Below are 144,179 nucleotides of genomic sequence, written 5' to 3' on the forward strand. Positions count from 1 at the left end.
ATTACACTTGAATTACTTATAAATGTTCAATTTTTACTGATAAAATTTGTTAAACTAGTTTAAATGTTGGCAATATGTATTAAAAATTATATAAAACATACTATATACTATAAAATATGCAAGTCAGTGGTTGTATCGAGTATTGTTTTTAAATTTAGAGTGTATATCTATAGCAGGCGTAGCCAACGTCAGTCCTGATGAGTGTTGCTCCAACCCTGATAAAAACTCACATGTCTGTAGCTTTCTAGTAACCTTAATGCAGAGTTTCCACTGCACGATTTTCAAAGTAGTCGGGTCACTGTTCTTTCACCCTGCGGGACTATCCGGGGTAACTTTCAGTTGCTGCTGTGTGCACATTTCACGATGGATCGGCGACAGGTTTCACATTGCATGACTTTACAAAAGAAAGAATCACCGACAACTTCTGTTTGGTCCACAAACTATATTTCACAACCAAACACACGTGAGACTTAGCCTTGAAAAAAAAAGCTTGCAATCCAAATTGTCTGTGCGCTGATTTGCAGTGAAAAGGAGAAAAAGAAAAACAGATTATGCAGGAGGAAATGGTTGGGGAGATGCGGGGAGCAAGGACTGTGTGTTCTGCAAAGAGAGTTGGGGGTAAATAAATAATTTTGCAATGTGCTGCTGGCCAACCAAATGTTTGTGTTTTATTTTTGTTTGATATAATTGTAAAGCTTGTGATATAACTGTAAAGCTTGTGATATAACTGTAAAGCTTGTAATATAACTATAAAGCTTGAGTGTTCTGGTCTTCTGGTCTATAACTTCTCCCCGAACTTCCCGCTGCCCTGTATCTTGATCTCTCATTGATCATCACTGATGTAATTTTCAGTGAGAACACATTTCACACAGCAAGATTTTCCAGATATTTATTTAGCATGCCAAATATCTCACGGGCGTCAGCGACTCATCAACGATTTTCTTTTAGATCATGTCTTTGATACTGCAAACTGCATGTTTGTCTCTCGCGTGAATGAGCACCGATTTGCTTCTGATTTCGGGCATTTGTCTGTGATTTCGCAAAATCTGTCGGTAAGTGAAAATCGGGGCTAAAATCGTGCAGTGTGAACTCGGGTTTAAGAACATTACTGTGTCGACCAGAGTTAAAAATAATTTTTACAGATCTTAATTTTTATTTTATTTTTATTTACAAAGTAATTTACTAGCATTTCAGAGAAAGTGACTTCTGCGACTGTCTCACCAGGTTAAGTAATTTCACATTCAAGTTTCACTATAGCAGATAGTTCAGCAGCTTCATGATACTCACACAAGGTCAGAGGTTACAGCAGGTCCATTACTGAACAAAGGAGGATGAATCATGGAGCTGTTACTCTTCATGGACACACAGCTGAATCCTGAAGATGGTCCATTACTGAACAAAGGAGGATCTATCATGGAGCTGTTACTCTTCATAGACACACAGCTGAATCCTGAAGATGGTCCATTACTGAACAAAGGAGGCTCAATCATGGAGCTGTTACTCTTCATGGACACACAGCTGAATCCTGAAGATGGTCCATTACTGAACAAAGGAGGATGAATCATGGAGCTGTTACTCTTCATGGACACACAGCTGAATCCTGAAGATGGTCCATTACTGAACAAAGGAGGATCTATCATGGAGCTGTTACTCTTCATAGACACACAGCTGAATCCTGAAGATGGTCCATTACTGAACAAAGGAGGCTCAATCATGGAGCTGTTACTCTTCATGGACACACAGCTGAATCCTGAAGATGGTCCATTACTGAACAAAGGAGGATCTATCATGGAGCTGTTACTCTTCATAGACACACAGCTGAATCCTGAAGATGGTCCATTACTGAACAAAGGAGGATCTATCATGGAGCTGTTACTCTTCATGGACACACAGCTGAATCCTGAAGATGGTCCATTACTGAACAAAGGAGGATCTATCATGGAGCTGTTACTCTTCAAAGACACACAGCTGAATCCTGAAGATGGTCCATTACTGAACAAAGGAGGATCTATCATGGAGTTGTTACTCTTCATAGACACACAGCTGAATCCTGAAGATGGTCCATTACTGAACAAAGGAGGATCTATCATGGAGTTGTTACTCTTCATGGACACACAGCTGAATCCTGAAGATGGTCCATTACTGAACAAAGGAGGATCTATCATGGAGCTGTTACTCTTCAAAGACACACAGCTGAATCCTGAAGATGGTCCATTACTGAACAAAGGAGGATCTATCATGGAGTTGTTACTCTTCATGGACACACAGCTGAATCCTGAAGATGGTCCATTACTGAACAAAGGAGGCTCAATCATGGAGTTGTTACTCTTCATGGACACACAGCTGAATCCTGAAGATGGTCCATTACTGAACAAAGGAGGCTCAATCATGGAGTTGTTACTCTTCATGGACACACAGCTGAATCCTGAAGATGGTCCATTACTGAACAAAGGAGGATCTATCATGGAGCTGTTACTCTTCAAAGACACACAGCTGAATCCTGAAGATGGTCCATTACTGAACAAAGGAGGATCTATCATGGAGCTGTTACTCTTCATGGACACACAGCTGAATCCTGAAGATGGTCCATTACTGAACAAAGGAGGATCTATCATGGAGCTGTTACTCTTCAAAGACACACAGCTGAATCCTGAAGATGGTCCATTACTGAACAAAGGAGGATCTATCATGGAGTTGTTACTCTTCATGGACACACAGCTGAATCCTGAAGATGGTCCATTACTGAACAAAGGAGGCTCAATCATGGAGTTGTTACTCTTCATGGACACACAGCTGAATCCAGAAGATGCTGCTCTCTGAGTGTGAACAGACGCCTCCTCTTCTCTCTCCTCACACACACTCATTTTACAGGTACGGTTCTCCTCCTCCTCTCTCTCCTCACACACACTCATTTTACAGGAAGTTTGCTCCTTCTCTTCCTCCTTGATGAGAGACTTGATTCCAGACCTGCATGTGGACACAACACAACTGAATTTCGACACATTTGAATTAAATGGCATTTAATTCACTTTAACGCAGCATTAACAGTTTTTCTCCAGTTAATAGTGTTTGTTTGTAGAGCAACATGTCGGCCACACTACTTTCAAACACAGCGTTTAAACACTGGATTCACCTTCACTTTAATGACACTGATGAACTCTAAAAGGTGTTTTTCACAATCCGTTTTTTCGTCTCGCATTAAGCAAATATGATGTTATTTATATCGATTATCCTGCGACTACACCTCCTTTCCCCAGTATTACTGCGCCACTGAACATTACAATAGGCTACAGATTATTTAAATAATTAAATAGTTTAAAGTCAACTATTTGACTTTATATTTCAACATTAAACTAAAATTCTCCTGCTAAAGAAAAGAATAAGTGTAAGTTTAACCATTTTCGGCCAATTAGGCTAACGTTAATGAGTGTTACAGTTGACGTGAAGTAGGCCTATCACGAAAGTAACTTTCAACTTCATATGTATGAGATAATCATGAGTTTGAGTTTGCCATAAGGTCTGTTAAGACGCAAATACTCTATCGATATTACAGCTATACAAAGTTTAACGAACTTACTGTCACATGTGAAGCGATTGCTGATTTTCTATCTTCCGAAATGGCGTCTTTACAGTCATGGACTGCTTTCGGTTTCACTGGAGATGGGTCTGTCTGCGGACTGCAAGAGAGGGGCGTAACTTGAAGTTGTCCAAATCACACAGAACCACACGATATGTCAAACTCAAAACGAGATGTTGTCGGCAAGATGCCAGCTCGTATAGAGACATTTAATAATGTCGTAAGTTTAACATTTAAACTTAAACCACATTATTAGATTACCCTTTGACTTTATGAATACACATTATGACAGCTTAATGATTTTTGTAATTTTTTTGTGCATTTATTTAAAGACCGCATATACCTTCTTTTTTTTTGTTACTAGTGTTACCTTACTACTTTGGCAATATATTAAAGGTTTTTATGAAATATTATTTCCAAAAAAAAACAAAAAAATCAGCACATGTAGTCAGAGTTACAGAAAAATAATAATAATGCAACAAATAAGGAAATTGTTTTATTTATTTTAATCAGGTTTGTTAAAAGTATGTTGAATGATGTTAGTTCATTTGTGCAACCATGTATTTGCTATAATGATTTGAAAACCAGTTAAAATCAAGTAATGATGCAATCCTTTAAATCTTAGCTTTTGAATGTATGCAGAATTAAATGGATGTAAAATTATTATCAGGTCACATGTGATTTTATTTATTTAATGTGACAGAAAAAAAGTCATTAACACCAGTGACCCACAATGAATCACCAATGAGACCAAAGATCATTATTCTTCAATAATAATAATAATAATAATATAATCATAATAATAATAATCATTATTCTTCAACTATAATTAAGTAGATGAGACTAAATTGTTACTTTTGGCATTCAATCTTAATGAATAGCTTTGAGGGTCAAATAACATAATGTTTTATTTTAAAATGTAAAGAAATTGTAACGCTAAAGTGTATTTTAATTGTAATATTTCTGTAAAGGCTAAGGGCAGAAAAATGGACATTTCCATAGAATGACCCAGTAGTAGATCGCCCTGGAGTGGTCACTTTCCATTATTAAATGTAAATGCATGGGTGAGATGTCACCTAATAGATGTAAATGCATAGAGGTTGCCTAATTTATTGTTTTCTATATACCAGTTTACAACTGTGTCCTCTTTATTGTTTGTAACTGTGGTGCTTTTGAGTGACAATTCCTCATTTGTTCTTTTACCCTCATTGTGTTGCCTTTCAAATAAAAGATTTTGTTATGGGTGTGCTTGTTGTTCATTTGTCTCAAAAGTATCATAAGATTTGCTTGGCAGCGGTGCATTTAGCGGTTCATTAGTGCTGTTGATATCAGTCAACATTTTTAATTATCAACAAATCAGGCATACAATAAAACATCAAAAGATGTTTAAAATTATTTATTTAAAGAAAAAAAAAAGAAATAAAGCCCAATTCCAAAAGGATATATTAGTGCTTGCTCCACACTTTATTTGAGTTGGGAAGAATAATTGATAAAACAATACATTGCAATATGGTTTCTTGCAATACATTATCAGTACCCTGGCACTGATGCAGATTTCAGCTTGCTTTACTGTATACCAAAACAAGCATTTCGTTTCTTGAACAGCTAAGAGTCAGTTTAATCAACTCTAGTATGTTCTGTTTATGTTAAACTCGTGCGAGAGCGATTCAAAAGCATTCAGAACTGTCTGTTTGCTCTTATCGCTCTCGCGGTACTTTGATATCAGACATACACCGACGATAGACTGTAAAAAGACACCGACCGGTCTGTGCAGCGCTGCTTTAAGTAAAAAAAAAAAAAACAGTGAGCAACTTGAAGTGGGCGTAACTTGAAATTACGTAATTTGAAGAGGCGTAACTTGAAGTCTTGCAGGATGCAGACAGATTCTATTGGATCACAGAGTCAGCAGCTCCTCCTCGAATGGATTCTTTTCATACTTCCGGGTTTGAAACGAGCAAATACATTACAGCAGGGTGACTTGTATTGAAGGTAAATGAGAGGCCATATAAAAATTCTTTTTTGCATTCTCACTTGCACAATTTTTTATTATATGAGAAGAGTTTGAAACAGCATTTGGAGATTAATTTGTTAATGGAAAGTATATACAGAAACAAAAATGCTACAATTTAGAATTTTGGTAACAATTTACTTTGATGGTCCCTTTTGAACATTCTGTTGACTAAGTAAATTTGGAACTTCATGTCAACTATCAGGCATTAGAGTATTAGTTGACAGTCTGCTTAATATATCACGTGTGCTATTATGTAGTAGAATGCACTGTTGTCAACATAAGTTAAAAATAAACAAATCTGCATAAAGTAACTAAACATATGTTATCTATTTTATTCGTCAATTAGTACTGTTGATAGATTGAGGAACATGTTGGAAAAAAAGTGAGTTAACATCAGCAACAACCTCAACATGTTAATGTAGTATTGAGCACATAAATCACAGAGGAAAGGTGAATCTTGTCTGGATGTTGCAGGAACAGATGAACGTGTGTGTGTTTATCCGGTGAAGAGTGGCTCACGAAGGCTGAGTGAGTATACTACAGAAATTAATAAATAAAAAATACATTTAAATCTTTAGTAGTAGTTTATTTTATTGTATTTTAAACAGAGTTATTACAACACTTTTCCCTTATGAGACCCTCCATCACTCCACCTGCCCTTATGAGACCCTCCATCACTCCACCTGCTCTTATGAGACCCTTCATCACTCCACCTCCCCTTACGAGACCCTCCATCACTCCACCTGCCCTTATGAGACCCTTCATCACTCCACCCTTTATGAGACCCTTTATCACTCCACCTGCCCTTATGAGACCCTTCATCACTCCACCCTTTATGAGACCCTTCATCACTCCACCTGCCCTTATGAGACCCTTCATCACTCCACCCTTTATGAGACCCTTTATCACTCCACCTGCCCTTATGAGCCCCTCCATCCGCCCTTATGAGACCCTCCATCACTCCACCTGCTCTTATGAGACCCTTCATCACTCCACCTCCCTTTATGTGACCCTCCATCACTCCACCTGCTCTTATAAGACCCTTCATCACTCCACCTCCCTTTATGTGACCCTCCATCACTCCACCTCCCCTTATGAGCTCCATCACTCCACCTGCCCTTATGAGACCCTTCATCACTCCACCTCCCCTTATGTGACCCTCCATCACTCCACCTGCTCTTATGAGACCCTTCATCACTCCACCTCCCCTTATGAGCTCCTTCATCTCTCCACCTCCCCTTATGAGCCCCTTCATCACTCCACCTGCTCTTATGAGCCCCTCCATCACTCCACCTGCCCTTACGATACCCTCCATCTGCCCTTATTAGCCCATCCATCACTCTACCTGCCCTTATGAGACCCTCCATCACTCCACCTGCCCTTATGAGACCCTCCATCACTCCACCTGTCCTTATGAGACCCTCCATCACTCCACCTGCCCTTATGAGACCCTTCATCACTCCACCTGCCCTTATGAGACCCTTCATCACTCCACCTCCCCTTATGAGCCCCTTCATCACTCCACCTGCCCTTACGAGACTCTCCATCTGCCCTTACGAGACTCTCCATCTGCCCTTATTAGCCCATCCATCACTCTACCTGCCCTTATGAGACCCTCCATCACTCCACCTGCCCTTATGAGACCCTCCATCACTCCACCTGTCCTTATGAGACCCTCCATCACTCCACCTGCCCTTATGAGACCCTTCATCACTCCACCTCCCCTTATGAGCTCCTTCATCTCTCCACCTCCCCTTATGAGACCTTTCATCACTCCACCTCCCCTTATGAGACCCTTCATCACTCCACCTGCTCTTATGAGCCCCTCCATCACTCCACCTGCCCTTACGATACCCTCCATCTGCCCTTATTAGCCCATCCATCACTCTACCTGCCCTTATGAGACCCTCCATCACTCCACCTGCCCTTATGAGACCCTCCATCACTCCACCTGTCCTTATGAGACCCTCCATCACTCCACCTGCCCTTATGAGACCCTTCATCACTCCACCTGCCCTTATGAGACCCTTCATCACTCCACCTCCCCTTATGAGCCCCTTCATCACTCCACCTGCTCTTATGAGACCCTCCATCACTCCACCTCCCCTTATGAGACTCTCCATCTGCCCTTATTAGCCCATCCATCACTCTACCTGCCCTTATGAGACCCTCCATCACTCCACCTGCCCTTATGAGACCCTCCATCACTCCACCTGTCCTTATGAGACCCTCCATCACTCCACCTGCCCTTATGAGACCCTTCATCACTCCACCTCCCCTTATGAGCTCCTTCATCTCTCCACCTCCCCTTATGAGACCTTTCATCACTCCACCTCCCCTTATGAGACCCTTCATCACTCCACCTGCTCTTATGAGACCCTTCCTCTGCTTATGAGCTCCTTCATCACTCCACCTCCCCTTATGAGCTCCATCACTCCACCTGCCCTTATGAGACCCTCCATCACTCCACCTGCCCTTACTAGACCCTCCATCTGCCCTTATGAGACCCTTCATCACTCCACCTCCCCTTATGAGACCTTTCATTACTCCACCTCCCCTTATGAGCTCCATCACTCCACCTGCCCTTATGAGACCCTCCATCACTCCACCTGCCCTTACTAGACCCTCCATCTGCCCTTATTAGCCCATCCATCACTCCACCTGCCCTTATGAGACCCTTCATCACTCCACCTGCCCTTATGAGACCCTTCATCACTCCACCTGCTCTTATAAAACCCTTCATCACTCCACCTCCCCTTATGAGCTCCTTCATCTCTCCACCTGCCCTTATGAGACCCTTCATCACTCCACCTGCTCTTATGAGACCCTTCATCACTCCACCTCCCCTTATGAGCTCCTTCATCACTCCACCTCCCCTTATGAGCTCCATCACTCCACCTGCCCTTACGAGACCCTCCATCCCTCCATCTGCCCTTATGAGCCCATCCATCACTCCACCTGTCCTTATGAGACCCTCCATCACTCCACCTCCCCTTATGAGCCCCATCACTCCACCTGCCCTTATGAGCCCCTCCATCACTCCACCTGCCCTTATGAGCCCATCCATCACTCCACCTGCCCTTCACTCCACCTGCCCTTATGAGACCCTCCATCACTCCACCTGTCCTTATGAGACCCTTCATCACTCCACCTCCCCTTATGAGCCCCTTCATCACTCCACCTGCCCTTATGAACCCATCCATCACTTCACCTGCCCTTATGAGCCCCTCCATCACTCCACCTGCTCTTATGACACCCTCCATCACTCCACCTCCCCTTATGTAAGGCAAGGCAAGGCAAGGCAAGTTTATTTATATAGCACATTTCATACACAATGGTAATTCAAAGTGCTTTACATACTATTAAAAATAATCAGAAGAAATAAGAATATACAAAACAGTTTAAAATAAAGAAACAAGAAAGAACTAAAAATAATTAAAACAGTTTAGAATAAAGAACAGTTTAAAATAAAGAAACGAGAAAGAACTAAAAATAATTAAAACAGTTTAGAATAAAGACTAAAATAAGACACAGTATAAACAGTCGGACAAACAGTGACACAGTGCTCATTCATTAAATGCAAAGTTAAACAGATGTGTTTTGAGTCTGGATTTGAATGTGACTAATGTAGGAGCACATCTGATCTCCTCTGGAAGCTGGTTCCAGCTGCGGCTGGCATAATAGCTAAAAGCAGACTCTCCTTGCTTAGAGTAAACTCTTGGAACTTCTAGCTGATGTGATCCTAATGATCTGAGTAATCTGTTGGGTTTGTATTCCGTGAGCATATCTGCAATGTATTGAGGTCCTAGGCCATTGAATGATTTATATACTAGTAATAATACTTTAAAATCAATCCTATAAGTAACTGGCAGCCAGTGTAATGACCTGAGGACTGGTGTGATATGATCATATTTTCTGGTTCTGCTAAGAATCCTGGCTGCAGCGTTCTGTATGAGCTGCAAATGTCTTATGGTCTTTTTGGGAAGGCCAGTGAGGAGTCCATTACAATAATCCACCCTGCTGGTGATGAAAGCATGCACTAGTTTTTCTAAGTCTTGATTGGAAACAAAGCATCTAATTCTTGCAATATTTTTCAGATGATAGTATGCTGATTTAGTTATTGCTTTGACATGACTATTGAAACTAAGGTCTGACTCTAAAGACACACCAAGATTCTTGACCTGATTTTTAGTTGTTTGACCTTTAGAGTGAAGGTATGCGTTCACCTTGAGAACTTCATCTTTGTTTCCAAACACAATGATTTCAGTTTTGTCTTTGTTTAACTGTAGAAAGTTTTGGCACATCCAGCTGTTGACTTCATCAATGCATTGAAGCAGAGAGTCAATGGGGCTGTAATCATTAGGCGATAGGGCTAAGTAGATCTGTGTGTCGTCTGCATAGCTGTGGTAAGAGATTTGGTTCTTTCTCATTATTTGGCTCATTGGGAGCATGTACAGGTTGAACAGGAGTGGCGCAAGAATTGAGCCTTGAGGGACTCCGCATGTCATGGGCGTCCACTCAGACTTATGGTCACCTATACTCACATAATAACCTCTCCCATCTAAGTATGACCTGAACCATTTTAGAACTGTCCCAGAAAACCCCACCCAGTTTTCCAGCCTGTCCAGAAGTATTTTGTGATCGACAGTGTCAAATGCAGCACTGAGGTCGAGTAGAACCAGCACTGATAATTTGCCTGAATCTGTATTTAAGCGAATATCGTTTATTATCTTAATGAGCGCTGTCTCTGTGCTGTGATGCGATCGGAAGCCAGATTGAAAATTATCAAAGTATCCATTTGAGTTTAAGAATTTGTTCAGCTGGTTGAAGACAACTTTTTCAATGATTTTGCCTGTGAAAGGAAGATTTGAGATCGGTCTATAGTTGCTTAATATAGTCTTATCCAGATTGCTCTTTTTCAGGAGGGGTTTGACAACAGCAGTTTTAAGGGAGTTTGGAAAACTTCCATAGAAAAGTGAGGCATTTACCACTTCTATGAGATCTGCTTCTAAACAGTCTAACACACTTTTAAAAAAAAGATGTGGGAAGTGTGTCAAGGGCGCAGGTTGATGTTTTAAGGTGCTGAACGGTTTCTTTCAGAATTTTGCCATCAATTTCTTCAAAATCAGACATAGTAACTACTTTCTCAGGTTGAAGTCTGATCTGACTGACCCCAGCGCAACTCAAGGATGTGCTGATCACCTTTCTAATATTATTGATTTTCTCAGAGAAAAAGGTAGCAAACTCACTACACTTGCTGTCGGAGAGCATTTCACTGGGAATCTCGCTTGGGGGATTTGTTAGTCTGTCGACAGTAGCGAAGAGATTTCGAGTATTATTTAGGTTTCTGTTTATGATATTGGAGAAGAAAGTCTGTCTAGCTTTGCCTAGTTCCATATTGAAAGCACGAATGGTGTCTCTATAGATGTTATAGTGGATTATAAGTTTTGTCTTTCGCCACATGCGCTCTGATTTTCTGCATTGTCTTTTCATAATTTGCACTGCTGTTGAGTTTCTCCAAGGTGCTTTTTGTTTACCATTCTTCCTGACTTTCACAGGAGCAATATCATCAATTACATTTTTAACCTTTGAGTTAAAAGAATCAAGGAGAGAATCAACCGAGTCAGCAGATATGCTCGGTCTTAGGGATATGGCCTTCATAAATAGTACACTAGTGTTCTCATTTAGGCATCTCTTCTTGACAGACACAGATCTAACTTCAATGGCAGGAGAGATCAATAAATCAAAGAAAATACAGTAATGATCAGAGAGTGCGACATCCTTAATATCATTCAATGAAATGTTTAGACCCTTACTGATAAGTAAATCTAGAGTGTGTCCACGATTTGACCCTCCATCACTCCACCTGCCCTTATGAGACCCTCCATCACTCCACCTGCCCTTCTGAGCCCCTCCATCACTCCACCTTCTCTTGTGAGCACCTCCATCACTCCACCTGCCCTTATGAGACCCTCCATCACTCCACCTGCCCTTATGAGACTCTCCATCACTCCACCTGCTCTTATGAGACCCTTCATCACTCCACCTCCCCTTATGAGACCTTTCATTACTCCACCTCCCCTTATGAGCTCCATCACTCCACCTGCCCTTATGAGACCCTCCATCACTCCACCTGCCCTTACTAGACCCTCCATCTGCCCTTATTAGCCCATCCATCACTCCACCTGCCCTTATGAGACCCTTCATCACTCCACCTGCCCTTATGAGACCCTTCATCACTCCACCTGCTCTTAAAAAACCCTTCATCACTCCACCTCCCCTTATGAGCTCCTTCATCTCTCCACCTGCCCTTATGAGACCCTTCATCACTCCACCTGCTCTTATGAGACCCTTCATCACTCCACCTCCCCTTATGAGCTCCTTCATCACTCCACCTCCCCTTATGAGCTCCATCACTCCACCTGCCCTTACGAGACCCTCCATCCCTCCATCTGCCCTTATGAGCCCATCCATCACTCCACCTGTCCTTATGAGACCCTCCATCACTCCACCTCCCCTTATGAGCCCCTTCATCACTCCACCTGCCCTTATGAGCCCCTCCATCACTCCACCTGCCCTTATGAGCCCATCCATCACTCCACCTGCCCTTCACTCCACCTGCCCTTATGAGACCCTCCATCACTCCACCTGTCCTTATGAGACCCTTCATCACTCCACCTCCCCTTATGAGCCCCTTCATCACTCCACCTGCCCTTATGAACCCATCCATCACTTCACCTGCCCTTATGAGCCCCTCCATCACTCCACCTGCTCTTATGACACCCTCCATCACTCCACCTCCCCTTATGTGACCCTCCATCACTCCACCTGCCCTTATGAGACCCTCCATCACTCCACCTGCCCTTCTGAGCCCCTCCATCACTCCACCTTCTCTTGTGAGCACCTCCATCACTCCACCTGCCCTTATGAGACCCTCCATCACTCCACCTGCCCTTATGAGACTCTCCATCACTCCACCTGCTCTTATGAGACCCTTCATCACTCCACCTCCCCTTATGAGACCTTTCATTACTCCACCTCCCCTTATGAGCTCCATCACTCCACCTGCCCTTATGAGACCCTCCATCACTCCACCTGCCCTTACTAGACCCTCCATCTGCCCTTATTAGCCCATCCATCACTCCACCTGCCCTTATGAGACCCTTCATCACTCCACCTGCCCTTATGAGACCCTTCATCACTCCACCTGCTCTTATAAAACCCTTCATCACTCCACCTCCCCTTATGAGCTCCTTCATCTCTCCACCTGCCCTTATGAGACCCTTCATCACTCCACCTGCTCTTATGAGACCCTTCATCACTCCACCTCCCCTTATGAGCTCCTTCATCACTCCACCTCCCCTTATGAGCTCCATCACTCCACCTGCCCTTACGAGCCCCTCCATCCCTCCATCTACCCTTATGATCCCATCCATCACTCCACCTGGCCTTATGAGACCCTCCATCACTCCACCTCCCCTTATGAGCCCCTTCATCACTCCACCTGCCCTTATGAGCCCCTCCATCACTCCACCTGCCCTTATGAGCCCATCCATCACTCCACCTGCCCTTCACTCCACCTGCCCTTATGAGACCCTCCATCACTCCACCTGTCCTTATGAGACCCTTCATCACTCCACCTCCCCTTATGAGCCCCTTCATCACTCCACCTGCCCTTATGAACCCATCCATCACTTCACCTGCCCTTATGAGCCCCTCCATCACTCCACCTGCTCTTATGACACCCTCCATCACTCCACCTCCCCTTATGTGACCCTCCATCACTCCACCTGCCCTTATGAGACCCTCCATCACTCCACCTGCCCTTCTGAGCCCCTCCATCACTCCACCTTCTCTTGTGAGCACCTCCATCACTCCACCTGCCCTTATGAGCCCCTCCATCACTCCAACTGTCCTAATGTGACCCTCCATCATTTCACCTGCCCTTAGTGGACCCTCCATCACTCCACCTGCCCTTATGAGCCCCTCCATCACTCCACCTGCCCTTACGAGACCCTCCATCACACCAACTGTCCTAATGTGACCCTCCATCATTTTACCTGCCCTTATGAGTCCCTCCATCACTCCACCTGCCCTTATGAGTCCCTCCATCACACCAACTGTCCTAATGTGACCCTCCATCACTCCACCTGCCCTTATGAGCCCCTCCATCACTCCACCTGCCCTTATGAGCCCCTCCATCACTCCAACTGTCCTAATGTGACCCTCCATCATTTCACCTGCCCTTAGTGGACCCTCCATCACTCCACCTGCCCTTATGAGACACTCCATCACTCCACCTGCCCTTATGAGCCCCTCCATCACTCCACCTGCCCTTATGTGACCCTCCATCACTCCACCTGCCCTTATGAGACCCTCCATCACTCCACCTACCCTTATGAGACACTCCATCACTCCACCTGCCCTTATGAGTCCCTCCATCACTCCACCTGCCCTTATGAGCCCCTCCATCACTCCACCTGCCCTTATGAGCCCCTCCATCACTCCAACTGTCCTAATGTGACCCTCCATCATTTCACCTGCCCTTAGTGGACCCTCCATCACTCCACCTGCCCTTATGAGTCCCTCCATCACTCCACCTGCCCTTATGAGTCCCTCCATCACTCCACCTGCCCTTATGAGCACCTCCATCACTCCACCTGCCCTTATGAGCCCCTCCATCACTCCAACTGTCCTAATGTGACCCTCCATCATTTCACCTGCCCTTAGTGGACCCTCCATCACTCCACCTGCCCTTATGAGACACTCCATCACTCCACCTGCCCTTATGAGTCCCTCCATCACTCCACCTGCCCTTATGAGCCCCTCCATCACTCCACCTGCCCTTACGAGACCCTCCATCACACCAACTGTCCTAATGTGACCCTCCATCATTTCACCTGCCCTTATGAGACACTCCATCACTCCACCTGCCCTTATGAGTCCCTCCATCACTCCACCTGCCCTTATGAGCCCCTCACTCCACCTGCCCTTATGAGCCCCTCCATCACTCCACCTGCCCTTATGAGCCCCTCCATCACTCCAACTGTCCTAATGTGACCCTCCATCATTTCACCTGCCCTTAGTGGACCCTCCATCACTCCACCTACCCTTATGAGCCCCTCCATCACTCCAACTGTCCTAATGTGACCCTCCATCATTTCACCTGCCCTTATGAGTCCCTCCATCACTCCACCTGCCCTTATGAGCCCCTCCATCACTCCAACTGTCCTAATGTGACCCTCCATCATTTCACCTGCCCTTAGTGGACCCTCCATCACTCCACCTGCCCTTATGAGACACTCCATCACTCCACCTGCCCTTATGAGTCCCTCCATCACTCCACCTGCCCTTATGAGCCCCTCCATCACTCCACCTGCCCTTACGAGACCCTCCATCACACCAACTGTCCTAATGTGACCCTCCATCATTTCACCTGCCCTTATGAGACACTCCATCACTCCACCTGCCCTTATGAGTCCCTCCATCACTCCACCTGCCCTTATGAGCCCCTCCATCACTCCACCTGCCCTTATGAGCCCCTCCATCACTCCAACTGTCCTAATGTGACCCTCCATCATTTCACCTGCCCTTAGTGGACCCTCCATCACTCCACCTGCCCTTATGAGCCCCTCCATCACTCCACCTCCCCTTATGTGACCCTCCATCACTCCACCTGCCCTTATGAGACCCTCCATCACTCCACCTGCTCTTACGAGACACTCCATCACTCCACCTGCCCTTATGAGTCCCTCCATCACTCCACCTGCCCTTATGAGCCCCTCCATCACTCCACCTGCCCTTATGAGCCCCTCCATCACTCCAACTGTCCTAATGTGACCCTCCATCATTTCACCTGCCCTTAGTGGACCCTCCATCACTCCACCTGCCCTTATGAGCCCCTCCATCACTCCACCTGCCCTTACGAGACCCTCCATCACTCCGCCACTCTACCGGCCCTTCCGAGCCCCTCCATCACTCCACCGGCCCTTATGAGACCCTCCATCACTCCACCTGCCCTTATGAGACCCTCCATCACTCCACCTACCCTTATGAGTCCCTCTATCACTCCACCGGCCCTTATGAGACCCTCCACCTGCCCTTATGAGACCCTCCATCACTCCACCTGCCCTTATGAGAACCCCCATCACTCCACCTGCTCTTATAAGACCCTCCATCACTCCACCTACCCTTATGAGACCCTTCATCACTCCACCTGTCCTTACGAGACCCTCCATCACTCCACCTGCCCTTACGAGCCCCTCCATCACTCCACCTGCCCTTACGAGCCCCTCCATAACTCCCCCTGCCCTTACGAGACCCTACATCACTCCCCTGCCCTTACGAGCCCCTCCATCACTCCACCTGCCCTTACGAGACCCTCCATCACTCCACCAGCCCTTACGAGCCCATCCATCACTCCCCCTGCCCTTACGAGCCCCTCCATCACTCCATCAGCCCTTATGAGACCCTACATCACTCCACCAGCCCTTATGAGACCATCCATCACTCCCCCTGCCCTTACGAGACCCTCCATCACTCCATCAGCCCTTACAAGACCCTACATCACTCCACCAGCCTTATGAGACCCTACATCACTCCACCAGCCCTTATGAGCCCATCCATCACTCCCCCTGCCCTTACAAGACCCTACATCACTCTATCAGCCCTTACGAGACCCTACATCACTCCACCAGCCCTTATGAGACCCTCCATCACTCCCACCTGCCCTTACGAGACCCTCCATCACTCCACCAGCCCTTATGAGCCCATCCATCACTCCCCCTGCCCTTACGAGACCCTCCATCACTCCATCAGCCCTTACGAGACCCTACATCACTCCATCAGCCCTTACGAGCCCCTCCATCACTCCATCAGCCCTTACGAGCCCCTCCATCACTCCATCAGCCCTTACGAGACCCTACATCCGCTGACCCCTTTAAAATATAAAAACTTAAACTCATCCCTGAATGTACTGGTTATACTAAAATCACAAAATAAATGGGCAGCAGTTTCTTCAGACCACAAAATGAGCAATTTTCACCAGTATCAAGATATTTACAGATAGATTAATTAAACCTGTCGCTCATTTCTTTTAAGCTGTTGAGCTTGTGATAACGTCAACATGGCAGATGTCCGGATCGCATTCACACTTAATGAGATCATACTATAAAGTACATACTCTTTTAGCGCTTAAGTACTTATTGAAATTTAGTACCTACTCTGTGTATGCGGTCTCGAACGCAGCCTCTGTGTTCATGGTTCCCGGAACGAATAAAGTAACTCAGGTGCTCTGTTCAGACAAGTGTGTTCATTATAAATCATTACAGTAATCTTAACACATGGTATTTTTGTAAACCATTTCAGTGTATCATTATCTGTAGATTGATATGTCCAAAGTAGGACATTAAAAAACATCATAAAAGTGCTACATGCAAACTGTAGATCATATCCAAAGTCTTCTGAAGCCATACAATAGCTTTGTATAAGAAACTTATCCCAAGTCGTGGATTGACTTAGCATTAAAGAAAACAACCCAAAAAGCAGCTTTTCACAAAAGTCACAACTTTATTGCACCAAGTATATCTATATTTATGTATTTGCAATACTGAATGACTTCTTTTCAGAAAAGGCATTAGATACAGAACCATCAATTCAAATATGACAAAGACACTGTTCTTCAGCGTCCAACCTCTTTGAAAATAACCTATCTCAAGTGAATTTCTAAGAGAATACAGACATCCTACAGAACGCATAGGGAAGTCTTTGTCTGGCTCCTGAACAAGACCTCAGAGCAGTCTTTCAAACACATATCTATTGTTTTATTAGAACTTCCCATTTACAATTCCACAGACCTTAAATACATTAGGCTTCAGTTTAGCAATGTGCATTTTAACATGTTTCAATAAGTATAATTCGCAATATGTTCTATTCATTTTTAAAAATTAAACCAAGGCAACTTTTCTAAAACCCAAGGATTTGTGAAAGGGATGGTGTTTAACAACAAGAACGACTGGAGGGGGTCACAGAGAGCACAAGGTAAGACTGTACAATGTTCTAAATAGGAAAGCGTCAACATTGGTTTACTCCTATGACAGCTCTTCAGTGGATAAGCATGTACATCATCATTTTGACCCAATGCACCGTTAACAGACGTGGAACATGACAGGGTGTTTACAGCTCACAGAGATGATGTTTGGACCAGCTTTTGGAGAGTCTTTCCCTGGACTAGAGCATCCATGGGATTGCTGTTGTTGCATAGAGAGTAGAAAAGAGGATGGGACACGCTAAATCAAAGACAAGGGGACACTCCGATAATTCAGGAATTCACCCCACCTGGCAAAACACAGTGGTTTGTGTTAAGGCCCATGTTTTTTTTTTTAGCTCACATGAATGAAATGTATTGCATTGTTGTATGCAGCACTGTGCATAAAAGACCACATCGTCTGACTGGAAATGGTGACGTTTTGGGAAATCTGAAGAGATGCTTTATAGAGACAGCGGAAATTCCCACAAGAGACTCGTTTCACTTCAAAAATGTTATTGAATAGAGTTCTGTTTGATGAAGAAAAAAAAAACACTGCAAAAGTTGGGGAGGATGGGCTAGTATTCAAGCAGGCAAGACATGAAAATATACAATCACAAGCAATAAATGTATTGCAATGTAAGACACCAGGGCCGTGTGCCTGTGGCAAACTAAAAGGCAACACAGGCAAATAACTGCCTAATAGTAACCGGCTCAAATATGAAAAAGCAAAATAACCAAGTGAGCAAAAGTTCCTTAATGGGAACAATGATGTTATTTGTTGAGTCAAGACAAATTATGCTTAAAAACATTGGAGGGAGGGGCTTAATTTTCCTGTTTCTCCTCTCGACAGAAGCCCTCAGATCACGCACCATTGGCCATTACAGCCCGAATGATCGCCAAGTCTCGCCTCGATAAAACTGGCCCTGGTGAACATCTGTTCTTATTACAATAAGAATAACTGAGACCATCAAAGGTTAACAGGGTCCCGACTCTGCAGTGTGCCACATTTGCTATGATTCGAAGATCATAATGGCACCTTTAGTGGCGTATATTTTGGATTTCAGACGGTGACTAAAGCCTCAGCCTCATCGCTTTATTTCACAGTACTGCTGCATTCTGGGTGGACTTCAGAGGAATCTGAGACAGATCCGACTGCTTCTGATCCAATAAGGCAACTGGTCTGGTCAGGGGAAACACACACGGGATCCGCATTTCAAAACTGCAGAAAGACAGTGAAAGGGCTCGTTACAAACAGATAAGAACATTCTTGTTATTCTCCAAGTTCCCACTAATGGCTATGATCAATTTATAATATATGCATACAAGTAATTCTGAAATTTTAAGTCTGCCTATTAGTAAAGACAAAGAGTTTGCTTTAAATTGGAATGGTTTAAAATCACAAGACTTAAAAAGACATGCAAATGATAAACTTTAGTTGCGATGACACACTGGCCTGAATGGACACACACAATTATGTCAAAATGGCCGTCGTGTGGAGTATTCATGTAAACGCAGCCAGTTACGTCTTAAGTGAAAGTAAACAGTTGGGTGTAAACCGGATGTGCATCAGTTTATTGGATTTGATTTGTGTGTTTGCTCTTAAAGTGACGGTAGCCTAATAAACCTGCTGCTTTGTGTCATTAATGCGACTACGCAATATTTTATTTTTTACATTTTATTATTTAATTTCTGTACTAATTCTAACTACATGTTAAAAAAACTATTGTACCTGAAAAACTTAGATTTAAAGCATAATTATATTTTAATAATTAATATTTAATTAATAATATAATTCATATTTGTGTCCTATTGGTTTGTAATTTGCTTTTTTTTTCTTATTTTTAATAACAGAAATTAGATAAAAACACACAAAATAACTATATAGTGATATATATTGTTATCGTGAAATAAAATCTCATATCGGGAAATAACATTTTGGCCGTAGAGGTCAAGACTCCTCTACTTGACGGGTGTGTTCAGTGTCATTAATGTGATTGGCCAAGTTGAGAGACCACTGTTTGAGCCATTTTTTTTTCTTTTCATCAAATAGATTGAAAATGTTTAATAGAAGTAAATCGGTAATTCTTTTTTTCTTCGATAAATGTTTAATGTAAATTTAAGTCAAATCAAACATTAAAATGTGACAAATTTCAAAGTACAGTACAGGTCAAAAGTTTGGAAACATTAAGATTTTTTTATATTTTTGAAAGAAGTCTCTAATGCTTATCAAGGCTGTGTTTATTTGATCAAAAATACAGAAAAAAACAGTAATATTGTGAAATTATTACAACTTAAAATAATAGTTTTCTATTTGAATATACTTTAAAAAATAATTTATTCCTGTGATGCAAAGTTGAATTTTCAGGATCATTACTCCAGTTTTCAGTGTCACATGATCCTTTAGAAATCATTCTAATATTCTGATTTATTATGAGTGTTGGAAACAGTTCTGCTGCCTAATATATTTGATGAATAAAAGGTTAAAAAGATCTGCATTTATTCAAGGCCGCAACCAACTCGTTCTTCAAGTACAACAGAGGCAACTAAGATTTGTAGGACACTGCCTAAGACGACATGAGAGCAACTTGATCAACAAGTATGTCTTGTACGCGCCACAACAGCGGCATGGCAAAAGAAGTCGAGGCAGAGCGTGAAAGCTATACCATCAATATATCGGCGAACTCATCAATAAGGACGTACCAACAGTAAGCGAACTACGAGAAGTTGCCAGCAATCGCAAGGAATGGACAAAATTAGTGACCGACTGTCAACCTACCTTGTTCGCAGCCGATTGATGATGATGATTTATTCAAAATAAAAAAATATTTTCTAATAATATAAATCATCTTTACTATCACTTTTTATCAATTTAACACATACTTGCTGAATAAAAGTATTGATTTATTTAAAAAAAATAAAAAAAATAAATTACTGACCCCAAATTACTGACCAGTAGTGTATATTGTTGTTACAAAAGATTTCTATTTTTAAAAAATTTGCTTCTATTTATTTTTTTATTTTTTTACTTTTTATTCAAAGTATCCTAAAAAAGTATCACAGGTTATGAAAAAATATTAAGCAGCAGAGCTGTTTCCAACTTTGATAATGAATCGTCATATTAGAATGATTTCTAAAGGATCATGTGATAGACTGGAGTAATGATCCTGAAAATTCAGCTTTGCATCACAGAAATAAATGATAATTTAAAGTATAATAAATTGAAAACCAATTATTTTAAATTGTAATAATATATCACAATATTACATTTTTTTTCTGTATTTTTGATCAAATAAATGCAGGCTTGATGAGCAGAAGAAACTTCTTTCAAAAACATTAAAAACAGTAATGTTTCCAAACTTTTGACCTGTACTGTATGATAAAAAGGATGGATAATAGTTTAATACTTTTGTAACATGGCATAGAAAAAGAGTGTTTGTTTGGACTAAGGACAAAAACAAAAACCGTCCGAGCACCTTTCAGTGGCGATAGCCCAGACTGCTCCGCCTGCCTCCCGGCGTGACCGACCACATGTTACGACGCTCTTGGATCTTCTGGAAGACGTTTCCATTCCTCCTCTTCTCCTTTTTGTATTTTTTCATTTTCTTCACCTAATCGAGAGGGAAATGAAATGACTCAGTTTATTGTGTTGTACTAGGTAATAAATAAAACACTGTGCACAGTATACATACATTTTGTTTAAAAAAAAAAACGGAAAAGAAGTAAAATATTCCACCGACTAGCAGTCTAAGATGCAACCATAGTCATTTCCAGTCAAAATGAGTTTCCTGGTGCAAGTAATGCTCAAAAATATTGAAATATTGAAGTCCAAGTTGTAGTCCTCACTTTTCCACTGTCAAACTCCCTGTCCCACTCGTCAAGGACAGTGTCGTTTTTGGCATCGCGTACATCTTCTCTGGCGTCTCTGCTGATGGCCGACGGATCTCCATCCCAACTGAGAACTGGAGGAGGAAATTATTCAAAACACTGTCAATATTTCAGGTCATGCTAAGAATTCAAGCATATGAGCAACTGAGGACTATGATCTTAATTCCTCACAAAAACTGCTTCATAAGAAAAATTGAAAAATTCAACTGCCAAGTATTTATTGTTTTTCCCATCTGAACAACGAAACAAACACACACTGTCCCATTGAAATGCATCAGAACAGAAACAGAAATTGGCCATTATCATTTGAGATATAGATAAACATGTTAAGATTCAGAAATAAATCCTAACCTCTCCAACTGTCAGGAAAGCTGAGAAGTTTTGCACACAAGGTTCGGTTGACCTCTGACCCACAACTCACCCTCAGTTCCATAGGCTTTATCTGAGGAGTTCTTGAGGAGCTCCTCGACAACATCACAGCTTTTCTTGCCATCCCAGCCAATAGGAGCGGAGCACGAGCCTTTCCTCGACACGCCCTCGGCTTCCTGAAGGCTCTGCTTGCGCTTGTAGCCGTCCTGAACCTGGCTGTCCCAAACGAACACTGCAGCTGTGACAGAAAAGCCCAGAAGGTTAACTATGAAATATGATGTCAGATATTGGTATACACCAAGAACCAAAGCCAAAGCCACATAAAAAAATGTAAGTGTGTTCTGGTGTATAGTTCATTTGAAGTCCATTACGAATGTAATTCAACCTTAAGTAAATAGTAAAGGGTGATGGATTGATGTGCAGAGGAGCAAAAGCTTGTCCTGACAAAAACTTGCATTCTTTAAATCTTTTTGCAGTGCATAAGTGTCTTTTCGTCCTTTTGGTTTTGTGGTGAAATATGACTTGGATGAATATAAGCCCATCAAGCAAAAGCTAGCTTTTAGAAGTAAAGACCTAATAAAACCAAAAGCTTGATCAATAATAAGGGAAATGTTTGTTTCCACTAATCAATACCATCTAAAACACTAAAACCCCTCATGTCTATGATTTTACGGCAGCAAGTGTATTTATACCTGTATTGGGTTTACTAGGTTTCTGTGTATCCGTATTTCCCATCTGACTAGGAGACTCGTCTCCATTGGTCTCTCGAAGCTCCCTGTGAAGTTCTTCTTCATTCCTCGGCTTCTCCTCCTCTTCTCTGAAGTCTTTTAGTTTCCTCTTTTTCTTCTTCTTCCTGGTCTCTTCTAGGTCCTTTGTCTTTGAGTTTGTACCACCGACCTCTTTTACAACAGCACTGGATGAAAAGAAGAAGCCATTTACCAGGTTAAATGAAGGTAGATGTACTGTACTTAAATGATATGCACATTCAAAGAGATACGATATTAAACAGGAATTTAGAAACCATTGTAATTCTTTAAATAATGGCACGGACTTAAACTACAAAATAACTTATACTATAAAAGTTTAAAATGCCTTTTAGTTGGGTGCAAAGTTGTAGCAAAATTTGTGTAAAGCCCATTAAGTTTTGATAAATACAGCCAATCAAATAGCGTTTAAAATGTCCTCCATTGACACAAGCAGTCAAAACATGCACATCAGAAAGTTTCATCTTTGTCCAATGTCTGTGCTACTTCACTTCAGAAGTTATAAATGAGAGTGATGAAATGTGTTTGTATTAGGGGTGTAACAATACCCTCCTCATGTCATGATTCAATACATATCACGATACTGAACTCACAATACGATATTATTGTGATACTCCAAGACATTTGGTATAAGGTTAACGAAAAATTAACTGTTGATTACATTGGGGGTTCATAAATGAATAGGCTTGGACTTGATGCTGGAAACCCAAAGCACAGGACAATAGAGACACTAGAATAAAAATATTCATGATTTTGAAGCTGAAAAACAGAATTATTTTAGACGAAAATGCTTGCGCTCTGTCAGTGACTAGATATATTTAAAATAACAACTTTTTACTGGTAACATAAGACATTTGGCATTATCAGATAATAATCCCCACAAATAATCCCCCATTGCATTATTATACATTATATATATACAGTGCTATGCATAAGTTTAGACACCCATGCTAAAGTTGACTAAAAAGAGGAATAAAAAAATCATCTTTTGGAAATTGAACTTAATGCCTTAATTTAAAAAATTAGGAAAAATCCAACCTTTTAGGACACCAATTTTCTTTGTGAATGAATAATGTATCGTAAATAAATAAATGTTCTTCCTTAAAATACAGGGTGCATAAGTTTGGACACCCCTATGTTAAATTCCCATAGAGGCAGGCAGATTTTTATTTTTAAAGGCCAGTTACTTCATGGATCCAGGATACTATGCATCCTGATAAAGTTCCCTTGGCCTTTGGAATTAAAATAGCCCCACATCATCACATAGCATTCACCATACCTAGAGATTGGCATGGGGTACTTTCCATAAGATCATCTCTCAATGCAAATCAAACCAGCTATTAGGCTAACTGAAATAAACCCATGCCAATCTCTAGGTATATATATATATATATATATATATATATATATATATATATATATATATATATATATATATATAGATATATATATATATATATAGATATATAGATATAGATATATATATAGAGAGAGAGAGAGAGAGAGAGCGAGAGAGAGAGAGAGAGAGAGAGAGAGAGAGAGAGAGAGAGAGAGAGAGAGAGAGAGTAGTTTAATGTACACGGAACAAAATTATAAATGCAAAACTTTTGTTTTTGCCCCCATTTTTCATGAGCTGAACTCAAAGATCTAAGACTTTTTCTGTGTACACATAAGGCCTATTTCTCTCAAATATTGTTCACTAATCTGTATAAGTGAGCACTTCTCCTTTGCCAAGATAATCCATCCACCTCACAGCAGTGGCATATCAATTATTATTGCACAGGTGTGCATTTGCCCACTCAAGTCGGTTACGATGACGAACTGCAGTCAGGTCGAGACCCCGATGAGGACCACAAGCATGCAGATAAGCTTCCCTGAGATGGTTTCTGACAGGTTGTGCAGAAATTCTTTGGTTATGCAAAACGATTGTTGCAGCAGCTGTCCAGGTGGCTGGTCTCAGACGATCTTGGAGGTGAAGATGCTGTATGTGGAGGTCCTGGGCTGGTGTGGTTACACGTGGTCTGCGGTTGTGAGGCCGGTTGGACGTACTGCCAAATTCTCTGAAACGCCTTTGGAGACGGCTTATGGTAGAGAAATGAACATTCAATTCACAGGCAACAGCTCTGGTGGACATTCTTGCAGTCAGCATGCCTATTGCACGCTCCCTCAAAACTTGCGACACGTGTGGCATTGTGCTGTGTGATAAAACTGCACATTTTAGAGTGGCCTTTTATTGTGGCCAGCCTAAGGCACACCTGTGCAATAATCATGCTGTCTAACCAGCATCTTGATATGCCACACCTGTGAGGTGAATGGATCATCTCGGCAAAGGAGAAGTGCTCACTAAGACACAGATTTAGACAGATTTGTGAACAATATTTGAGAGAAATAGGCCTTTTGTGTACATAGAAAAAATCTTAGATCTTTGAGGTCAGCTCATAAAAAATGGGGGCAAAAACAAAAGTGTTGCGTTTCTAATTTTGTTCAGTATAGTACTGACGCTAAAAATTTTTTAGTGTCTCTAGATTTTTTTTTTTCCCCTACAAACTGCATGCACAGAACATGCTGATCAAGAATATTTGGGTATTCTGTTTTTCCCAAAACCATCATTCTAACGTACATTCACAAACAGCATCGCAAACTTGTGTGGTATGACAGCACTCGATCTGTGGTTAGAAGCTGTGGTTTCTTGTTTTCATGACATGTGGACTTAATAAATCCTTATCTTGAGCAAAATAAGCAAGCTGACATTCAGTACAATCTGTATCTTTTATTTAGAATACATACTAATGTAATTTACGTCTTTTTGTTTGTCAAGAGATTTAAAGTGTTGTTTTTGAAGAGTGCGCATGTGCAAAAGTGCTCTGGTACGTAAGAACAAGCCTATGATTGAATCTGGAAATAAAGCAAAATAACTGAGAAAAATGAGAAAAAGTCCTCAGATGCCATGTCCGTAATTTATAGTGAAACATCTAGCGTTAATTCAATCTCAAACAGATTCATTAAAATAAGTAATTACTCCTACAGCTGCGTGACCTTATTAACCAGCGTGGTTGAACGACCACTTTGCAAAAATACGGTTTCAGGAAACAGTTGTAACTAGCTAGTTGATTTCTTCAACGATGCATCATACTATGGCAGTAAAGCAGCGAGTTACGCTGTTGTACAGGAAACACACCCCTGAACAGCTGTGGTTAAACTTTTCAATAACCAGCTTACCACTTTGAGACTGTGACTCCATTGCTGAGCTCTTCCAGCGGCTCCAGAAGTTTGTGTTTCTTCTTCTTCTTCTTCGGGACGGGGTCAAGCGGAGGCACTGACTGAGGTTCGGTCTGACAATTCTCCGCTGCTTTAGACGACTTGATCTCATTTCCCTTGGCTTCTGAGGTGATGCTCCAAGTTTCTCCGAGACACCAGTCCTCATCTTGATGGGGCTCGAGATGAGACGGCACACACTCCCTCCGGACCTCAAGACCATCTTCCTCCAGCTCTCGTTTCCTCTTCTTCTTTTTCCTCTTCTTCTGCCTGTGTTCAGTACTTGGCTTTGGTTCTTCTGGGGGTGAGGCTTTAGGGGCGTCCTGCTCTACTTCCGAATGTCGTCGTTTCAGTTTCTTTTTCTTCTTTTTTAGCGTGGGACTGGCGAGCTCCTGGGGGAGTCCTGTGGATGAGGCAGACAGGATCATCTCGCTCTGGATTGGTTTGTGTGTACGGGCCGGCTGGGGCTGAACGCCATTGGTCTGTGTGTAGAGAGCATGAGCGGGCGGCTTCAGAGTGGAGGAGGGCTGTTTAAGGGGACTTGAATCTTTAGGGAGGCGAGTTGAAGGTGGAGACTGCAGGTTGAGCGAATGAGTTGAAAATCTGGAGCAAAGGACAGAAACACTTTAATTGTTAAACTTTGAGATGACAGATGTACTTCGTTTTTTATTTTACTATCGACTTGTTAATGTTACGAATAAGTGTATAACTCCTTTTAAAAGGTATACATGTGAATTAAACGTGGCACAATGGCCTTCATCATCACAGTATGCTAATGCCTATCTAGCGCAAGGGGATTTCATCAATATGCTGATGGAGGACTGTTGGGACACTCCAGGCACAGGATTGTTCTGTCTTCACAGGACATATGCTTTCAACCACATACTGTTTATTTACTAGTGTGTTCTAATATGTAATTATGCCATGTTTGGTCTCATCCGACAGCTTATAAACTGAACGTGGTGAACTTAATAGAGATTTTAAAGTATCCTATTCTATTCTAGGTACTATTGCTTAAACACACATTGAGGAGAATATGTTAATGTTCTTCTCCCCCTCTTGATCTCCACCCATTTTGCCTCATCTTTTGGTTTCCTGTCGGTAGGTTTTGGTGTTGGTATTCCACTCATGTTTAACAATGCTTTGCTCAGGGTATAAGGAGGAAAGGTAACTGTTGATCTAGGAGAAAGGCTTTAACCCCTGCCACTCCCGCACACTGGTGCGTAACCTCATACTGAGAAAGGTTTTTACGGCCTTGTCTGCACAACAGTGCATTATTTGTTACAACTAAGTTCTCTATACAGTATGTTGTTCCATTCTACTGTCTGTATATTTAAACATGTGACTTAATTTAAAGGCTTTGTCTGCTTTAAAGGCTTTGAGAATCTTTCCTTTTATCACTGATGATGTTTAAAGCTTAAGTGATTATAACTTTCATTATCTAAACGTTCAGGTTAAATCCTACGTTTTCCTATCAGTTCTAAGAAAGACCTTTGCATTTAAAGAATAAGAGGTCAAAGAATAACAACAACTTTCTGAGTCAGATTAATTGTATTGGAGTCAGATAAATATTTGAATTATACACGTCATTATTGGTTCAAAATAGCAGCGTAAGCTTCCAGCCTTACAAGCAGGGCTTGGCATTGACAAATGTCACAATTTTATTAGATTTCGATTTAATGATTAATTGGAACGTATCAGGTACACTACAGGTTATTTTAATGTCAACTAATGCTGTAAACTATACAGGGAACCCACGCTGGTACATTACTAGAATATTTCAGTAAAAATGTACTGATTTGTATAGGCTACTTATATTTAAATTGCACAACTTTTTTTTATAATAATGTTCTAATAACTTTTTAATGACAATAATGTTTCTAATTGTTATTTGAAATGCAAACATTTAAATGGTGGCTGTCAAAAAAACATGACGAATATATTCAAACATGAATTAAACACTGAAAAATAGGCTAAATAAAAATACAATGAATATGCAATATAGTTGTCAAAATGCTCGTCTCTAGAGTTTATTTTTCTAGCTAAATACCAAGTTTTTGGACACTGATTGTCTCTTCTGAGATGTAATGATTTAAGTTGTATTATATCTTTTAACACCTGATGTTCATTCATGTTTATTTCATATGCCGCCTCTCCCCATGGGCAACTCCAGAGTGGTGAAGAGTCCATCCTCTCTCTCTGTGTGGTTCCAGAGCCCAAGCCGTGCGTGGAGGTGATCCTGACTATCTCTAGTCGGTACCTTTCAACCTCACGCACAATCTCAGGCTCCTTCCCCGCCAGCGAGGTGATTTCCGTGCGTTTCCGTGTCCAGGGATCAAGTTGTCGAGGCCCCCGCCTTTGAATGCCACCAGATCCACTTTGCACCGGCCAACTCCAGGGTGGGGCCCGGCTGCGTCATGCAGAGCGACATCGCGGTCCTTGTTTTTAATTCAGTCATAAAGGGTTTATGAACCGCTATTAGTCTGACCCGTCACCTAGGACCTGTTTGCCTTGGGAGACCCTACTAGGGGCATATAGCCCCGGACAACTTAGCTCCTAGGATCGTTCGGGTACTCAAACACCTCCACCACGGTATGGTGGCAGTTCAAGGAGGGGCAAATTCTGTCAATGTCCGAGCGGTGTTCTGTTATTGGACTTCAGTGCTAGTTACAGCTTGTCCACAACGAACACCATATTCAAGCATAAGGGTGTCCATCAGGGCACATGGCACCAGGACACCCTATACCTGAGGTCAATGACCGACTTTGTGGTCGTCTCATCCGAACTCTGGCCGTATGTCTTGGACACTCGGGTGAAGAGAGGGGCTAGAAGAACGGGTGAAGAATTACGCCTGCTGGACTCATGGTACGGCAGCAAAGTTTCTTGATTATTACGCAGGAATGAGAGTATAGTTCCTAGCCATATCAGCCTAGAAAATCACAACTTTTCATTTTCCGTCGGTCTTAGTACACAATGTTACTACAGAAGAGTCAAGTTTTAAATAGGAAAAATATCGAAACTATTTGGTCATTTTTTTGAGAGAGATGCTAATGGTCATGTCCGATTCAATGATCTATGCTAAGCTATGCTAAAAGTGGTACCGCCAGACCCGGAGAACGGCTGAATGGATTGGAAAACGGTAAAACTCAACTGTTTAACTGTTTGTAAAATGAGCCTATTTCCAAAAAAAGTGGAGTATCCCTTTAATCAAACTAATTCCGTAACTTTTGCAAACCACATCAAACCAATTACAAGTGGAAAAAAATCTGCTCTAAGCTCTACATAACAGGGAGAGAGTGTGTACCTGTGGTGCGGGTGAGTTGAGGCCTGGCTGAGAAGGTCACTGGACAGATGAAGAGATGAAGGGGGCGGAGCCTCAGTGCTGCTGCTCGGGCTCTGCCGGGGACTGGCCTGCAGTTATTGACATAAATAAAAACTTTGTGGTCTAAAAAAAATATAAAATAAAAAAACATAGCCATGAAACGTGACAATGACAAAGGGACCCATATGGGGGAAGAAATCATCAAAATCAAACCAAAAAAGAAGGAAATAAAAAAACAGTAGGAAGGGGGAAGGGAAAAGAAAGTGTAGCAGAGAAGAATTAGAAATTGTTAGAAATAAAAAAAACAAAATAAATTTTTAAAAGGACAGCAGTGCAGACTGCGAACCGACAAAACAGACATGAGCTGAGAAGTAAACGCATTATTATTACAGATTATTGGCCGTTATGAGCAAGGTCTTTCAACATCTGTTCGATTACGAGGAATGAAGTGGACAAACATGGGAAGGCAAACAAACAAGCAGTCTTGAGCGCCACCGGCAGATGAAACGAGGGTGGATTGAGACTGACCTTCTTGGCGGACAGGGCGAGTCGTTTGGCGGGCGGGGGGGACATGGTGCTGACGGCCTCTGACGTGACATTGGTCAGAGCCTGGGGTTTGAGCTTCAGCACCTTCTGCTCCTCTGAGTTCACACGCTCTGTGCTCTTAGCCGGAGACGACAGGGCGTTCACACCAGACGAGCCGCCAACAGGCGCGCTCCTCGTGCCAATAGACTCCTGAGAGAGAGAGAGAACACACACCACAGGTGAGAGGAACATCAAACTGCGCTCATAATGTGAATATTCAATGAATATGTCGTGTTGACTAAACGAGGGGAAACATCTTCAGACCTGAAGTTGGTATGCAGTGGAAAACGTGACTTCTGTTTACACTAGTATACTAGGGCTGCACGATATATATATATAAAAAATAAAACCGATATCACGATATGGCTTAGTGCAATTGTCAAACCGCTCAGGCTGTGATTTGATTAAACATGCGATAGCACTGGTTTCAGAGTGAAGCGTGGCATTTACACACCTGATAGCATGAGCTGCATGCATGTAAATGAACACGGTGCTGAGCTTCACTCTGAAATATCTTTATTTGCCAGCAACCCGTCAAAATGAGTTACTGTTTGAAAACGAAGGAATTAAGACATATATATTTAGTACTTATGATTGTTTCTCGATTTTTATTTTGCAGTACTATTACAACATATTTCTTTTAATTTTGCTTAATATTTTTATTTTATATAATAAATCACAAAACCATAATTATTATTCTATAGTCAGAGTGAATTGGTAAAAAACAGTGGAAAACACCCCATTTTTCAACACTAGCAAAAATGTGATGTAGGATTTACTTTAAAAATGTACTCAATTACAAAGAAATGGCAAATAACTAGGGGTGTAAATCGGAGCCTACATGACGATTCGATACGATACCGATTTCTTAAGCCAACGATTCGATTATTTTCGATACTTCAGAATTCCCCGCGATACGATTCGATTCGATTCAATACTAGATTTTTACATGATATCTATTAAGTTTCAAATAAATCAACAAAAATAATAAATAATTTGCCTTTTATTGAGAATACACAATACAATTGCACGCACAAAGAAATTGTTTTTCCACCTAAACGAATAAGACAAGTGTTGTTCATTATGTCGCCTTGTTGAGGTAAATTGTAGTTTTCCTTGCTTTACCCCGGTCTTAAAAGTAAAAAAGATGACTGTGAAAAATAGTAGAATTAAATTAAATACATTTATGGTGAGATTACTACAATTTATTTAATTAAACGCATTTATGGTGAAATTACTACATTTTCATGTCAATCTGTGTTCATTTTGACCACGAAACATGCGCTGTCACTTTAATTCAGCGTTTGCAGCACAGCAGAAATAGACTCGGTGCGGAAACGATCTCTGCACTGCTGTATACGCACCGCAACTGGAACGGATAAACGGACCGCATCCGCGTGCAGTGTGAAAGCTCTGACCTGTTAACATGGGTACTGAAAAAAATACGCACCGCATACACACTGCAAACGGAGTATGTGTGAAACGGGCGCAATCAGACAAACGGCAACTCTTACCCACTGCTCCATCTGTTTTCCTGAAGCCAAAATACATCCACCACACCCATGACTTGACGCCGACTGGAGTGTGTAACATTTCACTGTCATTGCCAGCTCGCTCTGACGGATCCATCGCTCTTGAAAGTCAGACTCAACAATGTGTGTGAACATAGATTGTGAAACGTAAGTAACGCGTGTGAAGCAGTGTGAAGTAGAAGACAATAATGAGGTTAGCGCCACCCGCAGCTTAGTAGGTTGTACGCATACGTCGGAGCAGATAAACACATTAATCGATACTCTTGCGGACACATCGATGCATCGAATCGTCGGCTGTATAATCGATGCATCGATACGAATCGATTAATATTTACACCCCTACAAATAACGCATTGAAATAAAATGAAATTAAGTTGAAATACTGAAATATTTTTTTATTTTTGTAAAATGTTCTCCAAAAATCTTTATTTACAATTTCAATTATTTTTTTTTTTATTAGCATGAAGCTTTTCCTAAATCGTTCAGCCCTCAAATAAGTTTGCCATTAAAAAGTCTTCTGGGTAAAAAGTATTTTTTCGACTTTTTTATTATTATTTTTATTTTCTATGCAGATGCAACAATCACCCCACTCACTGTAGAATGATTAACTCTTTCCAAATACAGCTGCTATTCAAGTCATCTGGTGAAACTTCCTGTATGTTTTAAATGATCACACACAAAAAAAAACATTCACAATGTCAGTTCTCTCCAATATCGTGCAGCCCATGTCATCACAACGAAACTCTTGCAGGACAGTCAGTTCACCTTGCTGGACTAACTCCACCACTAAACCGGCACACACAGGTCGACGGGGACTTACTTTCGACTCCGAGGTGTCTGCCGAGGAGCTGTCAGACAGGGATTTGAGTGAGGTAGATGATGGCAGGCCTCGGCCCTCGCTGTTGGGTTTGGGGAGGCCGTTGGATGGAGCAGGGGTGCTGCTGCGGGACTGAGGCTGAGGTATGGGCTTCTTCACTTTCTTAAAGGACTCCTCGATCAGTGTGGGTCCACTGGACAGCTTGGGCAGGGCGTGAGACGTGCCCGTACCATTAGACATCTTCGGCGATTGTATCCCTGAACAGTTCCTGGCGACTGGAACACCAAGACCTCCATCCACAGACTGGATCTTTCTCAGCTGAGCGGGATCAAGCTTCTGGAGGAGGAAAAATACGATTTTTTTTTTAATGTGATGTTAGCATGTTGCTGTGCAGATGCAATGCTTCTCAAACAGTGGTTCCCAACCCTGGTCCTGATGGACGCCCAGTAGAGTTGTCAAAAAGTACTAAAATTTAAAAATGTGACGATACCAGCATTTTCAGCGCTTTTAAACGGATTCTTAAATGCCTCTGATTGGCCATTGTGTTCACGCGCTCAACATATAGGTCTGTGATTGGTCTGTATTTATCCCTGGCCAGGTTAAACATACTTTAATGTTGTGGGCCAATTTTTCTGCTGGAGGTCCTGGACATCTTGTTCAGATACATGGCATCATGGATTATATCATTTATTTATGCGTTTTATATGACTCAATTGTGGAAACACTTAATTTTGCCAGTAGGCATTTTTATAAACCTCAGCGAAAGGCATATAGCATCAAGCCTGGTTGGAACGAACATGTAGCAGAACTTCATGCCAAAGCTCGGTGTGCATTTAAAGACTGGATAGAGTCCGGTAGAGATAGACAGGGCCCTTTATTTGAAGAGAAGAAACGGGCAAATGCAAATTTTAAATATGCACTAAGATTTATAAAAAAGAATGAGAACTCGATGAGGTCTGACTCTTTGGCATGTAAGATGCATAACAGAAGTTATAATGACTTTTGGAAAGAGGTTAGAGCCATGAACAGTATTAAAATACCTTTACCCTCAAATATTGAGGGTGTCAGTGGCTCTGATGTAATTTGCAAGATGTGGCGGCAACATTATCATGAGCTGTTTAACTGTATTGGGAGGAATACTTTTGAGGTGGAAAATATTGACAATGATGAAAATGTGGTTATTAATTCAGAAGAGGTACAATCTGCAGTATTGGGATTAGATGACAAAGCGTGTGGGACCGATAAAAACTTGTTCCTCTGTTTGCCATTTGTATGACAGGTTTCTTAATTCATGGGACTCTGCCTGAATCTATTTTGCCTGTTTTATTAGTGCCCGTCATTAAAGACAAAACTGGCAAAATAAACAGCATGGACAATTATAGACCTATAGCCCTAGCTAGCATTGTATCCAAAGTGTTGGAGAGAATTCTTCTTAACAGGTTGGAACAGTATATTCTCACGACTGACAACCAATTTGGCTTTAAATGTCAACACAGATACAGATATGTGTATATTGAGGTGTATATGAAATTTTAGATCATTATAATAGCCAGAATTCCACAACTTTTGTGTGTTTTATAGATGCCTCGAAGGCATTTGATCGTGTAAACCATGAAAAATTGTTTCTTAAATTGCAACATAGAGGAATACCAAAAGTAATTATAAGAATTCTAGTCTTTTGGTACTCACACCAGTCTATGCAGGTGAAATGGGGGATTCTGTATCAGAACCATTTACTGTTGGTACTGTCGACTTGTCACAACAATTAAATAAATGTAATACAGGATGTATGATAGGCAATACTCTCACTAATCACCTTATGTATGCAGATGATTTGGTAATCATTTGCCCATATAGTGCTGGGTTACAACAACTGTTGAAGGTTTGCTCTCAGTACGGTGCAGATTTTGATATCAAATATAATGCAAGTAAGAGCAATATCATGATTGTTAGAAGTAAAGAAGACAGGAAATTAGTATTCCCTGATTTCTCTTTATCTGGTACTGCCCTTAAAGTGTGTGATGAGATTAAATATCTTGGCCATCATATTGTAAATGATCTATCGGATGATAAGTACATCAATAGACAGTGTTGCAAGATATATGCTCAGGCTAATGTGCTTGCACGTAAATTTGGCATGTGTTCTGCTTATGTTAAGGTAGCTTTATTCAAAGCATTCTGTACACCAGTTTATACTGCCCACTTGTGGCGGTCTTACAGCAAAAAGAACATGCAGAGACTGAATGTAGCGTATAATGATGGTATGAGACTGCTTCTAAAACAACCAAGATGGTGTAGTGCTAGTCAAATGTTTGTTAATGTTGGTGTACCTACCTGTTCTGCCTTAATAAGAAATCTTATTTTTCGATACATGTGTAGAATGTCTGCCTGCGGCACCAACCTCTCTCCTCCTCTTTTCCTGGCGGTGCGGCTAATTCAGTTTGATACTAGCTCCGATTGACCTGAGAAACGTTTTACGTGCGAATATTGCAGCAGTTATTATATGTGTCCCGAATTTATGTCGACTGAACCAGCGATACCAATCATTCGTGAATGAATCATTATTTTGGTTCGATTCTAAACGCGCTTGCATAACGGTGTAAAACTATTCGGATTCATTCGGACCGCTCCGTCACTGAATCATCTGAAGCGGTTTCTCGTTCAGTACAGTATAACAACAAATAGCGCTGTTTACAGTTGTTTCAACACGGCCCAGCACGGAGCTGCGTTTACTCCCGGACACTATATTAAACAGCGTTGCGAAAACCAGTGGGAAGCGTTTTAGTTCGACAGAAACCTCTGTTACAAACCACAAATCACTCGATGATTTATCTAGTATTAAATCGGATGAAACAGCCTCAACATTCAACAAGACTGATGAGGAAAGCAGGAGAAACATTGTGGCATGAACGGAATTAGAAAGACTTTAAATCCTCTAATCACCCTTACAAACATTTACCATGAATTTACTGTAGTAATTTACCATGGTTGGGCAGAAATGTGCAATAGGCCTATTTATATTGAATACTATGTAGTAATAAATAAATATAGTAAATATATACTATAATATTATATAGTATAATAGTAAATATAGTGATTTATATTGCATTAGTTTTGGGTAGAGGAATATATAATTAAAGTCCATGTTGCAGGTTAACCACCACTGTTGATTAATGGGTACATAAATCACTCAAGATATGTATATCATTTTTAAAATGTCATAAAAATGGTCTTAAAGACCAGTTTTTTACGTTTTTGGTATTAACGTTTTTTTTTTACGCAATTCGGTGATGTGGAGGAAAGGTAGCCTCAGCCTAGCATTATGGTGCGTTCAAGTCATCTCGTATAGATCGTATTTACGAGTTAAACGCACTTGAACGCCGCCACAATGTCATAAATACTTAATTAAATGCATGGTCCGAGGAGAATGAGTGGAGAGTTGGTGAAGTGGCCTGGTGAGTTCATTTAGCAACGCAGAAATGAGCACTGGAGCTATTCTACCATAGACTGTAAAAAATAGTCTACGAGCAACAGTGCACTAACGGCACTTTTTTTTTTTTACTGTCATTGAATAGCACCGAGTGAAAAATCAACGTTTTCTTTATATCTAGTAGAAGTGATCATGACGTTAGTTCAGATAAGTACCGCTAACCTTTGTCATAGTGATGTAGACGTAGTACTGGTAAACTTTGTCTTTGTCATCTACTGTAGAAATAGAAGGCATCATGCTAGATATATGGGCGTTTCTTAGCGTTTATCTCTTCCTCTGGTGAAAATGTTGTTGCAAACGTAGCCGCCGCGTGTCTGTCGATGTGTTTGGCAGGTGCTTGTGTGGGCGCCGGCGGTGCCGTCCCATGGAAACTGCGTTAGAAAGCTTGTGCTGTGTAGGGAAGTGAGTGCGTTTTGGTCGCTGGTCGAGGAGCTCACCCAGTGACCAGATGTGACGTGCCTCACTCAGCATCCAGAGTTTTTACACTCAGCACAAACACAGTAGTTCACCATTGACAATCTACCTACTATATATTTCTATATATTTATCTATCTAGCTGCTAGCTATCTATGCTAACGTTATGCTATCTGGCTGTCTGCCTATCTCTCTCTATACTAGCCTATCTATCTATCTATATCTGTCTGTCTATCTATGTCTATGTCTTTATCTATTTATCTATAATCTGCGCTATCTGAATACTCTCGTCTCGTCTACTAAGTTACTCGTCTCTCTAGTCACTCTCAATGCTCTCAAGGCGGGCTAGCCGGGCTTTATTAAATTCTCTCCCCAACGTGACGTAATGCAATGCATTGTGGTGGAAAGGAGAATTGCAAGCCGCTGTAAGATAGTACCTACTTTTTCGTATGATATTCCGTTTTGTGATACCCAACAACATAAAATACAATGGATAACAGTTTAAATGTTTATTACCAACAAGTAAATTGCACAAATTCGTTGAAAAATTAACCCTGCAACACGGCCTTTAATGCTTGTTATGAAATGATGTCAGTTTCTTTGTAAAGGTGCGTATAGTTTTTAACTTGTGTTTAGGCATTTTTTATACATTGGGAGTGAGTAGCCTGTGGTTAACAAGTCTCACTGTCAGAATATTTTCATTTAAGCATAACAAATATAAATAAAATTATTATTATTTCTCACCAACAGCTATAAGTTTGTATAAATAATTTATTTGTTCCAAGGAAAATAGTTGTACACAGCTGTAAATTATCAAGTTTTTTATTTATTATGGTTTTATATATTTGCATAAGCTACTGTTGGGAACCACATTTCCAAGTAAATACCATACTTTTTTAGGGTTACTTTAACTTATTTATTGAAACTGTTATGTTTCAATAAATAAGATAAACCCCCAAACCAACCCACCGGCCCACCTCAACTTTTTGATTTGATAATGCGACCCTCGAATGAAACTAATTGAATAGCCCTGATCTAGACTATGGAGACATTGGCGCTCCTGTTTGTATATTACAAGTGAAAGTTATTGACTTTTTATTAATTTATTTCTATGTACTGTATATTTTATTGTTATGTTGTAACTACTGTCATTTTGTCATTTTTTTTAAAAACCTGTACTATGGACCTTCCATTTTGAGTCCTGAATAGGGATGGGGCCGATCCGATCCAGTATCGGTATCGGGACCGATACCAGCGTAATTCACGTATCGGATTTTCCCGATCCAACCTGCGGAGATATCCGATATCCATGAGTCATGTCTGCGCTTTAATGTTGTCTGCTGAAATGACTCCAAAAGTCATTCCCGCCGGCGAGTCTGCTAGCTGGCAGCAAACTGCGGAATGGATTTCCTGAACGGAGGCGCGGCTCAATGAGACACAGAGTTATGAGAGAAATCCGTTCCGCAGTTTGCGGCTAGCCACATGTCCGCTTTGTGTAAATACTTCACACTGGAAACGCCGCAGAGCAAGACAGCTAACGTTAAATGCAATGTTTGCAAAGCCGTGATTCAGAGCTCTTTAAAGCTCCCTCGCGTCGTACAACACAGCGAACGCAATCAAACATTTAAAAAAGCACCACGTTACTGTGCGTTCACACCAAACGCGAATAGCGCGTCAAATTCGCGTCTAGTTGGACGCTTGAATATTTTGAATCCATTCGCGCGTCCAGTGCGAAATTGACGCGCGTCTGAGGTGAAATCCGTCTGTTCGCAAGATGCTGATGTTGATCGAGCATTCATCGAGAGAGTTACTGCATCGGAGCGAGGATCACCCTTCAGATAGTGTGTGTGTGTGTGTGTGTAAGCTGTTTACACTTGCACTTTTCTTATATTTCAAGACGCTAGTGTTTGACATTTTGTGAATGTAATAAATATTGACATTACAATCAATTTGAAACCCTTAAAGTTGCATATTTGTTTTCAGAATGGGATTTTTCCTGTTAACAGTATTTCCTGTTTTTTTACTTCCTTTTCTGACCTTATAATTTACCTCAAGTTGCCTTTTGGGACATACATGCATACATACATAGCCTACATACATATCATACTTGCATGTTGAGAGAAGTTTATTTCAGCATCATATAAAATAAACAATAATGATAACAAAAATATTAAAGCAAACACAGCTCTGGTATCGGAATAGTATCGGTATCGGCCGATATCTAAATTCAGGTATCGGGATCGGATCGGAAGTGAAAAAATGTGGATCGGTGCATCCCTAGTCCTGAATAAAGTTATTATTATAATTATATAATCAAATTTCATTCATTCATTGACCCTTATATGACCTTCTAGGGTCATAAGGCTGGAGCCTGGCCCAGTTTCTTAGGCCAGAGGCAGGGGAAAGCACCCCGGACAGATGGCCAGTCCGTGCATGTTTGACCCATTTATAAAGTTTGTGAGTAAAGGGGGGTTTCCTTCAACGTAAATCAGTGGGATTTGGTTTAGCAAATCCTTTATGTTTTTATTAAAATCAAATCTCCAGATGGTGTCACACATGCCTACCTTTGCAACCTGTGGTGAAGACAAAGGTCCATTGAATGTGCTCTTCTTCGGCTGCTCCGGTGTCATGTTAGTTCTCCCAGAGTGCACCATGTTTTGCTTTGTATTTGAAGCCTCTGTATTTTTCTTTTCAGGGATCCTACAACACAAAAGATGTAATTGTAACAATGAAGCATATCTACTGGCTACTTAAATATGAACAGCAGATAAAAGAGCTTGAGTATTACCTCAGGTAAAAGAGGACATAGGCCTGCTGATTAAGGACAACCTTGATGTTACTGGAATGCACCATTGAGTCGTTCATCTGGTACCACTGCCCATTACTGGCCTATCAAAGGACATTTGCACCAGAATATTAACCAAACAAATAAAAAATGAAGATGACAACACATGATCAACTTGGGCTAGTCATCTATCAAATGTATCAACAACGCAATAGTGTCTCTCTCCCAGCTCTTTGTGTCTTTCGATCAATGATTATTTGTGTGTGTAACTGGGGACTTCTGAGATTCTAGTCATCTATCAAAGGTTTCATGCTCACCATATTAAAATACTGAAGTCATCTGTGCTCATTTTAGTGAAGTCAGCAGCTATAACTGTTTTTAGTTGCAACAGCTACAATTTATTTACCTTTATTTTACCAGGAAGTCTCATTGAGATTAAAATCTCTTTTACAATGAACAATCAGGTCTTAACTCTTAACTTCTTAACTTAACTTCTTAACGTGATCAAGTCACATAACCAGTTTAAGACGAAGCATAAAAACAAAGTCACGTTGAGCGCTGCCGTCCACTTCTGTCGAAAGTGCTGGCTTGAAACTCTATTCTACTTTTTGTTTTGTGTTGATAGACCAAGAAAAAACAGAGATATGATCATTTAAACTTTATATAAAAAAAATATTGACGCGTTCGTAAAAGAACGCAAGATGGGATGCGACAGGCATTGCATTTATTCTAATAACTTCATCGGTTTTTGTCATAAAACAAAACGGAGAAAAATGTGTGAATCTGCTGACTCTGCTCTTCAGGCTCTTAGGGAGTGGAGGAGGAGCCAACTGAGCAAAGAAGCGAAATTGAAAGGAGGGAGATTGACGGAGTAGACAAAGAGAGACATATAGAGAGATATTATTGCTAATTTTTGGAAGAGTTTGAGTAGATTTTGAGAGTAGTTTAAGAGTAGTGTAGATAGTTTAGGAGTAGTTTAGGAGTAGATTTAGAGTTTTTTGTGGAAGGAAAATGAAAACCTTAAAAAAAAAAAAAAAACACCTGATATTTGTTGTAAATAGTTGTATGTATAGTTTGATTTTGTGTTCATTTTACCTTTTGTATGGTATATTTGGACTATTTAGGAACCCCTCTTACTCAAGGAAGGAAAGCCCTGTAATGTAGCTGTCTGTGTAATTGTACATGAAGTGTTTTGTAGAGTTTCTAAGCAAAAAAGAAAAGAAAAAACGCCTATTGCCACACCTGCTTTGTGCTGTATATAGTTTGATTTTATCTCAATTTTACCTTTTTTATGCTGTATTTGCACTATTTGAGAACCCTCATACTCTGGGAATGCAAGGCCTTAAATAAAGCTCTCTTTATAATTGTGTGCATGAACTGTTTTAAAAAGTGGCAAAGCTAAAAAGAAAAAAAAAAAGCCTATGGCTACACCCGCTTTTTTTTTAATCTTTTTTTTTTGTATATAGCTTGATTATATCTGAATTGTACCTGTATATGTTGACATTTACAACTTGTGTTTACATTTTAAACCTTTTAAAATGCTACATTGAGCATGTTTGTGTTTTTTGTAGTAAAAAAGCTGTAATTTTTCTATTCGGATTTTGTGTTTTTTGTGTGATTTTGGGTCCAGTATGTTGATACAGTACATCAAAGTGAAAAACTAATTGTCTGGTCATATAGGTGATGTTGTGCTGAAAAAAATGATCCCAAACATTGGTATGGTAAACATTTGTTTATGTCGCAAAATAAAAATAAAAAAAGCACTCAAAAACAGCCAAAATAGCCCAAGACTCCAAAGAGTTAACTTGCATTGGTACAAAAACATAAAGACTTCGAAAATAGAGTCGGTAGATTGAAAGGTACAGTTTAGCAATTATTATACAAAAGACTTGACCACTCAATGCTGCGATTGGCCAATCAGAATAAATTTTCCAGAGAGAAATAACCAATAATAGTGACAGACTAGCAAGTATTACCACGTGTAAAATTTTACATTTATACACATTATTCTGTGCGTTATATTACCTTGGCATTAAATTTCAGAAAACTAGTGTTTCTAATACAACAGCTAATGGAGTGATGGCAAATTTTGGAAAGTCATAGAAACACTATTGTGGATCGGATGCCTGTAAACCTATTGTAGGAGACTCCAACAAATAGGAACCTTTAAAACATCATAATAAAGGGCACTTTAAAAAACAAAAGCAAAAACAATCTTTCTGAAATGAGGAAATAAGCAGGTTTTATCTAAAAGCCTTACCACACGGCGCTCACCTTGACGTAGCAGTAGTAGTGTCCAGCATGGCAGCTGTAGCCCGAGTGCACAAGCACAGCATAGAGGCCATACATCACAGGATCTCCAGTGCTCTGGGACATGTACGGGCGAATGTTCAGGAACTCTGGGTAGCCGACATCCTACCAGAAAACCATCAATCAATGGGTTGATCAAGACTAAAGGCCCGTTTGCGTGGCAGTGGCGTGTGTAGGCTAGGCTGATACCTTGGTAATTTTCCCTCCACTGAAGTTGGCGAACCGTTTAAGTGACAGCGTCAGCACATTTGATGTTCTGTGAACTGTGAACCGCTTAGACGCTGGAACTTTCTTCTTACATCTAAAGCAAGAAAAGAAACAACTAAAGAGATGCAAGTATGTTGTGAATGGTTGCTTACTGGATCAAGAGCTTGATTGGCCTGCACTGAGGATGTATAAATATGGGTGTACAACTCACTTGGCACACATGTAGGCATTCTCCCCACTCAAAACATCAGGCTTGACGAACAGTTCCAGAGCGCGAACGATGTTGGCCGCTTGCTGAAATGGAGAGGTAATGTTATTCAGAGGAGGTTTCAGTCTGGGACAAAAGACATTCATCATCCTGACATGAACCAAAGGGCTTTGAAAAACACAAGTCAGAGGCTCACCCGAATCTCCAGAGCGATGTCCAGGTATGGGTCGTACGTGTCTGACACGCTTTTACAAACAGAGCACTTCACTGCCAAAACAGAGAATGCAAAATAAAGACACTGGATTCTGACTTCATACCTCACAATTGCGGTTTTTTTATATTGCACAGTCAAATAAAAAGCCAGGAATTGTGGGATGTAAACTCACAATTGCGAGAAAAAAGAAAATCTGAATTGTGAGATTTAAAAGTTGCAATTGTCTTTTTTATTCCATGGCAGAAACAAGCTTCGATTGAATCCTGGGAAAAAATGTATCAGTTTCCACAAACATATTAAGCAGCAAAATGGTTTTCAGCATCGATAAGAATAAGAAATGTTTCTTGGGAAGCAAATCAGCATATTAAAGGATCATGTGACACTGAAGACTATCTATTCACCCATCCATCGATCAGGCTGGGTGATACAGCTAAAATATCTCTCAATTATATCCTCATGCATTTTTATTATTGTTGATTTATGATATCCATAATGTTTTAGCCTCATGTGGTGTTTGTGCTCACCTCTTGACCTCAAATAACCCCCAAAGATCTGATGGACCAGCGTGGTGGCCTGTGTCTGTCTGTCCAGCCTGTGAACAAAAGGGCTTGTGTCACTCCTCTGATCCAATAAAGCAAACTCTGTGGGTTTCACTCACAAACTCCTTGTGCTCTTACTTGGGATATCCGTTCAAACAAGCTTTCTGCATGGCATCAATGGTGTAACGCAGGAACTCGTGAGCATCCTCTTGGCTCCCAAATCGAAAATGGCGAGCAATTTCTGAAGGATTAAAATAATATATATATAATCAGGTTATGTCAGAGGATAATGGGAGCAAGAAAAGAAACAGAAACTCCTAGGAGTAACAGTTTCATGACTCAACACTTAGTCACAGGCTACAACAGTCATCAGCAGCACTTCCTGTAAAGTGCAAGTCATCTCTAGCTTAAATGGATCGTTCACCCAGAAAATGAAAATTAGCCCATGATTTACTCACTCTCAAGTCATCCTAGGAGTATACGACATTCTTCTTTCAGACGAATACAATCAGAGTTATATATAAAAATGTCCTGGCTCTTCCAAGCTTTATAATGATAGTTTCTGTTTTGAAGTCCATAAAAGTGCATCTATCCATCATGAAAGTGCATCTATCCATCATGAAAGTGCATCTATCCATCATGAAAATGCATCTATCCATGATAAAAGTGCATCTATCCATCATAAAAGTGCATCTGTTCATCTATCCATCATAAAAGTGCATCTATCATCATAAAAGTGCATCTATCCATCATAAAAGTGCATCTATCCATCATAAAACTGCATCTGTCCATCATGAAAGTGAATCTATCCATCATGAAAGTGTTCCACATGGCTTTTGTGGATTTAAAGCACTTTATAAAGTAAAATAACTAGCTTCCGGCCAAACAAACATACAGATTCGACTCAAGTCTAAAGCACAAATGTGAGTAATGTGACATACTGCTGATATTTACGCTACGCCATGACGCACTACGCTACTTCCGATGCCAGAAGTTGCTCAAGTAGACCGTGTATGACTGTTTGGCCGGAAGCAATCATTTTTATATTGTAACATGTTAAATTGGATTGAAAGAAGAATGTCATAGACACCTAGGATGACTTGAGTGTGAGTAAATCATGGGCTAATTTTCATTTTTGGGTGAACTATCCCTTTAAAAAGCCATTTGAAAATGTTGCATGTTTGTTTGAACAAATTTGGCCAAGCTATCAGTGGAAGCTCTTACTTTTCAGATCTCGGATGAACGATACAGGTTTGATGGCATTGCCCGTGTTGGCAAAGGCTTGGATGATGTGGTTCTGCATTACGCAAATCATGCAAAATCCAGACTGGTGACCTGAAGGAGGCAAAAGAGGGACTTTACATCAGCAATCGTAGTAAATTCCAGACAGGAAACATCCTATGGGACAAACCAGCAACCGCTACAATGTTAGCATTTTTATTTAAAACTAAATGTACTCTAAACCAGTGGTTCTCAACCAGGGGAACACTTCCAAGAGGGGTGGCTTCAAAATGGCTTCAGGCGATTTAAAATAGACAAAACAAGCAATAAAATAAGCTAAAAAAAAAATGTTTGTTTATTATTTCAATTGGTTCTTTCAACAGCTGTCTTTTTTTGACAGCTGTCAACACATGCATAGCTAGCTAAACATCCAGTTAAAAGCACAGACATGGCGCCCAAACCCAAATTTGAATAATGTTCGGAAAGAAAATGACACATTCTACATAGGGCTGGGCGGTATATCGAGTTTGTACGATATATATCGATATATTTTTTTGAAACGATATGGAATGAGACAATACCGTTTATATCGATACAGTAGTTTGATACGAGCGAGCACATCTGAAAAATAGCGGAGGACGCAGTGTGAGCTCCTGCAGTGAAAGTACATAGTACAATTTGTCCTAAACATACAGTACCAGTCAAAAGTTTGGAAACATTACTATTTTTAATGTTTTTGAAAGAAGTCTCTTATGCTCATCAAGCCTGCAGTTAAAAAAAAAAAAAAAAACAGTAATATTATGAAATATTATTACAATTTAAAATAATGGTTCTCTTTTTTAATATATTTTAAAATGTAATTTATTTTTGTGATGCAAAGCTGAATTTTCATCAGCAAGTACTCCAGTCTTTGGTGTCTTATGATCCTTCAGAAATCATTCTAATATGATAATTTGATACTCAGTTATTATCAATGATGGAAACAGTTGTGCTGTTTAATATATTTTTTGAAATACTTTTTTCAGGATTCATTGATGAGTAAAACGTTAACAGCATTTATTCATAAAAACAGCATTTATTCAAAATAAATACATTTCTAACAATATAAATTGTTACCATCACCTTTTATCAATTTAACGCATCCTTGTTGAATTAAAGTACTCATTTCTTTTTTTTTAAAAAGTTGTTGTTCCCAAACTTTTGAACGGTAGTGTATATTGTTACAAAAGATTTCTATTCTAAATAAATACAGTTCTTTTTAACTTTTTATTCATCAAATAATCCTGAAAAAAGTATCTCAGGTTATAAAAAAAATATTAAGCAGCACAACTGTTTCCAACATTGATCATAAATCAGCATATTAGAATGATTTCTGAAGGATCATAAGACACCAAGTACTTGCTGATGAAAATTCAGCTTTGCATCACAAAAATAAATTACTTATATTACCGCAATTTATATTACCGCAATAATTCTGACTAAAATATACATATTGCTAAAATATTTGTTGTTGGAGACAATAAATGTGCCATGTGTGGAATTTTAAACCTACAGGTATATTTTTATGAAAGTGACCATTATAATGGGGTAATAAAATGCAGGCTAATATAATTAGTTTGTGCTTTTGTTTTTAATTTTCATTTTTAGTTTAGTCTTTAGTCAATTTAAAAACAAAAGCATTATTTTTGTTTTTAGATTGCAATATTACAATGTTAGAATGTAATGTGATTTTAACCACCTTTTTGCACATAATATATTGCATAGCCTGCATTATATTCACTATATTTGTTGCCATATCCTTCAATATCAACATTGTTTGTAGGATATCATTGGACAGGATGTGAAATATATATTTTTTTATATATAAATACAGATTTTCTTTATTCAAAAAGAAAAACATAGAAAGTACCGAGATATATATCGTATATCGCCATTTAACCAAAAAATACAGAGATATGATTTTTGGCCATATCGCCCAGCCCTAATTCTACATATGGTGATTTCAATGCTTGTGTGATCTCTCACAATTCTACAGTTGGATAATTATACTGTATATAAGTTGCGACCATCAGAGAGCTGCTATCAATATGCGGGGTATCGAAATAGCTTTTTAACGTGAACGCGTGCTATTTACTTTCACTTTCGAATTCATGATCACAAATTATCCATGTATAGTGAGCGGCAGCTACTGACCACATATTATACAAGATAAGATATTTGTTAATGACGCTCAGGATCTGTTGCGCACCGAATAGTCCTGTTAGTCATCTCTCTTTACTATCTTTACATGATAAGTGAAATCTGACTACTACACTAATCCTAACCATGTCCCTCTAGGGGCTCCGTAGAATGCGCTATTCATTTTCAGTGCCTTTACGAATTCGGATTTAGGCTTCGGTCACATCCCTAGTAACTACCACCCTGTTGAGCACTAGTGTTCGCTACCACCACAATGCTGAAGGTCAGACATTCACATGAGCATACTAGCGTAGATTGAGTTGAGTAAAGTGCTTTCTCACAGGATCGGCTGTGCTCCTTTGAGAGGAGGTAGTTGGCCAGCGGGGGGGTGTAGGTGAGACACTGCACAGTGGAGTTGAGGAAGCAGGTGTTGCCCAGGTTGTGGAGTCCGGCTCCAACCCGATACACTCGCTCCCACTTCATGGACAGCTTGTTCCCCGGGAAGAGCATCTTCTGAGGAGCGGGGATCCCGTCGCTCTGGCCAACGCTCAGGCTCTCTGATACTGACGGAAAAGAGGAGACCAGTTTATTAGAAGAAAAATACCTTTACTTGCATTCTAAACCATATGAAGATCAAATATAAAACTACATGCACATGGTATTTGGTGATATGATGTGCAGTATTAAGGTGCACATTTATCATTGTTTAGTGAATTCTCACTGGCAAATGAAATCATTTCAACAGTAAACCATGCTATCAGGAATTTAACATGAGGGCAAAAGATTTTCCCACGCAGATTTTGCATCAGGTTTTAAGTTTGTCAAATGAATTCGCTACGTTGACCTACTAAAAGCTGCTTGGATTTTAAATTAGTTCTTTGTGAGCTTGTTTAAATTGTTTAAATTAGTTCTTTGATTCACAGAGGGACTTTTTTGCCCACAATTTCACTGAAACTTTGCTAATTTGATCGCAACTTACGAATAATTGATTATGTTTATGTGTGCAGTTCAAGCTACAGAGGGTTTTCTGTTGTCAAGCTACAATCAGCATCTGTCAGTCCAAGAGTACATGACAATGTGCAAACGAATATTTGAAGGGTTAAAAACATCTAGTGCATCACCTCAGATAAAGTGCACAACTTCGAGGGCAATTTTAGTCCAAATGACGTGCTGGATGAACGCAAAATTCAATTGTTTTATCTAGGTCTGTCAGTCTGATTTAGGGAAATCTGGACTTGTACGATTTCAGACACACAAAAGTGTTACGTGGCATTTGAGGAAAAAAAAACATATCCTTTTTATAGGATATACAGGATAATATAGGATATTACACTTTTATAACTTCTATTACACTTTTAAAATTGTTTGTTTTTAACACCAAGGCTATTTTCTGGAGAAAGAAAAAACATACCTGTGTTAAACTACATAGAAATATAATGTTATATAATATTTTTATAATATTGAATAGAATAGATTTAAAGGGATAGTTCACCAAAAAATTATAATTACTCCATGATTTACTCACCATCAAGCCATCCTAGGTGTATATGAAGCTAGTAATTATAGCTATTAAAGTTTTAAATATGAATAGGGATGTCCCGATCAGGTTTTTTTGCCCTCGAGTCCGAGTCCGAGTCATTTGATTTTAAGTATCTGCCGATACCGAGTCCCGATCCGATACTTCTATAATGCAAAAAAATCCTTATTTTTTATTTAATTCACCTTATTTTAACATTCAACAACTCTGTTAACAAACAGAGCACTTCTGTGAGGTAGCTTGAACAATCAAGTAATAAATAAATTCTTCACTTTTGGACTTTAGTGCAACAGTAAATATTAAAAAAAGTCTAATATATAAACAAATAGCACCTCAACTTAAAATATCCGGTAGGCATGTAAACAAATAAAAAATAAAAGTGCCACAGTGTTTGCAAAGCCAGTAATGTGCTTTTAGGAACTGCACTCCTAACTCTTACGCCGGTTTCACACTGCACTGTTAAAACAGAGCGTGCAGCGCGTATTCGCCGCCCATGTTAACAGATTAAACCAGGCTTTAGAGCATTCACACCGCACGCAGAGGCGGCGCGGCAGTGCGTAGCAGAGCAGAGCAGGAGTGCCGTGATCGTTTCGGCGCCGAGTCTATTTTTGCTGCGCCGCTTTTGCTGAATTAAAGTGACAATACATTGATCATGGCCAAAATACACCGCAGTTTTATCCAAAAAGTTCATTGATGATATCTATTGTGTTTTAAACAGTCAATCAAATGACCAACAGCAATTTAAAAAGAAAACAAATGTCCAAAAACAAACTTGTTGCCATAACAATAAAAACAAAGATGAACCAAAAGTTATATAAATGAAATTATTAATAAAATAAGCTTCTTGACAAGTCTTTTCTCTTAAATGTATTTGAAAACGAAAAAAAGCAATGCCAACTTATCCATTATAGACTCTGTCTGTACACAACCCACGGTTCAGCCGCGCGTGACAAACGCTGCCAGTATGAAAGCAAAACGCGGGTGTCCTGCTCCTGCTCACCATACACACTGCTCCTGCGCTGCTTACACTCTAATAACGCGTGCAGTGTGAAACCGCCGTAACTCTGTGTCACCGCATAATAGAGGTGTTAAAAAAATAATGAGAATATAAATACATATATATCCGAGTCCTGATCGGGAGGTAACGTCCGATTCCGATCGAGTCTGAAAACACGCGATCGGGCCCGATTTCCGATCACGTGATCGGATCGGGACATCCCTAAATATGAATATTTCGCATTGCTTCACTTCAGAAGGCCTTTATTAACCCCCCGGAGCAGTATGGAGCACTTTAATGATGGATGGATGCACTTTTATGGGCTTCAAATTTTGGCCTCCCATTCACTCCCAATATAAAGCTTGGAAGAGCCAGGATATATATTTTTTTAAATATAACTCCGATTGTATTTGTCTAAAAGAATAATGTCATATACACCATATACATGGCTTGAGGATGGGTAAATTATGGGCTAATTTTCCCTTTTGGGTGAACTAACCCTTTAAGACCCGTTTTTGGTTAAAAATAAATTAAAAATTACAACTAAATTTGGAATAACTAGATTAAAAACAGTTTCAAAAGTATGAACAGAATAAAACGCATCTCAGAGAAGAAATATTAGAATCCAACAAAATATTTTAAGCCTGACTAAAATCTAATTTCTTAATTGTTCATTTTAATTACAATCAATTTTGAAATAATAAATCCTTATTAACAACCCTGAGAAATGTGCTTAAGGCCCACAGGTCTGCATGCCTTAAAAAGTCTTGGGGATCTTACTTTGCCTCTTGATCTGAGCAGGTTCAGACGGTCTCTGTGCCGCTGCCCCATCATTCTTGGGATTCAGGATCACATATTTCGTTTTGAGGTTTTCCAGCTGGTAGCTGAAGCCTTTGCTGGCCGGCTCAAACTCGATCTTCTGTAGAAGCACTTTCTTGGCGGATGAAGCCAGCAACTTGTTGAGGTCGCCCTCATCGCTGGAGTCCTTGCGGCCCGGCTTCAGGGCCTCTTTGAGCTTGTCCACTATCGGCATTATGTGTCACTGAGGAGGAAAAACAGATTTTAGAAAATTAGAAAAACTCCAATAATAAACCAATGATTTTCCATTCTTTGAGTTTGAAGCTAGTATAAAGTTCATCCAGATCAACAAATCTGATTGGAAGTCATTCCAATAGATATCACAGGTTTATGTCAACCTTATCTGGCAAACCAAGCGAGACACGTTTGTAAAAAACATGAGCCTGTAATATAAACGTGTTAAACCAATCAAGCCATCAGTAACACAATACGTAATTTAACCCCGATAACAGAGCTTTTGAATGCTTTGACAGATAACAACACAAGGATACATGAAACGCAACATCCAAACATCGGGTCTGAACAAAATCCCATAGGTGAGCAGTCAGGACGGGGCAGGTGTCTAGTTACATAACAGCCACTGCGCTGCTACTGGGCAAACGTGCACACACCCATCAGGCACTGCTGAGACTGAACAGAAGTCGATGCAACAGACACGGACAGGGCATCCAAATGACCAGGAATGATACATGCAGAAAATCACACCAATAAAGCACAACGGCAGATTAAATGATACACAAACAAGGTTTTTTTTTAATACATTTTCCTCTAGGTTGAAATATTACAAACCTTACTACATTGTTTAAATCATTAAGTACTGGAATAAACCACGAATGAGTAATGTCACGCAGGGCGAACGGCTCATTACGCCTGCACTGGCCTTCACTGCGGCTGTTGTTCTCGAAGAGACCGGATGTGAGATCATTCCCAGTGCAGTGAGATAACACTCCCTTCAAGCTAATGGACGGCTCATACCAGTGACTACACACTGTATGGACTAAAGCATTGAGAATCCTGACCATTACACCAACAGGGACAGTACTGCCATCATATTTTAAATACACATACTAATATGGAGTTGGTCCGCCTTTGCAGCCATAACATCTTCCACTCCTCTGGGAAGGCTTTCCACAAGATTTTTGAGTGTTTTGTGGGAATTTTCGCCCATTCATCCAGTAGAGGGTTTGTGAGGTCAGGCACTGATGATGGACGAGAAGGCCTGGCTCACAATCTCCATTCCAGTTCATCCCAAAGATGTTGGATGGGGTTGAGGACGGGGCTCTGTGCGGGCCAATCAAGCTCTTCCACACCAAACTCATCCAAACATGTCTTTATGGACCATGCTTTGTGCACTGGGGCCATCCCTGAACTGTTCCCACAAAGTTGGAAGAATAGCATTGTCCAAATTATTATTTTTTTTTTTTCCTACACTGGCGGTAAGGAGCCTAGCTCAACCTAGGGCTGCTCGATTATGAAAAAAATCATAAATCACGATTATTTTGGTCAGTATTGAAATCACGATTATTTCATATGACTTTGGGAACGTGTTGCATTTATTAAAAAAGACACGTTTCAACAATTCTTTAAAAAAAAAATCTAAATTTGAACATTGATTGTACTTTTTGAACTACTGAAATAAATAATATAACAGATAATACTTCAATGAGTATTTTAATAATTCCCGCGGGTCTACCACTTATAATGCGGGAAATTCCCCCGCAAACATTGATTCACTTTAGTATGTAGATTGTATTAGTATCCTAAATTAATCCACACAGATTATAAAATCAAATCAATCATTTTAAAACTTTCTCCAAGACGCAATTTCACAAACCGCGACAAAATAAGAGTGTTCTTGCAAAACAGAACATGGCAAAATAATCGTTTTCACTCGATTGTACTATTTTGGTGATCGCTGGGAGCCAAAATCGAAATTCAATTAATTGCACAGCCCTAGCTCAACCCCACGCCATAATCCTCCTCCACCAAACTTCTTGTCAATCCGGCAAGTAATGTTCTCCTGGCATCCACCAAACCCAGACTCGCCCATCAGACTGCCAAACAAAGTAAGCTTGATTCATCACTCTACAGAAACGCTTCCCACTTTCCAATAACACCAATTTCACGAATTGACTTATTGCACATGTGGCGGCCTATCAGCACCACGCTTGAATTCACTGAGCTCTTCAGAAAGACAAATGTTTGTAAATGCACACTGCATGGATTGCATGGCTTTTAGAAAAATGCCTTAGAAAAAAAAACATTACTGGTGTGCAAAACAAAACAATGGCACTGATATATTTTAAGAAATCTCAGTGCAAGTGGCTTTCAGTTAAGTCTGTGAAACCGGGGGTCACATGTTTTTATCGTCACACTTTACAACGAGTCCTTTCCAATTGTTGACATAAGTTGACCATAATAGTTAAAATATTTCTAAAGCACAAATTAATCTCGGTTAAAGTGAATTTACCAATATATTATTAAAATCAAGAGTTGCTACTGTTATTTAATAGAGTTCAGCTAAAATGAACAGCTGTATTTTTGATAAACCGAAGTAAACGAAGACAAATAAATACTTTAGCAAATGCATTGCTCATTGTTAGTTAATGTTAGTTTATGCATTAAATAACATCAAATAATTTGGCCTTAATGTAAAAGTTGTTACCGTTTTTACATAATTCGGTTAGTACTTATAAATGACACCTTAAAATAAAGTGTGAGTATTAATATTAATTAACAACATGTACTTACTATGGGGTTATAGGGTAGGATCAGGTTTTGGTTGAGGGTTGATTACATGTAATTATGCATAATTTACATGTAGATGTAACAGGGACACTGTAAAATAAAAGTGTTACCCATAATTCTTAATGTAAAAGAAAAATGCATTACACAGAAAGACATTAAAAGAGAACGACATAATATATTTAAATTATAAAACAGTAAGATCAGATCCCACGCTATATTATATAACCCTATATTAAGTATATGTTAAAATTAATATTAATATTACCCAGTAATGAATACTTTTTTTATTACCCCTTAAATGTATAATTACACAGTAACAAGGACACCTTAAAATACAAGTGAAATATAATTTGTTCGTGGTTTGGTGCATTGAGGACACAGATGAGCGGTAAAGGCTGAGTTGTGTTCTGCACGGTCTTACTCATCAGGTCTAGTGCTGACGTACAGAGCCGAGCCACACATGCATCAGAGACCCAAGGGCAGACTGACCTTCACGTGCACTCGTCGTCCTGCACAACACTGATGAAACACACACTCCTCCTCACCAGCATCTCGACCGCTCACACGCGTACACATATATTCAACAGTGGATCTTAGAGCAGGAATATAGATCTCCCGAATTTAATCAGTTTGTGCTCAAGGAAACTCAATTGCACAGAGAAACTACATATCAAGTTTGAACGCTAGAATGATTCAATTATTGACTAAAATAGACTAATAAAATGTAATATAACTTATAACTAAAAATATAAAAGGAACTCCAACATGTATACGAGCCATAAATCAATGCTTGGGCCCTAAAAAGTGTCATATTTTGATACTATTATTAATATATTACATACAGACATAAACTGTCCTTCCCAGCAATAAAGAGTCGGCCACAATCTACACGCAATGGAGAGCTCCTTCATCACTGACAAACAATACATTTGCAAGTTTAGATTCCTATGGACTGTGAATAAATACAGGCTAGATGACACAGGCTCATCCAGCGCTCTTTGTTTTCTGTCTCATATAGGATCCCGTCACTATTACGGTCTGAGAAACCAGCCGCTCAAACTGAACTGTGTGAAATACCGTTTGGCCGATTACATCAAAAGAGTGATTAATTCAGCACTGCCAGCTCTGATTCTACACAACGGCAAACGTACAGCTGAAATACTGTCAAGAAAGACAACTCTCAGCGAGGTATAAAGTCTCCATCGCCGGACAAGTATTTATCAGTAGTATTTCACTGAGGGTTGAGCCACAGTCTAACGACATCCCACTTTAAACTCCTTTAATTTATTTTCTATTGGAAACAAAAACTCAATTGACCCTTCGCAGGGAGTTTGATTGACAGGCGATCTGACCAATCATAATCCGCCATCCGTCGAATCCACCATTTTTGTCCGACAAAGCGTTCAGGAGAGTTAGTAGATCACGTTGGAGGATTCGAACTTGAAAAACGGTGTACTGACGTCTTTCCGCGGTTAAAACAACATTTGTTATACATTAACTAGAAGGAAGAGATGATTAGGAATAGGAACAGCTTCAACTGAGGCGCCTCAGCGATCTGTCAGACACATTAAAGAGCCACAAAACGCTATTTATTGTTTAAATGCAATTTAAAAAATGACCAAATTTCATATCAAAAGTAAGCTGGTCTTGTCCTGTCTGTCGGCACGTTGTCAGTGTCTCTCTGCTCCGCTATGTACACTTCACTGCGTGAGAACATGGTGTCGTGAGCGGCGAGGCTTGTCGGACATAGCAACAGTAACTAAAGGGGGCGGGTCTCTGCGAATGGTCAATTGACCCTTCAAAGACCGACAAGCCACACGTCATGTTAAAAATACATCACGGAGCAGAGACGACACTGACAACGCCGACAGACAAGACAGAGCAGATTAGGCTACTTTTAGTAGGAGAAAAAGTCTAGCTTTAAAATTATAATTTAAGAATTTAAGAGAGTTTTGTGCCTCTTTATTGTGGCGTACAGATCGCTGTGGCGCTTCAGTTCTGAACCGATCCTCTTCACTACTAGTTATAGCACGAAACGCACATGAGCGAACGTCTGAAGTATGTCGTTTCAACCGCGGAAAGACGTCAACAAACAATGTTGCAAGTTTAAGTCCACCATCGCTAATCTACTACCATTCTTCTGTCTGGTTTGTTTGTCGGACAAAATGGCGTTTTGATTGGTTAGATCGACTGTCAATCAAAGGTCAGCGATCGTCATGAACATGATAAATTACGTAACTACGGCCACCATGGAAAAACGACACACAAAAGAACCGCCATTACAACACAAGAACAAACTATAGAGCAATTAGCGTTGCACTCTCAAAAACAACATACTGCACGTTTATGCCATTAAGGGTTAGTTCACCCAAAAATATCAATTCTGTCAGTAATCACTCACCCTCATGTTGCTCCAACCCGACTTTATTCAACTCTTAATTTTCTTCTGTGTGTCTCTGAGTGAGTTCAGCGCAGCGCTTCTGGGTTGTACGTCTCAGAACGTAGGCTCACTATTGGCCGACGCTGGTCGTGTGTCATGCGTGTGACGTACAACAAAGAAGCGCTGCGCTGTTACACTACGAAGAAAATGAAGAGTTGAATAAAGTCGTTATTTTTGCGCACAAAAAATATTCTCATCACGTAATAATCTTAAAGTTGAGCCACTGTAGTCACTCGGACTATCTTAACGATGTCTTTACTAACTTTTCTGGGCCGGCAGATATAGATTACCTAGCAGCCTATGGAGGAGTGAGACAGCTCTCAGATTTCATCAAAAATATCTTCATTTGTGTTACGAAGATGAACGAAGGTCTTACGGGGTTGGAGCAACATGAGGGAGAGTGTAATTACTGACAGAGTTTACATTTTTAGGCGAACTAACCCTTTAAAGCCCCTTTCACACTGCAGAAAATACACTGATATCTTGGGATAGTTTGATTTTGGTTTATTCACATTCAGTGATTTTCTGGAATCTGTGCATGCGTTCACACACATCCCGTAAAGACACGTGACATCAGGATGTGACGTGAAATGACGTAAACGCTAGAGTTAAATTCCCCAGTCAAAGAGTCGCACGATTAGGCGAATACGTCACTGCGTTCCAGGACTGATCCCGGCAATGTTACCAGTCCCCCATCAATCCCGGGATGTGTTTGCGCTCACACAGAAGGCACTCAAGCAACTCTATGGCACTTCTGTGGGATCAACGCTGTGTGTGAAAGGGGCTTGAGAAAGTCTACATGAAAAAACAAAGTTATGAAGAGTTAAAAAATTACAATTAATGCCGTTTTACCAACTTTTCCTCAACATTATTGACGTACGCCATGAGAGATTTATATCAAAATAAATGTTTCATTTATTTCTCCATATGGAACAGTATCTGGTTCCACTTTATTTAAAGGTGTCCTTGTTACATATGTTACATGTACTTACCGTAGTAATAACAGTAAATCATGCATAATTATATGCAACTAACCCTCAACCAAACCCTAACCCTATAGTAAGTACATGTAGTTAATTATTATTACTCAGTATTTAAATAATTACACTGTAACAATTACACCATAATAAAGTAAAACCCACTATTTTAAGGTGTTGTTACAGTGTAACTGTACATTAAAGTTCTGTATTAGTAATATTAATACACATCATACTTACTATAGGGTTATTAGTATGGAAGCTTGTTACTTTCCGCCACAGAATAAAACATTTTAAAAGATAATTGAGACTTTTTCTCTCACAATTCTGACTTATTTTCTCGATATAAAGATATATATAGTCGCATTTGCCAGTTATGAAGTGCAGTTTTTTCTTAGAATTATTAGTTTATAACTCACATTTGTGAATTTATAATCACTCAATTCTGACTGTTTTCTTGCAATTGTGAGTTTATATCAGGTAATTCTGAGAGAAAAGAGACAAAAAGTCGCTATACATTTTTGATTTTCGTATCCTGTGGTGGAAACAAGATTCCATATGTTAGTAACATTTAATAATGCATAATTTTCTGCAGTAAGTACATGTAACAAGAACACAGAAAACCTTAGCCCAGTGTCTCGAAGTCTAAAGTGTAGCCCATATCCGGCTAAAAGCACGTGTCCAATGAGGACTCATGTGGCCTTTACTAATCCCTACTAGTCTTTCTAAACCACTTCATGTGTCTAACCGTCGTGTTTGACTCTTCATTTAGACAGTTAGTTTATTAAAATACACTTAAAGTTTCTCTATTCGGGTTATGAAGCCTCGAATCGTGTAAATGACAGCAGTTTTGGCCATTACGTTACAACACGTGCAGCTGAGCTCTAGGTAGACAGCAGATGTGTGTTATGTTTTGTGACACAGCCTAGAAATGTTACTAATCTAAGTTACCATTACGCCGCACAATATCCACACGTTCGTGGCAGTATTTCATGTATCTGAGGTTTATTAGAGGTTATTATGATGCAGTTAATGGGGATTCAGTCCACAGAAACATGTGATGATCAAGGACACCGTGATGGACGGGCTTATACTCGCCAGCTCGGGTTGTTTACCACAAGATACGCTATTAATGTCAATGTGGAGAATGTGTTTTGCGCGGGTCGGGTCAGAATACGCGCCGCAGTCGCTAGTTACTAAGAGCTGCTAGTCACACAAGCTAGCGAGCTAGTTTAGCATCTGCTTTAGCGTAAACAGAGCGGGTTTCTTCGACGCTTCGGCACGTTTGTGTATTTAACGCAGGGAAAATGTCGCGACAACCATCGCGGGCGGTTTACTGCCGATATAAACGGCTTCACTTCCTGACCCGGACCGCCTCACAAAGCGAACGTGGCGTTCAAAACTGCTGCAATGTGCTGCTTCTAACCCTCACTCAGGGGTTTTCTCGGGAATTAACAGTTATTTGGTATATCATTTGTCACCAAACGCATGCGAATAACATCAGATACGTACCCATCCGTGAACGATTGCGAATCGTTTGATCTGTTTTGATGTTAAGACTGTATTCCGCTACGAAGCCGTCATTTTGTTACGTTCTCTTCCCCCATGCTGCATTATGAAAGGGCGTGTGCAGGCGTGATTGACGTGACGGAGCGGCCAATCGGGGTTGAGAACGACCGTGACGACACACTTCATTCATCGCTACAGTGTCCAATCAGAGGGCGTAAATCGGTTGCTGTCTAACTTTTAACATGGATCCTTTTCAATTCAAGAATTGCTTTCCTCGGACGGACGGAAGGTTGCCTTCTGTCACTGTGTTGCCAGGGATTTTTAAACTGGAGTTTTCATAGGGGGCGCTAAAAAAAAGAAAAAAGAAAGAAAGAGAGAAGGCTGAAAATGTTATTATAAATTAAATTAATTATAATAAATTAAATTAAATTCATTATATTAAATAATATAATAAATAAATAAATGTAATATATATATATACTATTGTAATTTAAATATATATTATGAATGACTTAAAATATTATTACATTTTAAAAATCTGGACGTTTTACTTAATAAGTTGTATTTTGTGTATCTAATTTGTAAATTTCCCTATACTGACTAGGGTATGTAAATGTTTAAATCCGAAAAGAAACATTTTTATTCCAAATTTATGCCCTTTTATATATATATATATATTTAAAATAATATTTTGCAAAACAACATGTTGCCTTTATAATTTTATTGTTTATGATTTAAATTCATACTCGCATATAAATGTTTTTAATGCATGAAAATGTAGAGTTGCATTTATATATTTAATAGTGTCATTCACAAGTGGGGTTTTTGGAAGCAATAAAAAAATACCCTGACCTGTATCATTAGTAATAATCTATGGAAAGATAAAGAGCATGGATTCTTAAATATAATAAATCCCTAAATATAATGGCACAGAACTGGCGAACAAAATAAACTGATTAAATACATGTACAGGTTACACATTAATTGATGAATGACTATATTTTCGATGTCATATAAGCTATCCTATATTTCCATATATAAGAGCTGAAATGCTACATTTTGAGCTTTGTACAATTCTGATCTACTTTTGAATTATTTTTTATTATTATTTCTTTTTTTGGCAAATTATGATTTTTCATCTTTTCTACGTCACAGTGGATAAACTGCGAAGTGTCATAAGTAGGAAAACTTATTTTGTAATTAGAGAAATGGATTTGATTTCAATACCCCTGTGTATATAGTTGTTCATATTTGTGTTATATTGCTTACTTTTTTAATTTACTTGTATTATTATTAATATTGGTATCTATATATTATACTTTTTTTTTTTTTTTTTCTTGCTGTTATTATTGTTTTGTATTACTATTATTGTTTTGCATTTAATTGTTGTATGTTCTGTTACTGAATAAAGCATAAAAAAAACCCATAAGTAGGAACACAACAGCAGTGCCGCTAGGGGTCGCAGTGCTCAGCAGTTTCCCATAGCATTTCAATGTCTCGTGTCAGATCAAACCAAGGTGATTAATGGTTCAATAGTTGAGTAAAATCGCTACTGATCAATAATAATATCTATGTTTCTTATTCTGTGACACGTTGAAACATAATACCATTTAACAATACCTCAATGTGTATTATTATGCCAGTGAAACAATCACTGTTCTTTAAAACACCATCGAGAAAGAAAAAGAGGAGGTGAAAAAGCATGGGCAAATGCTGCATCATATGTACATTACTGAAAAGATACTGAAAAATAATAATTAATTTGACATTTCTGCTCTTTTATTCATGAATACCATAACAGTTTAATGAGTATTAATAAACTTTAAAAGGCAAGCAAAGGCTTTAGCTCTCAGCTAGTCTTCCCAAGTGGTTCCAGCACTGGAAATCTCACACTACTTAAAAAAGTTGTTGCATGATTCATAAGGGAAATTAACACAAATGTACAAAAATATCATGGTAAAAAAAAATCCAAGCCATAATAAGAATGCAGAGTCATAAAATGAAAGCGTTCACTAATTTTACCAATGCTGTATTACAAAATGCTGTATTTTGAAATCTTCTTACAAAAGAAGAAGAAAAGAAGAAGAAAAGAAAGAAAGAAAGAAAGAAAGAAAGAAAGAAAGAAAGAAAGAAAGAAAGAAAGAAAGAAAGAAAGAAAGAAAGAAAGAAAGAACACTATACTGTATATTTTCTGGATGCATGATTTTGATATAAATTAAAAAATCCTGTATATATTACATAAATGATTTCCAGATCTATGTATGTTTCTATATGCACAGTACAGTATAGAGTACAGTATAGAGTTCACATCTTACTGACAATATACATCCCTTACACACTAATGAACTCAGTTAATTTTACCAAGCAATGGTCTGGATACACATATTCTGATTATTACCTATTCTGTTTTATTAATATTTTCTCCATTTTAGAATAATAGTCAAGTCAAAACTATGAAATGTGGAAATTATGCAGTGACAAAATGTTAAACAAAATCCAAACCAAGTTATATTTTCTCTTAAAACCTTCATGAGTTACAGTTTTTCTCCATTGGTTTGGCTCATTTCTTGAAACAGAAATTACATTCTCAAAACTCTAAGATCATTTGGCAAAACAGTCTTACAGTTCAGCACAACACTATAGCTCACTTGCAAAAGCTCATATCTCTCCTAAAACTGTTCACTCATGCTTCAAAACTAAATTCCTTTCCCATATAAAGAGTCAGTGCCACGAAAATGGCAAAGATCCTTCTCAATTGCTTTGGCTCATTTCTTGAAACAGACCGGACGTTCTCAACACTCTTGGTGCTTTTGCCAAAATAACGTGGATGGTTCGGCACAACACCATGGTTCACCTGCAAAAGCTCATACCTCTCCCAAAACAGTTCACTCATGTGTCAAAACTAAATTTCCTTCTCATTTAAACAGTCAGTGCCCCCAAAATGCTTCGTCCCTTTGGCATTGTGAAAGCACTGCAAGTCAAAATGTTTAGATGTTTTGTCACTATGGCAGAGGACCATTAAAATATCCCTCATGTCCACCTTTCAGTCTTAGCCCAGTCCTTCACTGACAGTGGTTACTGTACTGTTTTTTGTCTAGCTAACAGAATACAATTGTGTATAAAACTGAAAAAAAGAGAAAGAAATAGGATTTTAGGGTAAGAGTAGCCTCCAAGGTTTGACATCACACATTGCACTCATACTGCCAAGGAAATTGTAACCATTATCATTCACACACATAAAGTAACTTCCATACATCAGAGTAAAAAGAAAATGTATACAGCATAATATACTGTAATATAAACACACAGACAAAAAACAATGAAAATGATATGCAGCCTACAGTGCTGTAAATAAAGCTGGAGTTTCACAACAGTTCTTCACTGGTCGCTGTCCTTACCCTCCCTCTCCTGGCCACCGTCCTCACCCTCCTGGCCATCCACACGCTGCTGTCTGTCTGGCCACAGATTCTCGTCCACATCACAGCGTATATTCTCCCTTGTGATGTAATGAGGGAAGAAACGGCGCGCATGTCGTAACCATCCCCTACACTGATCTCCTGTAATATCCGCACATGGAGCAGGGACCTCTGATCTTGAGCCCGATGCTCATACACTCTCCACCTCCAAGCGGAGAAATACTCCTCAATAGGATTGAGGAAAGGAGAGTAAGGTGGTAGGAACACCATGACCATCCTTGAATGAATAGTGAACCAGGCCCTGATGAGCAGGCCACGGTGGAAATTCACATTGTCCCATACAATGACATATTGTGGTAGGTGAGGCCCTACGAGGCCTCTCTCATTTTCAGGGATCAAATCAAAATGAAGGCGGTCCAAGAAGATGAGGAGCTTCTGTGTATTGTATGGGCCAAGACTGGGGATGTGAGTGGCCACACCATTCTCAGATATGGCAGCACACATAGTTATATTGCCCCCTCGCTGGCCTGGGACATCCACCATGGCCTGGTGGCCAATAGGCCAATAATATTATATGGTATAATATTATATATATATATATATACACACACACATATATGGTATTCATGGTATTATGTTCTTGCCTAATTTTGACAATTGAACAGACTATTGTGCATGTGATGACTTATACAATGAAATGACACTGACATGTTTTGGAGCGAACAACCATTAGACTGACAATCATCAATCAGTTTAGATCAACAAGATCTATTCACTTGGAAATTGTGCTAAATGTAGGCTACCTGTACTTAATCATTTGCAAAGATGTACTAAAACATTGAGACATGTACTTAGACATTTGCAATTTGATGAAATGAATGAGAAATTCAATTCTGTTGTGAAAAATTGCCAAGTGGTTTGGAGGTTTGTCCATGTTGTTTTGAGAATGTCATTTCTGTTTCAAGAAATGAGCCAAACCAATGGAGAAAAACTGTAATATGCTGAATACAGGCTGGCTGCTATATATATATATATATATAGCATATATATATTATAATTTGAGATAATCTACCAGTCAAAAGTTTGGACATGATCTTAAAAACCTTCTGCTTTCATGCTTGAAATTGGTTTCGAAACGAATATAAATGCGTAGTGTCTGTGTTTGAGGAACTGAAAAAAAAATCAATGTTGTAATTCATTTCCTCTTTATTGGAGAGCAACAATATTACAAAAACAACAACAACATCTGGGTTCTCAAAGTGCTTAAAAGAAACTTTTCTGCCTGTCATAAAAATAGTTCAACAGTAGAGGTAAGATTCACTTGATATATTAACATGCAACCGAATGTACTGTATGTCATATCTGGGGTAATATTACAGCATCACAAATCACACTAAGATCAGAAGAACAATACAGAACACCAGATGATTTTTCATTTTATTCACTGCATAATTCATAATTCTCATCACATATTTACTACTTTAGAGTCAATGGTGATTTTAATTACTTATTAATTAATTGCATTACTGTAATAATGTGAATAATACTGTATGGCTAAAAATGTTTTCATTAAAAACAACATAAATTAAATGTATGATATTCAAATTGAACTTTTGACCATTTAAACATATATATTTGTAATTCATATTACCACAATGGAAATTGGAGGAGAGGCATCTTTGTGATCTTTTAAGTTAATTTTTTTCTTACACAAAATATGATTCATTATTTATATTATTACAAAAATATTACCATCTATATCTTTTTTCCTTTTGAATTTGGGGTGAGCCCTTCACGGCCCGGATATTTTATGTCATCATTTTCGGAGATTTGCAGAATTTCGGTGTGAAACGGTAGCTGTGTTTCTGAATGACTGATGAAACTGAGGGCGAGTTTATGGTTCCTCAATGTCCATGAAATCTTTTTTGGGCGGAGCGGATCCCCGGTACCAGGCGCAGCTGCTGTCGTTCCTCTTCACGCAGGTGTAGAGCTGAGCCTGAGTGCCCTGAACCGTCCCCTCCACAACCCAGTCCGTCCACAGGCATTCTGTGGGCTCGCTGATGGAGCAGGGGATGCTGGAGCACTGGACCACCTGCAGACAGACAAGAGGAAGAGCTGTGAGACAGACAGACACACAGACAGACAGACAGACAGACAGACAGACAGACACACAGACAGACAGACAGACAGACAGACAGACAGACAGACAGACAGATAGATAGATAGATAGATAGATAGATAGATAGATAGATAGATAGATAGATAGATAGATAGATAGATAGATAGATAGACAATACCTTGCAATCACAGCCCATCTGATAGCGTTCACCCAAGCACTTTTTCTGTGTCAGACTCAGAGACTCCCAAGACTCAATGTAGTCGCAGAGATTCACGCTCAGTGTGTCATTCGAGTCCATTTTCCCTGTGCAGAGAGAGAGAGAGGATGCTGGAGTAAAGCTGTACACTCCTGCAGTTTACAGAAGCCAGAGCAGCGGCTGTTTCTTGAGTGCTCTTCCCCACAGTTTGTTAATTCCCTCTTACCTGTAATCAGGTATTCCTGTTTGCCATTGCTCTCGAGAGTGACCCCGCACAGAGCAGAGGAGGGGCCCGTGAAGACGGTCTCGATCTCTCCCTCGGGGCCCTTAAACATCTAGTGAAAGAAGAGGATATGAAGATGCCATTTCATTTAATCTTTGTTTTTCAGTATCTTGAATATAATAAGGTGAATTTATGATACGAATATATATGAATGTATGTATTTATTTACACAAGTATTTTGAAGCCATTAGAAATAAGGAACAATGAAGCAACTCCGGCTCATTGCAAAAACAGGCCTGTGGCGAAATATTAGAGGTTTCTTGTTGTTGCACATTTCACAACACTTTCAAAGTGAAATGTCCAGTGAGTGAAAAAAGATATTTATATTAAAATGTGTTGTGATTAAACAAAACAGATGTGAGCGTGAATCCGGCAGCATTTTATTGATGTTGTACGTATAGCAGTTGCCACCTTCACTAGACATAACCGATAGTGTAAACAGGAGATTCCTGCACTTGCTTCATCAAGTCTTTGAGTTATTTTATCGTGACTCGCAGTGCAGTGCTGTACCAAGCAAGTTTACTTGGTCAGAAAAGTAATGCATATGGTGCTGTTATGTGATGCAAACATCAAAATGTATTAGTTTACAAAATCAAACACTATGGTAAAAGTGTTTTGAGGTCATAACATTAGTACTGTGCAAGGAACCACTCAAAAATGTGTCTTTAATCTGCACATGCCATCATAATTTGTGTGAAAAGGAATAAAAGTTGTTGGTGTTTTACTGTTTATAGTGTGCATTTCAGTGTGTTTTCAACTGTATGTACAGGTACAAGAACAAATGTTGGTGGATTTTTCCAATAAGGCTTATGTTGTAACTTAGCATATCACAGTGTGAGTAATTGTATCACAGTAACAGTGTATATCTTATAATTACGGTTTTGTCCTTGGATTCGTGTAAGAACATTCTCCACTAACCTTGATCTGTTTGACGTCATATTGGATCATTTTGATTGGATAGCCATAGGCATCATTCCCGGTAACCACCTCCTTCCGTCCGACTACTTTGGCTCTGATGACTGAAAAAACAAACACATTCATTCAACCTGAAATGTTTCTGGCACGTTTTACCCCCCCGCTCTCTCCCCTGTAGATGTGTGTTATCCTCCAAGCGTGGAGAGAGGTGATTTATCTGGTGTGTGTGCCACAGGTGCTGAGAGCGGGGCGTGTGTATGGACACACATGAGTGTTTGATTAGCGGAGGGCCGTGTGAGGAATGTGCTCTCAGGAAGCCAGTCAGCAGTCTGACTCTAGCAGGACGTCTGCCCCCCCGCTCGCTCGCCCGCTCGCTTTAATCTCCTCCCTCACACCGCCCGCTCCCCATTGAGCTGCTGACATACGAATACCAAGCGCTCAGCCCGAACTCATCTCTCTGTGAGAAGCAGATTCAGTGGGTAGGATCTCATGCTTTGAACACAATTGAGATTGAAAGACTAAATTAGCGCATGAGAGCTTCTTCCTCTAGCCCTCTGGTGCTCGTCGCGTGTCGGCCGAAAATGATCGAAATTATTTTTTTTATTTAAATGAAATGAATGTACTATATTTTAGTTTTTTTATTTAATATTTTTAGGGGATTTTATGGTCCTAAATTATATTTCACGCTGTATTTATAATGCATTTATTCTAGGGCAGTGCAACAATTAATCGCGATTAATCGCATCCAAAATAAAAGTCTGTGTACTGTGTATAATTATTTTGTATATATAAATACATACATGTGCAAGTATATATTTAAGAAAAATGTGTTATTTATATATAAAATATTTATATATAATATAAATATACAGGTATATACAGTATATGCATGCACATTTTTCTTAAATATATACATAAATATGTATTTATATATACAAAATAATTATACACAGTACACACACATATATTATGTAAACACAGACTTTTATTTTGGATGCGATTAAATTTCCAACTTAAACTCGTCGTAAACATTGAATGCTTAAGAGCACAGGCTTAAGTTTGATCCCTATTCAAATACGACACTTGGCAGATTATTGCTGAAGTGAAAAAAGTTTTAAAAAGTAAACTTAAAAAAGTTACAGAATTTTACGCTTATTGTTATGAAAAATGTGCAAAAATACCATTTTAAATTTTTCACTCTAAAACTGTGAGAAAAATCAAAGCCATACATCTAAACAAGTTGTGTTCAAGATTTGTGCTCTACCAATCAGAATCAAGCATTTCAGAGAACTGTGTCAAAAAACTGTAATAATATTTCACACTATATTTCCTGTTTTTACTGTATTTTTGATTAAAAAAATGCAGCCTTTGACTGCTTTTAAAAACATTTACTGACCTCAAACTTTTAAACGGTATTGTAAAGGAATAAGAGAGATCAAATATCCCTATAAAACTCTTCCCCTCATCTATCCGAGTCTTCAGAGTGCCCATACACACCGTCCGCATATTCATCCCCAAACACAGAGCGTCTTTTCTATTGGCCACACACTCAGAATGCCAAATACACCCACAGGGTCCCAGTCTCAAGTCAGGCATGCCTGTCTCATCAGTAACACACATACAGGGTTTATGCTGGTTCAATCACAGCCTCCCTTTTCCACACATTCATTCCATCCCGAGGCGGAAGTGGGACACACAGTGTGGGTGCTGTGTTCAGGTATGTGAGGGGGAAAGGGAGCCCTACACATTATTCATTTACTGGTTCTGTAGGTCGCATGGGAATACCGTAACACTTTCTAGAGTGCACATGTCGACCGACTGCATTCGCCCTCGATCAAATGGAGCATACGTGTTCGACTGTACGCATACACTAGCTTACTCGTAAAAAATGAAGTATACTTTGGGCTTAACATGACAACAATGTACTAAAAAAAATGTGTAGTTTGCACGGAGACGATAATGGTATTGTTTTCAAAAACTTGTTGAAACCCATTTTAAGGCCAAATAAACGGCCAAAACGCATACAAAGTTTTCCATTTTTAGTTGAAAACGGTGTCGTGTAAACGGACCATCGATTTATTTAATAATGAATGACCTCTGCATCATTGATTCTGTAGTTGAACTGAATTGAATCAACACTGAACTAAACTGAGCTGAATGGCAACACTATTGTCGTCTGTGAAGCTGCTTTATAGTCGAATTGAACTCGTTTCATGATGAACTCTGATGAACTTTCCCAGATTGACACTGTTATTGAACTGAACTTAATCAACACTGAGCTAAATTGAGCTGAATAGTAGCATTAGTGTTTTCTGTTTAAAGCTGAAATTGAATTTGTTCCATAATTGTTTAATTTTACCAACATTAACACTGCTGTTTAAACTGCTTTGAAACAATCTGAACTGTATAAAGCGCTATGTGACTTGACTCTTTCCATCAGGCGAATATGATGTGGGAGTTTCAATCTGCCGGCATCATGATGCCACATACAAGAATGAGACTGTCGATTCCTGTGGCGGGCAGCAGATGTTGTTTTCAACCAATCACTAAATGTACAGGTGGGCGTGCGGTCATTGGGGTCTGACTACAGTTACCCAAGTTTCACCATCCCTAGTCATGTAATGACCATCTAACTACACAATATTATGTTGCTAGCATGTGGCAATACTTTCTCAATTTCTGCAGTTGTAATCAGCCTGTTGACAGAGGTTTTACTCACAGGGCTACTATAGACAATGGAAAATGTGTAGGTCATGTAATGACAGGGTATTCTAGGGACACCAAAGGTCAGAGGATCTGAGGCAGGTTACACACAATGACACAATAAAGCTAAAATTAGGCGTAAGGTTCTCCCCATCACTTCAACATTGTAGAAATGTAGATGTAGAAATGTGTCAAGAGATAAAGATTCTGCAATAGTTTATGCAGCGGTCATTCCTATAGTTTGGTGGATTTTGGACTGAGCAGGTTTGTTAAAAATTATGTTAAAAAACACACAAAATGTGTACAAAAAAATTCTGAAAATGCTCAAGTATAACCTAATAATTCAGATAAAAATATTTGATAGAAATACAAGGTATTTTCCACCCTGTTACATGAAATATTTACAATGCAAAGACTAACAGGGTGGATGTTTTAAGCTATAATGATGCCCATTACTATAGCTAGAAAAGAACAACATGCTAGCAAGCAGATGATTAACATTAAGGAGGAATTTTAATCGATTTATAGAAATCAATGTAAAAATCAATAAATAAACGTTTTCATGTGCAGTCTAAATTGACACAACAGGGTGGACATGTTTTATGCTATTCGGTAAGTCTTTTAAAAAATGAGGGAAAGAGGGAAAGGTTTATGACTAACACTTACTTTGTTCTTGGAGTTGCTTTCCCTCTAAGGAAATGATGTCACTTCTGCCAAGTCATGTGATTTAGGTTAAGATTTTAAAGGGCAAATAGCACCAATGTAACAGGGTGGACTGTTTGGGGGACATAAACTAATTTAATGGTTTCACTTATATATGAAGAGTTCAGATGCAAAAGCCTCTAAGTGCCATCTGAAATCTTCTTATGGAATGATCATTTTTATCAAGCTCGTATATTTAAGTTCAGTAATTTCACTTAAATGACAATGAATAGGTAATTTTCATTGCCATTTAAGTGAAATTGCTGAATTTAAATATGCAAGCTTAATAAAAAAGATCATTCTAGAAGAAAATTTCATCATATGCAATCAATTGTATTTTATGTAAAAGAGAATAAGTAAATAAATAACCTAATACTCAAAATTGATCATTTAGAAATATATATGTGACATTTAATTCAAAGTGAAGTTGGAAAAAAATTTTAGGGGACATGATAATTTGTTGAGTAATTCAAAATACTAATACTAATCATAATGATTTTTTGGTTAATGGGGTACAACTATGCCATATATATATAATATGTAGAGTGGGATGTGTCCCAAACAAGTCAGGATTTAGCAGAACTTGTTATTAAGGGAAGTGATGCATTTATTTTTTGTTGCCAAGTAATGTCACACCTCAATGTATTATTATACAGAATTTAACAGGTGTGTGTTAAATTGTTTTATAATGACTTGTTAAAAGTGAATCATCCAATCAGAGTTTAACATCAGAATATTATTTGTATGATTTTGAGTCTTTTGTTTTAATCACATTATATAATGTGAGACTAGTCATTCATTTATGAATAATCTCTTCAGGGTTTTTTTTTTATCATGAAGCCAAAAAAAAAGAGAGAAAATAATCAAATGAGAGATGAAATACCTTTCATTTCTACAGTATTTAATTCACTGGATTATATTGCCAGAAAAACAGCAACTATATTGTGATTTATACCGTTACAATGATATATCTGCTACAATACTTAAGATCTACCACCCATTTCTGGTCCTTGTTACACCAGTAAGTAGTGAGTAATATAAATGAACATGTAATTACTATAGGGATAGTGTTAGGGTTTGGTTTACAGTTAGTTGCTTGTAATTATACATAATTCACTGTTACTACAGTAAGTACATGTAAGGTGTAACAAGAAAACTGTTAAATAAAGTTATCATCCGCATTGACAATTGAGAATATTAAGCAAATGAAACAGAGCGGATGAAACTATCAAGATAAAAAATAAAGACGGAAAACATGACAGGCCCTGTAGTGCCATTTGGGTGCATGTTGTTATTCCCACTGATATAGCCTCATCATATTAATTAAAGCATATACATAAGCAATTTTAATATTCTAACTTCTGAGGTATTAGATCAACATTAGTTGCTCTGAACACTAGAATTATCAAAAGTGTATGACATCGGATACACTTCTTCTGATAAAATTTTCTAAACTTCAGATACAATGAAAGCCTTTTCTACACATGTATAAAACATGAAATAATAATAAAGGCAACAAACAAGCCTAATAACATTCCGGCAATAAGTCACTTATTTAAAAAAAAAAAAAAAGTTTTTCTTTTACATTTGTAATTAACACAGACTGCAGTCTAAATGAAAAGTAGGCCTAATACCCCCTTTTTTAAACTTTATTTGTATTAAACATAGTTGTTTCTGCATAGATTAGCAACGACATTTTAGAGAATGAAATATGTTGTCAGATGCTGTCATTCACACACATACATGCTATTGCTACCATACGCACACGACAGAGAGTGTATTAGTGTAATCCAGACATGGCTATGGATATGAAATAGTTAATGCATGGAATCTTACCGACATCCGCATTGCAATACGCTTGCTGAGGATGTTCAGGAGAGCAGCTGCAGGCTTCAGTCAACTCGGATCCGCTCAGGAATAACAGCAGAAGGCCAACGACAACACTCATCTTCACGACTGACTGCGACCAACGCGTGGATTTACTGAAACAAGCTGCGTCCAGAGACTTCAGAAAGGCTCAGATGAGAAGCTGACAGGAGTGAGAGGACTAACCTGAGTATTCGCTCTCTCCCTGTGAATGGCCCTGCTTTATATTCCTCTCTTGAGCTCCGCCCATTTCTTGTCTGACTTCAAATCACTTTTTACTTTTTGCCCTGACTTAGTCATCATGTACTCATTTAAGTGTTTAAGTGTCTCTTACTGATATTTTGTCTTCTTTTTTTTTCTTCTTTTTTTTTTTTTTTACTTTAGTAGATTACAGTATGAGTAATATTTTAAGGACAGTCTATTGCAGAAACAGTGTTGGGCAATGCTCTGACGTTTAGTTGGCCCTTGACCTCACAGTGACCACTGACTTCCCTGTTTTAAACCAATGTTTAATGCGTAGTACAACTGTTCACTTTTGAGCAATGTGTAACACATTCTAAAAGGTTAATATTTTCAGCATTATAGGTCATCGAAAGGGGCACGAGAAATATCCTAAAACTAAAAAGGTTTAATAACACCAATTTTATGTGTTGAATAAGGAATTTACAGTCATACCACAATGTATTCAGACACCTTCAACATTTCTCACATTATCAGAGTTTATTCGCTATAGTTTAGAAAATAATACTAAAATATGACAATAACTCAGATCAGTTGATATTTCACTGGTTTTGTCCGTCCTTCTGTTAGACTGTCTCACGGATGAATTATGTTGAATATCTGTCAGCTGTTAAATTTAACTACACAATTAGATAATACCAGTTTAGCTCAACCAGTTACCAAGCAATGCTTCATTTTGTTCAGTCTGTGTGTAAAAAGAGCATTAGCAATTAAAGAAAAAACACTTCAGCAAAACATAGTCAGGTCAAAGTGTCTGAATCATTTTTGGTCCCAAATTTATATAAATGTTACTGTTTTTGAGTATAATATGTCACAGTTTACTTTATTTTGCTCTCCTCACTTACATAAGTGAACTATAGTGTCCTGCACCCACTAGAAAAAAAAAAAAAAGTCAAAAATGATATCTGGTGTCTGAATCTGAATCAATTTTTAGATTTTACTGTAAATGTAACTTGTCAGTAGGCTATAGTTTCCCTGTGCGTGTCAAGATATCAATCTTACATTTTAAGTTTGTACACAGAACGGGATGAACATCACAGAGATGTCTTGATGTCTGCATTTACATCTGCAAGATGTATTTTTTTAGAGTGTTTGCTCATTTGCAATATGTCTCTAGTCTAAGATGTTTTGTGTCAGATGTTAAATAGACATTTGGAAAATGTCTTTAAGGTGTTTATGACTTAGAATGTATATCTAAAAGTGCTATTTCATTTAGATGTTTATGAGATGTAAAGATTAAGGGATCTATAGCAGACATCTTAGAGACGCGTCTGTGCTGGATATCATCTTGCCCTTGGTTGACACACACATGCCTGTTTGACATTGAGATAAACTGTGTGTCACACAAGTGCATTTGATCATGGCGCAAAGGAGAATTTCGGATTTTGTGTCCATCCATCAGAATTTCCCAGCTTCCCATATTAAGGGTCACCTAGGCTACGTTACCATAGCTATCCGTCTGTCATCATATGGTGTGACGTGGGAAGAAACGTGCTCCGTCTCTTTGTCACTTCTCGCTGATTTTTTTTTATCTGCTGAATCGTCTTTTTTAAATGCATGTGTCATTTTTAAGATGCGTTACCGTTATTGCAACAAGATATTCTCTACGCATCTGTGTTTGAAATGGTAAGTTTGAATTCTTAATGTTCTTAACAAGGAAAGAAGAACCAAAAGTGTATGTAGAGAATTTCCTGCATTTAAGATACAATGCAAGCCTTTTCTACACATGTATAAAACATGAAATGTAATAAAGGCACTAAAAAACCCTAATAAAATTCCAGCAATAAGTCACTTAATAAAAAAAAAGTTTGTATTTAACATACTATATGATAGACTGTTTCTGCTGATTCATCTTTTTTAAATGTATGTGTCATTTTTAAGATGCGTTGCTGTTATTACAACAAGATATTCTCTAAGCCAAATAAGTAAGTCTGAATTCTTAATTTTCTCAAGAAGAAAAAGTCCTTCAATTTGTAAAGATTTTATTAGTTTAATTTAATTTAATGAGAGAAATAATGCACTCATTTATAAGTGGAACACCAGTGTGTGGTCTATCATGATATAGAGATTGCAGAGTTTCTTTAAGTAAAGAGAATTAAGCAACTCAAATCAGGTGGAAGTAAATTAAGGAAGTCCATCTTGCATTATTCTCTGTTGAAATCACAAGTGTGATCCAGATTCAGGGAAACACTTCTGCATCACTACTCAACCCTCCACCCACTCCTTACTTTCTCTCTCTCTTCTGGACTTTCTCTTTATAGTAGTGATGAAGCGTGCCTTAGCAAACACCACAAATAAATATGGTAAATGTGGTGCTTCCAGACAAATGAAGAAATCAGACATATCTCTGCATGATTTACTACTTCAAGCTATGTCTGGCTAGATGTCGACTGTAGACAGATGGATCCTCTCCTAAAGTAAGGGGAATTTTCAAAAGAGTAATTCTGTGTCATTTTTCCTCAAGGCTAATCTCCCATGCCACAGAATGTGTTCTTGTGGTCCACCCCTGCTTTATTAGTGTGAGAAGCCATTGTGTCATGGTTTTAAGACTCTTTCATTACTTGTACATCATAACAAATGTCTGTAAAGGGTTCCAGTGAACAGAACTGTATAGTTTTTATGATTTTGGTGGCTGCTCAGTTACACTGTGCAGTAAAACTGTCATTGCTCATTCTCATAAGTGGGTATTTTGACTGGCATACCGGATATAAAACTTGTTCACACCTGTTACATGTATTCTGTAATGGTTTCGTTTTCTGTTCCCCCCTCCTTATTTCTACAGTATGTTCCTGTCAGGAATCTGGGTGACTTTTTCCATGCCATGTTTGGGTTTTCTGCGATTCAAAGAGAAAGTGCATTTCATGACAGTCTCTCAATTCAGTCACCATGAAATCAAAATTGTTTTTGATGATAAATGGTTTATCTGTGCACATTTAAAAACAAATAACTTGTAATCTTTTAAATGACGTAATTTACAACATTCAAGTATCGTCAAGTTGTGTTTACCACAAATTTTACTGATAAAATGATAAACCCCATAGGAAAATCTTGAGGGCACCACTGGCGAATCAGTCTTCTGGGTTTTGACGTCATCCTTGCACCACTCTATTCCCCATAAAGTCCCGCCCTACATTTTTTTTCTTGTTCCAGAAGTTGTTTCACTCGGATATGTCACTTTCGGGAAGAAAAGACTATTCTAACCTCTGCAGTCCTAATATAGTCTGTCTGCCTGCAAATGGTGGGGCCTACACTCAAGTTCAAGTACAAGTTCAGCTCTGCACAAGATGCTGAAAAAAAGCAGTGATGAAGTTATAAACAGAATGTTATAATGTGTTGGTGTGGATGCAAATATCATTATACTTATCTTTATAGTTATGGTTCTCAGTGTGAATAGGCCTTTACACCCATACTCCTTATGACATTGATGACCTCAAAAGTCTTATCTGTAAGACAAAAGGTATTTAATCTAGATTTTCCACCAAAATGTGAATGATCCATGCAAAATTCGCCTCCACTAGGATGTTGTGGTTTGTTTCCAGGACGTTATTATGCAGCAACTAGGGAATTGTTAGGTGGTTGCCCTGTCTACAGTCTGTGGTCTCTCGCTATAGCCCAAAAATGCCTACAATTTGAGGTATTATTCATGTCCGTTGAATAAATATGGGATGAGTTACACTCCAAAGTTGATGGGGTTTGTTCAGATCCTCAGCCCTAAGTATGAGCAAAAGTAATTGAGATATTGCACTTGTTTTTACACAATACCACTAATGATGGTCTCAAAGGGTCATACGGGAATTAGTCTCAGCCTCAGACATCACGCCCACCATAAAATTTTGATGCATAAGGTACACAAAATGTGAAACACTTCAGGAGTTTCAAAGTTGCGATCCGATTTATTGACCTCTACAGGATGGCCGGGAGAAGTGTGTGTCGCGTTCTTTAACAGTCCGCCTGGAAACAAAGCAATCGTGAAGCCAAACCCCCTCATGGAAGAAGAAAGCCGTGGTGTTTACAGCTGTGACAATGAGTGCTTACCAGGATCAACTTCATTTCATTTCATTTTTTATTTATTTGGATGGGACAGTGCATATTAATGAATGTACAATAGAAGTTGATGCAAATACGCCGGATTTAGCACAATGCTAATTTCCATCCGTAGTCCCAGACATAGATACCCTGGTAATCCAGAGTTCTCGTGAGAGCACAAGTTGCATTTGCTCAGTGAGTTTACTCTGGCGTCGAGTAATGATGCTCATTAAATATGCCCTTGTATCCGAGCTGCACCAATCACATCGGGTTATCTGATATAGGCGGGCCAGAGGCGAGCTAAACAGATGACGACAGCGCTGTGACGGCAAAGTCATTAGTAAACATTGCAAGATGGCTATGGATGAACACCAGTTGTTTGAAACGGCTTTGGCCGCTACAATGAACGAGTTAGACATGGCTTTTTATCTAAAAGAGGCACAGAAGACGGCGCTCGAATCATTCCTTTGCAAGAAGGGCGTTTTTGCTGTTTTGGTGTGATTGGTCGTAGTGTTATCCAATTGTGTGCAGTGAGATTTTCAAATACATGCTTGGTGCTGCCCCTCGAGCTGGCCGAGTTTCATTAGTCGATGCCAGACTGTCTGGATTTCCAGTCTAAGACATAGAAAGAAAAACAAAAAACATACATAACATTTAATATAAACATATAGAGCTAAAAAACATCAAAAGTACCTATACTATATAATGTACTAATTATAATAATTATTTAAGGTGCGTAAATGCCTGTGCATAGACATCCCAAAGTGCATTTTATAAATATATGACTCTGTCTACCTATAGAAATCTACCTTCTTACCTAATGTTCACAGTTTTGATTGTTATTCAGCCATCTTTTAAGCTGTTTCTTAAATGAAACAAAAGTGGGGCTACCTCTAATTTCCGTATGCATACTGTTCCAATTTGTGCAGCCTTTAATAGAGAGGACGTTTTGTGCAAAATTAGACTTTCTAAATTGTACTTCACAATACCCCCCCGAGTAATTGACCTAGTACTAGTCTCACTATTTCTCTTTTTGATAAAAATCCCCCAGGGGTGGTGGGGCCATTCCATTCATTGATCTATATATGAGACAGCTACTTTTAAATACTTGAAGATTTTCAAAACTTAGGAGTTGATACTTCTCTAGAATTGAACAAAGGTGAAACGACTGTGGTCTCCTATCAAATACCTTGACTGCTTTTATTGTAGAGTTGATCAATGGGTTTTAGTGCAGTAACACCAGCAAATGACCAGATTGTGAAGCAGTAATTCAATGTGAGAATAATCATACAATGGAGATAGGATTTAGCAGCCTCTGTTGTAATGAAAGAGCTGATTTGTTTGTAATTTTGTAAATTAAATTTTATAGCATTGGTTACCTTTTTTATGTGCTTTGTGAAAGTGAGGTTCAAATCTAGTATAACCCCAATGTAGTTAAACTGGGCTACCAACGCCAATTCCTCACCTCCCAAAAACACAGAAGATCTACTTCTTGTTGGTGGTTTTTCAGTGGGCGTCTTACAGTCAAATTTTATAGTATTTGGCTTCACAGGTTCTTTTTTTGTAAACATTATAACAACGTCTTTTTGGTATTAAGAATGAGACAAATTTGATTTAACCAGTTTTGAACTTTGGTTAGTGCATTTGTGAGGTTTGTAGCTTTTATCTTTGCATCTTTACCATGCGTCATCCGCAAACATCTGTACATTAAGCTCCGGACAGACAGCTGGAAGATCATTAATGTACACTGAGAATAATAGAGGCCCTGCGGAACTCCGACATGATTGCTTAGGAAAGGGGATTTGACACCATCTATATTAACACATTGTGTTCTATTTGATGAGTATGATTGCAACTAAATGCTGGATTTTCAAAAGTATGTGAAGTTTGCAGTGCCATTGATGCAGTAAACTTGCACAACGTTCTTGAATGAATAATTTATTATATGCACCACCGGCCTGTTATCGTATTGGCACATCGACTTTACATTCTCATGCCCTTAAACATGACGCAGAACAAAACTAACTATGTTTGGTGGCTTTACATGTCAGTCAGACGTCCACTGGGCGGTCCTCAGCCAAAGAAAGCTGTGATGGAGTCCAGACCTTCTGCCGTCAGTCTGAAGGTCTGGCTACGCAAGAATATACTGGAATAAACACCATAAACCTACGTAAACCACTGTGTTGAGGGCTATGGAGACTCTTTAAGACGCCCATAAGGTTTTAGGGTTAAATGCCTATAGACTGTGGCATGTGGGGGCGTAGAGCATAATAGGTTCAAGCTGACCACTTATTCTTCCACTGCAGCTGCCCACATCTGGTTTGCTTCCTGCGGAGACTACAAAAGACCTCATTGGTGTCATTCAAGTCATAAATAGTGTAGATACACTGTGAAATATATACAAGGGAGAGTATTTGTTATGACTCACAGGAAAGGAAATTAGTGAAAGGCCTGTCCAGAAATTAGGAGAGTAATGAGTAATGTGTGGAATATGAGCCGGTTTGCTGGATGTGTCAAGATCAACATCCCTTACATCACTGTTCGCCGCAGTCCCTCGGCTCTCTGTAATCGACATTAGAAATTTCCACTATTTCTTTAGTTCTTTCTGTCTTAAACAAGTGAAATGGACTTTATATTATATTCATTTTTTATTTCGCATTTTCGTTTATTTTCTCCTGTCCGCTGCTTTCATGTCACAGTTCAGGATAGTTTCTAGTAGGGGTGTAACGGTACACAGAAGTCACGGTTCGTTACATACCTCGGTTTTGGGGTCACAGTTCGATACGAGCTGGGTACATTTACATGCCTCAGATTCCTGTTTGCTAAAAATTAAGGAATTGTTGATTTGTTTGTCTATATGATACATAATACATAATTTCAAACATATTGGTTTGAATAACATGTTGCGCAAACAGCAATGAAACCTTGAGCGCTCCCTTCTGGATTGGAGAGTGGATCGCCTGTCCACCCAAATGCGTCTGAGTTCGAGTCCAAGTCCAAGTCCAAGTCCAAGTCCCCCAACTCTATTGCTTAGCATTTTGGTTGCTACATATTTTGCACAATTCTTTTATTTTACAGTTTTGACTATATTATTCTAAAATGTGTGAAAAAGTATTAATAAGTAGGTGTTTTTTTGACTGATGATATAAAGGAATTACGCAAGGATGATACATTTGAAAAAAATGCACTGGTCACAGTCTGACATAGGATTACATTTCCCAATGAATAAACAGTGAAAAAACAAAATAAACATCTACTGAAGAATGGTTCCCCTTGTATGGAAGATTTCATTCTTACTTGTCTAAGACCCCTGAGAAAAGTGTGGGCTTCAAAGAAACAAGGATGGACAAAAAGGAAATGACGCACTCAAGATTAAATGAGCAGAAATCCATGCCTGAGTTCCTCATGGCACGCCACAGCCTGAGGAGAAAAACAGAGATTTCTACATCTGAGGTCAGCGTTACGCCCCGGCCCCTTGCCCAACAGCTCATCTCTGTCTGACTGTTTTTTTTCTGTAAGGTCCCCACCTGACTGCAGGGCTCTGGGATTCCAGGATATTCCAGGAATTCTTGCTCATTTTGTTCCATTACTGGAACAATTTAAATATTAAACATAAAGTAAATTAAGAACACATAACAGTTGTTAACAAAAGTTGTTACGTATGAAGGACATTCTTCTTTATCCTTCTGTAAGAGTATTTTTATGCATTCTTTTTTCACTTCAGATGGCAGGTTAATGCTGTTATGTGATTAACCAGTACTGCATATCAAAAATTATGTAAATGAGTTTCTGTCAGGATCACTATCGTCAAATATGATTGACAATTAGCATATATTGGCAATATGGTTCTGTTCTGGGCAAGAACTCCCTGCGCATCCATGCAGTCTAGCATAGATAAGAGCAGCAATAACCCTCCTTAGGGGAAACAGAACAGAACCAACATGAATGTATTGCAGATATTATTAATTAATAAAGATTTTAATGTACAACATAATTAGAGAATTTATTCTGATTCAAGGGCAATCAGAATGCCAAACCCTGACTGACGAGAGGATGAGCTGGGGAGGGAGGAGGGTAATCGCTCCTGAGAAACGCGATAGCTGCTGATAATACTGAAGGAGCTTAAATATGAATGCTGTGATATTTGTCATATTCCTATAGGTAGAGGTGGATCAGCTGAGAGTCAACTGATGCGAGCTTGACTAACGTGACCTGCCAGAATTAATAAATATTAGATTGGATCTGAATAATTAAACAAGACACTTTTCTTATATTAGGATAATTTTAACTATTTGTTCAAACCAACACCACCGTTACTCAAATTTTCTATTGTATAAATGTTTTATATTTTGTTTCTGCAAATTGCATTGTTTTTTAAATATTATGCAAAAAAAACTATAATGGCGCAACATTAGAGAACAACTGAAGCGTCATATGAAATCCCATGAAGAGAGAAGTGATACTAACTCAGACGTGTTGTTGGTGACGCTGTTATAGTGAACTTAGTGAACCAGGCTTATTACAGGGTCATGCACTATTCAAAATTCATTTTAAGACAAATTTGTCTTTGGCTTAATAATTACATCTTTGAAAGTTTATAAATTGATTAATTGATACATTGAAGATTACTCTTCTGAATTGAAAGCACAGTTATCAAATTCAGATTTTTGCCCAGGCCCAGTGTCATTACCATACAACACTGACAACACTAACACCATCCAGGTCAGCAAAGAACCTGGGAGTTGTGCTGTTTAGCATAACTTTGCAAATCACATTTCTATTCCCAGTTATGCAGATAGATGTGTGCTTTATAACACAGTTGTCATCTCAATGCCTGACTACTGAAATGCTTTGTTTGCCAGCCCTTTTACATGCTTATGGCAGTGGTACTATTGAATCTGAAATAAATGTTGTAAGTCTGCGTTCAGTGCTGCCAACTGTGATTAAGCAGCACTATGTGATACAAGCCTCTCCTTGAACTGCCACCTTACCGTGGTGGAGGGGTTTGAGTACCCGAATGACCCTAGGAGCTATGTTGTCTGGGGCTATATGCCCCTGGTAGGGTCTCCCAAGGCAAACAGGTCCTAGGCGACGGGTCAGACTAAGAGCGGTTCAAAAACCCCTTATGATGAAGAAAAAACAGAGGACCGTGACGTCGCCCGGTATGGCGCAGCCGGGGCCCCACCCTGGAGCCAGGCCCGGGGTTGGGGCTCGTATGCGAGCGCCTGGTGGTCGGGCCTCCCCCCATGGGGTCCGGCCGGGCTCAGCCCGAAGGAGCGACGTGGGGCCACCCTCCCGTGGACCCACCACCTGCAGGAGGGACCGTAAGGGGCCGGTGCAAAGTGGATCGGGCGGCAGTCGAAGGCGGGGGCCTAGACAACCCGATCCCTGGATGCGGAATCTAGCTCTAGGGACATGGAACGTCACCTCTCTGGCGGGGAAGGAGCCTGAGATTGTGCGTGAGGTTGAGAGATTCCAACTAGAGATAGTTGGGATCACCTCTACGCACGGCTTGGGCTCTGGAACCACACTCCTCGAGAGAGGATGGACTCTTCACCACTCTGGAGTTGCCCATGGTGTGAGGCGGCGGGCTGGTGTGGGTTTGCTTATAGCCCCCCAGCTCAGCCGCCATGTGTTGGAGTTCACCCCGGTGAACGAGAGGGTCGCTTCCCTGCGCCTTCGGGTCGGGGATAGGTCTCTCACTGTCGTTTGTGCCTACGGGCCGAACGGCAGTGCAGAGTACCCGGCCTTCTTGGAGTCTCTGGGAGGGGTGCTGGAAAGTGCTCCGACTGGGGACTCCGTCGTTCTACTGGGGGACTTCAACGCCCACGTGGGCAGCGACAGTGACACCTGGAGGGGCGTGATTGGGAGGAACGGCCCCCCTGATCTGAACCCGAGTGGTGTTCTGTTATTGGACTTCTGTGCTAGTTACAGTTTGTCCATAACGAACACCATGTTCAAGCATAAGGGTGTCCATCAGTGCACATGGCACCAGGACACCCTAGGCCGGAGGTCGATGATCGACTTTGTGGTCGTCTCATCCGACCTCCGGCCGTATGTCTTGGACACTCGGGTGAAGAGAGGGGCGGAGCTGTCAACTGATCACCACCTGGTGGTGAGTTGGATCCGATGGCGGGGGAGGAAGCTGGACAGACTCGGCAGACCCAAACGTACTGTGAGGGTCTGTTGGGAACGTTTGGCCGAATCTCCTGTCAGAGAGATCTTCAACTCCCACCTCCGGCAGAGCTTCGACCAGATCCCGAGGGAGTCTGGAGATATTGAGTCCGAGTGGACCATGTTCTCCACCTCCATTGTCAACGCGGCCACTCGGAGCTGTGGCCGTAAGGTCTCCGGTGCCTGTCGAGGCGGCAATCCCCGAACCCGGTGGTGGACACCGGAAGTAAGGGATGCCGTCAAGCTGAAGAAGGAGTCCTATCGGGCCTGGCTGGCTTGTGGGACTCCTGAGGCAGCTGATGGGTACCGACAGGCCAAGCGGACTGCAGCCCGGGTGGTTGTGGAGGCAAAAACTCGGGCCTGGGAGGAGTTCGGTGAGGCCATGGAGAAGGACTATCGGCTGGCCTCGAAGAGATTCTGGCAAACCGTCCGGCGCCTCAGGAAAGAGAAGCAGTGCCCTACCAACGCTGTTTACAGTGGAGGAGGGCAGCTGTTGACCTCGACTGGGGATATCACCGGACGGTGGAAGGAATACTTCGAGGATCTCCTCAATCCCGCCGTCATGTCTTCCATTGAGGAAGCAGAGGCTGAGGGCTTGGAGGCGGACCCGTCCATCACCCAAGCTGAAGTCACCGAGGTAGTCAAGAAACTCCTCGGTGGCAAGGCACCGGGGGTGGATGAGATCCGCCCTGAGTACCTCAAGTCTCTGGATGTTGTGGGGCTGTCTTGGCTGACACGCCTCTGCAGCATCGCGTGGCGGTCGGGGACAGTGCCCTTGGATTGGCAGACCGGGGTGGTGGTCCCTCTTTTCAAGAAGGGGGACCGGAGGGTGTGCTCCAACTATAGGGGGATCACACTTCTCAGCCTCCCTGGGAAAGTCTATGCCAGGGTACTGGAGAGGAGAATCCGGCCGATAGTAGAACCTCGGATTCAGGAGGAACAGTGTGGTTTTCGTCCCGGTCGTGGAACACTGGACCAGCTCTATACCCTCCACAGGGTGCTGGAGGGCTCATGGGAGTTTGCCCAACCAATCCACATGTGTTTTGTGGATTTGGAGAAGGCATTCGACTGTGTCCCTCGTGGCATCTTGTGGAGGGTGCTCTGGGAGTATGGGGTCCGGGGCCCTTTGCTAAGGGCTATCCGGTCCCTGTACGACCGGAGTAGGAGCTTGGTTCGTATTGCCAGCAGTAAGTCAGACTTGTTCCCGGTGCGTGTTGGACTCCGGCAGGGCTGCCCTTTGTCGCCGGTTCTGTTCATAATTTTTATGGACAGAATTTCTAGGCGCAGCCAGGGGCCGGAGGGGGTCAGGTTTGGGGACCACACGATTTCATCTCTGCTCTTTGCGGATGATGTGGTCGTGTTGGCCTCATCAAACCAGGACCTCCAGCATGCACTGGGACGGTTTGCAGCCGAGTGTGAAGCGGCTGGGATGAGAATCAGCACCTCCAAATCCGAGGCCATGGTCCTCAGTCGGAAAAGGGTGGCTTGCCCGCTTCAGGTTGGTGGAGAGTTCCTGCCTCAAGTGGAGGAGTTCAAGTATCTCGGGGTCTTGTTCACGAGTGAGGGAAGGATGGAACGGGAGATTGACAGACGGATCGGTGCAGCTTCTGCAGTAATGCGGTCGCTGTACCGGTCTGTCGTGGTGAAGAAGGAGCTGAGCCGCAAGGCGAAGCTCTCGATTTACCGGTCAATCTACGTTCCTACTCTCACCTATGGTCATGAGCTTTGGGTCATGACCGAAAGGACAAGATCCCGGATACAAGCGGCCGAAATGAGCTTTCTCCGCAGGGTGGCTGGGCGCTCCCTTAGAGATAGGGTGAGAAGCTCGGTCACTCGGGAGGAGCTCAGAGTAGAGCCGCTGCTCCTCCACATTGAGAGGGGTCAGTTGAGGTGGCTCGGGCATCTTTTCCGGATGCCTCCTGGACGCCTTCCTGGGAAGGTGTTCCGGGCATGTCCCACCGGGAGGAGACCCCGGGGAAGACCTAGGACACGCTGGAGAGACTATGTCTCCCGGCTGGCCTGGGAACGCCTCGGTGTCCCCCCGGAAGAGCTGGAGGAAGTGTCGAGGGAGAGGGAAGTCTGGGCATCCCTGCTTAGACTGCTGCCCCCGCGACCCGGCCCCGGATAAGCGGTAGAAGATGGATGGATGGATGGATGTGATACAAGGCACAAAATCATATTTCACATTCACTACATACACTCATGGCAAAATGACCATTAAAGCATTCACTTTACTCTGTCTAAGGCAACAGAAGGGGAAAAAGAAACCCTTTATACTAGATGTGGCTACTTTTAAATGCCATCATTGGTTAAAGATTACTTTTGGCCATGATTTATATTTTACTATATAAAATATTGCTCTGGGACAAGGACATTTTTATAAAAAAAATTATCCCCTGATACTTAAATGAAGTTATTCTGCACATAGTGAGCTGATAAAGTATAGCTGTGACTGGTTATTTCATTCTCCAAATGAAGAACAAAGCAGTATCTTATTCAAAGACCAAAAGCGCCCTCAAGAACAGAATTGTGCAACTGTGATGCGAGTGTGAATGTATCATGTCACTGATGTGAGGCGTCTCATTGTATTTCAACAGACTGCATGGTAAGACACAGTACAAGTTCTAACACAATAACTAGTTACTTAATCTATTTCTCAGACCAGCCTCATCAAAACAATATGAGTCATTATAATGGTAAAACTTTTGTTTTTAATGTCTCAACAAAAGCTCTTTTGAATCTAAACGTGTATTCATATTTCCTCTACAAAATGTGTCATGGTGTACTCTACATCCTTCATGTCTAACATTTAATTATAATAACTATGTGTCCTGCTACGGGAAATCTGCTTGCTTAGTCACAAGACCAGTAAAACACATGTGATGCTGCTCATTTGTTAACTACAGTAAACTAGTCCAGACCTGACTTCTATCAGACATGTTTACAAGAGTTGTATCGGTATTTTTATGATCAGAGGGAATATGTTTACGGTAAATTACTTTATTGAGTTTGATATCAAATATATTTTAATGGCTTTCTTACTACCTAGCCAACATTTCCATGTAGGCTCCATGTGGGTTTGTGATGGGCTGTCACTTGGGCCCTGTATGGGCAACCCAAATGGGGCCCATAGAAATGTGTCCATTGGCTCCACACGGGCATGTTAGCCCATAGGGGCACATGATGTGTCCATAGTGGGCTCTAATAGGGGCCGTTTAGATGTTCATTATATGGGCTCACTTGGGTCACAAATGGGTGTAAATAATGGGGCAGAGGTGGGCTGCACACAAAAACCATATGGGACCCACAAATGTCCCAATTATGTGTTTTATATATGTTTTTTTGGATGTTTTTCATTTTCACCATCCAGAGATTTATAGAATTCACGAATCATGTTCATGGATGAGGTAATAAGTACATTTTTGCATTACCAGTACGTTTGATCGCACTATTTTCTGTCATCGTAATGAATTAGCTGCAAGGAACATGAAATATATTAGCCTGTTACTGATATGTGACTATTTGTCAAATTATTTGGTGGGTTGCACAATTTTACATGTTTAAAACAATCGTACTAAAAGTAAATTTGAACGAACCCACTGTATTTGCAGTTAATGGCTAAATATTCTTTTTGCAACACATAAATTTTGCTTTTGAATTATTATTTCAACATTATGAATAAAAATGCTGCCCTCAAATGTTAATCTGGAGCCTTGCAACTTAAAATAAAACTGCATATTGTAATTTCTGTAAGTTAAGTTTATTTATTACCAAGGCATTTGTTAGTAATAAACTTAAAATGAGGGAAAATGTGAATAATTGCACTGCAGGTTGATTTAAGGTATGCCCTAAATGTTCTGCCTGTGCGCCTAAAGTTTTCAAAAATCTGGAGCCCTGTACATGGCCTCTCACCACCAGAGGTCACCATCACCTGAGTACTAACTCTTTGGACTTCATTTCCCATACCCTGTACCTGTGGCTGATTTCACTCACAGGTGTTTTCCATTGACTCTGAACTATTTAAACTGTTCTCCCAGCTTCCTCATTGCGAAGTCTTGTCTTGCAAACATTTCCGAGCGTTTATTCCGTGTGTGATTTCACGTGTATGACCTGGACTGGTTACTCTGATTCTTTGCCGCCTGCCTATTCTGATTCCATCTGCCATGTCATTTGATTATCCTGTGTGTTTGCCGCCTGCCCTGATCTTCAGCCTGAACTCTGACTTTGATTCTGCCTTATCTACATTGTGTTTAAAGCCCGTGATTGAACTCTGCCTGTCTGACTTGCATTCTGTTTTAATAAAGCTGCATATGGATCCTCACGACACTGACTCCTCGTTACAGTACATGACAGTAGGCTACACCAGTGGGAATACTTCAAACATGTCAACTCATTTATGTTGACATCACCCCAGTGTGTCAATAGGGATGTCCCGCGTGACGTCACGCCATTTGGAGCAGCCATTTTGACGGTATAGAAAATCCTAAACCGCTGGTCATAATACAGGTCGTCGTGAAATATTCACCAGAGAATGTCTAATATGGCTCTGTATTCACCTATTTTTCTATCATGCCCGAGCGATGCTGTGATACCTGTCACGATCGGTTCAAAAAACAAAACTGAGGACTCAATTGCAGAAAAATAGGAATTTAATAAAGGAAAAGGCAAAAATACAAGAACAAAACAAAACTCCCACGCGGGGGAAACCACTAGAATATATTAACAAACTTAAACACTGGAAACAAAACACAAGAACATTAGACAACGTAACAGCACAGTACAACAGACACAAGGAGACTAAATAGGGAGGCAAACAAAAGAAGGTAACGATGACAACAGGTGGAATTAATTAAACCCATAACAAGATAACAAGAAGGGCGGGGCTAACAATGAACACGAGCACATGGCTCAACATAACAAACACCCAAGTGCAAAACAAGACAGGACAAACTTGTGACATAACCCCCTCTTTAAGGAGCGGCTACCAGACGCTCCACTAGGACAGGAGGGACAGACCAGGGCGGGACGGGAGGGACAGACCAGGGCGGGACGGGAGGGACAGACCAGGGCGGGACGGGAGGGACAGACCAGGGCGGGACGGGAGGGACAGACCAGGGCGGGACGGGAGGGACAGACCAGGGCGGGACGGGAGGGACAGACCAGGGGCGGGACGGGAGGGACAGACCAGGGGCGGGACGGGAGGGACAGACCAGGGGCGGGACGGGAGGGACAGACCAGGGCGGGACGGGGGGAACAGACCAGACTGCCCATCAGGCGGCCAGGGTGGAGACTTTCCCTCGAGCGGCCAGAGTGGAGACTTTCCCTCGAGCGGCCAGGGCGGAGATCCTCCCTCGGGCGGCCAGGGCGGAGCAGATTGTCCATCGGGTGGCCAGGGTGGAGACTTTCCCTCGGGCGGCCAGGGCGGAGACCTTCCCTCGGGCGGCCAGGGCGGAGCAGATTGTCCATCGGGCGGCCAGGGCGGAGCAGATTGTCCATCGGGCGGCCAGGGCGGAGACTCTCCCTCGGGCGGCCAGGGCGGAGACTCTCCCTCGGGCGGCCAGGGCGGAGACGACCCCTCGGGCGGCCATGGTTCAGGAACTCGAACTGGCACCACCGGCTTGGGCACTGGAACTGGCACTGGAACTGGCACCACCGGCTCAGGCACTGGAACTGGCACCAACGGCTCAGGCACTGGAACTGGCACCAACGGCTCAGGCACTGGAACTGGCACCAACGGCTCAGGCACTGGAACTGGAACTGGCACTAGAACTGGCACCACCGGCTCAGGCACTGGAACTGGCACCACCGGCTCAGGCACTGGAACTGGCACCAGCACTGGCACCACCGGCTCAGGCACTGGAACTGGCACCAACGGCTCAGGCACTGGAACTGGCACTGGAACTGGCACCACCAACTCGGGCACTGGAACTGGCACCCCCGGCTCGGGCACTGGAACTGGCACCACCGGCTCAGGCACTGGAGCTGGCACTGGAACTGGCCCTGGAACTGGCACCACCAACTCAGGCACTGGAACTGGCACCACCGGCTCAGGCACTGGAACTGGCACCACCGGCTCAGGCACTGGAACTGGCACCACCGGCTCCGGCTCAGGAACAGACACCACCGGCTCCGGCTCAGGAACAGACACCACCGGCTCCGGCTCAGGAACAGACACCACCGGCTCCGGCTCAGGAACAGACACCACCGGCTCCGGCTCAGGAACAGACACCACCGGCTCCGGCTCAGGAACAGACACCACCGGCTCCGGCTCAGGAACAGACACCACCGGCTCCGGCTCAGGAACAGACACCACCGGCTCCGGCTCAGGAACAGACACCACCGGCTCAGGAACAGACTCTGACTGGGAAAACGTGACTTGAACAGTCTCTGGCTGGGCAGACGTGACGTGAACAGTCTCTGGCTGGGCAGACGTGACGTGAACAGTCTCTGGCTGGGCAGACGTGACGTGAACAGTCTCTGGCTGGGCAGACGTGACGTGAACAGTCTCTGGCTGGGCAGACGTGACGTGAACCTTCCCGGGAATCTCCAGGATCTTAAACAGCGTTGAAAAATACTCCAACAATGTTTCAGCAGGCGTCTTGTCAGGAGATACAGGCTCTGTAGCAACCATTTTGCCAGGTGACACAGGCTCGGCAGACGTGACGTGAACATTCTCTGTCTGGGCAGACTCGACGTGAATGGTCTCTGGCTGGGCAGACGTGAACAGTCTCTGGCTGGACGTGAACAGCCTCTGGCTGGACAGACGCAACGTGAACCGTTACGGAGGGAGCCTTTCTCCTCCTCCTGTGTTTAGGAGTCCCCGAACTCTGGACCACTGATACTGGAATCACTGGCGCTGGAGTCACCGGCGTTGGAATCATGGGAACATGTGAAGAAAAACGCTCGGGGTTGAACCTTGCCGGTCCTTGGTCAGGAAATGACCAAACTGGAGAATGCTGTCGGTGCCCACCTGTCGTATCTCCTCCCCTGCGTCCTCCACGAATTCCTCTAAATATGACCAGCCGAGTCCCTCTAAAAGATTCTCTGTCCCATGTTGTGAGTAAGGGTCTGCGAGAATCCATTCTGCTGAGTCCTCAAAAAATGGCTGTTACGTTCTGTCACGATCGGTTCAAAAAACAAAACTGAGGACTCAATTGCAGAAAAATAGGAATTTAATAAAGGAAAAGGCAAAAATACAAGAACAAAACAAAACTCCCACGCGGGGGAAACCACTAGAATATATTAACAAACTTAAACACTGGAAACAAAACACAAGAACATTAGACAACGTAACAGCACAGTACAACAGACACAAGGAGACTAAATAGGGAGGCAAACAAAAGAAGGTAACGATGACAACAGGTGGAATTAATTAAACCCATAACAAGATAACAAGAAGGGCGGGGCTAACAATGAACACGAGCACATGGCTCAACATAACAAACACCCAAGTGCAAAACAAGACAGGACAAACTTGTGACAATACCGATAGCCTGCTAAGCTTGTGTATGCTTTTAATGAAGCTCCGGTGTAGCGTGATGGGAAGTGAATAAGGTAACTTAGCTGTAAATGTCACCGAACTCAATGTCAGGAAGTTTTTCTACACATTTAATGTCTGTAAAAAGAACTTGTGGTGCTTCATAAGGATCTATGATTACTAATTCCTTTATCTTCCTCTTGTATTTTTCTTTTTGTGATGACATGACGTGAAGAGTTAGCTGACGGCCGCTGTGCTAATAATAGATAATGGTCAGTGTTCGTCTAAACCAGTGACTGTGACGCTGAAGTGTGTGAGAACAAATGAATAACATCAGTGTTATTCCACGAATGAACCACGAACATTTATTTATTTGAATTAAATATTTAAATTTTAATCATTCTGTGTCATTTTTCAATGTCAATCTTTTCATTATTTACATGTTTATGCCCAAAATGCTATAATATTCAAAGTAGTTGACTGTCATTCTCCTCTAACGTTACCCTGTGTACATTATTGATTAAATAGCCTAACGTTAGCCTATTTAACATTGTTACTAGGCACGATCGCGAGCATTCATTCAACTATTTTACAAGACTGGAATAAACACCAGCACACACAAGCAATCTTTATAGTCAATTTAATTAAAAAATGTAAACCCAACAGGTAAGAAATGTCAGAAAGAGAAGAAAAAAAAACTGTTAATGGGAAGACGAGCATATGACTGCTGCAGCTTAGTGGATAAATATATTTAGCCTATTTATTATTCAGAATGCACAGTTGGAAAGAAAATATATTTATAGGAACATTACAGCAGGCTCAAGATAATTAATACAGTGACCATTATATACTATTATATTATTTTAATCAATTCGCAGCCATAAAACATGTGATAATCCGCATTCTCATGTATGTAGGTGCGCTGAAGTATTCCGTCAAAATGGCTGACACGCGGCTAGAGGTCACGTGACTGGGAGATCCCTATAACTGGAATGAAAACAAGGAGAGAAACACATGCTACAAACTATCCCCGCAGCATTTAGTGGACACTCTCATCTTTCTTAAAAAAAAAAAAAAAAAAATTAAAAATTGAGTGAAAGCACACTAAGTTCCATATAAAAACAAAACAAATATTTTCTTTGTATTTGTTTATAACTACTACACTAAGAAGACACCCCAGAAGATTGGTCTTCATTGTTTAAAGTAAAAAAAAGTTAATACTTTATGATGTTATTTTTAATAAATAAAAATTATTTAAAAATCAAGAAAATTTCTCTGGCATTTCTTTTTGCTGTATCGAAAACGTACCGAACTGTGACACCACTGTGTCGTATCGAACCGAACCATGAATTTAGTGAACCGCTACATCCCTATATAAATATCTGTAACCGCAGACCAATCAGAGTGCCTGTGATGACACCTGTCCACCGTCTAAAGTGCCTACAGTGGGCACGTGAGCATCAGAACTGGACCTTGGAGCAGTGGAAGAGGATTGCTATTCTTTTACATCACATGGACGGAAGTGTACATGTGTTACCTGGGAGGTGGTACCAGGATGCACTGTGGGATGACATGCAATGTTCTGCTGGAAAACCGTGGTTCCGGACATTCATGTGGACTTGAATTTGACACGTGCCACCTAACTAAACATTGTTACAGACCAGGTACAACACTTTAGTACACTGGTGTTCCCTGGTGGCTCATAAAGATGATTGAGCTTAATCGGATTTACCACTTTACCAGCTTATGATACCAGCTAACCAACAGTATAACAGGATATAATAAGAAAACTGCAAAATAAATTATGAACATTTTTTTATTATTTTTTTTTTTATTATGCATCTTTAAACAATCAAACATTATTAATGTCTAACAATAATCATTACATGAAATAATCAAAATGGTTAAATGAAAACCCTTCACTTATTTTTTAAATGATCATAAACTGACAGTGAACATTATAAATGAAGATTAATGATTCATTTGAAGATTCATTTGATTGATTTTAGTTAACAGAGCCAAACTAAAACAGTGGCAGAAAATGACCTGATGTCAACAGTGCGCAATCAGATATACTCTGGACTCACAACAAATCTAAAACTGTAGTCATCAGGACAGGGGTTAGGCAGGCCCATACTGCTGTTATCTGGAATCACTGCCATGTCATTTTTGAAGTCTTGGACATGAAAGACATTGTTTTGATTCTTACAGGTGAGAATCAATCTGTTGCTGAAGCGAATGGTGTTAGTGTAACTGTACTGATTACCATTTGCGAGGAGCCTTGCAACAGGAACAGAATTACATGAAACACCGTAGTTAGAGCATTCCTGAACACTAAGAAAAACTTGGGCTTGCCACTGGACCGTGTTCTCTTTGTAAAGAGCACTAGGGTGTGCAGGAGTGGAGAAGGTTTGGATTCTGTTATTTTGGCCATAGTTGTAGTAATAGTACGGGTAATTGTTGGTTGTGTCATTGATAAATACACTCCACTCATCAGAAGTGTAGATTCTGGGCAGATAATCATTACTCATGTTGTCCATTTTAGTCCTGATCTTAGAGAAAGGCAGAGCATTGAACTGAAAACCTCTGAGCAGACCAGTTAGGTACAGTTTCTCATGATTCTGATGGAGAACACTTGAGGAAAACTGCATTTCATACAATTTATCCACTGGGATCATGAGGAAGCGGATGTGATTCAGGAGGCTGGCCTGTTGTTCTGAACTAACTTGATCACTTTTGTCTTGGATCCATCTCTCCAGAGCTTCAAGAAGAAAAGCTTCATCCTTCACAACCAGGTCTGAGCGCTGCAGCAGAGCGTCCATCATGTGAAAGGAGATGGTGCTCCACAGCGGAGAGCTTATGAGGAACTCACAGTTCCAGGAGAGATACTGAAGGACATTCTCCTGCAGAACAAGGTCACCTGTGCGGACGCCATACTCGTACATCGATAGCTGTGTCCGGAAGGTGTTGTCTTCTGGAATGAGTGAAGTGAAGAGCCTGCCAACATCCTCCATAAGCGTCTTCGCTCCGAAGATAAATGACAGATGATGGAGACATTGAGCCGAGGTGATGGAAATATCAATTTCACGTGTGTACAAATACCTGAGAAAAAACAGATATTATTAGTTTCTATGTACAGTGTCATTAGTGCTAAAAGGGGTCATCCTCAGAAAATTGTGTTATTTGGGCCAAAAAATAAAGAATTCACGATTTGTATTATTTTGTTGAAAAGGTTACTGCAAAATTTACAAAATCTTATTTTCCCACCTCTTCCAACATAGGGCAACCTATCTCCACCTGTGATCAAATATGGGGCTTTCAGTAGACCAACAAAAAATTTACAGCCATGTCCGACCCTAATATTTACAGGGCCAAGGAGAATTTTTTTTATGGATGCCTCCACATCCCCCAGAACTAAATGAGCTATTTATTGTTGCTATACCTAATGCTAAAGTACTATTATTTCAACCTTGTCATAGTAAGATTATAATTTATATAAATTGTCACAGTCAACAAAAAGAAGAAAAAAAAAATACTCAGAAGAAAAACAAAGAACAAAATCAATAATCCATTAAATTTTCTTTCGAAATTATATTGTTTTGCTTAGGTAGACGGAAACATTATTTTCACTGACTTATCACTGACTGTAAAGCCGCTTTGAAACAATCTGTATTATATAAAGTGCTAAAATAAAATGCTAATATAAATAAAGGTGATATGACTTGATTTGACTTGAGAGAAAGGGCCCAATTAGGTATCAGCCACCCCGCCGAATGAAGAAGAAGGGGAGTAAAAATTTCATGGGGAGTAAGATTTCCATACAACACCAGCAACACCGTGTGGAACTGGCAAGTGGTTGTAGCTGGTGGCTACAATATAGCTGTGTAAAACTTAAAAACAGTCTATCTAAAGGTTTGAATACACTACATGGAAAAAGTCTCAGGTTACGATTGTAATCCTTGTTCCCTGAGAAGGGAGCAAGAAGCTTTACAAAGGTTACAAGGATGCTTTGGGAACGTCTCTGCGTGATTGTGTCTGAAGTGTGTGAACTCAGTCCATTGGCATGACGGAGCATCACAGGCGGGGTAACGTCAGGAGCAGGAAGCTATAAAGCGCACCCAGCTTCTAATAGGCCGAAGCAAGTAGATCACAGAGACGCTGGGAGTATGGCAGCAAAACGCAATGTCTCGTTCACTTTTCAGGAAACAAGGGTTACAGTCGTAACCTGAGACGTTCCCTTTTGTTCCGCACCATGAAGTGAAAACCCTCCACTTCAATGCATACAATTTTCTTGTGGAGGGATATCTGGAGTGAAGTATGGTCTCAATAACCTCAGTTGAGAGACCTGAGTCTATAGCCGCTTTCCGACCGGAGGAACCTTTTCACAGTTCCTAGAACTATTGGCTAAAGTACCCGGATGTCGGCGTGTTCGCACCGCAGGAACTAGGAACGATTTTAGTTCTAGGAACTCCATTTGTAGGAACTAATTTGGGTCCTACTTCAGAGTAGGGTCTAAACCAGCACTATAGGAACTATCCGTGACGTTAGTGTACGCTGATTGACCGAACGCACGCGGAACATCAGCACCCGCCATTTTTAAAACAGCTAGAATGTAAACACACAGATTATAGCCTATATATTTACTCCATAAACTATACAAACATGGAAAACAGTGATAGATGGGTCTCTAAACCTTTATGCTGAAGAGAAAATCCAACGCAACTTTGAGGGGACCAAGCCAAACATGATTATGTTTATCTGCCCAGCTAGCAACACTGGACATCAACCACACGGCATAGGCTAATAACCTTTTTTCATATACTGTCTACTTTCTATAACAGTTCTATCTAATAAGATATTAAACAGTACTGTTAGACAGATTGCTAACTAATAAACACAGAGAATGCGAGCATTATTTGCTCTGGCGTTCTCAGCGCCGCCAAAATAAAGGTCCGTCGCGCCGTCAAAATAAAAGTCACCGTGCTTGCGTCACTCCCTTACCCCTCCTACCAGTTCCTATGGCCACTTGGCCAGTGCGAACGCAAACAGCAAAACCGAGTTTGGGGGAGAGTAGTTCTTAGAACTGTTTAGAAGTGGACAGTTCCTAGAACTAAGTTCCTATAACTACTTGGTCGGAAAGCGGCTTATGAGTTGGTCCCCCTCAGAGGCCAAACCCACAGGTTCCATAAGTCTGGGCGGGGGTGAAGAATCGTGCCTCCTGCCTGAGACAGAAGTTCCCTCCTGACCGGAATCTCCAAGGGAGAGTCGTCGAGGAGGAACACTGGGTCTGAGAACCACCCTTTGTTTGGCCAGTACAGACTTTTACAGTCTCAGCGGACCCTCTCCAGAACTCCGGGAAACAGAGCAATCAGAGGAAAAGCGCAAACATCCTGAGACGCAAGCAGATCCACTTCCGCTTGGCCATACACTCCTCATATGAGCTCCACCACCTCTGGGTGAAGTCTCCATTCCCCGGCCCTCAGTCCCTGTCTCGACAGGATGTCTGCTCCTAAGCTTTGGTACCCTGGAATGTACATCTAATGGTACATCTGTCATGAACATGACGCGATGACAATGAGCTCCTAACACGGGACCTTGGGACAAGAACCAAGGCTTCCTCCATATACCAAGGTGTGGAGACACCTGCACGTATCCTTGATCATGTGGAGTGGGTTCCCCCTCGGGAGAAAACCCCTTGGAACTGACTCAGATGCACTGACGCAAAGTCAGTGCATTCCTTGTGAGAAGGAATGGGCACCATATAATGAGGTGGGAACCACTTACACTTCTCTTTACGGTCTCGTAAACGCGAGATCGAGCCACTAGATTCTTTATTGCATAAGACTTTCTTCTCTTGAGAACAAGAGTCAACAGGGGCAGAGCTAAAACTATACGATAGTGCATTCCTGCACACGTCGGGAAATGTTATGAATGAATAAATGCTCCCTGTACGTGCATGCTCCTCATAAGCAGGGAATCATTTAAAGTCATTCCAAACACAACAAACTCACAGGGAACCATGTACCTCTTTGCTAGGAGATGCAGGACAAATGAAAACAATAGGTGTTCTAAAATCGGCTCAAAATATCAACCATGTTAGATCTCCTCCGATTGGATGGAATCATAGTCTGAATCTGAAATCTGAAAATCAGAGTATGATGCTAATTATTCTTGGATAAAGTGGTTTTCCTCATAGCGTAAGCTACTGACAAATAAATCAGCTTGCCATCAAGCAGTAATAACTTTCCTAAATACCTTTTATTTCTAAGGTGTGGCTTATTTTTTTTAGATCCACAACCTTAAATATTCCAGTTTATCCCATTCATTGTCTAGACACAACAGGCCACCAAATACACCATTCCAGAGAATCACACAGAATAGACTGAGAAAAAAAAGTGTGGTCTTCTGAAACTTACCTGAAAAAAGTAGGGACATGACGATGGCACGCCTGGCTGACATCCACTGTGAGGTTTCTGGACTCATTTGTTATGTTTAGTTCTGGATAAATCATGAGGATCATACTGTGGGCACAAATAGTCAACTCTGCCTCTTCAATGAGGTCTTGTACATTAATGCTGAAATCACAACCATATCCACTGTCAAACAGAAGACCAAGATCATCAGACAAACCCAGACTGTTATCCACAGAGAACTGACGATCGCTGGTTATGTTTGTACCTGCAAAGAAAATGTATAAAACATATTAAAATGTTCCTCAAGTTCCTGAATCTGATAAAAAGCTGTGGTTAAAGCATGTAAAAAATGATAAAAAAATTCTGTGGAAAACGTCTAAGTTACAAATTTAAACCCTGTTCCCTGAAGGAGGGAATTGAGACGTTACGTCAGACGCGAACTGACAAATTGGGATCTCACCTGAGAGCCCAATTCCCTTAGAGTGTAAACAAAACAAGCCAATGGACATTAGCGAGCAAATCTTGCCTCGCGAATCACGCCCCGCAAAGCGGCATGAATGGAAGCGCGCTGCAAGTTTTCCACAGAGGAGCCAGGACGGTGTGTTTCAGCCATTCAGCTTTGGTACAGCAATTGTGGCGACGGGACATGACGTCTCCGTTCCCTCCTTCATGGAATGTGGGTTATATTAGTAACCTAGGCATTCCCTATTAGTCAGTCATGTTCGATATTACATCAGACGTGAACTAACAAATTGGGATCTCTAACAAAACGCCACAGATGCTGCCCCTTCCAGTGCCCCGCGTAAGCCGCCTAACCCCCCGCACCTGCTGAGGTGGAGAAAGGTCCAGACTTTAATACAGAGAGAGTGTCCATCACTGTTGTTTCTTCTGACACTGGGAAAGTGTGCCTATTATCACATCCTGCCTGTAGGGAGATTACACATATGGACTGACCGTTAGGGCAGTGCTACATATCTCTTTAGAGATATGGATAGGAAGGTCTCTGTGGTAGATCCAGCCTAGCTAAGTAAATAATGGCAGAGATGGCTCTGCCAAGGGAAAGATGTGAGCTTGCCAACAGGGAAGCTGTTCCATGGAAGAATATACATGTGAGATCACCCGTAGGGGAATCACAAAACATGGGCACCTAGTCTAACACATGGGCTGACCTTCTGGGCATACATACAAGTGCTAAACCTAGTATCAGACTCCTCTGTCAAGACACCGAGCGGGACCCCCCAATTACTAGCTTCTCAGTACATGCTAGGACACAGGCTCTACATGGAGATTGTAAAACTTTCTCAAATGTTTGGGGTGTGGACCAGCTCGCATCTGTCTGTCAGTGAGTCTCCGTGCACCAATGCCCAGGAGGAGGCAATGCTCTGAGTGGAGTGTGTCATCACCCGAAGGGGGGGCATGGCTAGTCTTGAGCCTGATACTCCAAGACTATGGCATCCACTATCCAGTGGGGCAACCTCTGCTTTGAGACAGCCTTTCCCTTCTGCTGGCATTCTTAACAGACAAAGAGCTGGTTTGAGGTCCTGAAGCTCTGTGTGCAGTCCACATACAAAGGCAATGAACGAACATGGTTCATTAAGATGAAAAGCATGACTCTGACCAGACATTTATCCTCTCGGTAAGAAGAACACCAATCAACGAACAGACTCCACTTCAAAGCGTAAGCATGCCTCGTAGAAGGGGCTCAAGCTGAAGTGATCGTGTCTAACACTTCTGGGGTAGCCACCTATGTCCTCTGCATCCTATCCAGATACCACCCATGGAGGTTCCAGAGGTCTGGACGCGGGTCCCATAAAGTGCTCCATCTCTGAGAAAGCAGGTCCTTCCTCAGAGGAATTCACCAGGGAGGGGCTGTCACGAGGAGCACCAGTTCTGGGAACCTCCTCCCTGACTTTGCACAGTGTCTGTGCAAGAAGGCTCACTGGGGGAAACGCATACTTGCGTGTAGGCCCCGAGGCCAGCTGTGTGCCAGCGCATCCTTGCCAAGGGTCCCCTCAGTCAGGGAGTAAAATAACTGGCTGTGGGATGTGTCCAGAGAGGCAAACAGGTCTACCTGTGCGGCTCCGAAGCGTCTCCAGATCAGCTGGACTGCCTGGGACTGGAGTCTCCATTCTCTTGGGAGCATGGGCTGTTGTGGGAGTTCGTCGGCTGCACAATTGAGCTTGCCTGGAATGTGAATGGTGCAAACCGACTTCAGATGCTTCTGACTCCAGACATGCAACGGGAGTGTAGACCAACCTCATGGTTGATGTACACAACAAGTGTTACCTCTGCAACCTTCGTGAAGACCCGAGGCAACAGTGACAGCCCGAAGGAGAGGACCTTGTACTGACATGCCCATCCCTTGAACACAAAGCGTAGAAGTTGTCTGTGTCAAGGGAGAATTGAAGCATGAATGTACACATCCTACAGGTTGATCGCTGAAAACCAATCCTGGGGACAAATGCATTCGAAGATGCATATCTGCATTGACATCTTGAACGGGAGCTTGTGAAGGGCCTGATTCAAGACACAAAGGTCCTAGATTGGCTACAATGAAGTATGGGCTGTAAAACCCTGTCTTCATATCAAATGGAGGGACCGGCTCTATCGCGCCTTTCGCTGGTAGGACTGCGATCTCTGCACGCAGGACAGAAGCATCCTTGTCTACCACTGAGGTGAACCAGACGCCGCTGAACTTGAGAGGACACCGGCCGAACTGAATTGCATAGCTGATTCTGATAGTCCTAATGAGCCCCTCTCGCTGGGAAGCGTTATCCAGGCTTCCAGACGGCGTACAAGCAGGGTCAGAGGGACTACCAACGTACCCACAATGGGGCAGCGTGGTGAAGCACAGGGGCCCGACCTGGAAGGCACAGTGTCCTGGAGTGGGGACAGAGTGTTCTGTGGCTTCACTGGCTTCCCTGGCTTCACAAGGCAGGGGGTGCGTGAGAAGGCATCAGGAGAGATCAGGCGAGAACCCAATTCGTCAGTTTACCTCTGACGTAATGTCGAACATTACTGACTGAAGAGTCTGAAGAGTTGTCATTTTGGTAAAATCTAGCAGATGTCTTACCAGTATCGCAGGTCACTCCAGCATCCTCTGCATGTGTGCAGTCAGTAACACCCCAGCCTTTGAAGCAGCATTCAGACAGTAAGCTCTCTGAGCCTCCACAATTCATGTCATCCAGCCAGACTGGACCAGAGCCTTAAAAGTAAAATAGAACAAATATATGACTATTGTTGTTATCACAATGTGTATCAATCAAATTATCTTCCTCATGTTGCACCATACCTTCACCATATTGTCCTCCAGGCGTAACTGAGATTGCTCCAGGAAAACCCATCTGACGACACACCACTTGTGCTTCAGCCAGGTCCCATCCGTCATCACAAACTGTTCCCCACTGTCCATCATGATAGATCTCCACACGACCAGAAGAAGGCAGACCTCCGACAAGCCTCACTCTGCCCTCTCGCTTAGGCTTTGACTGCTCATCTGCCACAAGCAATACATGTATATATTATATACACTGCCCAGCCAAAAAAACTGGTTCATTATTATGTTGATTATCATCATTATTAAGATTATTATGTTTCTACCATTTTATATGTTTGGGAACAGTTTTCTAACCCCAATTGCAGCAACATAGTATCAGCCCAGATCCAGCCCACATCTGCCCACACCTGGGCAGACACTATGTTGCTGTCTGGGTGATGGAGTGTGTAGCTTTTCATTTCTTAAACAAACATTTAGGAACACACCTATTTGGCATACCGTCTGTTTTATTTACCTGACTAACCCTCAAAATCTGTGTGCCGAACTGCGCGACGTACTGGACAGTTTGAAGAGAATCAATAAGCTACATTGTAGTGAAGCGCAGAGCACAATCGATTTCCTGGGTAGACTATGAAATAACATTTTGAAAAATAAAGCCAGAGATAAAGAGTTTTATATTTATTGCTATCTATCACCATCAGAAATGAATTAAGCCAAATACCTAGATTGTTTTCTATCATATAAAATTTGTAGGCCTATGACATCTTTAAATTTAAATTCTTAAATTTAGTCAATAAAATTTGAGTTTGAAACTTTAGGCTGTTTCAACCAAAAGCATCTTGTGCTGCATAGGTGGCATAGAAAGAGCATCTGAATTTGCTTTTAAATGTATTTACACAATTTAATGCTGCTCAGAGAGGTCAGTAAATGCCTTTTAACAGCAACTGCAAATGCATAATGCAATTTGATTAATTTTATGGTTTAAAGATAACGTTTTGAAACAGAAATATGAAATAAAATACAAGATGAAACAATTAAGAAATATCGATTTCATCTAAGGCGGTGGCTGGGCTTCAGTTATTCTGCTCACTATCATCAAGTGTCTTCAATAATCGAACAATCAACCATCATTTAATCATTTAAGTACCTAATTAATTGATTCAGTGTTACTGGTTGCTCCCATATAACACTAGGTGGTGTTAAAACAAAGCGTCTCGCTGCAGCCTGCGGTGGACATCCAACCTGGCCCACATCTAGTGTGACCGCAGAAGCTACGCCCATGTCCAAATACGGAACATTCTCATTGGCCTGTTTTTTTCCAAACCAGTTCAGTGGAAACTCTGCCCTGCAGCTGATTCTTAAGATGTTATAGGTCATGTCAGTCACAGTACTGATTGCCTACACCAAACACTGAAACATCCGTCACTGTAACATTAAGCCTAAAAAACCCTTTTAATCTAGAACCTATACTGAAACTCACCTAATGTGAGTTGGATGTTCACCGCAGGATGCCCTACTTCGTTAATTTAACACTGGGATACTTTGAGTAGCATAAACATAATTCAATTGAGTGAATGTAACTCATGAAAACATTGTAAACATATTGTCACATATTTTTTCAATACATGAAAAGCGGCAATTGCTTATGTATTATTCAATATTGTAATATGAAGAGTTTAGATGCAAAAGCCTCTAAGTGCCATCTGAAATTTTCTTCTAGAATGATCATTTTTATCAAGCTCATATATTTAAATTCAATAATTTCACTTAAATGGCAATGAAGACTACCTATTGTCATTTAAGTGAAATTACTGAACTTAAATATTCCAGCTTGATAAAAATGATCGTTCTATAAGAAAATTTCAGATGGCACTTAGAGGCTTTTGCATCTGAACTCTTCATATATTAACACAATATATTATTATGTACATTTTTCAATTCATTAAAACAATTTAATTTATCTCTTTCCATAAGGGCAATGCAATTACCTTTGATTTTATTGAAATTTAAAAAATTAAAATAAAATAAAAATCAACATTGATTGCGAGTGCAAAAGTCATGGTGATTCAATGCAATTGCAATGATGCATTAACATTGTTTTAATGGTTGCTTGCTACCTGGGTATTTTGTATACATATATTTATATAAATGGTTCATGAAAATGTGCTCAGAAAGCCCAGAACAAACAAAACAGAGCAATTTGTAAAATGAATAAAACTATATAAAGGACAATATAGGCTGCTTTGCATACCCAATAATTATACAAGATAAATTCTTATATTTATAAATTCTTATATTTGTAAAGTATTTGTAAATTCTTATATGCCGTTTTTGTGTAATATTTATACAGAAAATACAAATGATTACGGTATGAAGGTCATATTGTAATTCAAATTTAAACCAGCGGTATGTTCAGATACTAACCAAACGGAGTCCAGCGCTGTGCTGACACAGGTAGAAACAGCAAGGCCCATACAAGGTACATGTCCAATCGCTTGGTGGAAACTCTTTAAACCAGCAAATTAGGATGGAAAAGATTCATGAAAGACTAACAATTCCTCTTGTATCTCATCTAAATATCTACCAAATCAGGTCAAGCATTGTGAGATAGGTATCACTTACATGTTCTACCACTGTCCAATCAAATTTGAGGACTACCTTAAATTTCATTTCACGAGAAAACAAAACCTGTGGTGTGCAGACAAAACCTGTTTGACTGCATGGCTTTAGGTTTGCCACACACACACACACACACACACACACACACAATCACAATAATACAAAGAGCAGGTTCCCTTATGTAACTATACTGCAAAATATAATGCGATATACTACACAATACATTTCCATATACTGTATGTGGAAACTAGTGCTTATATCTTTCAATTTACTGCAATATATGCATTGACCATGTATGGTTAATATTGATTCATATATATAAAAAAGAAAGAAATAAAGACAAAAACAGCATTACATGTAATGTTCATAAAGTTTTATCCTTTATTGTGTGCATATATTGCGCATACATGTTCCCATATAAATGTGAATGTATTGTACACGTAACATTCATGGAATGAGTTATAGCAGATTTCTACACAGCAAAATCCCCAGTGTTAAATTAACACTCTCAGTGTTTATATAATCCACACTCAGAGTGTTATAAGTAACACTGAAGCAGTGTTGAAGTTAATGAGATAATTAAGTGATTAATTGAGTGATGATTGAGCATTATTGAAGGTCTTGAATCAGCCTGAAGGGGTTGTATTCGCTATAACAACCGCCTCACTCTACATTTTTCCGCTTATTACATGGCCTACCAAATAAATCAATAATTTGACACAAAATATTGATTTAAAAAGGAGTTTATTGATTAAAATAGTCTGTTCTCCACAGTTAGAATCCTGTGTCCATAGCAACGCTCTGTTTTTCATGGCAACGGTGTGTTATCCTTAGCAGCGATCTGTTGTCAAGAAATAACACACCGCATTCTACATTAGAATTCAACCAAGCCATGTAATAATTAAAAATAACAAATATATTACATCATATATTTTATAGCCTATATGTGTATGTATATACTGCATGAGTAACTATGTTCAATATATTTATTTGCATGCTGTACCATATCTTATCATTTGTGCATCTATATGTTATGAAGGGTATAACTGAATATGAAATTACATTCTGATATATAAGTAAATATATTTTCAATATATGAAATCAGAAATTCCTTATGTATTATTCAATTTATTGTAATATATTTACACAATATATTATTCTGTGTATTTTCTAATATACCATTAAATAATTTAATATATTAATCATTCATATTTTAGGAAGTATATTTCTTTGAGAAAGGGTTCTCAAGTCATTTCTGAGCATATTCTTTGTTCTCCAAAAGTCTTTGTTTAAATAAACCGGTCTGTTTGCTTTTCCATTGTATTCATATTTACGAGAACATTCCAGGGTGTTGGCATTCCAGTGACTTCTGTGATTAGACCTGGCTTTGAACCGGACTTGAGCATGACACAGCTGAAGCGTTACATTTTGCTGCTGAAAAAAGAAAAGTTTGTATTTAAGGTCACATATATTATCAAATGAGACTTTTGCTCAGAGATAACTAAACCATTTTGGATCTGAGCAGAAATTAAAACAACAACAGCAAATTAAACTTTAGCAATCAGTGGGGAGGAGATAGAGAGTGATGATGAATGATAGAGGGGAAACCCTGGGTTTATTAAAGACCACAGAAAGGCAGGGCACTCGTTTAAGTGCTCATCTGAAGCTAAGTGTGGACAAGGACAGACCTCGGGATGTGCTTCCCGTTCTGGCCTCACCAACACACTTTCAGCTGCAACTGTAGTTTGGCCAGGACGTTTCCCACCCTGAGGCCTCTCTCATGAAGCATTTAAAAATTTAAAAGCTTTACACATTACAGTCACCATGAAATCAAAATGGACAATTTTGCAGTGTTGCAGTGCTTATTATAAATGATTTATCTGTGCACATCATTATCCTTTTCTTTTTTTAAATTCATATGCACATGTAATCTTTAATCAAAAACGCTAACCTCCCCTCCCCTCAAAACGACATCTGATCTCTTCATGACGTGTCTCGGTTAAATATCCTCCATAACTGACTGAAAACAACAACTATTTGTTGTTGTTTCAGAAGTTGTTTCACTCGGACATACGCCACATAAGGGAAGAAAAGACTATTTCATGTCAACTTTAAACTGAAGTTTTACACATTCAATTGAAAGCTGTTTTTAAGTTTAAATTTAAAACTTCATATTAATGGTCAAATTATTATTGACAATGTGTATTGCATTTTGTAAGCCTAAATTCGTAAGACTAATCTACATCTTTCTTTTTAATATAGGCTACTGTAACTTCAACCCCCCCCCCCCCCCCCCCTCCATTTAAAGTGAAGAATAAAACTGAAACTAAAACTAAAAAAAACTAAAATGCAATGGCATTTCAAAGATTAATTTTAAACAATACTACAGTTTAAAATATTGAATTGATTAAAATGTCTGTGATCACTTAACCGCATGCAATATTTAATTAATTTTGTTTATGATGGGGCATCATTATTTATATGCTGTCATAAAATACATCGTAATTTATTCCTGCTGTAATCCAAATCTTCGGGATGTGATGCTTTGAGTGAGGAACTGTTGAAGAGTGAGATTTAAAAGTTGTATGTGAATATGTATGACAGTCTAATGCAGTTCAACCTGTGATGCGGTTGATTGTACTGCTTGCTGTTATACTCACTCAGTAAATGCTCAATCTTTAATTCTCAGACCTGTCTCTCTCAAGTTATAACACGAACAGATCCAAATTCAAACTTTTAATTCAGGGATATTTATCTCCTTCCTCACTAATGATTCTAAAAAAAATAATAATAAAAAAATGGTCAAATGACTGTCAGCAGTGGCTGCCAAACAAAAACGTAAAATTAAAGTAAAATATCCTAATTTAAATACAGTGCAAAAAACTTTACCAGAAATATTTTACAGAAAACTGTTGTTTTACAGGTATTTCCTGAATTAATTCAAATGACTGGCAGAAAGAGAACATTAAACACTAACATATCTCTCAAGATCTCAACATGTTATTTTATTACAATCCAGTAATACAATCTCAACACTTATTACAATCCAGTTTGACTTTATTTCTTTCATACACAAGTTCTTATTGAGAATAACAGAGGTTTACATACTAAAGTTTGGTTCAACTTTATTTATACTCTATACTCTAATGACACTTAGTTGACATGTAGTTGCAAAGTTACTTATTCTCAGAATGTCTTAAGTGGACTTTCAAAATAAATTGTTACCTAATGTTTTATTAAAATTAATAAAGTTACCATAATGTCACCATTATGATTATCAGTGTTTGCTTTAGTTGGGCTCTTGACCATTGACTTTTTAAAATTAGTTTTTCTTTGGCTGCATGCTTCAACTGTGTGTTTCTAATACACATTTGTTATGACAAAAAAAGTTGGTACTGTATTAGCGTTGATATAGGCATTGTGTGGTCTGAAGCACTGATGTCGCTTAAATTTAAACATCTGAGTACATTAGCAGTTCATTTCACATGAGTAGCCTTGTTATATTGTGGCATCAGTATTATAACAATCTGATATTCAGATTTTTTTTTTTTTTTTTATCAATATACAGAAAAGTTTTTGAGCTGTGTTTTTATTTTATGGCACACAGAGACATCAAGAATCAACATATTAATCTCAACAATGGTGACAATCAACAAAGCTTTTTTGTGATGTTCAGAGTGACAGTCATTAAAAGTAATTTAAAGGTAATTTACAGTAATTTACAGTAATTTAAAGGTAATTTGGTCGTGTGGAGGTATTTTATAGTAATTTGGCTCAGTTTTGGAGTTTCTGGTGTACTTAAGTATGAGAGTTGGTTTCAACACTAAAACCTATTCAGGCCCAGTGCAGGGCCAGTTATGGGTTAGTAAATGGCTGAGACTCGGGCCAGTTATGGCCCATGTGTGGCCCTTGTCTTTAATCCAGATGTGTGTCACTTCAGGGCTGTCATTCTTTGTGGCATGTGGGCCGTGGGCTCTGTGGACTGGAGCTGGGCCACAAAAAAAAACTGCAATGTGAGCAATAAAGGGAATCAAACTAGCAGAGAAAATTAACAAAAAAAAAAAAAAAAAAAAATTATTTTTATGGGCACTTGCAAAATTAATCATTTTTATTGCTAAAACAATTAAATGAAAACTTTAAAATCAAGTGAAACATTTCAGAAAATTCATTCAAGATTATAAATGAATAACATGTATTTTAAAAAAGGAGACTTGATTGAATCTAATAGATTTGATTAGACTGAAAATGGCTGTAGTAAACTACAGTAGCCAAATGTAACTGCAGTCAGATATACTCTGGACGCACAACAAATCTAAAACCGTAGTCATCAGGACAGGGGTTAGGCAGGCCCATACTGCTGTTGGTTGGAATCACTGCCATGCTGTTTTTGAATTCTTGGACATGAAAGACATTGTTTTGATTTTTACAGGTGAGAATCAACCTGTTGCTGAAGCGAATGGTGTTAGTGTAACTGTACTGATTACCACTTGCGAGGAGCCTTGCAACAGGAAAATATTTACATGAAACACCGTAGTTAGAGCATTCCTGAGCATTACGAAAAACCTGGGCTTGCCACTGAACTATCTTCTCTTTGTAAAGAGCACTAGGGTGTGCAGGAGTGGAGAAGGTTTGGAATCTGTTATTTTGGCCATAGTTATAGTTGTAGTTATAGTACGGGTAATTGTTGGTTGTGTAATTGATAAATACACTCCACTCATCAGAAGTGTAGATTCTGGGCAGATAATCATTACTCATGCTGTCCATTTTATTCCTGATCTTAGAGAAAGGCAGAGCATTGAACTGAAAACCTCTGAGCAGACCAGTTAGGTACAGTTTCTCATGATTCTGATGGAGAACACTTGAGGAAAACTGCATTTCATACAGTTTATCCACTGGGATCAAGAGGAAGCGGATGTGATTCAGGAGGCTGGCCTGTTGTTCTGAACTAATTTCATCACCTTTGTCTTGGATCCATCTCTCCAGAGCTTCAAGAAGAAAAGCTTCATCCTCCACAACCAGGTCTGAGCGCTGCAGCAGAGCGTCCATCATGTGAAAGGAGATGGTGCTCCACAGCGGAGAGCTTATGAGGAACTCACAGTTCCAGGAGAGATACTGAAGGACATTCTCCTGCAGAACAAGGTCACCTGTGCGGACGCCATACTCGTACATTGATAGCTGTGTCCGGAAGGTGTTGTCTTCTGGAAGGAGGGAAGTGAAGATCTTGCCAACATCCTCCATAAGCGTCTTCACTCCGAAGATAAATGACAGCTGATGGAGACATTGAGCCGAAGTGATGGAAACATCAATCTGACGAGTGTACAAATACCTGAGAAAAACAGTTCAGACACTGTAAGCATCTATCACCCATAATATATTCAGTAGAAATATGATATGCACTATTCAAAGCAACATTCTCGATTAATTGAGACAATTGGATTGAGCTACAAATTGAAGTGATCTTAAGAAATGTACCTGAGAAAAGCAGAGACATGAGGATGGCACGTCTGGCTGACATCCACTGTGAGGTTTCTGGACTCATTTGTTATGTTTAGTTCTGGATAAATCATGAGGATCATACGGTGCACACAAAACGCCAACTCTGCCTCTTCACTAAGGTCTCGTACTTTAATGCTGAAATCACAACCATCTCCACTGTCAAACAGAAGACCAAGATCATCAGACAAACCCAGACTGTTATCCACAGAGAGCTGACGATTGCTGGTTATGTTTTTACCTGTAAAGAAAATATAATAAAACTGATTAAATTTATGTAAATAATAGATATACAATGGACAACTGCAAATATATATCTACCAGTTTCGCAGGTCACTCCTGCATCTTCTTTATGTGAGCAGTCAGTAACACCCCAGCCTTTAAAGCTGCAATCAGACAATGAGCTTTCTGAACCTTTACAGTTCATGTCATCCAGCCAGATTGGACCAGAGCCTTGAAAAATAAATAGAATTTGGGGTAAATATTTTTTTTGACAATTATTGTTATCATAGTGTGTAACAATAAAATGGACTGAGGATCATATACCTTCACCATATTGTCCTCCAGGCGTAACTGAGATTGCTCCAGGAAAACCCATCTGACGACACACCACTTGTGCTTCAGCCATGTCCCATCCGTCATCACAAACTGTTCCCCACTGTCCATCATGATAGATCTCCACACGACCAGAAGAAGGAAGATTCCCCACCAATCTCACTCTGCCCTCCTGTGTTGGCTGCTTTGGTGTGTAACCTTCATCCAGCAGCAAAATATTGAAAGATTTATTTATTTTACTGAAAAACACTTTAAAGACTTTAAAGCAGCCAATGAAATGTGTTGCTTAATCTCAGCTAACTGTGCATTTGTTGTTGTAACAGATGTGTTTGGTTGTAAAATTCCACTGGATGTTTAAAGGACAATTCCGGTGAAAAATGAACCTAGGGGTAATTAACACATGGTTACCGAGTCGATCATTCCCTGGGATGTGTTTTCATGATAATCGAATGTATAGAGTTTTATCTCTAAAAACAGATTAGCTTATAACGCTAGTATATGGGGCATAGAGTAAGTAAAAGTAAATGGCTAGTTAATACCACTAACAAGGCTCAAAATAGCCTCACACTAACACGGTAGCATAATGAGGGTCCCTACATGCAAACTGAAGCATTGAGAACTTTGTAAGTGTACAGACAGTTTAATAAGAAGATACTTTATAAAGGCAGTACATTACGCATTTACAGGCTGGAGTCATCTTGGAAAACAGTCTCGACTAGTCGAGCCACGAACGCCGCGCTACGTTAGATTTCACAAACGTAATTCCTATCGACCAGCTCACGTAGCAAGGCGTTCGTGGCTCGACTAATCAAGACTGTCTTTATAAAGTATCTTCTTATTAAACTGTCTGTACACTTACAAAGTTAGTGTGAGGCTATTTTGAGCCTTGTTAGTGGTATTAACTAGCGATTTACTTTTACTTACTCTATGCCCCATATACTAGCGTTATAAGCTAATCTGTTTTTAGAGATAAAACTCTTTACATTCGATTATCATGAAAACAGGGAACGATCGACTCGGTAACCATGTGTTAATTACCCCTAGGTTCATTTTTACCGGAATTGTCCTTTAAGACTTTGTAGATTACATTTAACATAAAAAATATGTTGTAATGTTTACAAATATTACTGTCATATTGTATTTATTTGATATAAAACTCATGACAAACCTGTAAATACAAATACTGCAAACAAACAACAGAGCTTTTTACACTCTGTTTCAAAAAGAAATTGGGGCAGTGATGAAGTGAGCAGGTAGGTTAGAGTCCAAAAGATGATCTTGAGGGAGACACAGAGGAATGGAGACAGGGAGAATAGTCCACTCTGGGTAATTGAGACTGGACAATGAGCTGGGGTGAAGTGTGTGTACAAGTAGTGTAGGTAATGAGGGTGATGATGAGGTGAAGGTGTGTGTGAGGTCATGAACAATGTGCAGGTGGGAACCAAGGAGAGTGATGGGAGATAATGTGTAGAACTGTGACAGTAGCGCCGTGTAACATCCCAGGGATGGAAGGGTGGGCGCCTTGGAGGCTGACGAGGAGGTGGAAGCCTCCAGGATGGCGCTGGTTCAGACGGCCAGGGCGGAGCCGGCCATTCAGACGGCCAGAGTGGAGCCGGCAGCTCGGGAGACCAGGGCGGAGCCGGCAGTACGGGTTTGTGGACCCTCCCCCAAAAAAATTCTTGGGGAGCTCCAGGCGTCGCAGCAGCGGCCATCTTGGACTAGTGATCAGGTGCGACGGCGGGCATCTTGGACGAGGGATCAGGTGTGGCAGTGGCCATCTTGGCAGAGGGCTTTGGAAAGGCGGCCATGACGGGACAAGACTCTGGAACGGCGGCCATCTTGGGATGATGCTCTGGAATGTCGTCGAGTTCACCATCGCTGGGATGGCCGATGGTGAACGGGGACTCACTGCTGGCCCACACCCACTCCACAAAAGCCTCGAAATTCTCCCGAGGTCCCGCATCAGGCAGGCGTGCCTTCATCTCCGCATTGAGGCCTGTGTGGAAGAAAACACTCAATGTTCAGTCGGGGAAGGAGGTAAGGCACGCCAGGCCGAGGAACGCCGCGGTGTGGGCCAGAATGCTGGTCTTGGTCCAGGTAAAGCATAAGCACTGCTGGATCCATTTTCTGTCTTGGTCCGGTCTTCTGTTACAAAATGCAGACACAGAGAGGAAGATGGAAGGTGAACAGTGAGTTTATTGAACAATAATGGGGCAGTGATGAAGTGGTAGGTTAGACCATCTTGACGGAGACACAGAGGAAGGGAAGACGTGGCGACAGGGAGATCGCTGAAGACAGAGAAAATAGTCGACTGTGTAATCGAGACCGGACAATGAGCTGTGGTGAACCCTTACGGAACAAAAATATATGGGAATATACTGCAAAATATAATGCAATATATTACATAATACATTTCAATATATGGGAAACTAGTGCTTATATTTTTCAATATACTGCAATATATGCATTGACCATGTATGGCTATATATTAATGAATATAAAATATTTATAAATGAAGACAAAAATAGCATTACATGTAATATTCACAAAGTTTTATCCTATATTGTGTACATATATTGCACATACATGTTCCCATATAAATGTGAATGTATGTTCATCAGAGGTGTATAGTCCAGGGGTCAGAAAGTAGAAGTCCTGCCATAATTCCACCCATGAACTCAGCAGCTGATTTCACTAATTAGTTCTATCTCTTGGCGGAATTAGCAAATCCAGGTGATTGGAACAAAATACTGAGGACTTTTACTTTCTGAACCTGGACTTTACACATCTGGCCACATGTCAGCCAATAGCAAAATAAATAACCCAGAACTTGACCTTATCTGAGTCACAAAACCTGTGTATATTAAATGCTGTTCCATTGTTTTTTAATTTAAAAGGTTTTCTGGTATGTGTGAGAATCTCCAAAGATTTTCTATTGGGTTCAGGTCTGGAGACTGGCTAGGCCACTCAAGGACCTTGAGATACTTCTTACGGAAACTTGAGATTTCTTTGGCAAACTTCAGACGGGCCTGGACATGCGCTGGCTTGAGCAGGGGGACCTTGCGTGCGCTGCAGGATTTTAATCCATGGCGGCGTAGTGTGTTACTAATGTTTTTTTTTAGACTGTGTTCCCAGCTCTCTTCAGGTCATTGACCAGGTCCTGCCGTATAGTTCTGGGCTGATCCCTCACCTTCCTCATGATCATTGATGCCCCACGACGTGAGATCTTGCATGGTGCCCCAGACCGAGGGAGATTGACCGTCGTTTTGAACTTCTTCCATTTTCTAATAATTGCACCAACAGTTGTTGCCTTCTCACCAAGTTGCTTGCCTATTGTCCTGTAGCCCATCCCAGCCTTGTGCAGGTCTACAATTTTATCCCTGATGTCCTTACACAGCTCTCTGGTCTTGCCATTGTGGAGAGGTTGGAGTCTGTTTGATTGAGTGTGTGGACAGGTGTCTTTTATACAGGTAACAAGTTCAAACAGGTGCAGTTAATACAGGCAATGAGTGGAGAACAGGAGGGCTTCTTAAAGAAAAACTAACAGGTCTGTGAGAGCCGGAATTCTTACTGGTTGGTAGGTGATCAAATAATTAATTATTTACATACAATGTGATTTTCTGGATTTTTGTTTTAGATTCCATCTCTCACAGTTGAAGTGTACCTATGATAAAAATTACAGACCTCTACATGCTTTGTAAGTAGGAAAACCTGCAAAATCAGCAGAGTATCAAATACGTGTTCTCCCCACTGTATATAATGTTATAATTCTTTTTTTTTTTTTTCATTATAAATGTTTAATATTTTCAAGCTAGTTGACAACAGCAAAAGTACATCTTTTCTTTTTCTTTTCTTTTTTATATAGTATTTTTTTCTGTCTCTCTTTTTTGTAACTGCAAACAATGTATTTTATATAAAAAAATGAAAGAAAAGGTTTACTAACCAAACGGCGTCCAACGTTGTGCTGAAACATGAAGAAACAGTAGAGGCAATAGAAGATACATGATTCTTCTCATGCTGGAAATATTGCAAAAAGCAGAGACATTTACAAAAAATCTTGCCTTTCCTTTAAATAAGGATCAAAGTATTTTGAAACTGGGATAAAATGCTGTGTAATCACATTTAAAGGCTACGAACATTTTTATTTTATGAAAATGTTAAATTTGAGAAGTTTTATTACTGCAACATGCATTTAAACAAGAGCTATCTGTCAGCACACCTGGGCTAAGGTTAGTGTCATAAAAAATTGTTTAGTTAATCATTTCATACAGACTTTGCTCTGTTGTTCTGTCCGTGCTGCTTCAGATCCTTCTCATGCAGTCCAACATGGGAAGAATGATACAAACACAAAATGGTATCTCCTTCTTCTACAAAGTTTTATTGGTCAGACCCAAAGTTTATATAATCTTCTTGTTATGCATATTCATTTGATTTAGAACAAAGACTTTCACAATTGATTGGATAAACAAATGAACTATATCATAAGCCCTCCTACTTCCGTTTACCATAAGTGGATGTTTTACCTCTTTTCAAGGACAAATGTGTCCACAGTTAGATAAAGAAAACATGTTGAAACACAGCTGGTGCTCTAGCAAGGAAAGCAAAACTAAGAGAATGATGGGGGAGAACGAGTGGATCAACTCCCTGAGGGGATTGCGTCAGGGATAGTTCTCTGCTAAAGCGAAGAGGTCCACTTCTGATAACTTGTGACAAACCTGGTATAGGTTTGTCACAGTCATCTGTATTATGGATCAAAGTAATTGTAGACCTATTTGCTTCATTCTTGTTTTCTGCAGTGTTTTAGCAAAATTATATTTTTGTCTTCTTACTGTCTTTCTGCTATTGTTGTTAAAATAACCTTTAAAGGGTTAGTTCAACCAAAAATGAAAATTCTGTCAGTAATTACTCACCTTCATGTTGTTACAACCCTGTAAGACTTTTGTTCATCTTTGGAACACAAAATAAGACATTTTTGATAAAATCTGAAAACGCTGTCTTACGCATAGGCTTCTATGTAATTTCAGTCTGCCGGCCTGGAAAAGTTTGTAAAAACATTGTGAAAATAGTCCAAGTGACCACAGTGGCTCAACCTTAAAGCCCATGTTGCAGGTTTTTTTTTTTTTTTTTTATTAATATAACCTTGTATGAAAATACCATATGAAAAGTTAATGCAGGATTAAAAATTGCTTTGCAAGACATAAGGGCACAAATTTAATAGAAAACGTGACCGTTTCCTTGACCGTGTCGAAAAAGCGCTTTTTTTCACCATCGCGTCATATGACGTCACATGAGGTAGTCGTTTGGCTCTGCGTTCGCGCTCAGTGCAGAGATAGGTTGGTATTCAGCTGGAGCGGTCATGATTCAGTGTGTTTTCTGTGCTTATTGTATTTCAATGAATCATCGTCGTGGTAAATGATTGTGAATTATGGCCTGTCAGGACATCGAGTCCACAGGTTTCCGAATAAGAAAAAGGACGGTGCGATCTTCCGTGCCAGTGTGCGTTTTGTGCAGGGTAAGAGATGGGACTTCACTTCTGCTTCTGCTTTGAAAAACGCGGTAGTGTGTAGCGTTCACTTTAGACCGAATGATTATAATCCCGGCGATATGTGCACACTGTCCCAGCTCCTTCATCGGGTCGCCCGGTCCGTCGTCAGCATGTGGTTCGGCCGCCAGCGGGAAACAGACGCTCACGGATCCGTCAGAGATCACTTATTGTACATCTGTTTTACAAAATGTGCCTTGTCTTGATTTAATTCATTAACATATCCTACATAAACTTGTAATGTAATGCATTTATGTGTTTGTTATTAGTCTGCAGCCGACACTATTATTATTATTATAAATATAATAGCCTATATTATGTTCTATAATTCATTTTCAATCTGTACAAACCGACTTTAATGTTTGTGTTGGCTGTTTCTACATATAAAGTTTTTATACAGTAAGACAGTTGTGATTGTGATCATTTTTTTATTCATCGTCACCAAATGGGTCAATTCAAAGCCTTTATAAAGTCCCTCTTCCTCTGGAAACTGTCTCCTAATGGCTGACACACACAACACATGCAGGTAAGGGTCTAAGTACTAGCTTTTCTATTGCCTGATACATGATGATAATAATCTGTACAGTATTGTGATCTGAGCATAGTGTTATATATCGTCGGCTAACGTGAATACATCTATAAGCTAACACTGTTCTCTCGCCCTGTTCTCCTCACACCACAACTCACCGTTGTTCTGTCTAACCCTGGACTGTCCTGCTCACTTGGCTTCATATCAGGCTCATAATTATATGATATCATCATATATATCAATTATAAATTAATTATATATATATATCATATGAGTAAACATTTAGGCTACAATTCCCTTTCCGAGCTGTCATTGCGATCCATTGCTTTCCTATTCGCTAGTTGATTTACTTTGACCGCTCTACCTCATGTTACGTCACTTCAGGTTCGGCGGTTTAAGCGATTTTCAAATGCGGAAGTAAAAATTTCTCACAAAAACGACCCCAGAAGCCTAAATAGCGTTTTATAAGTATATGTTTATATTTAAATCTAGTTCCTACATTATTTTTCTATACATTGGCTTACTGGGTACTCTAACCTGCAACATGGGCTTTAAGTTTATAAAGGGACGAGAATACTTTTTGTGTGCAAAACCCCCCCAAAATAACGACTTTATTCAACTATTCATTTTCTTCCGTGTGGGCCTCTGACGTGAGTTCACGAGAGCGCCACGACGCATGTGCGAGAACTGAGAATATGACGCAGATGGGTCTCGATGTAGTGTTTAAAATGGTTCTAAAGTGTGCATTTCCTGGATGTCCGAATTGTGAGAAACCAACGAGAAAATGTAAAAGTGCCTTACCAATGCTGCAAAATGAATGGCTTACCTTTCACACTTTCCCATGATCGTGAGCGTCATCTTCTCAGTTCTCACGCATGCGTCATGCATGGCGCTCTCGTGAACTCATGTCAGAGGCCCACACAGAAGAAAATGAATAATTGAATAAAGTCATTATTTTTTTTATTTTTTTTTTTTGTGCACAAAAAGTAGTCTCGTTGCATGATAAAATTAAGGTTGTAGTCACTTGGACTATTTTAATGATGTTTTTACTAACTTTTACGAACTGCTCCGAGACACGAAGGTTGAGATCCAAATGCATCTTTATTTGAAGTGTAATCCAGAATCGTAATCAGCACAAGCAGGGGTCAAACACAGGAAGGCAGTCCAAACAAACAAATAAACAAACAAACAAACAAACAAACAATCAATCAAAACAGGCAGGGGTCAGAGGCAAAAGAGTAATCCAGTGAACAGGCAAGAAATCCAAAAACCAAGAGACATGAAACCAGGGAAAACGCTTGGAAATGCAGTGCAACAACATACAAAACTTCGCAGTGAGTGAATGAGTGAACATGGTATAAATAGGCTGAGACTAATAAGGATGATGAGACACAGGTGAAAGCAATTAGTGATGATGAGTCCAGGCAGTGAGTTATGGGAAATGTAGTTTGTGAGAGAGTGATAATAGTCGGGTGTGGAGTGCCCTCTGGTGGTTCTCAAGGGCACTCCAGGTGGTGACCGTTACATAGCCCCCCCTCAAAGGAGCGGCTTCCAGACGCTCTGAAATTTCAGGAGGGAGGTGGAGCGGAGGCGGACCCGGGGGCGGGATGGAGGGCCAGGCCTGTGGAGCGGATGACGACCTGGAGACTGCGGCAAGACGGGAGGCCAGGGCGGATCAGGCTGAGCAGGCGACCATGGCGGATCAGGCTGTGAAGCCGCGATTCGAGGCTTGTGTTGTTAACGTGAAAATCACGTGACTAATGACAAACGAGGCCTCGGTTTGTGTAAATACGTCATCGGTTCGGTCTGAGTGTCGCTTCCGAATAAAAGGCGGTTCGAAACTCGTGCCACCTTGTGGGTGTTGTCAGGAGTAGTAGAAGCAGTTGTAGTGTCAGAGAGTCAGAGAGTTAGAAAACTATCATTGTCATTGTTGTGTCATATGTGAGGGATTTATATTATTACATTATCAGGTTAGAGTAGTTATAATATATTACTATTATAGTAGGCCTAGATATATTATAGTCTTGTTATATTAATTAGATAAGATTATTTGGATTGCTCTGGATTTTTGCATCTGGACTGGACTGCTTTTTTATTTGGATTGCCCTTTTGGATTTGTTTGCTTTTTGTGACTCTTCCTTTTTCCTGGTAATGGAGCCAGCAAGAAAGAGGGAATCCTCCGCTGTCTGGGCTCAACAGAAGAATCAGTGTCCTCATTTGTACCACTGCCATTTTTACATTCTCCTGCATCCTCTGTTCCTTATGAAAGGATCTTTTCCAAGGCTAGAGAGATTGTGTCCAAGAAGAGGAATCGTCTAAACCCCAACACACTTGAAATAATTGTTTTTTTGTTTCTCAATAAAAAATCTATTGTAATCCTTCCTTCCGGACTATTCTTTTGCAGTTTACTTTAATCTGTTATCTATAATCTGCTAAATGAATAAATGTACGTTATTACACTCCCTCTAACATAAGCACTGCACTCAACAGTGTCACTGTTGTTGTTCATACTGTCACTATCCAAACAATTTATGAATAATGAATTAACTGTGTGTGTGACTCTGCACAAGTAAATTCAGACAGAGAAAGATACATATTTTATACTATACACAGTAATGGACAGATGTCTGATCGTGTCTTTTTATTATTGCAAATGAAAGGTTACAGACATCAACAGTGAGTACAAAACAAATAAATAAATATTTGTATTTATAAAAATATTTTTTATAAAATATACATTTAAATATAAATATACAAATAAATATTTTTATTTATAAAAGTATTTTTTATAAAATATAATTTTTTTATTAAAAAAAATATATTTTGTATAAAATGAGGGAGGGAGGGCGCGACTGGTTCAGAATGAATTAATTTGTCTGCTATTTCTTTGCACAGTAGCTAGGTGTCACTAGTGAGCAATGCTGAATGAAGCTTCGAGTAGTGAACCTTTGGCTGAAGCAATGAGCTGCGAGGTCTCAGTGGTTCAGGAAGCCTCATTTTGCCATCACTAGTCAGAGGCAAAAGAGTAATCCAGTGAACAGGCAAGAAATCCAAAAACCAAGAGACATGAAACCAGGGAAAACGCTTGGAAATGCAGTGCAACAACATACAAAACTTTGCAGTGAGTGAATGAGTGAACATGGTATAAATAGGCTGAGACTAATAAGGATGATGAGACACAGGTGAATGCAATTAGTGATGATGAGTCCAGGCAGTGAGTTATGGGAAATGTAGTTTGTGAGAGAGTGATAATAGTCGGGTGTGGAGTGCCCTCTGGTGGTTCTAAAGGGCACTCTCCAGCTGGTGACCGTTACACCAAGACAGCTCTCAGATTTCATCAAAAAATATCTTACGTAAGTTGTGTTCTGAAGATGAACGAAAGTCTTACCGGGTTGTAAAACATGAGGGTGAGTGATTACTGACAGAATTTTCATTTTTTGGTCAACTAACCCTTTAAGCCTTTACTGTGGCGCTCTTTAGCACGAGAGAGAAGCAACCAGCATGGAGCAAAAAGGGCTTGAATCAAGCACGTTTGGCTCTAGATAAATTATTAGAGGATGTGGCGCAAAAGATAATTACCGTAAACGACCCTGAGCACTTATGGTGTGTACCGCTCCATTGTTTTGACGCACTGCCCACTTTAAACTGTAGAAAACGGTAAAATGTCACATTATGTCCCGCTGTCTGGATGGAACCATCTGAAAACCACTACTCTATATCATTGTCTGGGAGTGTAACCTCCACTCTCTGTAGACTACACCTCTCTTGATAACATGTCCGCTCTGCAGTTCAGATGGTAGGGAACAAATGGACAGGAGATGCTGGTCGGCACATAGAATACTCCTCGCCAGCTTCTGTAAGGACTATGAATTGATGGCGCCTTGTAGCATACATAAAATTGCAATTTATGTATGCTACACAGCAAAATCCATATGTGTCCACTCTACACAGTGTTAAAATAACACTGAAGAAGTGTTGAAGTTAATTAGATAATTAGGTGATTAATTACTGTAAGTGATAGAGTATTAGTGAACAAAAAAAAAACAACACGGTATTGTTTTTATACTCAGAACACACAAATACATGGTAACAAATATATTTTATTTTTCCCACAAAAACAATGTACACAGTGTACATCCCAACCAACACAAAGTTGTACAAAGTTGTACATACAGTGGTCTACATACAAAAAACAGAAGAATTTACTGTATACAGTTACAGTAAAAAAAAAAAAAAAAAAATCCAATGTTGGCATCCATTGCTCCATTGAAGAGCTCACCGGTTGCCCTTTTATGCTAAGGCTCTGATTGCTGATTGTAAACCTGTGTGACGGGTGTTTGCCCATGTGATGAGTCAGTGTGCATATCTGAATGGCTGTGTGTTCCTTGTGAAAACAAGAGATTTTCTGCATGAAAATTGTGCCAAAAGCAGAGAATTGTGTGTAGTGTTTTGAAAAAAGTGTGTTTTAGAACTGCAATTTGAGTGTAAAGCAGGAATTGTGCTTGTAGTTTAGCAGAATTGGTTCAGGGGGTTGGTGAATGAGTTACATGTTGTGGTCATTTGTGTCTCAAGTACCAGTATTTGTGTGTAAACAATTGAGAAAAACTGTAAATTCGAGGTTGTGATAAAATTGAGTCAGATATAAAATGGAGTCAGATAAAAGCTTACAGTTTTTCTGAATTGCTAAAAACATTTTTTGAAACCATCACTCACTTTCTCAAAACCTTAAGCACAAAACCAAATTTTCAAACCACATTCAGAGAACCTCTGCCTCTTGGGGAAAATCAAAAAAATTGCCTCATAACCATTTTATCTGTTCTCAAAATCAAACAATGCTTTCAGATCATACACAAAGCGAGCATAATAAATGGTAGACTGTATGCACCGCAAGTGTAGTACTGTAATGGATATTGTATAGTAGGCCCATCGAATGTCTGTATATTGTCTGCCCAACTGAAAAAGCCAAAAAGGTTACAGTAAAAAACTCTATGAAATTAAATGAAAAGCATGTTATAGTCACTCAAAAAAAAAACAAAAAAACCCTGCAGAATCAAGGTCAATGAGAGATTTTATTCTGCTTCAGCATCATGTCTTCATGTTGAGTCCGGCCGGAGGACTTTGTCCACATCACAGACAATGTCATCTCTGCAGGCAAAGGGAAAAACCCTAAAGCCAGATCCAGCCTTGACAACATTCTCCACACCTGCTCTTCCTCGTCCTCTTCCTCCTTGTTAACCACCTCTTACACACATACTCTTCCTCCTCTCCCTCTTATATTGTTACCATCCATTATTGGGATCAACATTCAGTGTAACATTTTGAGTCAGTATTGGGACTCTGAACTGACTTGTATTATGTACAGTTGGTTTGATCACATCATTAGAAATGAGTATGAACAATTTTGAGTCGTTGTGTGTAAACGATGACAACTGTGTTGTAGTTGTTTAACTTTTGCCTGCCTGTGTTTAGCATTTTAAAACTTAAGTGCATCACAGTGCGAAATGTGAGTGTAAATATGTTTATCGTTTTGAAAAAAGTGTGTATGAGATTTGCAAACAGTGTTTTAACTACCTGAACTTGTTTAATGTTTTACAGAAGATGATTACAGTGATTTATTCGACAAATTGGTTTAGGCTATTGAGAATCTGGTTCAGAGAATGGAGTTTAGTGTTTTAGCAATTCAGAAAAACTGTAAATGGAATTAAATTAATTTGCCTTGTGGAAAGACAGTAACACGCAGAGACCTTCACCCGTTCTGGCGGAAACCACCATTTGGACCGATAAACGGGCTTACAGTTCCAAAGCTGAATGAACTGACTTGGCCCTTTTATCTATCTATTGAAGGTTTTAATTGGTGAGTGATCAATTTTGACTCTTAGTGTTTCCACTTGGATAATTGTATGCTAATTTAGCTGAAGCTGTGCTAACTTGAGTGAATAATATTGAATGCTAGTGCTTTCTAAATTACAACATGGTGTAGGCAATGAGAAATGAAAGGATTTGTGTGTAGAGTTTTAGTTCAACAAATCTGACTCATGTGCAAAACAGTGGAATAGTGTTTATAGTTTAGGGAAATGGGTGTGCTTTTTGATAAATGGCGTTATGGTATTGACATTTTAGTTCAAAAGCCTGGTTATAGTATTTAAGCAATCAAGATAAACTGTGACAGAGTTTACGGTCCTCTGGCAACAGAGCTGTCCACGTGATTGAGCATTATGGTGATCAGTGTTTGCATTAGTTGGGCTATTGACCCTTAACTTTTCAACGTTAGTTTTTCTTTTGCTGATTTAACTGTGTTTCTGATACACATTTGTTATGGCAAAACAAAAAACACAGGATAAATTCTCATCACATGTTGTTTATTTAAGAGGTGGTAACTGTTTTGTTGCTGATGCAGTTAAATAGTTATGTAAACTCACACATGTTTTTATCTGCAAGAGGTTCAATTTAACAGTTTATGTCTTTGTTGGTAATAATTCCAAAAATACCTGTAAAATAACAGTGTTTTTCTGTAAAATGTTTAATGAAACTTTCTGTAAAAGTCTTTTTTTAAATTAGTTAATTTCAACGTTTTTGTTTGGCAGCCATAGCTGACAGTCATTTACTTTTTGTGTGTAAATAAGGCTCAGTTTCCGGGTTTCTGGTTTACTTACGCCTTTGAGTCGGTTCCAACACTAAACCTATTCAGGCCCAGTGCAGGGCCATCAATGGGTTAGTGATTGGCTGAGACTCAGGCCAGTTATGGCCCATGTGTGGCTCTTGTCTTTAATCCAGATCTGTGCCACTCGAGGGCCGTCATGCTTTGTGCCATGTGGGCCGTGGGAAAAGGGGCTGTGTCAGAAAAAAATGTGAGCAATAAAGGGAATCAAACTAACAGAGATAATGAAAGATATATATTTTTATTTTTAAGTGCACTTGCAAAACTAAGCATTTTTATTGCTAAAACAATTAAATAAAAACTTTAAAATCAAGTGTAACATTTCAGAAAAAAATATTCAAGATTATAAAAGAATAACAGGCATTTTAAAAAAGAGACTTGATTGAATTTAATAGATCTGATTAGACTGAAAATGCCTGTAGCCAAATGTAACTGCAGTCAGATATACTCTGGACGCACAACAAATCTAAAACTGTAGTCATCAGGACAGGGGTTAGACAGGCCCATACTGCTGTTGGTTTGAATCACTGCCAAGGTGTTTTTGAAGTCTTGGACATGAAAGACATTGTTTTCATCCTTACAGGTGAGAATCAATCTGTTGCTGAAGCGAATGGTGTTAGCGTAACTGTACTGATTATCCTCAGTGAAGAGCCTTGCAACAGGAACAGAATTACATGAAACTTGATAGTTAGAGCATTCCTGAACAGTAAGAAAAACCCGGGCTTTCCACAAAACCCTTTGACCCCTGTAAAGACCACTAGGGTGTACAGGAAAGTAGATGTTTTGGATTCTGTTACTTTGTTCAAGGTATGGGTGTTTGAAACTGGTAACATTGATAACTAGACTCCACTCATCAGAAGTGTAGATTCTGGGTAGATAATCATTACTCATGTTGTCCATTTTATTCCTGATCTTAGAGAAAGGCAGAGCATTGAACTGAAAACCTCTGAGCAGACCAGTTAGGTACAGTTTCTCATGATTCTGATGGAGAACACTTGAGGAAAACTGCATTTCATACAGTTTATCCATTGGGATCAAGAGGAAGCGGATGTGATTCAGGAGGCTGGCCTGTTGTTCTGAACTAATTTCATCACCTTTGTCTTGGATCCATCTCTCCAGAGCTTCAAGAAGAAAAGCTTCATCCTTCACAACCAGGTCTGAGCGCTGCAGCAGAGCGTCCATCATGTGAAAGGAGATGGTGCTCCACAGCGGAGAGCTTATGAGGAACTCACAGTTCCAGGAGAGATACTGAAGGACATTCTCCTGCAGAACAAGGTCACTTGTGCGGACGCCATACTTGTACATTGATAGCTGTGTCCGGAAGGTGTTGTCTTCTGGAAGGAGGGAAGTGAAGACCCTGCCAACATCCTCCATAAGCGTCTTCACTCCGAAGATAAATGACAGCTGATGGAGACATTGAGCCGAAGTGATGGAAACATCAATTCGACGAGTGTACAAATACCTGAGAAAAACAGTTCAGACACTGTAAGCATCTATCACCCATAATATATTCAGTAGAAATATGATATGCACTATTCAAAGCAACATTCTCGATGAAGTGAGACAAATGGATTTAGCTACAAATTGAAGTGATCTTTAGAAATGTACCTGAAAAAGCAGAGACATGAGGATGGCACGTCTGGCTGACATTCACTGTGAGGTTTCTGGACTCATTTGTTATGTTTAGTTCTGGATAAATCATGAGGATCATACGGTGCACACAAAACGCCAACTCTGCCTCTTCACTAAGGTCTCGTACTTTAATGCTGAAATCACAACCATCTCCACTGTCAAACAGAAGACCGAGATCATCAGACAAACCCAGACTGTTATCCACAGAGAACTGACGATTGCTGGTTATGTTTTTACCTGCAAAGAAAATATAATAAAAATGATTAAAATTATGTAAATAATAGATATACAGTGGACAACTGCAAATATATCTCTTGTAGCCAATTTTTGTACCAGCCTCGCAGATCACTCCTGCATCTTCTTTATGTGAGCAGTCAGTAACACCCCAGCCTTTAAAGTTGCAATCAGACAATGAGCTTTCTGAACCTTTACAGTTCATGTCATCCACCCAGATTGGACCAGAGCCTTGAAAAATCAATACATTTTGGGGTAAAAAAATGTTGCTATCATAATGTGTAACAATAAAATGGACTGAGGATCATATACCTTCACCATATTGTCCTCCAGACGTAACTGCGATTGCTCCAGGAAAACCCATCTGACGACACACCACTTGTGCTTCAGCCATGTCCCATCCGTCATCACAAACTGTTCCCCACTGTCCATCATGATAGATCTCCAAACGACCAGAAGAAGGAAGATCCCCCACCAATCTCGTGCTGCCCTCCTGTGTTGGCTGCTTTGGTCGGTGATCTTCATCCAGCGACAGAAGATTTAAAGATTTATATATTTCACGGAAAAACATGCTCACAAAAAAAGACTTTTAAAGCAGCCAATAAAATGTGTTGCTTAACCTCAGCTAACCGTGCATTTGTTGTTGCAACAGATGTGTTTGGTTGTAAAATTCCACTGGATGTGTAAGACTTTTTAGATTACATTTAACATAAAAAAAAATGTTGTAATGTTTACAAATATTACTGTCATATTGTATTTATTTGATATAAAACTCACGACAAACCTATAAATACAAATACTGCAAACAAACAATAGAGCTTTTTACACTCTTTTTCAAAAAGAAATTGTTACTACACCATATGTTTGTTACGTAATGCAGACACTGGAGAGGAAGATGGAAGGCGAACAGTGAGTATATTGACATAATGGGGCAGTGATGAAGTGAGCAGGTAGGTTAGAGTCCAAAGGATGATCCTGAGGTAGACACAGAGGAATGGAAGATGCTGGAGACAGGGAGATTGCTGGAGACAGGGAGAAAAGTCCACTCTGGGTAATTGAGACCAGACAATGTGCTGGGGTGAAGTGTGTGTACAAGCAGTATAGGTAATGAGGGTAATGATGAGGTGCAGGTGTGTGTGAGCATGAACGACATGCAGGTGCGACCAAGGAGAGTGATGGGATATAATGTGCAGAACTGTGACAGTAGCCCCCCCCCCCTCCCGTAAGACGCATCCTCGTGCCATGTAACATCCCAGGGGTGGGCGCCTTGGAGGCTGACGAGGAGGTGAAAGCCTCCGGGGCGGTGCTGGTTCAGGCGGCCAGGGCGAAGCCGGCCATTCAGATGGCCAGAGTGGAGCCGGCAGCTCAGGAGACCAGGGCGGAGACGGCAGTATGGGTATATCGTGGGTATATTTAAAATTATTGGGGAGCTCCAGGCGTCGCTGGAATGGACTCTGGACGGGGACAGAGACTGGAGCCCCCACTGGACTCTGGACGAGGGCGCAGACTGGAGTCACTTCTGGGCTCTGGACGAGGACGGAGACTCGAGTCACCTCAGGATTCGGGATGAGGACGGAGACTGGAGTCACCTCAGGACTCGGGATGTTGACGGAGACTGGAGTCACCTCAGGACTCGGGATCAGGCACGGCGGCGGCCATCTTGGACGAGGGCTAAGGTGCGGCGGTGGCCATCTTGGACGAGGGATGGCCGATGGGATGGCCGATGGTGAACGGGGACTCACTGCTGGCCCACACCCACTCCACAAAAGCATTGAAATTCTCCTGAGGTAATCTGTGTTACACGTCTCCACCTTCAAAAGTCCCTCCTCCTAAAATGCCTATAAGACACCATGTAAATCTATGTACGTTAGACAATGTTGGAAGTACTGCAGCAACGTACAGCGGAGTTCTCAATAAAGAATAACTTCTGTTGAACGCGATCCCAACTGTCTCCTGGTCTTGCGTCGGTGAAAGAAAACTTTACAACAGTAGTCACTTGGACTATATTAACGATCTCTTTAATAACTTTTCTGGGCCAGCAAGTTTCGGTCACCTAGCAGCCTATGGAGAAGTGATCCAGCTCTCAGATTTCATCAAAAATATCTTAATTTGTGTTCCGAAGATGAACGAAGGTCTTACACGGTTGGAACAACATGAGGGTGAGTAATTACTGACAGAATTTTCATTTTTGGGTGAAGTAAACCTTTAAAGCTGCATTATGCAGCTTTGCCGACTTCGCTGTTTTCTCGCTTTTTGCTCGCGTGTTTCTCTATAGAGCTCCCCCTACAGCTTCAGAATAGATATTTGAAAACACTGTTGTTAAAACTCGTTGGCTCGTCCCATCTTCTCCCGCTGGTCATGTGCATTTGTTTTCAAAGAACCCGGCGAACGCACGGAGCCATGTCCACTGAGGTATGTATAATACACAGAAGGCTAGCATATAAATGTTTAGATAGTATATGTGTGCAGTGCCGTAAAGCAGTTTGTTACATCGCGAGACCTGATATCACGCGATACTTCCTGATGCTGCGGCCGGCGGCCCACCGCCCCAAAGTTGCAAGGGTGGTTTTTCGTCACACAGGTGCTCGAGGGGTGCTCCACCATTCAAGACCACCATTCAACCCGAAAAACAGTCATATAACCATTCCAATGACATCGAAGCTGTTCGGTTAAGATAAAAAAGTTACTTAGTTCACCTTTAAACGCACTATTTACGCGTGGCTGGGAGCAGGTGTAGATTTCTTTCGTACCAACTAACATTTGGAAAATACGAACATTTTAATGAATCCGAAAATTTACGCCAGAACCACTTTACACACGCTTTACACAAAAATTCGTTCTGCTCGTGTTTCATGAATGAGACCCAATGAGTGTGTACTCCTCAACATAGGGATAGTCTCTTGGTTAAATACTTTAGTATATGCAGATGTACTTTTGCTGTTGTCAACTAGCTTGAAAATATTAAACATGTATAATGTGAAACAGGGAGCACACACAACTTTTCAGGTTTGAGTATTTAATTATATATTTATTTTGCCACATTTAACTTTGTTGGACTTTCACAAACAATGTTGGAATTTAAATGTCAAAGTATGATTTTTTTTTTTCCACATTTGTTTAGTATGCATTGATCACTTGTTTATTTATTAACAATATATCCTGTTTTTCATGCAATAAACCCTTTAAAATGTGATTTTAAGCTTGTTTTTATTATTATTACTGTTATTATTATTAATAATAATAATTTTGGATGCAGCTGCCAAACACAAATATTATTCAATTGCAATTACAATATTTGGTGATTTTATTTATTTATTTATTGCAAAACTGTACCGCCCTTTCCTATATCTCTATCCATGATATTGATCCATAATAAGGATGATTGGATGAGGGATGGATGTATGGACATTTATACAGATGTACTGTACAAACAATATCAAACTATACAGCTAAAATAGTACTGAATTATGTGTGTTACACACAAGTGTTACAACTAACCCCTCTTTCTGTCACAATTAATCCTGCATATGGGGCAAGTTGTAACATTTGCACGTCACTTTCAGTGCAACTGTACGAAAATGGTAGGTCCTAGAGTATAAGTGTTCATTTGTAGCAGACTTGTGTATGTTGCTTGTGTAATAAAATAAAATAAATAATAATAATCTAACTTGCATTACTTGCATTATTGGCTCAATTATTTTTTAAATAATCGAGTCAAAACCAAAATGTGTCCCACTCTCCCCCACTCTTTGGATTCACGGATTATCCTGAAGAAGATGGTAAATATAATTTATTTATACTTTTGACCAAATCTTATATTTATAAATGTAAGTTTACTGATTAGAAACACAATTTTATATGTTTGTTGACTGAAGTAAGACTGTACGTAAACAGTATTAGAGAATCAGAATAAGAAAGCTGTCAAGACTTTAAAAATGCTTGACAACATATTTATTTGATATTTTTATACCTGAATTTTATTCTGAATTTTACCTGAATTTTATTCTGATATTTATGTTACTATCCCTTGGCACCCTTTTCTTTTTTTTTCTTTTTTTATATAGTAATTTTTTCTTTATCTCTTTTTTGTATTGTATGTATAATGTTTAATACTTTTATTTGTACAAAATGTATGTTGCTTAAAAAAAAAAAAAAAAAAAAAAAAAACCCGCAAACAATGTAAAAAATGAAAGAAAAGGTTTACTAACCAAACGGCATCCAATGTTGTGCTGAAACATGAAGAAACAGTAGAGGCAATAGAAGATACATGATTCTTCTCATGCTGGAAATATTGCAAACAGCAGAGACAGGAACACGATTCTCAGTTACAAAACATCTTGCCTTTCCTATAAATAAGGATCAACATATTTTGAAACTGGGATAAAACGCTGCGTATTCACATTTAAAGGCTAACAAAATTTTTATTTTACGAAAATGTTAAATTTGAGAAGTTTTATTACTGCAACATCATTTAAACAAGAACTCTCTGTCAGCACACCTGGGCTAAGGTTAGTGTCATAAAAAAATCATTGTTTAGTTAATCATTTCATACAAACTTTGCTCTGTTGTTCCGTCCGTGCTGCTTCAGATCCTTCTCATGCAGTCCAACATGGGAAGAATGATACAAACACAAAGTGGTATCTCCTTCTTCTACAAAGTTTATTGATCAGACCCAAAGTTTATATAATCTTCTTGTTATGCATATTCATTTGATATAGAACAAAGACTTTCACAATTGATTGGATAAACAAATAAACATTATCATAAGCCCTCCTACTTCCATTTCACATGATGTTTTTACCTCTTTTCAAGGACAAATGTGTCAACAGATAAAGAAAACATGTTGAAACACAGCTGGTGCTCTAGGAAGGAAAGCAAAACTAAGAGAATGATGGGGGAGAACGAGTGGATCAACTCCCTGAGGGGATTGCGTCAGGGATAGTTCTCTGCTAAAGCGAAGAGGTCCACTTCTGATAACTTGTGACAAACCTGGTATAGTTAAATGGTCAAAGTCATCTGTATTATGGATCAAAGTAATTGTAGACCTATTTGCTTCATTCTTGTTTTCTGCAGTGTTTTAGCAAAATTATCTATCTATAATTATCGGGAAATCTCGCAAAATCCCTCGAGATCAAACGGTTATGATATTCTTTACACAAAACGTTATACAAACATTCACGGTGTTGCCACAGGTCGACGAGTTGGTCCTCCATCTCTGACGTCCACCGGACTTTCTGGTGCGCCATGCCACCGGCTGTTTTGATTTTGTTTCCCGGTGCTTCCTCGCCGCCTCGTCACCTCGCTTTCTGATTGGTTACACGCCACAGTCGAGTCCACAGGCTGCGTGCTCGTTTGTCCCCGGAGGACACCACACACGAGGAGAAATCGGGCCAAAAAAATCCAACATGTTGGATATCCCCGATTTGAGATCGGAGCAGTCCCGACGTCCTTCCGAGCAGACGAGAGCAGTCTTAACACACCACACACGGCAGGAATATCTGATCAGATTATTTTACGATAATCGGAGCATCCTTAAGATTGTCGGAAGGGGTGAATCAGGGCTAAAATCGTCCTAATTATCCTGCCGTGTGAACCAGGCTTAAGAGTCAAAATATGACACACATCAATCAGATCCTTCAATAGATAGATAAAATCAGTTTATTGAGTTTTGGAACAATGGATCCAGAAAGACATGAAGGAAGAGATCGAGGAGGGATAAGGAGGAGGAGGAGGAAGGGCAAGGGCAAGAAGACAAACAGTCTCAGATGAAATTCAAGCCACTCTAGTTGCCCATGTCTTTGTCAATGGTATGACTATGAGGGAGGCTCGGCTACGAGTAAGGCCACACTTGAGTCGCTTTACCGTCGCCTCGAGAACCTTCGTGAAGGTGTGGTGGGAAACAAAATTCTATCACTGAGTAAGAGACAAACATTTCCAATAGTCTTTAATGAGGTTTATTTTCTTGCAAGAAAAGGCCAGCAGTCATACACACAGAGTGGCTACAGAGTGTGACAGTGAAGGGAGGGCATCCTTTCTCCTTTATAGTCTTGACTCCAGAATGTTATCTTTCTAGGCAAATGATGGTATTTCAACCATATGTGGAACATTCTTAGACGTGTCCATCATATTGTCTCCTTGAGTGGAGACCCTCCTGTCACGACCAACACTCTTTACCATTCCAATACAATTCCATATTAGAATAAGGTTTGTGTGTGCTCTTTTACTTATGATGGTCACACACATTTTACTGTAAGTAAATATAAAAAAAGAAAAATTTAAAAAAAGTTTTTTTGTGTGTGTATCGTACTGTGTACTACATGAATGAATAAAAATGTGCCAATGTATCCATGGTTGTGTCATTTGTGTTCATCATGTGAAAAGGTTTGTGATATGGGGAACCACAAGCAACATAACTTACCAGTTTTGGAAATGTTGTTTTGAATTTATTGCACCAGTGTGTTAGACTAGTGTATGTGATTTTGAGGGCTTGTGTGTCCTGTCTGAGGGCAAAGTTTGGTTTTTCAGCAAGAGTGAATGGTTTTGAGTGTAGAGCTTCATTCTGACCTGAAAATAGGATGTTTGGGGAACTGGGTGAGACGTTATGGATTTGTGTTTACAGTTTTGAGAATACCAGGCATAGTTTCAAGAAATGTGTTTAAGCAATGGAGAAAAACTGTAAACTCACACGTACAAACAGTAGCTTGCACGCACACAGGATCATTAAGAACCTATTGTTAACGCTGTCCTGCGATTTGTCTACAAAAATCGCTTAGCAACTTAAAGTTACAGCATAGATCAGGGGTGGGCAACAGTTTTAGTCTGAGGGCCACAGTTACTTTGGCAAAGTAAACAGAGGGCCACACTTTGGACAATTGCAATTAAACATAGTTACATGATTAAATGGCACAAATTAATTCAATGCAAATAATTGTATAAGGCTACTCTACAGTTACTTTGACTTTGCCAGCCTATTTCAAGGCCTGATATTTATTTTTGCTACATTAGACTTCAGGCAATCTGGCTTGGAATTATCAAATTTAATTGAGGCTATATACCAGAGGGAGACCTTCATCACTGAATGAAAAACATATTCATCTGATTTCAGTTGTGATTATTTATTTTTTTTGTAATTTCTTTCACATATTTTGTTTAAATCTTTTATAAAATAGAACACAATTTAAGTGCAGATCAACTTCATCACACGTATGTTTGCTTGAAAGATATCAAGGACAACATGGAATAGGCCTATGCATCTCACAAAATTTAAATTTGATTTAGCTGTATCATCACCATCTACGGGACATGCATAAGATATGGCAACATTAAACTGAACAATGCTGTAAAAATAAAATCATCAATCAAGGGTAACTTAATGGAACTTTGGCTAGGCCTGTTCTGTAACTCAATGTGAACAATTGAGGTGGTCGCCTTTCTTTACAAAGTCATCGAAATCTGGGGTCATGTTCAACGTTGAGATGCGCAACACGGACGACAGGTGTGCGTCGGTTAGTCGTGATCTGTAGCTTGACTTGTTAAAGTTCATTACAGAGAAAGTCTGCTCGCATACATGGACCCGAATAAAACGAGCATCCTTTGTGCATGCCTCCGCATGTTAGGAAACTTGTCCTCAAAGGGCAATAAAATGCTAATTAATTATTTAAAAAATGTATTTAAAAATTATACAATGTGATTTTCTGGATTTTTGTTTTAGATTCTGTCTCTCGCAGTCGAAGTGTACCTATGATAAAAATTACAGACCTCTACATGCTTTGTAAGTAGGAAAACCTGCAAAATCGGCAGTGTATCAAATACTTGTTCTCCCCACTGTACATGGAAATGGATTCAGGAGGTATCAAGAAATCAGTGGAAAATAATGTTTATTATAAGTGTGTGTGTTACCGTGTGACATCTAGCACATGATTGAGGGGACACACACATTCAGTTTTAAGATATTGGACAATTAATACTATTTTTTTTAATAGTGCTTAAATATTTGCCTATATCCTTGCTTTCATGGAAGAAATGTCATATTAACAATAAATCTGAACAAAAACAAGAGTAAATAAATCAATTAATGTAATTAGGCAGTATCACAAAGCAAAATCAACGAGCAAGAGTTGTAATTTTTGTAAGATCCAGTAGATGTCTTACCTGTCTTACTCCTGCATGTTCTTTATGGAGTCAGTAACATCCCAGCCTTTGAAACAGCATTCAGACAATGAGATTTCTGTACCCTTATAGTTCATGTCATCCAGCCAGACTGGACCACAGCCTTAAAAGTATAATAGAACAAATATAATAGCTACTATTGTTGTTATCACCATGTATAACGATCAAATTCTCTTCCTCAAATTGGAGGACTTTCACAGAGCTTTATGTTGCGGATGAAAGAAAGATCGCCATGTTACTTACCATGGCTAAAGCAGATGCTGTGGAGGTTTATAAACACCTTTATTTTTGAGGAGGAGGCTAAATATATGTTGTAAACAGTGAAGTTCAATGAAATATACAAATAAACTGGATAAGGTACTAGAATAATTTGATGCCCTTTAGAAGAAAGTGACACGAATTTGAACAATATGTTTTGTTTTAGCATTTTTAGCATTGATTGCATTCTTCCAGACCTCAAGTTAAAGGCTAAAAACTTGTCATTTTAACAAATTGAGAGATTCAATGATTCGTAATCAGATTGTTATTGGTATATGTGATTAGAAACTGAGAGAAAGATTGTCGAATTGGCAAGATTCTTCGCTACATTCCAAAGCATAATATCGTATTTTTACTCACTACATTTCATAAAAGTGATTTTGATTCGCCGATCCTTTTCAATTAATTTGTTAAATCGGTTTGCAAATCGAACTGAGCGATTAATTCGTGTATTAGACCGATCTGATTGCACTGTTCTCTAGTCGACAACGGACCGATTCAAATGATCTGGTCAGAGCGATTGTGTCCCTTCAGAAATTTGGACTAAGCCGCTCAAATCATATGGATTAGTTTTACCATCTCTTTATGAACCTTTTGAAGCGTCAAAGTTTTAGTTGCGTAGACTGTCGGTGGAGGGACAGAAATTTAATATCTGGGACAAGATATCAGAGGGACAATTCATTTTATTATAAATATCTGTTTTATCTATAAAACAAATATCTATTTGTGTTCCGAAGACGAACGAAAGTCTTACGGGTCTGAAACAACATGAGGGTTTGTAAAGTTTCATTTTGGGGTGAATAATACATTTTCTGGGGTTATTTTAACACTTTAATACACATATGAACCTCTGTACAAAGGTTCCAAGGATGTTCTTTTAAAACAGCACACAAAACCTTATTCATTTGAAGTTAGTTGTCATTATAATGTTTAAAAGATGTTCCAAGAATGTTTTCTGAGCACATTTAAAAATCCTTCTACAAACAATGCAAAATGTGCACCCATTCATTGTCAGTTCAGTTCTCATCCAATAGTGTCAGTGCAGTCAAGTCAATAATATTGCACATGAAAAAACAAACAAAAAAAAAAACAGCAATGTTTTTTAAAACAATAAAAACATTGCTGCATCTGGATTGTATGTCCATACAATATTCATGATCATTCTCTTGTTAGAAACTCTTTAAAATACGAAATTAGGATGAACACAATTCATGAAAGTTCTTACGGAAAGACTTACAATTCTTATTGTCTTCCATTTAAATATCTACCAAATAAAGTCAAGCATTGTGAGATAGGTATCACTTACATGCACTGTCCAATCAAATTTGAGGACTACCTTAAGTTTCATTTCACAAGAAAACAAAACCAAGTAACTGCAGTGTGCAGACAAAACCTGTTTGAGTGGCTTTAAGTTTACCACAAAAACGTTTCCCACAATGCAAAGAGGAGGTTCTCATGTCTCATCACTGGTATATGAATATAAAAAGTCTATTTTCAAATAAACCTGGCTGTTTACTTTTTCCTTTATCCATATGCATGAGACCTTTTTAATGCTGGGTGTTGACATTCCAGTTACTTTTTTGTGGTTAGACCTGGCTTTGAACTGGACTTGACATGACACAACTGAAACATATAGCATTAACTTTTCCTTCAGAAAAAAAAGACTACATTTTCATACAGTTGTCCAAATAATACAGTTGCCCACAGACCATGTGCTGTCTCATCCTCCTCGCCTTGGGCTTCCCCTCCACCAGCTTGGCCTGAGGCCGAGTCCCCGGCTGCACCTCTGGCCTCCAGGCCCATGTCTCCACCTCAGCCAGTCAGCCCGTCGCCATCGCCTCGGCTCACGGCTCCCTCATCGCCTCCACAGCCTGTCTGCCCGGAAGCTCCGCTGGGCTCCCTCGTCTTTCCAGGTCGGCCTCCGGTGGTCAACACCCAACTTCCGCCACGGACTTCCAGGATTCCGCCTGTGCCTACACCCGGCACCCTTACGACGTCATCGGGCTCCTCCCTTTCTGCGACCTCCCCATTTGAGTTTACCAAGTAAAGACTGTGTGTTTACCCCTCACCTTCATTGTGTGCTTTCCACAAAAACCATACTATTACACTTCAAAAATGAATGGCTACTAACTTGTTGCATGGCTTAAAAATGTCTTACAGTTAGCTGCTATACAACAAGATCCCATGTTTAATTAATTAAAAGATTCCCTATGTTTTCCCTTTTTTTCAAAATGGGCACCTTTAGCATAATTTTTCTCAAAAACTGCAAGATTGTGTGTGGAGAACTTTTTCCTAAGGAATCTGTATATATTTTCTGATTTTAAATATGTGGAACGAAACCCTATTTCTAGGCCTCTTTTAGGCTACTGACAGCGACCTATCTCTCTCTCACACACACACACACACACACTCTTGACCCGACCACTAAACCTACCCATCACGCACATACACACAAGTCAAGCGTCTATAAAACGCCGATATCAGGCCGGGTGAAACCCGTAGTTGTTGGGACATCAGAGACCAGTTTGTCCAGGAGGGCAACATGTTTATTAGCAATAGCTAACGTTAGCTCCGTAGTGTCCGACGTTTTGAGCCATTCCTACGCACATTGCTTGATTTTTTCCCATCGGACTTCAGTAAAGGGCTGCGGACCTTTCCCACCATATTTTCCGACATGAAGAACACACTTTACGGGTGTTAATCGAGCTTGATCGCCGCTATCAGATGAAGATGCGCTGCTTACGTCCTCCTCTGTTTACATGTGCGTAGTGATATTGGCTTGATTTCGGCTGTGACCTACTTACATTTTCGATGCTGATTGGTTGAAAATCGAGCTCAACCGTTTTAGACGTCTCAATACGCAGTCAATATAGTGCGCCAATAAATACACTTTTCTCATTAACTGCAGGAAAATGTGTGGAGAACTTTTTGCTTGGATACCTTTTATTAACGTTGAACATATTGAGCAAAAGAAAAATTAGTGCCCCGTTTGTCGGAACGAAACTGAACGATACAGCTCACGTACAGCGGCCTAGAAGGGACACAATCGCTCTGACCAGATCATTTGAATCTGTGCGTTGTTGACTAGAGAACAGTGCAATCGAATCGGTCTAATTCACAAATTAATCGTTCAGTGCGATTTGCAAACCGATTTAACAAGTTAATTGAAAAGAATCAGCTTGTTCAGAAATCGATAACGATTTTAGGAAATGTAGTGAGTAAAAATAAAATATTATGATTTGGAATGTAGTCAAGTAAAAGTGAAGTAAGTACTCAGTAAAAATACTCAGATAAAGTAGATACTTAAAACATGTATTTAAATACAGTAAAAGTTAAAAATACTTAGTTACTGTCCACCACTGCCTTTTACTGAAGGCAGGACACTGACCAAACTCATTTGATCACGAATCATTGAATCTCTCAATTTGTATAAATTACAAGTTTTTAGCTTGAGGTCTGGAAGAATGCAATTAAAAGCGTCTCCTTCATGCTGCATTCACATTCTGAAAACATATCATTCAAAGTCATGTCCCATTCTTCTTATAACATAAATCAACTTGATGCAACCTGGACACAGTATCACTCCTCGATGCGGTCCTCCCAAGGTACGGTGAGTTCCAGGAGAATGATCTGCTTGGAGGTTTCTGAGATAAGTAACATGTCAGGCCGCAGTGTCGTAGTGGTTCTAAATGTTTCTTGGAATTTCAGTTGCTTGCCCAGGTCAACTTTCAACACTCAGTCTCGTGCTGTAAGGCAGCCCGGAGGCGCTTGCAGTGGCCAATTCCACAGCTGATGGTATTCGCTATGGCCTTCAGGACTTGGTCATGGCACCACCGGTAGTGCCCCTCGCCCCTTCTATGGAAGCAAGGATATAGGCAAATATTTAAGCACTATTAAAAAAAAAAATTACCTTAATTGTTAAATATCTTAAAACTGAATGAGTGTGTCCCTTCCATCATGCACTAAATGTCACACAGTAACACACACACTTATAATAAACATTTTCCACTTGATACCATTTCTTGATACCTCCTTAAACCATTTCCATCTATGTACATTTTTCAACATTTAAACATTTAATTTTCTGTGGAACATACTCTTTCAAACTCATAGTAAGATATGCCTTATTATCTACTCTCCTCACAAAAAAAAAGTTTGTTTAGTTGATATGCCTAATATAGCCACAAATATCAATTATATCCTCACTTTTATTTTAGTTGCAATTGGCTCATCATCATGAACTTGGATTATATATTTTAAAGGGATAGTTCATCCAAAAATGTCATTAAGTGTTTAGGATTTTGCTTTTGCAGAGTACTACGGCTACCCCGATGGAAATGTATAACTGTTCCAAAAAAGACAAGTATTGTCCAGACCTCCGCTGGGAAGGAAATATAGAGACTTGACCTCTTTGAACTTTAATTGAATACCACTGATATAAAGCATTATCAGAATAGCTGAAGAGGACCTCTTCCTTTCAGCAGAGAACACTCACTGCCCGCCATTCTTATCCCTGACACAATCCCCTCTGAGAGCTGATGCGTTCTCCCCAATATTGTTTTCCTTGCTAGATCGACAACTGTTTTTATTCTCCCTTAGGGTTTTTATCTAACTGTTGAAACATTTGTCCTTGAAAAGAGGTAAAACATCCACATATATGGTAAACGGACGTAGGAGGGCTTATGATAATGTTCATTTGTTTATCCAAACAATTGTAAAAACCTTTGTTCTATATCAAATGAATAACAAGAAGAGTACATAAAACTGTGTATCTGACCAATAAACTTTGAAGGATATACCACTTTGTGTTTGTATCATTCTTCCCATGTTGCACTGCATGAAAAGGATCTGAAGCAGCACGAACAGAACAGCAGAGCAAAGTTTGTGTGAAATTATTAACTAAAGAATCAATTTTTCTGATTTTTCTGAGCCCTTAAATGTGATTACACAGCGTTTTATCCAAGTTTCAAAATATTTGACCTGATTTGGTCCTTATTTAAAGGAAAGGCAAGGTGTTTTGTTACTCATTCAGCTGAGAATCGTGTTTCTGTCTCTGCTGTTTGCAATATTTCCAGCATGAGAAGAATCATGTATCTTCTGTTGCCTCTACTGTTTCTTCATGTTTCAGCACAACGTCATACCCTGTTTGGTTAGTAAACCTTTTCTTTCTTTCTTTCAATATATATATATATATATATATATATATATATATATATATATATATATATATAAAAAACATTGTTTGCAGTTATTGGTATATACTGTATATATTCAAGGAACACACAAGTATTAAACACACAATACAAAAAAGGAAAGAAAATAGCAATTACTATATAAAATAGAAAAGGGTGCCAAGGGATAGAAACATAAATATCAGATTAAAAGTGCATTCAGGTATAAAAATATCAAAGAAATAATTTGTAAAGCGCACAGATTTAAAAAGTCTTGACAGCTTTCTTATTCAGAGAGTCTCTAATACTGTTTAAGTACAGCCTTACTTCAGTTAACAAACGTATAAAATTGGGTTTCTGATCGGTAAACTTACATTTATAAATATAAAATTTGGCCAAAAGTATAAATTAATTAATTATATTTTTTTCAGGATTATCCATGAAACCAAAGAGTACATTTTCCCATAAGAGAGAGACTGATGGTCTTGAACACTGAATATTTTCATTAATGCATTTCTGTACCAGTATGTTATGATGCAGAGCATGAAGCAGGAAGCAGGATCCAGATGCAGCAATGTTTTTATTAAATAAACTTGAATTATGACAAAGACTAAGACTCCGTGACAGAACAGGCAACATAACAACATCAAGAACTCACAAAGACTGAACTAGACACAGGGCTTAAATACAAAGGCAAACAAGCTAAACAAGATAACAAGGGGGTGTGGCTAATCAGAGACACCTGGGAGATTAATAGACATAACGGGAGACAGCTAAACATGAAAAGATGGGAACACATGACAGACAAGAACAAGACACAAACCCACACCGTGACAGTATAACAGAAAAATAATACAATGCCAAAATAAATCCAAGTTTCATGATAATTATTTTTTTTTTAATAAAAAAATAAAAAATAATGATTAGCTGGATAAAATTGATGACTGAGTTTAAAAGATATTTCTTTAACCTTATTTCTAATATGAAACATCTGTGGTAACAACCACACTTTATCCCATGGGATAACCTTACCATTTAATAAAGAGTTTCAATAAGAGTGCGAAAATCTCTATTGTTTGTTTGCAGTATTTGTATTTACAGGTTTGTCATGAGTTTTACAAAAATATACATGATATTAAAGTAATATTTGTAAACATTACAGCATATATTTTTTAATGTTAAATGTAATATACAAAGTCTTACACATCCAGTCGAATTTTACAACCAAACACATCTGTTGCAACAACAAATTCACAGTTAGCTGAGGTTAACACATTTCATTGGCTGCTTTAAAATCTTTTTTGTGAGCATGTTTTTCTGTAAAATATATACATATTTTAATCTTTTGCTGCTGGATGAAGGTTACACACCAAAGCAGCCAACACAGGAGGGCAGAGTGAGATTGGTGGGGAATCTTCCTTCTTCTGGTCGTGTGGAGATCTATCATGATGGACAGTGGGGAACAGTTTGTGATGACGGATGGGAAGTGGCTGAAGCACAAGTGGTGTGTCGTCAGATGGGTTTTCCTGGAGCAATCTCAGTTACGTCTGGAGGACAATATGGTGAAGGTATATATGATCCTCAGTCCATACACACTATGATAACAATAAGTTTCTAATTTTTTTAAACCACAATTCTATTGATTTTTCAAGGCTCTGGTCCAATCTGGCTGGATGAAATGAACTGTAAAGGTTTAGAAAGCTCATTGTCTGACTGCAGCTTTAAAGGCTGGGGTGTTACTGACTGCTCACATAAAGAAGATGCAGGAGTGATCTGCGATACTGGTAAAACAATAAAATAATTGGCTACAACAGATATATTTGCAGTTGTGCACTTAATCAGTTTTATTATATTTTCTTCGCAGGTACAAACATAACCAGCAATCGTCAGTTCTCTGTGGATAACAGTCTGGGTTTGTCTGATGATCTTGGTCTTCTGTTTGACAGTGGAGATGGTTGTGATTTCAGCATTAATGTACGAGACCTTAGTGAAGAGGCAGAGTTGGCGTTTTGTGTGCACCGTATGATCCTCATGATTTATCCAGAACTAAACATAACAAATGAGTCCAGAAACCTCACAGTGGATGTCAGCCAGACGTGCCATCCTCATGTCTCTGCTTTTCTCAGGTAACTTTCTGAAGACCATTTCACTTAATTTAGTTGAATCCAAAAGCATGTTGCTTTGAACTGTGCAAATCAGAATTCTACAGACTCTCTCCAGTGGCGGTTAGGTAGGGCTGTGCCAAAACCAACAATTTTAGCAAACATCCAAGTATGATTTAACACAAGGAAAACATATTAAGATTTAAAATATATTTGGAAGGCTTGAAACATATTTTTAATAAAGATAATTGTTTTACCAAGTTCAGGATTAAGTTTGAGGATGATTCTCACAAACCGAAAAAAAATTTCTGCTAACTTTTTTCATGGTAAAATAAAAAAATATATTTTTCATTTTCATAATTCACAATTTACAACAGCAAGGAAAAAACTTTATAACTATAACTATGTATATATATTGTTTAACTGTCCTATAACAGAGATTTTAGAGGGCATTGTTATAATTTAAAATAAAAAACCTTCAATATCAAATTGACTGAAAAAATAAATAATAATAATACAAAAAAAAAAATATATATATATATATATATATATATATATATATATAATTTAAAACACAAGAAGCTGGGTAAAAATATTCCAGCATGTGTTCTGTCCAATATTTACCCAGCGCTGGGTTGCAAAATAACCCAGAAATGGTTGTTTTTAACCTAGCGTTTTTTAGAGTGTATCAGAACAAACATTGTGGTTATAACATTGTCATCGGTGGCCCTTGGCTTTGTATTTTTGGCAGAATTTGGCCCTTGGTAAAAACTAATTGAGGAACGCTGCCCTACAAACTAGTCCTGACTTTTGTGGCTCCTTTGGGACGATAGAGAAATTGCCCATTTCGGATCAGATTTGAGTATGCTGATTGGCTACATTTTATGTCATATCTTAAATATGTTCACAGCAATTGGATAAACTTCTACATAAACCTGCCTCCCATGGGCAATTTCACTATCGCCCCAGAGCTAAACTTAAGCTGTGGACAGAGCGGACATATTGGAAAAGCGTAAATTTTGCACAGATGATTTTCTATCATATCATCATGCCCATATCAATTTATATAATATATAATAAAAATAATTATTATTATTTTGTATGTGTATCTTAAAGAGGGCGGCACCCTAGAGGGCCTATTGGCCAGTCCCCACTGGCTATATCAGTATTAGACAGTAACTGAACGGTTTTTCTCAGGTATTTGTACACTCGTCAGATTGATGTTTCCATCACTTCGGCTCAATGTCTCCATCATCTGTCATTTATCTTTGGAGTGAAGACGCTTATGGAGGATGTTGGCAGGGTCTTCACTTCCCTCCTTCCAGAAGACAACACCTTCCGGACACAGCTATCAATGTACGAGTATGGCGTCCGCACAGGTGACCTTGTTCTGCAGGAGAATGTCCTTCAGTATCTCTCCTGGAACTGTGAGTTCCTCATAAGCTCTCCGCTGTGGAGCACCATCTCCTTTCACATGATGGACGCTCTGCTGCAGCGCTCAGACCTGGTTGTGGAGGATGAAGCTTTTCTTCTTGAAGCTCTGGAGAGATGGATCCAAGACAAAGGTGATGAAATTAGTTCAGAACAACAGGCCAGCCTCCTGAATCACATCCGCTTCCTCTTGATCCCAGTGGATAAACTGTATGAAATGCAGTTTTCCTCAAGTGTTCTCCATCAGAATCATGAGAAACTGTACCTAACTGGTCTGCTCAGAGGTTTTCAGTTCAATGCTCTGCCTTTCTCCAAGATCAGGAATAAAATGGATAACATGAGTAATGATTATCTGCCCAGAATCTACACTTCTGATGAGTGGAGTCTAGTTATCAATGACACAACCCCAACTATCAATTACCGGCGATACAGGAATCGCCAAATGATCAGAACCCAAGTTCCTACCTTATCCACTCCTGAACACCCTAGTGCTCTTTACAAAGAGAAGACGGTCCAATGGCAAGCCCAGGTTTTTCTTACTGCTCAGGAATGCTCTAACTATGGTGTCTCATGTAAATATTTTCCTGTTGCAAGGTTTTTGGCAAGTGGTAATCAGTACAGTTACACTAACACCATTCGCTTCAGCAACAAGTTGATTCTCACCTGTAAAAATCAAAACAATGTCTTTCATGTTCAAGAATTCAAAGACAGCATGGCAGTGATTCCGACCAACAGCAGTATGGACCTGTCTAACCCCTGTCCTGATGACTACAGTTTTAGATTTGTTGTGCGTCCAGAGTATATCTGATTGCACAGCAGAGATGGGCAATCGAGTTAGAGACTCGGACTCGATTCACACTCAAGTCACATTTTAAAGGATTAGTTCACCTCAAAATGAAATTTTGCAATGAAATTAAATGAAAATTTCCTGATAAGTTACTCACCCCAATGCCATCCAAGATGTTCATGTCTTTCTTTCTTAAGTGGAAAAGAAATGATTTTTTTTGCGGAAAACATTTCAGGATTTTTCTCCACACAATGGACTTCAATGGTAACCAAATTGTTGAAGTCCAAATCAATGCAGTTTCAAAGGGCTTTAAAGTGCTTCAAAGGTCTCTGCACTGAGGAATAGGGTCTTATCTAGAGAAACGATCGGTCATTTTCTAAATAAAATAAAAATGTATATTCTTTTTAACCACAATTGTTCGTCTTGTGCTGATCTGCGACGCGCCAGGCATTACGTAATCACGTTGGAAAGGTCACGCTGGACGTAGCGGTCTCCTCCATCTGCCTAAGGTCTTTATCTATATACTCCGGTTCAAAAAGGTTGGGTAGGGCGAAAAAATCCATCTCATTTTCTCCTCCAACTTCAAAATTGTCCAACATCATTGTTTTACCTTTTTTGTTAAAGGGCTTTTGTATTAGTCTTTGCATGTTCGCTTACGTACTTCCGCCTACGTCCAGCGCCTTTCCAATGATTACATAATGCCTGGCGTGTCGCAGACCAGCACAAGACGAACAATTGTGGTTAAAAAGAATATGAACTTTTATTTTATTTAGAAAATGACCGATTGTTTCGCTAGATAAGACCATATTCCTCAGCTGGGATCGTGCAGAGCCCTTTTAAGCACTTCAGAGCCCTTTGAAACTGCATTGGTTTGGACTTCAACAATTTGGTTACTGTTGAAGTCCATTGTGTGGAGAAAAATCCTGAAATGTTTTCCTCAAAAAACTTAATTTCTTTTCCCCTGAAGAAAGAAAGACATGAACATCTTGGATGGCATTGGGGTTGAGTAACTTATCAGGAAATTTTCATTTTGAGGTGAACTTAATCCTTTAATAGACTTCAGACTTGACTCGGACTCGACAAAAAGGACTCGTAAGTTTAAACTTTAATCCTTACAGATATAATAAACAAATAATTTGTGTTTTATTTGAATGGTTTTATAAAATCTGCGTCACATGTATTTCCCTAAGTGTCGCGGTAGTTCGGACCCTTGTCATTGAATTTGATTTTATATTTGTATATTGCGTGTAAACTCCGAAATGTCATAATGAAAGGCCCATTAAACATGACGGGGCGGGAGCAACCGTGCCATTTGTTCTTTCATTTGGATTTATTAACATGTCAAATCGGCTAGATGCAAAGAATGTGGGAAAACAATTAAAGACACCGGAACGACAACATCCAAGTTTGTGAGACATCACATCCACAAAGGTTAGTCACATTAAATATGCATTTTATTATTATATATATTACTGTGGTGTAGCTGAATGGCTCTTTTGGATTGCTAGCCTGTTAAAACATTAACAAAAAAATTAATAAAAATCTAGCCTTTAAACCTAGCACTACGTTTAACTTCTAAATCTTTTCGTAGTATATGCAGCTTTTCTCTCTCTTAATGTATGTCTATGAGAGAGAGGAGATAGAAGGATGTTAATCAGTTAATTTTAAGACATCAGCAGAGAAAGTTAACAAACTTTAAAATCTTAATAAAACTGAAATGACATTTTATTGGAAAAATGAAGCATGCAATGGATTATCAAATTAAACACCCACATAGCAACACTGTGACGTCCTAGATCTGGCACACGTGGAAAGATGATCTGGCCCACATGCAGTGTGGAATGACGGCCATTGGGCGGCTCACTCCTGTTTGCCAGATCTGGGCCACAAGCAGGCCATAGCAATGCCACAAGCAGGCCATAGCAATGCCACATGTCAGCCAAGAGCAAATAAATAAACCAGGGGCCTCATTTATAAACGTTGCGTACGCACAAAAGAAGGCGTACGGCGCTCTCTACGCAATAATTGGTATTTATAAAAAGCAAACTTGACAGGAAAATGTGCGGTTCTTCACGCAAACTCTGACTCAGGCGTACGCACAAAAACGGGTGAAATGAGAAATGGCGACACCGTCGGCAGATGGAAGAAACACGTGAAAGTGTGTGAAAGTATGTGAAACTGTAGACCATTGTGTAAAAGAAATGACAATACTGCTACTCTTAAATAACATGAAGACTTCACAAAGCAAGTCTTACAATTAACAGCCTACACGAACACCCGTTTGATCGATCTGCAGTGTAAAACAAACAAAATCAAACGAAGATTACAACAGAAATGCAAATTAACACATATTTGCAAAAAGAAAAGTGAAATATGTTCTGCAATAATATTGGCATGTTAAATAATTCATCCTCATAACACATCTGTAGCTTTCCCCTTTCCCCCACCCGTGGCAGACACACTCTGGCGATGGAGCGCTAGACGCTTTTTTGCATCGACTTTGATGTCCGACCATTTCTTTTTTATTTCGGCCATGGTCCGAGGTTGTGAGGCTGCAGCATTAACGGCGTCTGCAACCTTTTGCCACTCAAGTGCCTTTTTGGCATTATTAATGCGGCTGCCCACACTGTGCCCTCCAAACAACATTTTACTCCTCTTTTCCACCTCACCAATGATCATTTCTACTTCACATTGAGTGAAGTTACGTTTTTTGGTTATCTTCTCTGTGTTTGCCATGATTTCGCAATCGATGAATATTAACTTGTGGGCGTTTCACAGACTATTTATGTGCAACTATGGGCGTGACATGAAGCCGCAAAAGCTGCGCTACATTTAGAATTGATTGTGATTTATTAAGGGAAAACTGCGTAGGATGTGCGTGTGCATGGTTTTATAAATCCAAATATTTCTGTGCATACGCACGTCCTATGTTTCATCCGTACGCCACTTCTGACGCAAATCCTACGCAAAGTTTTATAAATGAGGCCCCAGAACTGGACCTTATCTGAGCCACAAAATCTTAATATACACATATTAAATATGGAGTCATCTGAGCCTTAATAAGCCTGTTAACAAGCAGAATCACTAAAGGAAAGAAGATAACAGAAAAAGAGTCGAGCAGAAACACAAGAACTACAACTGACTTCAGACGCAGCCTTAGATGAAATCAACTGAAGAGAAAAGAAGACATTAAATCTGTGAAGATCTCAGCAGAGGAGGATTAAACAACTCCACAAACAGCATTACCAGCTTCACTTATTACTAACCAGACTGACTTTATTTCTGTCAGACGTCTACAGAAGTTTTCATTGAGAATTAGCAGAGGTTTAACTCTAATGTGTTTAATTTGAAGTCACCATAACAGTGATCAGTGTTTCCATTAGTTGGGTCCTTAATTGTTATTTTATCTTTTGTGTTTTTTGGCCGCTGTGACAGTGTGTTTGTAAAACACATTTGCAGCAGCAAAGAAAGTTGAAAGGAAATGTGATCAGGTGATGATGGTTACCTGTTGATGGCTTTAAAATTATCGTGAAATAGTGTGATTTATGTTGTACTGTCACTTATCTTTACAAAACAATAAAGGATACGATGGCACAAGAATTCCTTGGATTCTCACTCTTTAATCCAGACCGAACTCTCTCCATGTATATGCACACTTCTCTTCCCTTATCTCCCTTCTCTTTCTCCCTCTTGTGGTCAGTCCTTGTAATAACAGTCTGTGTAGACGCAACATCTTACTGATATCATTTGAATTTTTTGCTTGTTTAAAGAAGCAGATTGACCAAACCTTCTGGGAATTAATTCACAAAATGTATAATAAACTGAAAAAATTATAACGAAAATATTTCATAAAATTTGTTCATAAAATTTAAAACTGTCCACAACTCATACCCCTCTTTTGGACCCAGCTAGCACATTTCAGGAATGGGGTTTTACTTGATGCATTTTATGTTGTATATTCTATAAACAAAATATTTAAAAAAAAAAATCTTGAGTTTGTGTTATGTCATGCATTTAACCAAATCCCATTTAAAAAAAAAAAAAAACTTGTTGAATTGGGAACAATGGAACCAGAATTGCAAAAATGCAACCTCATTTCTAAGGTTTGGGACTCATTCCTGCAGCACTCGATTGGTCATCATTCTGTGGATACAAAAGGGAAAGGATTACCATTAACTAATTACATGATATAATGGTTAATCAAATTAACCACCAACAACCACATTCATCCATATTTGCTTGGAAAAGCCTCAAAATAAAAATATTTATTCAATAGCATTACAGTTGTGACACTTGAGTAAAGCACTGAATATAAGTTTATCACTTCATGCACCACTCTGACGTGCAGCCCACCACTATAATTCTGAGCATTTTGTACTGACGTCGTCATACTCAGATTCTAGTCAGAATGTGAATCTGATACTGCTCCATTGAGCTTTGATTATGGGCCGTGTTTCAACCGAACCAGGAAAGAAAATGCCTCTGCACTCAATTGGATAGACCTACAACCAATCAGAGCAACAGAGTAAGTGACGTATGTTTTTCATTCATGTTTCCGATCGACAAATGCCTTGATCGTGGTTCTCTGTTCCTCTTTTAAAATGAATGCGCTGTCGATATCTTCTATAACAGACGCGATGGCGGAATCTACACATGATGTTCCGTAAACAAAGTTCGGGAGGAGCACATTCAAATAATCAATCCAATCAACTTGTCATCAAACGATTACCGTGTCTACACTATCTGTCACGGTTCATAGATCCAACGTCTCTCTCTAGTCTCGTGCTTTGTTGTTTACATGTGTGTGAGTGGGTGTGTACGGATCGTTACAGTTGATCAGTATCCAGCTGCAATCACTCATCATCACCAGCTGCCACTCATCTCATCTCCTATAAATGCTCACCACTTTCTCATTTCCTTTGTCAGATCGTTGCATGAAGTCTCTGTGTTGTCTGATCCTGTTCCCGTGCCCCGTGTCCCGTCTTGAGTTCCTGTGTTCCGGTTTCGCGTCTTGTTGGATTACGTTTCATGTCTGGATCACGTCATCACTCATCAGAGCACGCAGCACTTCATCCATCACTCCGTGTCTGACCATCAAAGTCCCTGCGCCACCGCCTGCATCACCCGGATTATTCATCATCATCATCATCATCATCATCATCATTGACTATAAATAAAGAGCTTTAACTTGCATATTGTGTCCTCGTTTCTGACGTAACACTATCAGCATGAGAGGAAGCATATATTTATTCACTCGGTCAACTCACCTAACATTCCTTGACAGTTTTCAGCATCCCTCCACGCTTGTTCTTCCACAGCCTGGAATACGGGGGGAGTACCCTGGGTTCGGGCCGAATACCGAGCCCGCCCTCTCCTCGGACAGCACCCCAAATATGCATTTATTCTATCTGACTTATTTATAAGTGTGAAAATCTAAATTCTCCAGAGGCAGTCATCTTTTCTTTTACTGTCTATGCATCTTTGTTGTAAACGAATTCAACCCAAGCGCTCTTTGATGACGTGGATGATTACGTTACTGTTGCTCATCTGTCCATCATCGATTACATACAACATACAACAATAAAATGTAACATCATTACACACTGATATTTTGCTGGTTTTAAAGTGTGGTGATAAGTAATTAATATATAACATCTTCCAAAAATCTAAGAATGATGTAGAACGACTTTGGTCAGAAGCCAAAAAGCAAGATCTGACAATGAGTTTACTCGCTGATTAAGTCTCAAATCACAAACAAGCAGTGCTCAACTGACTTTGTTAGAGATACAGTGAACAGAATTAGCTTGGCAACAAAGAGCTGGGGGTGTCCTTCTTGTAGTGATGGGCAAATGAGGCTTTGGTGAAGCACTGAACCACTTAGAAGAATTGTTTTGAAAATAGGTTCATTACTCGAAGCTTCAGTAACAGCGACCTCTTCCGGTGAAGTGCCAAGGCTGCATCTAAATTATCCCGGCTAGATAGTGGACAGGAGGCTTTTAGACGAGTGAAATAAATCTAGTGCACGTATCTTTGACCCAGAGACTCTCTTCTCCTCAGATAGTTATACTGTGGCTTGGTAGAAGGGGGAAAGCAATTTCAGGCATGCAGAGATGGTGTCATGGTCCTCTGAGAAGTCGGACAGAGGTCTCACGTCAGTCCTGAGTGTTGCAAGAGATGCCCCCACTGATTGTCTCTCCTCAAAAAGGCGCTGAAGCATGTGAAGCATGTCCACCTCCTGAATAAGCTTCATGACTGGACGCTGCATTTGCTCCTGCACTTCTCTTAGCTTCTCCTTGGCTGTGGTGCTGGTCTTAAAACATGCCACCACCTTCCTTGCCCTTGATCGTATGTCTGCTAGGCCAGGAGTTGCATCCAGGCTCTTTTTAACCACTAAATTAAGAGCATGTGCAAAGCA

General features: G+C 40.0%; 6 protein-coding genes and 1 pseudogene across 9 annotated transcripts in view; 1 reads left to right on the forward strand and 6 right to left on the reverse strand.

Moving 5' to 3' along the window:
* Positions 1-3,685, reverse strand: part of LOC311083601 (uncharacterized protein) — a 45,720-nt gene extending 42,035 nt beyond the window's left edge. Inside the window, 2 exon segments of the mRNA XM_084115265.1 lie at positions 1,288-2,967; positions 3,578-3,685. Coding sequence (XP_083971391.1) covers positions 1,288-2,912 — 1,625 coding nt within the window. The 5' untranslated portion in view covers positions 2,913-2,967; positions 3,578-3,685.
* Positions 3,686-17,136: 13,451 nt separating this feature from the next.
* Positions 17,137-56,903, reverse strand: usp36 (ubiquitin specific peptidase 36). The gene is made up of 21 exons (XM_084115518.1): positions 56,781-56,903; positions 49,026-49,287; positions 46,053-46,274; positions 43,537-43,647; positions 42,451-42,553; positions 42,298-42,365; positions 41,756-41,826; positions 41,563-41,645; positions 41,334-41,445; positions 41,109-41,249; positions 38,838-38,938; positions 38,614-38,749; positions 32,149-32,481; positions 29,740-29,946; positions 29,194-29,300; positions 25,854-26,492; positions 22,563-22,783; positions 21,923-22,108; positions 21,460-21,575; positions 21,090-21,224; positions 17,137-18,835 (listed from the first exon to the last, which is right to left on the reverse strand). Exons 2-20 carry the CDS (start codon positions 49,276-49,278, stop codon positions 21,093-21,095), a joined length of 3,342 nt encoding a protein of 1,113 aa, XP_083971644.1. The 5' UTR covers positions 49,279-49,287; positions 56,781-56,903; the 3' UTR covers positions 17,137-18,835; positions 21,090-21,092.
* A 4,478-nt stretch (positions 56,904-61,381) lies between these two features.
* On the reverse strand, positions 61,382-69,196 carry timp2b (TIMP metallopeptidase inhibitor 2b). Its single transcript, XM_084110421.1, has 5 exons — positions 68,948-69,196; positions 63,710-63,810; positions 62,735-62,843; positions 62,491-62,615; positions 61,382-62,285 (listed from the first exon to the last, which is right to left on the reverse strand). Exons 1-5 carry the CDS (start codon positions 69,057-69,059, stop codon positions 62,088-62,090), a joined length of 645 nt encoding a protein of 214 aa, XP_083966547.1. The 5' UTR covers positions 69,060-69,196; the 3' UTR covers positions 61,382-62,087.
* Positions 69,197-88,730: 19,534 nt separating this feature from the next.
* LOC311083773 (galectin-3-binding protein A-like) lies at positions 88,731-99,174 on the reverse strand. The gene is made up of 5 exons (XM_084115526.1): positions 99,009-99,174; positions 96,600-96,803; positions 96,381-96,512; positions 93,311-93,572; positions 88,731-89,996 (listed from the first exon to the last, which is right to left on the reverse strand). The coding sequence occupies exons 1-5, from the start codon at positions 99,067-99,069 to the stop codon at positions 88,961-88,963; spliced, it is 1,695 nt and encodes a 564-aa protein (XP_083971652.1). The 5' UTR covers positions 99,070-99,174; the 3' UTR covers positions 88,731-88,960.
* A 3,014-nt stretch (positions 99,175-102,188) lies between these two features.
* On the reverse strand, positions 102,189-109,694 carry LOC311096788 (galectin-3-binding protein A-like). Of its 2 annotated transcripts, none has more exons than XM_084136146.1 (6): positions 109,525-109,694; positions 109,195-109,268; positions 105,243-105,449; positions 105,018-105,149; positions 104,676-104,937; positions 102,189-104,529 (listed from the first exon to the last, which is right to left on the reverse strand). In XM_084136146.1, exons 2-6 carry the CDS (start codon positions 109,265-109,267, stop codon positions 103,488-103,490), a joined length of 1,716 nt encoding a protein of 571 aa, XP_083992272.1. In that variant the 5' UTR covers position 109,268; positions 109,525-109,694; the 3' UTR covers positions 102,189-103,487. The 2 variants fall into 2 exon arrangements, with proteins under 2 accessions (XP_083992272.1, XP_083992273.1); XM_084136147.1 differs by having other exon boundaries at positions 102,901-104,529; positions 105,249-105,449.
* Positions 109,695-118,206: 8,512 nt separating this feature from the next.
* On the reverse strand, positions 118,207-124,540 carry LOC311083794 (galectin-3-binding protein A-like; annotated as a pseudogene). The gene is made up of 6 exons (XR_014609616.1): positions 124,403-124,540; positions 124,055-124,128; positions 120,159-120,365; positions 119,946-120,077; positions 119,589-119,849; positions 118,207-119,442 (listed from the first exon to the last, which is right to left on the reverse strand). The product of XR_014609616.1 is annotated as a galectin-3-binding protein A-like (transcript).
* An 8,669-nt stretch (positions 124,541-133,209) lies between these two features.
* On the forward strand, positions 133,210-137,918 carry LOC311067646 (galectin-3-binding protein A-like). Of its 2 annotated transcripts, none has more exons than XM_084089654.1 (5): positions 133,210-133,422; positions 134,806-135,006; positions 135,097-135,228; positions 135,309-135,570; positions 136,744-137,918. In XM_084089654.1, exons 1-5 carry the CDS (start codon positions 133,350-133,352, stop codon positions 137,783-137,785), a joined length of 1,710 nt encoding a protein of 569 aa, XP_083945780.1. In that variant the 5' UTR covers positions 133,210-133,349; the 3' UTR covers positions 137,786-137,918. The 2 variants fall into 2 exon arrangements, with proteins under 2 accessions (XP_083945780.1, XP_083945779.1); XM_084089653.1 differs by having other exon boundaries at positions 133,211-133,422; positions 134,806-135,012.
* Positions 137,919-144,179: the final 6,261 nt, after the last annotated feature.

The sequence above is a fragment of the Abramis brama genome (assembly GCF_963993115.1).
Source record: "Abramis brama genome assembly, chromosome: 1".
Lineage (NCBI taxonomy): Eukaryota > Metazoa > Chordata > Actinopteri > Cypriniformes > Leuciscidae > Abramis > Abramis brama.

Bases quoted from the DNA above. Each gene is read 5' to 3' on its own strand.
- timp2b (XM_084110421.1), bottom strand. From the start codon at position 69,059: ATGAGTGTTGTCGTTGGCCTTCTGCTGTTATTCCTGAGCGGATCCGAG. The intron at 62,844-63,709 runs GTTAGTGGAGAA...TTCTTTCACTAG, and splicing joins ATGACGTCAAACAGATCAAG to ATGTTTAAGGGCCCCGAGGG. The intron at 62,616-62,734 runs GTAAGAGGGAAT...CTCTCTGCACAG, and splicing joins ACAGGAATACCTGATTACAG to GGAAAATGGACTCGAATGAC.
- LOC311083773 (XM_084115526.1), bottom strand. From the start codon at position 99,069: ATGTACCTTGTATGGGCCTTGCTGTTTCTACCTGTGTCAGCACAGCGC. The intron at 96,804-99,008 runs GTTAGTATCTGA...TGCTTGTGGCAG, and splicing joins ACAGCGCTGGACTCCGTTTG to ATGAGCAGTCAAAGCCTAAG. The intron at 89,997-93,310 runs GTAAGTTTCAGA...GTTTTTTCTCAG, and splicing joins CATGTCCCTACTTTTTTCAG to GTATTTGTACACACGTGAAA.
- LOC311067646 (XM_084089653.1), top strand. From the start codon at position 133,350: ATGAGAAGAATCATGTATCTTCTGTTGCCTCTACTGTTTCTTCATGTT. The intron at 133,423-134,805 runs GTTAGTAAACCT...TGCTGGATGAAG, and splicing joins ACAACGTCATACCCTGTTTG to GTTACACACCAAAGCAGCCA. The intron at 135,571-136,743 runs GTAACTTTCTGA...GGTTTTTCTCAG, and splicing joins CATGTCTCTGCTTTTCTCAG to GTATTTGTACACTCGTCAGA.
- usp36 (XM_084115518.1), bottom strand. From the start codon at position 49,278: ATGCCGATAGTGGACAAGCTCAAAGAGGCCCTGAAGCCGGGCCGCAAG. The intron at 26,493-29,193 runs GTACACACTCTC...CCTTTGCTCCAG, and splicing joins TCAACTCACCCGCACCACAG to ATTTTCAACTCATTCGCTCA. The intron at 21,576-21,922 runs GTGAGTTGTGGG...TTCCTCCTCCAG, and splicing joins TAAAGCCTATGGAACTGAGG to TTCTCAGTTGGGATGGAGAT.
- LOC311096788 (XM_084136146.1), bottom strand. From the start codon at position 109,267: ATGAGAAGAATCATGTATCTTCTATTGCCTCTACTGTTTCTTCATGTT. The intron at 104,938-105,017 runs GTAGATATATAT...TTTTCTTTACAG, and splicing joins AGGAGTGACCTGCGAAACTG to GTAAAAACATAACCAGCAAT. The intron at 104,530-104,675 runs GTACATTTCTTA...TGTTTTTCTCAG, and splicing joins CATGTCTCTGCTTTTCTCAG to GTATTTGTACACTCGTCAGA.